General features: G+C 34.4%; 5 protein-coding genes, 2 long non-coding RNA genes and 1 pseudogene across 7 annotated transcripts; 1 reads left to right on the forward strand and 7 right to left on the reverse strand.

The window, feature by feature from the left end:
* Nucleotides 1-5,504: 5,504 nt before the first annotated feature.
* Nucleotides 5,505-6,823, reverse strand: LOC126703402 (paired amphipathic helix protein Sin3-like 2). The gene is made up of 5 exons (XM_050402367.1): nt 6,753-6,823; nt 6,133-6,294; nt 5,868-6,042; nt 5,687-5,785; nt 5,505-5,579 (listed from the first exon to the last, which is right to left on the reverse strand). Exons 1-5 carry the CDS (start codon nt 6,821-6,823, stop codon nt 5,505-5,507), a joined length of 582 nt encoding a protein of 193 aa, XP_050258324.1.
* A 1,255-nt stretch (nt 6,824-8,078) lies between these two features.
* On the reverse strand, nt 8,079-9,127 carry LOC126703408 (paired amphipathic helix protein Sin3-like 1). The gene is made up of 3 exons (XM_050402373.1): nt 9,057-9,127; nt 8,301-8,465; nt 8,079-8,208 (listed from the first exon to the last, which is right to left on the reverse strand). The coding sequence occupies exons 1-3, from the start codon at nt 9,125-9,127 to the stop codon at nt 8,079-8,081; spliced, it is 366 nt and encodes a 121-aa protein (XP_050258330.1).
* Nucleotides 9,128-24,665: 15,538 nt separating this feature from the next.
* LOC126715030 (cation/H(+) antiporter 18-like) lies at nt 24,666-28,243 on the forward strand. Its single transcript, XM_050415460.1, has 3 exons — nt 24,666-25,042; nt 25,719-26,720; nt 26,799-28,243. The coding sequence occupies exons 1-3, from the start codon at nt 24,842-24,844 to the stop codon at nt 28,005-28,007; spliced, it is 2,412 nt and encodes an 803-aa protein (XP_050271417.1). The 5' UTR covers nt 24,666-24,841; the 3' UTR covers nt 28,008-28,243.
* Nucleotides 25,641-30,289, reverse strand: LOC126715032 (uncharacterized). The gene is made up of 3 exons (XR_007651738.1): nt 29,997-30,289; nt 29,774-29,890; nt 25,641-27,959 (listed from the first exon to the last, which is right to left on the reverse strand). It is a non-coding gene; the product is annotated as an uncharacterized LOC126715032 (long non-coding RNA).
* A 59-nt stretch (nt 30,290-30,348) lies between these two features.
* LOC126715031 (uncharacterized) lies at nt 30,349-33,561 on the reverse strand. The gene is made up of 5 exons (XR_007651737.1): nt 33,248-33,561; nt 31,953-32,896; nt 31,694-31,860; nt 30,454-30,533; nt 30,349-30,362 (listed from the first exon to the last, which is right to left on the reverse strand). It is a non-coding gene; the product is annotated as an uncharacterized LOC126715031 (long non-coding RNA).
* Nucleotides 33,562-33,762: 201 nt separating this feature from the next.
* On the reverse strand, nt 33,763-53,081 carry LOC126715035 (ABC transporter B family member 15-like; annotated as a pseudogene).
* An 8,551-nt stretch (nt 53,082-61,632) lies between these two features.
* LOC126703426 (uncharacterized) lies at nt 61,633-63,537 on the reverse strand. The gene is made up of 7 exons (XM_050402387.1): nt 63,399-63,537; nt 63,048-63,292; nt 62,733-62,942; nt 62,489-62,581; nt 62,285-62,386; nt 61,834-62,142; nt 61,633-61,710 (listed from the first exon to the last, which is right to left on the reverse strand). Exons 1-7 carry the CDS (start codon nt 63,535-63,537, stop codon nt 61,633-61,635), a joined length of 1,176 nt encoding a protein of 391 aa, XP_050258344.1.
* Nucleotides 63,538-103,123: 39,586 nt separating this feature from the next.
* Nucleotides 103,124-111,814, reverse strand: LOC126715033 (ABC transporter B family member 15-like). Its single transcript, XM_050415461.1, has 7 exons — nt 111,428-111,814; nt 111,263-111,317; nt 111,001-111,179; nt 110,452-110,909; nt 109,657-110,197; nt 106,816-107,712; nt 103,124-104,764 (listed from the first exon to the last, which is right to left on the reverse strand). Exons 1-7 carry the CDS (start codon nt 111,671-111,673, stop codon nt 103,376-103,378), a joined length of 3,765 nt encoding a protein of 1,254 aa, XP_050271418.1. The 5' UTR covers nt 111,674-111,814; the 3' UTR covers nt 103,124-103,375.
* Between the last annotated feature and the right edge of the window lie 32,365 nt (nt 111,815-144,179).

The following is a 144,179-nucleotide window of genomic DNA, read 5'->3' on the forward strand; positions in this document are numbered from 1 at the left end:
TTCAGTTTGTTCTTTATTCCAATGCCAGCAGTTTCTTTTTATGTGACCCTTTTCCCCACAATGGAAACATTCTCTCATCTCCTTAAATTGAGATCTACCTTTTGACTGTGACCTATCATTGGATTTGGCCCGATCATCAAGCCCTCTGCTTCTATTTCTACCCCTATTCTCCATAACAAGAGCTTGATCTTGTGCATTGTTTGTACCAGCATCTCTTCTGCGAATCTCCTCACTTAGAATCAAATCTCGAATATCATCATATTTGAGTTTGCCTTTTCCTGCATAATTGCTCACTGCCATTCTCATGGCCTCCCAACTGTTTGGCAAAGAAGCCAAAACAATTAATGCACGGATCTCATCGTCAAAATCAATCTCCACAGAGGACAATTGATTTGTGATGGTGTTAAACTCATTCAGATGCTGAGCCATAGGAGTACCATCCACCATCTTCAGATTAAATAACTTCTTCATCAAATGCACCTTATTGTTAGCTGAAGGCTTTTCATACATACTAGACAAGGCCTTCATTAGATCCACTGTGGTCTTTTCCTTCATAACGTTATGTGCAACTGATCTTGTTAGAGTTAATCGTATAACTCCTAGCACCTGTCTATCAAGAAGACTCAATTCTTTTTCTTCCATACTATCTGGTTTCCTTCTCGAAAGAGGAAGATGTAATTTCTTCCCATACAAATAATCTTCGATCTGCATCTTCCAATAGCCAAAGTCTATGCTGTCAAACTTCTCAATTCCTGATGTCTTTCCTTCTTCTCCGGCCATTGCTCCCAATCGAACCTACGCTCTGATACCACTTGTTAGGAAAAATTTTATATTACTGTGAATAAATTTTAGCAAGCACAGCGGAAGCACAATCACACAAAAAACACAAAGATTTACGTGGAAACCCTTTCTCCTTGAAGGGAAAAACCACGGGACAAATTTCGAATAATTTCACTATATTAAATAGAGATTACAACATGTAGAGATACAACTTGAGGAAAAAAAAACTCTCTTTTTCTTTTCACTCACTGCTCTCTTCCTCACTGTGTATTCTCTCTTACTCTCTCTATTTTTCTTTTCTCTTTTGCTTGTTCTCACTCACGCATCTCTTCAAGACTGCACTAGTCCTCACACTTTGGGACTTCACTTCTTTTCTTCACACTCTGCACTGGCCAAATGGCCTCTCTATTTATTTCTTCATCTTTTCCTTCTTTTCTTCCTTTCACACTCTTCACATCAAGTCACAATAAGTGCAAGCCACTTACTTTGACTTTGCTTCAACCAAAATCTCTTTCTTTAGCTCTCATTGGCTGAATGGCCTTGCTTGTTTCTTTCCTTTTTCCTTTCAGCTCTGCCATAGCAGAATAACTCTTGCTTTTGCTTCTTTCTTTTCTTTCTTCCTTTAGCATGTTGGACACGCCTAAGCCAAACAACCCAATTACTAATGCTGACTTTTGTACATGATGAAGAAAAGATAAGAAACATTAAAGACATGCTCATTAAATGAGCTCTTGACAAAAAAACATGTGGGTTGGACTCATGGTGCAGTGCACCCAACAACTAATTATTCAGATAAAAGATGCAAGAAACTATAAAACTTACAGGTGAGGTGGGGGTGGCAGCCGATGCGGCTGAATGAGGCGTCTGCGGTGGATGGTCCCTCTCACTCTGTGTCTCTATCTCTTGCTCTCTTTTTCCAAACGGCTTTTTTTTTTTCCCTCCCATTTTGATGTTAACGTCTACTTATATGAACCCACTTGGGTTGTACCGGTTGAAACATATTCTTAAAACCCTTAAATTGTGATGCCCCAAGTGCCAAATTGGTTGACAAACATTTTGGGCATTTTTTAAAAGAGACTTCTATAATTTAAGTATCAAATTTTCAAAACATTGTTACTTCAATTGACAACTCTGGTCAAGTTCAAATTTTTGTAGTCTAAATTTAGACATAAAAAGAGTTCATAGATCAAATAGTTATTAGCATTTGATTTGCACGAAATTTACATTCTTGTCAAGAACATAAAAAACATGTAAACTAACGGTTAAAGTTCTAAAATATGTAGCCATGTTAATATTTTTTTAGAGAGAGTTGTAATCATTGATTACAAACAAGTTTATAGTCAAACTTTATCCATTGTTATTATTATTTTTGGGATTAATTAAGTCAATTGGGCTTAAACTGGTCACAAGTCTCACAACTCACATTCACAATTCGATTTTTTTATGTGCTTAAGTAAAGTAAGCGAAGAGTAGGATTACTGAAGAGTAGGATTACTGCTGAGCGGGTGTGTCAGTGTTGGATCGGTTAAAACTTAAAAGGAAGAAGTAAAAGTACAAATTCTAGTTCCCCACAACCTTCTGGATTTTGGTTCTTCTTTTTCTTCCTTCTTTTTCTTTTTTAATCATAGGGAGGGTTTTTTTTTTGGTAAAAGATTATCTCCCGGAAACCAAACAATTCCAAAAAAAAAAAAAAAATCGATTATAATTGCTAAAATACTATCTTACTCTTGGATACTTATTACAAAAATTAGTATCTATGATAAACAATATCAATACTCATTTGAAACATTAAGGGTCTATTTGGCAAAGATTATTTTTGCTAACTTATTTTACTATTCAGCTTATTTTTGCTATTATTCATGTGTTCCATTGCACTTTTTGGTACTATTTATAGGTCCCACTGTACTATTTCAACTACCTTTTAGCTTTATCTATGGTACTTTCAACAAAAAAATTTCAGTTTCAACTAAATAAGTTGTTCTCAAACAGACACTAAAAGGTAGTTGAAATAGTATAATGGGATCTATGAATAGTATTAAAAAGTGTAATGAGACCCATGAATAGTAAGAAAAATAAACTAAATAGTAAAAAAATTGACTTTTTAAGCTAATGTCAAACATACACTAAGAGTTTGTCTGGGATCCTCTTATTTTGTTGAAAATGGAAATTTTTTGTTTAAAGTACTGTAAATAAAGATAAAAGTTAGCTGAAATAGTATAGTGAGACTCATGAATAGTACCAAAAAGTGTAGTAGGACACATGAATAGTAGCAAAAATAAACTAAATTGTAAAATAAGTTGGCAAAATTAATCATGCTAAACGGACACTAAGTGAATTACTTTTTGTCTAGTATAGTCTTTCTAGTCAAGTTCAGTTCAGTTCGGTCTGGTAAGTCCATTTAGGTTTATGCGATCCAATTTGGTCCATTGGGTCCACTTTGGTCCATTTTAGTCCAATTCTGTTCATTTCAGTGTAGTTACTTTTTGTTTTGTTTTGTTTTTGTGTGTGTGTGTGTTTTTTTTTTGAGGAAAAAGACATAAAACTTTTATTTAAGAGAAATCGAGAATCGACTATATTAACCTAAATGAAAAAAGACAGACTTTGGTTGAGAGTACTTATTCCAAATTTGAATTTATTAAGAAATATTGATGACAAAAGAATGGTAATATTATTTTTAATTTTTTAAGTTAATGATTTGTAGTGTTATCTTTCTCTATTTTCTTTTTTCCCCCAATTGAAATTAGTAGTTTAGTTTTTGAGTGAATTACACAATTTAAGTGTTTTGATATATGATATAATTTGATTTTGAAGATCAATTTATAAGTCATATAAAAATTAGGAGATTATTATAACTATGGTTCTCTTAAACCTTTAAATGATTCACTTGAGCACATGAAAAAAAAAACTTCTATTGACATATGCGAAGATCATCTTGCAAAACAATATATCCACCTTTATTTTGTTCACAATTCACAAAGTAAAACAATATATTCACCTTTATCGTGTTCACAATTTACAAATCAATATTCTTTGCTGAAACAAATATGCTGCTTCCGGAATAAATGTGGTGAATTCATCAAGCAAATCTGGATGACCATCAAAAAGTGTGGAAATCTGAAATTGTAAAACAATAACCTCTAAGAATACTGACAATTACATTAACAAGAAAACATTCCAAAACAAGAGCAGTGAAACAAATAGAACCCCTTCCAGAACTCATTGTGGACCTTATTTAAGTCCTTGAGCCCCTTCCGGAACTCATTTATAAACATGTTCATTATTTTGAAAGCGTCTCTGTAGGAACAAAGGTCATCATTAAACCACAAGGAACCAACATTTGCAGTTGAAATTTAACAGAGCAAAAAATATTTCACCTTTATCTTGGTCACAAAGTTTGTTAGCTTCTTCAAATTAAACCTTCTTAGTTTGTGGACCAGGCTCATCATCCTCAAGGGCTATTTCATACTTCTTTGGCAAGAAGATGTTAAATCCAGAAATCAAGTTATTATGCCCTCCAAATAATTCCTTCACTCTGATCGTGACGTCAACATTGCCAATTCTGCAAGTAGAAACAATGGCACAATCCATTAGGTTTTAGATGCAATGTTCCATTATTCCAAGACAAAAACTGCATAAATGCAATGAGTGTACCTTCTAGCCTTAAAATCTTTGATGACCTTAAGGAACCTGCCATATTTCTCTCTTTGGCTTTGAAACGTTTCCTTCACTTCCATGAGATAGGTCCGGGCATCATTCAGTGTTATTTTTCTTGGAGTACCACCACCACCACCTACTGGGATTTGGGATTGCCCATAGCTTCAAATCCACAAATATATATATATATATATATTTATATATATATAATTAGCATAATTACAATTCCTCCCAAACTATGAACATCTATAGTACAGTTATTCCATAAAAACAACATATTTGTACTATCAATGTGATCTCTATGACAGTGCAAATGTTTATAACTTGCTGATGATACCCAGTCAATTTTAACAGCAAACTGATTCCCAGCATTCAAATTTCTCCTCAGTGGCATTGCCTACTCTTCTTTGGTTGGAAAACTAGGATTCAAATCCCTCCCTCCCTCCATTGTTGTAATCTTCAAATTATCAACCAAAAAAAAAAAAAAAGAATCCCACAAAATGAAAAAATTCCAAGCTTTCATATGTCACAAGTCACTTAAAAAATCCTCACATGAAAACTTGCCAAAACTTGAATTTCAATTACAAAAAGCAGAACCTATTTCAAAACCAGCCCAGAGCATGATTCAAAAAATTCAGCAAATTCCATCACACAAAAAATATCAAGCAAAAAACTAACCTTACACAACATTTTCTAGCAAACCAAAAATAACTTAAGGAATAAAAAACTGTACCTAAAACAAAAACGTATAAACAACGGAAGAGAAAAGCCTACAGAGAAAGAAACTAATGTATCTTCACTCAAAGAACCAGACGGCAAAACTAAGAGCTACCATCGTCTCTTAATCTCTTCATTTTCGAAAATCTCAAATCACTAACCCAAAAAGAAAAAGAAAAAGAGAGATCTCTAAGAATTTGTGAAAAAACATATTTCCCATTAAATTTCCCGATCTTTCTCACAACTCCCCCCTCCCTTTCTCTCTAAAGTCTAAAGTTAAACCACTTTCATTTTGCTTTTGATAACTCGGATTTGACCAATGAACATTTTCTTTGGAAACACTACCAATTAAATTATTCAGCGTTCTGAGGAAGAAATCTAGTGAACTCATCAATTAAATCCGCATGACCATCAAGAAGAATGGAAATCTGAAAATTGTAAAATAATAACCTATAAGAATACTGAAAATTACATTAACAAGAAAACCTTCCAAAACAAGAGCAGTGAAACAAACAGAACCATAGCATATATTTACCTGATTTTGGACTGTATTTATGTCCTTGTGTCCCTTCCGGAACTCAATTAAAATGTCTAAGAATTCTATATAAACACTTGCATCATTTTGAAAGCGTACCTGTAGGAACAAAGGTCATCATTAAAACGCTAGGAACCAACATTTGCAGTTGAAATTCAACAGAGCAAAACAATAATTTCACCTTTATCTTGGTTACAAAGCTCCAAGCTTCATTAAATAATTCCTGTGGATGAGACTTATCATTGTCAAGGCCTATTTCAGACCCCTTTGGCAAGAAGAAGTTAAACCCAGAAATCAAGTTATTATGCCCTTTAAATAATTCCTTCACTATGGCAATGACGTCATAAGCATCAGTTCTGCAAGAACAAACAATGGCATAATCCGTTAGGTTTTAGATGCAATGTCCATTAATCCAAGACAAAAACTTCATAATGCAATTACTGTACCTTTGATCCAAAAAATCTTTCAGGACCTTAAGGAACTTGTCATATTTCTCTCTTTGGTCTTGAAGCGTCTCCTTCACTTCCTTGAGATAGGTTAAGGCATAATTTTTTCTTTGTTCCCGCAAGGTACAACCAAGATCACTACCTCCTCCGCCTCCATTACATCTATAGTACAGTTATTCCATAAACACAACATATTCATATTATCAATGTGATCTCTATGAGAGTACAAAAGTTTATTACTTGCTGATACCCAGTCAATTTTAACAGCAAACTGATTCCCAGGGTTCAAATTTTCTCATCTGTGGCATTCCCTGCTCTCCTTTACTTGGAGAACCAAGATTCAAAGAAATTCCAAGCTTTCATATGTCACAAGTCACTTAAAAAATTCTCACATGAAAACTTGCCTAAAATTAAATTCCAATAGCAAAAAGCAGAACCTATTACAAAACCAGCCAAGAGCATGATTTAAAAAATTCAGCTAATTCCATCATTCATAAAAACTAACCTTACACTAAATATTTTCTAGGAAACCAAACAGAACTTAAGGAATAAAAAGGTCCACCTAAAAAAAAAAAAAGTAAAAGCAACAAAAGAGAAAAGGTACAGAGAAAGAAACTTACGAGTCTCCACGTGAAGAACCAGATGGTGCCTTAGGTTGCGAAGAGCTACCGCTGTCTCCTAATCTCTTCATTTCTGAACTAATCCCACAGGAAAATTTCAAATCACTAACCCCGCAAAAAAAGAAAGAGACCAATAAGAATTTGAGAATTTATAATAAAAACTATAAAAACATATATCTCCCATGAAAGAAAAAGAGTTTTATCAGACCAAAGATACCCCAAGAACGATATTGCAACAGTTTATCAACATGAGTCTTCAATAGTAAGCAGTGAAAGTAAATTTGTGTGCCCAAGAAGGACGAGAAAGAAAGAAAGAAACCAAAGAAAATGTTGAAAAAGAAAACCAGCTGTTGCAAATTGCAGAACACCAGCTTTTCTTGTTCTCCTTCGGATAGGAGTATTACTGTATTAGGAGAGAAAATATTATTCACTACGAAGAGATGTACGCATATAAGTAAACGTACAGGTGGGTGGCCACCGATGCAGTGGAATGAGGCGTCAGTTGTCAGCCGTGGAGGCTCTCTCTCTCTCTCTCTCTTTCTCCCTCGCGAATACAGAAGTGTTCTTTTTTTTCTTTTTCTTTTTTCCTGTTATTTTTTTCCCTCTCATTTTGATGTTAACGTCTATTTAAAATGATATATGGGACTCGGGTCAAGACTAGACCCATTGGGATGAGAACTCGGGTCAGAACTAGACCCATTTGGGATGAGAACAAATGTGAAACAGTTGTCACATGTTCACATCTTAACAGATATCCTTGCCTTAAATCGTATTGCCTCGAGCTAAGAGTTGGTAATTCAACTGGTTATGTAGTTATGTGTTTGGAGTGCACTCTTTTAGTTTGATCTTGGGTGCCTTATCCCCATAAAAAATCTATGTGGGATGGGATTAAGGTTTAATTTGTTAATTCTTAGTTATAACCTCTTAGATCAATTTGTTACTTATGAAATTATAAGATTAAATTTATTACTTTTTAAAACTTTAGAATTTAACTCACTTTTTTTTTAGACATACCAGAAGGTGCTAATTAAATTATTGACAAAAAATGCAACTAAAAAGTTTGCATTAACCCAAACCTACCACCTGCGAGCATTGGTGCCAAGTAGTTTAAGAGCAAATATTCAATAAATTACCAAAAATCAATCATAAAACAATTATATCAAATTTGATTGCAGGGAATTTTCCGTTACTTTATTTGTCAGCGTCCAACTCTGGATGGTCAACACTAAGATCTTGATTAACATGGGAAGTAACCATAGGTTGCTGAAAGCAGCCATTTAAAGAATAAAATGATGAAACATAACATGATCCTGAGTCCATTGGAAGTTAATTCTCCTTCTGATTTGTCAAGTGTATTTCTTTCCCCTTTGGCAAGAAGATGTTAAACCCAGAAATCAAGTTATTATGCCCTTCAAATAATTCCTTTGCTTTGGCAATGACATCAGCGGCGTTAGCTCTGCGAGAACAAAAAATGGCATAATCCGTTAGGTTTTAGATGCAATGTTCCATTAATCCAAGACAAAAACTTCATACATGCGATTACAGTACCTTCGATACTTGAACTCAGTTAAGACCTTAATAAACTTGTGATATTTCTCTTTTTGGTCTTGAAACGTTTCCTCCACTTCCTTGAGAAAGGTTTTGCCATCATCTATTGTTAGTTTCCGAGAGGTATCACCAAGACCACTCGCTGGGACTTGGGATTGCCCATCTCTTCACATCAACAATAAATATAACATATAATTAGCATAACATCAATTGATCCAATCAATTAACATCTATAGCACAGTTATTCCATAGACACAACATGTTCTTATTATCAATGTGATCTCTATGAGAGTACAGAAGTTTATTAACTTTTTCTTTAGTGTCATTGCCTGCATTCCTTTACTTGGAATCATCCAATTCTCAACCAAAAATTATCCCACAAAAGGAAAAAATTTCCAAGCTTTCATTTGTCACAATTCACTTGAAAAATTCTCACACAATAAGTTGCCTAAAAATACAATCCAATTACAACAAGCAGATCCATTACAAAATAAGCCAAGAGCATGATTCAAATTCGAGCAAAAAATTCATATCTCTCTTCCCTCACAAATATTCAAGAAAATTTCATCTTACAAAAAATGACCATGCAAAAGAATTAGAGAGGAAAGAAAAAAATGCAAAAAAATACCTTCACACGAAACATTTTCTAGCAAACCAAACAGAACTTAATTAACGAATTGAACAATTCTATTTCTAACCCCAAAAAAACAATGTAAAAGCAACAAAAGAAAATAGCTTACAGAGAAAGAAACTTACGAGTCTCCACTCAAAGAACCAGACAATTGCTTAGATTGTGAACAACTACCATCATCTCCTAATCTCTTCATTTCTGAACTAATCCTCCACTAAATTCTCAATTCTCAAATCACAAACCAAAAAAAGGAAAAAGAAGTAAAGAACTATAAAGAGCATTAATCTCCCATGAAAGAAAAAGATACTGCAAAAGTTTCAGGGACGTGGTAGAGTTGCTCGACATGTCTCTCCAATAATAAGAGTGAAAGCAAACTTGAATGGTATCTTTGCCCCCCTTAAATGGTGGTGTTGCCCCAAGGCTTAAGTCAAGACCTTGTAAGTCAACTGATTGACACAATAACACTCTTTAGATGTTTTAATATGAAACACTTAGAATTGAAGTTTCCCACCCCTAACTATTTATCAAAAAGGTGTTGCCCCAATTTTGAAGGGATTTAATTTTTTAAATTTCAAAAGTTCATGTTTAATTATATATATATTTTTAAAGTAAAAGTACCTTATATTTCAAATTTGGTACAATCGAAAAATTAATTAAACAAATGTCAAAATTTAGTGACAAATTCTAAATTAAGTTAAATTTTCTATTCATAATTAATGTATAATTATCTTTATTAAAATATAAAAATAGAGATAATTATCTACTAGTTGGACTCTTTGGTGATAATTATCTTTATTAAAATAAATATTAAGATAAACTCTTTCAAAAAAAAAAAAAAAAGTTTCTCCATTTAGAAAGCTTCAAGAATGTATCATCAAAGTACATAAACAGTAAAAAAAAAAAAAAAATCAGAATATATTCGATTCCAAAGAGAATATAGTTCAGATGCAATAAACAAAAGGTCATCAAGGGGTGTCATGTTTGGAGGAGATATAACTTGTGTGGAATAGAGACCACATGCACTTATTATCGGTTTTATTCTTATTTCAATACAATGATTCTCATACTAATCCACTATGAAATTTATCTCTCCTGTGAGATCAGTGCATGTATAAGCAACGTGAAAGAAAATCAACATGCAAAGAAAACAAGAAGAGAAAAACAAAACTCAATGAATAGAGAAGAGGACAAGTACCTGAATCAAAAGAATCTGAAGTGCTGGTACCTAATAACAAACAGTAAAATAAAGTCAAAAGCCAGATCCTTAAAGAGTAAGAGTTAATTAAACCAAAGTAGAGGAGAAGATAATAATAGAAGAAGAGCTCATACCTCAACTTTGCTTTTAAAAAAAAAAAATACTGACGTTTGCACTTCTTTTATAACGTTCATGATTAAGCTCCAATTTTGGAGATAAATTCTCTCCTATGAAGTTGATAGGATATTATTAACGTTTGAGTTTAAGTTGGATTTATTAGAGTTAGAAAGATAGAATTTCACTCTCAATTAAGTTTGGACTTTGGCTATTTGATAGTTTTTAGACCCCTTAAAAACACAATTAGATTAACCTAGGTAATTAGCTAAGTTGTTACTTAGTCCAAATTCCAAATCTAAGTTATTACAATCAAACAATCATATCATGCAAAGTAGCAGAAAAAAAAAAAAAAAAACACAATGATATGATTACCTAGGAAACCAAACCGGTAAAAACCTAGGGAAGATTTAACCTAGCTATCCTCAAGGTAAACCTGAATCTACTATGAAAGAATCGAAGTTGTTCAACAGGACTTAGACCACTAACATCCTATTGCTACCCATCAGTAGCAACTTACTGACATGACCACATGCAAGCTCCGAAATCACGAACTCCTTCTTTCTTGGATTCTCCAGCAAGTACAAGCACACCCGCTTGTGTTTCTTTAAGTTCTTATGGCAGCAACTGAATGATCATCAAGCTCTTGAAGAAATCTCTTTCTTGATAATCCTAAGCTTATGTAAAGGAAAACTCCTCACAGATCTCACAAGAGATTTACACAAACAGCAATATGAGCAACACTAAAACGTTGGTAGGGTTTACCTTATATACCTAGGGCAAATTACAAAACCCTAAACATTTTAAAACAAACTAGGGCTGAGTTGGAATTCTGCAGAAAACGCATTTAACCCGATTTTCGATTGATCGAGCCTAAGCTTTGATGGATTGAACCAGGTCGAGAAGCAATAATAATTTCTGCATCAGCTTGTTCCAACTTTACATAAATGAACCAACTTTGAGCAAGTCTAAACACGACTAAACATCTTGTTTTGATCATGGTTTGCCAACAATACACATTAGAGTTCTAAATACATAAAATCCTAAGTCTTTAGAACCTAACAAACTCCCCATTTGGCAATCCGTGACAAAACACAACTAAAAGCTCAAAGTTTACAAAGAAAAGCCCTTTACAAAAATAATGCTCATAAAAACAAATCAAATCCTAACTACTATCCATCAGTTGCAAGTGTAGACAACAGCTCAATTTAATCAACCTGTATATTTCCTGAAACACTCAAACAAAATGCATAACCGCATGTGTGGAAAATACAAGTAAACAAAATAAATTCTTGATTTCAACCAACACATAATAAAGACATATATCAATGAATAACTTATAAATATAAATCAATAAGCAGTTGAAACAACAAACATATAAAGCAATAAAAGTATCTCCCCATAACATGAATAGCCCAACAAAAAAAATGGCAAGAGCTAAAAAGGTAAAATATAGTGTGAAGCACCTAGATACAATCTAAACTCCACAAGCTCCAACCAACAAGAAATGCTCTCCCCCTGAAAACAAAAACTCTACAAGTGCTCAAATATGTACTCCCTCTTTTTGTGACGGAATGCCAAAGGGCAATCAAAATCCATCATCAAAAGGAGGTGGCGGTGAAGATCGTCAAAACTATGCCAACTCTGTGTGCAAAGCACGAATCTCATCGAGCACGTCTACCGAAATCTGTCTATGAGCCGCCTAAACAGTCAAGACATGATCCAACGTACGTCGAATGTCTGAATCATCCGAAATAGTCAGTGGAGGAACATCAGCATCAGCAGCACCAGCACTAGACGCCTCAGTCGTATCAGCACCTGTAGAAGAGGGAGGAGGGGGAACAATACCATATGACGCACCTCTAGGACGCGTAGGACCAACTCTCAAGTGAGTAGCCCTCTGCCTAAGGAAGGTGGCACCTATGGGAGCATTGACATGAATGGGCTCACCGGCAGGGAAATTAGCTAGACCAAGAAACAACAGAATCCTATGAATGAAAATAGGATGAATAAGAGCATGCGCTACGGCAAAACTCCTATGAACTTCGTTCAAAGAACGAAGAAACAGATATGGAAAGCTGATAGACGCACCAGAAACAAAAGCATACAAAAACACACATCGCTCAAGAGGGATGGTGTGAAGATGAGAAATAGGCCACAAAGAATGACATGCTATCCTAAAGAAAAGATAGGCTATCTTAGTAAGCTCAGCAGACGTGATCTGAGGATCCGAACCCCACTGGATAGAAGACCCAGTGATGTATGACATAACGTCATTTAAGGGTGGAGACTCCTCATAGGGATAGACAGGCTCCCTAACGACCGGAACCCCAAGAGCATCAGCCACTACCCGAGGAGTAATGGTGAACTCAACACCTCATATCCAACTCCGAACAAGGGTGTTGGAATCATAGATGTGGCAAGAGAGATTCGAGAAGAACTCTTTAATGAGAGCGATCGGGGGTGGATGATCTACCTCTAACAAGGACAGCCAACCTCTACTCTCAAGGTTTGCCCTAATGGTAGGATCTACCTCATCTAAAACAACAGAACGCTCAGCCCAAATTTTACGCTTACAGTTCAGTTTCTCATAGACCTCTCTGCTTTTGTCATTCCTAAACAACTCACTCCTAGAGGGAGACTTAGAGGAAGTGGAGGGGGTCCTATGGGCTCTAGTCTTCTTAGGCATGGTGCTAGGATAAGGACCAAGACACAAAAAAAAAAAAAAAAAAAAGCAAAAAACCAAGAGCAGATTGCAAGTTAGCACAAAAAAAAATATAGAACAAAAATCTATATAATGCATAAACAGTTTAAATGTCATGATGCATGCTCTAATGCAGTGAGACTAAGTCCAAGTTAAGTTCAAATGCACAAAATTGGCTTGAGCATAGAGTTTCTAACAAAAACCCCAAAATTTGAAAAACCACTTGTTCAATTTGTAATAAATTGACGAATTGATCATTACACATGAGAGAAAACGGATAAAGATGATCAATTACATCAAAACAACAAGCCAATTTCATCAATTAAACCTAATTTTAACAAAATCCCTAATTCGGGTTCAATACAAGCCCTATAATTTTTAATTTATCACAAAACCCCAAATTGATCAAATTAACCATCATAGATCATGAATATATCATAATAGCAACAAAACCCGTTGATCAATTTCACAAAATAAGGCTTGATTAATAAAAAAAAACCAATTTATGCATAGTCCAAAAATATACCCATAAATCATGAAATAATGCATGAAAACATGAAAAGCAATGCAAAAGAAAGGGTAATATGGACATACCGGCTTATGGAGAGAGAAACCTTGCAAGAAATTAGGAGGAAAACGACAAAAAATTTGTTGTGGAGCCCTGCTGAGTCGGAGAGAGAGAAAAAGTTTTGAAAAGTTTTTGAAAAAGTGGTTTGAACAAGTCAAATATGATTTTTTAAAAAACCTGATTCACGAGTTTCGATTGATCGAAAATCAGTTTCGATTGATCAAAACAGACAGAGGCTTCTTTAAAATTTTTCAAACAATATCAAAACAATTTCAATTGATCTAAAAACAGTTTGGATCAATCTAAACAGACAGAGGCTTCTTTAAACATTTTAAAACACTTTCGATTGATCAAAAAAAGATTGGATCAATTGAAACAGATAGAGGCTCACAAAATTTTTGAGAAAAAAACACAGTTTTGAAAATAACAAAGACACATTTTAGAAATACCTCAAAGTATTGAAATTGATGAACAAAATGCATGAGTATGTGATGACATGTATTTCAAAAACAAAGTTTTAAACCCAGTTTTCCCAAAATTAAGATTATCAAACATTTTCCATAAATTCTTAAGCATCAAATATGTTTTGCACAAAAACTCAAAGTATTTGCAAACTTAGTTGGTCAGACCAAAGACACACACAGTAACATGTACAATGTTTAGCAAAGAGTAACTCGTGTAGTATATGCAGCTAGCAAAAACTTGAGATACATGTGAGATGATATGTGTATAGCAATTAAACACAAAGTCTACAAAATTCATCACATAGAATTTGAAAGAGACTATTACCAAAAAAGTTACATCATATAACTCCCACATCTCCTAGATCATAAGCTTGCAATTATGTAAGTTTCTTGATTTTGCCTCATATTGTACATACAAATTTTAATTATTCAGAAACTTATTAAAATAGTTGGGATAATGTACACACCAATTTTATTTGATTGATTTAACATTAAGTCCAATAATGTACACACCAATTTTAACATTTAAACCAAGGCTACACCTTATGTTCTTTTTGTGCATGTACTACACTTTCTCAAGCACAAAATCTTACGATATGCACTAAGGTGTTCGTGATTAGCTAGTGAACAGTGGTGAGATGGTTATTTATGCCTTTCTCTAAAGGTTCAAGTCCGACAATTAAAGACATGTGACTTCAAGATCAAGACAAAGTGATCAAAAGCATAAACATCTTTCCTACACAACATGCACTACAAAGTTTCAACTAGTAAAGTGCAATAAGTAAGCTCATCAAGGCTAAACCATGTACAAAAGACATGTTATGTGAAAATAAATTGACCAACCTTGTTTTCAAAAACCAAGAAAATAGTGCAAAACATAATTTGGTTCCTTTTTCTCCTTTTTTTTTTTTTGAAAAAAATAAACAAAAACAATCTAGAATGAAATGCATGAATGTTATGCAATGCAAATCCTAGAAACAGAGGAAACAAAAACCAAAGAATAATGGTCACAAAGAATAGCAATGAAGCACAAGGACCATGTCAGAAGGATTCAATTAGATTGAGCCTTTTGCATCCAAAACTTTTTAGATGCACCACGAGCATTGGAGTTCTTATTCACATGGGAATGATTACCAACTCCAGGATTGGAATAAAGGTTTAGAGCCTTTACCAATTCACCAATGAGTACCATAGGATCTTGTGCTTGAGGCACAGGTACTTTTGGTTTGTTTTCTCTCTTAGTAGCTTGCAGCTTGTAACAGTTTGGACGAATGTGTCCAGACTTTTCACAAAAATGACAAACCCATGTAGGCTTATCATGTGACTTGTCCTTAGAAAGAGTAGGTTGTTTAGGTTTAGACTCTTTCAGATCAACCCTAATCTTCCTAGGAGGTGTAACTTCTAAAGGTTTGACAACCTCACTCATAACCTCACTCATAGGGGATTCAGAAGAAGATGAAGGAACAAAGATAGTGGAATTGGGTGCAGACACATTGATGCTTTCTACAAAACCTAACCCAGTTTTGTCAGAAGGAGACTTTTGAACATTTAGCATATGATCAAGTTTGGAACTAGCAAACCTATTAGATTGTTCTCTAGCAACAAAAAGCTCATGTTCCAAATTCTTAACTTTATCAATTAAAACCATGTTCTCAGTCTTTACATTATTCAAAAGTTCAGTAGCATCAAACAATTTAACAAGAAATTTTTTTTTTTATCAAGCTCAAGAGATGCAATTTTCTTTAAGCCTAATTCAACATTCATAGCATCCTTTGCAGCAACTTTGCAAAGTTTATTGTAGGCTTCTTGAAGATTTGCGTCCTCAGAGAGTTCCCCATCATAAGGGTTCTCTTCAGCAGATATGCTTTCATTGACTACAGCAATAGTAGTGAAAGCAATGAAGTTTCCATCCTCGTCACAACTAGACTCATCATCAGAAACTTCACCATCACTAAAGGTTACAGCCATAACCTTACCCTTAGACTTCAAGTAGGTAGGACATTCAGATTTCATGTGACCATAAACCTTGACATCCAAAACACTGAGAACCCATAGAATTATTTGAAGATTGACCTACTTTTTCTCTAGGTTTATTAGTGTTGTTAACCTTAGTGAGATCATTCTTCCTAAAGTTTCTAGGTTCAGCAGTGTTCTTATCTCTTGCCCTTTTGTTGTTGTTTTTAAGGAAATTCCTAAAATTCTTGGCAAAGTAAGCAATCTCTGTAGCAGAAAGCTCATCATCAAATCCACCAACATCAACATCATCAACTGACTTAAGAGTCATTGATTTGGATTTGCTAGTTTTAGGTAGGTCCAATTCACAGGATTGAAGAGATCCTACAAGTTCATCAACAGGGATGGAGTCCACATCCTTGCTCTTAGTGATGGCAGTCATCTTGGGTCTAAAATCTTTAGTCAAAGATCTAAGAATCTTCCTAACAATTTTAGGTTGATAATAGATTTCACCTAAGTTATATGCAGAATTAACAATATCATTAAGTTTAGTATAGAATTCATCAAAAGATTCATCATCAGACATCCTGATGCTTTCAAATTTAGAAGTTAACTGCTGCAATTTGTTGATTTTGACAGCCTTTGTGCCTTCATGCACAGTCTGGAGGATATTCCAAGCAGTATGGGCAACCTCAACATTTGAGATTCTCTTAAATTCCTCCATAGAAACAGCGTTAAAGATAGCATTCATAGCTTTGCTATTGAACGCAGCCACTTCTTTTTGAGAAGTTTGCCATTCACTAACAGGAGTAGTGGGCTTCTCCCATCCGTATTCAACGGAGTTCCAGACTCTTATCAAAGTGAGGAGGAATAACAAGAGAATGTTCGTGTTCCATGACAACAGAGGTCAAGGATTAGCTCAGTGATCAAAAGATCAACAATAAGAGAGCAACTTGCTCTGATACTACTTGATAGTTTTTAGACCCCTTAAAAATACAATTGGATTAACCTAGGTAATTAGCCAAGTTGTTACTTAGTCCAAATTCCAAATCTAGGTTATCACAATCAAATAATCATATCATGCAAAACAGCGGAAAGAAAAATAACACAATGATATGATCACCCAGGAAACCAAACCAGTAAAAACCTGGGGAGGATTTAACCTAGCTATCCTCAAGATAAACCTGAATCCACTATGAAAGAATCGAAGTTTTTCAACAGGACTTAGACCACTAACATCCTATTGCTACCCACCAGTAGAAACTTATTGACACGACCACGTACAATCTCCGAAACCACGGACTCCTTTTTTCTTAGATTCTCTAGCAAGTACAAGCATACCCGCTTGTGTTTCTTTAAGTTCTTATGGCAGCAACTGAATGATCATCAAACTCTTGAAGAAATCTCCTTCTTGATAATCCTAAGCTTGTGTAAAGGAAAGCTCTTCACAGATCTCACAAGAGATTTACACAAATAGCAATATGAGCAACACTAAAACGTGGGTAGAGTTTGCCTTTTATACCTAGGGAAAATTACAAAACCCTAAACGTTTTAAAACAAACTAGGGCTGAGTTGGAATTCTGCAGAAAACACATCTGACCCGATTTTCTATCGATCGAGCCTTAGCTTCGATCGATCAAACCAGGCCAAGAAGCAATAATAATTTCTGCATCAATTTGTTCCAACTTTACATAAATGAACCAACTTTGAGCAAGTCTAAACACAACTAAACATCTTGTTTTGATCATGGTTTGCCAACAATACACATTAGAGTTCTAAATACATAAAATTCTAAGTCTTTAGAACCTAACACTATAGATGTCAAATATAGTCCTTCTCGGATTGAAGTTGATATTGTTAAAAAAATCTAATCAAATATCCATAGTTACGTAACACCTATAGTCATTGTGTCCGAGTTTGACTCTAACATGAGTTGGTGGGCCCAGGATATCTGTGCACACATATAAACTGACCAAGGAGTTGACAAAGTTCACTCCTATAATAAGAACTCTTCTTCCTTAATTTTCTCTTATAAAATGCCACCCAAGCCTTAACTCACACTACTTTTTGTTTTGTGACTTCATAAGAGAAAAAAAACTTTTGGACCTGACAAATACCTTTTCTCTGCTCAACTTAAAGCTCTGGTTCGAATCTGATCCATTGTGTCAGCGAGTTCTGGCCATGGGCAGGTAACCATTATACTCCATTGGCTTCTTTATTCGTTTTGATCAGTTGGGGTCTGTTTTTTGTTGTCTAAAAATCTAATGTTTTGATGGGTTGCGTTTAGATTAATGGAGAATGTTTTTTCGTTTGTTCTTTTGTTGAACCTGAGTTCTGGTTTAGATATGTAGATATATTGAATAATGTGTTTGTGCACAGTAAGGAAAAGTGGAAAACACATGCATTTTCTGGGGACTGGTTTTGTTTAGAGATTATTAAACAAGAATTTAGTGGAACATTGACTTAAGTGGGTCAATTTTATCAGGCAAAAATTGTGTGATGAAAGCCTTATAGAAGCAGTATATATTTGGACTTTTTTCCTGGTTTATTTATTCATTTATATATTATTATTTTATCAAAACTTATAATTGAGTTTCAGCTTGTTTGAAGTCAAGAAAAATAAAATTTTATATATTAATCTAGATATTTCTAGGGACTGGTTTTGTTTAGAGATTATTAACGGCACGTTTGGTACATTGTAATGATTATTACATGGAAATAGGAATAAGTATTACAAGGAATACATGAAGTTGGAATGTAATAAGTATTACTATTTATTAGTTTGGTGAACATTTAGGAATAGAATTCTGAATATGCATCCACAATTTAGTAGAGTATAAAAAAAAGGTGTAATTAAATCATTTTAAAGTCAAATTTCCTAAAATACACTTATTTTAGGGTGTTCAAAATAGAGCTAATAATTAACAACTGGGAAAATTTATTTTCTTTCCCTTTGAAGACGTGGCAACTAATGGCTTTTTAGGAATTTTTTTTTAAAAATTATTACATAAGGTAAAGGAATAGATATTCAGTACCTTTGATAAGGAATAGTTATTCCTCATTTTGAAGAATAGCTATTCATAAGGAATAACTATTCATTGTAATAAAAACATAACCAAACAACCGAATAGTTATGCCATAGGAATATCTATTATATTACAATGTCTATTACAGTCTACCAAAGATTCCCTAAATGAAAATCTATGAACCATTTTATTTATTTTCCTGGTATATTTATTTATTCATTTTTTTAATCAAAATTTATAATTAAGTTTGAGTTTGATTGAAGTCAAGAAAAATAAAATTGTATATTTTAATCTTAGTCAAATTGATCTAAAGTAGGATTAAGTTAAGGATATAATTAGATTATGCATTGATGTGTTTATATTTGATCACATGCTCCTGAAATGAAAGCCATAGCAGTACTGGAAGTCCAGCACATTCAAATCATGAGGAAGAAGAAGAAACTCCAACGGCTACTTCCATCAAAACGCTGTCATGTATAAGGCTGGGCAAACATAAAGGAAAGTTAAAACAAAACATCACCCTTTCTCATTAAAAGGAACAGTGTCGTTTTGTGTATGATGTAGTTGTTCCCTTATTAAAGGAAACGGCACTGTTTTTAGTATATTTGTAAAATTATCAGTTGGTTAGTTCTGGGATACCCGTGTGTGAGTCTGTTAGAGAATAGTGCACGTGTGTGAGTCTGTTAGAGCACGTGTGAGGCAGTTATCAATCTCACTCGCTCTCTCTCTCCCTCACTCTGTATGTATAAATATAGATTGTAGCCTCCATTGTAATTGTATCGTGAATTGTATTCAATGAGATAATTTCTAAAGAATTTTTCGGCTTTTATTCTCTCTCTGTTTCTCTTTCTTTTCTCTGTTTCTTCTTCTCAAGTTTTCTGTGATAGAAATTCTAGATTTGAGAGAAGTTTTCATGGTATCAGAGCCTTGATCTGTTTCAATGGCTTCTGCTCCTTCTGGTTCGTCTTCTTTAGCATCTGCTTCAACTACTCTGCCTGCTATGGCTACTGCAAGCTTACCAGTGAATACTTCACTGTTGCTGTTATCAAACATGTCATCCATGATGACTATGAAGCTCGATTATCGAAACTATATTGTATGGAAACACCAAATAGAGGTAATTCTTGATACCTACTCTATGATTGATGTTCTTGATGACTCAATCAGTGCTCCAGATAGATTTCTTAAAGATTCATTTGGTAATTTCACTGCTGAGGTTAATCCAGCTTTCATAGCTTGGAAGAATCGTGAACAAGCCATGTTCACCTTCTTGAATACACTTTCTCCTGCAATTCTTGCTCTTACAGTTGAGCAGAAATCTGCTAGAGTAGTTTGGAAAGTGTTAGAGAAAAAATTTGCATCTGTCTCAAGGTCTCATGTGATGAGCCTACGAAATGAGCTAAATGCAATCAAGAAAGGTGTTGATTCCATTGATGGATATTTTCAGAAAATTAAGCAAGCCAGAGATAGATTGGCTGCTGTTTCTGTGTTTGTGGATGATAAAGAGCTCCTTCACATCATTCTTGATGGTCTTCCCTCTGAATATGATTCATTTAGTTCAGTAATTAGAACTAGAAGTGATGTATTATCAGTTGAGGAATTGAATGTTTTACTCAATGCTGAAGAGAGAGTGATTAAAAAGAGATCTAATACAGTTGATTTAGCTTCTCTGGCTATGGTTGCAAAATTTCACTCACAAGGGTTTCAACAAGGAAGAGGTGGTAGGAATAATAATCAGAGAGGAAGAGGTCGAGGTCATATTCATAATTTTGGAGGAGGTTCTCACTATGGTGGTGGTAGTTATTCCAATCCCAGTCAGTTTCAGAATTTCAATTCAGGATTTTCCCCTCAATTTCAGACCTATAATCAAACTAAGCAATCATCTAACCAGAATCCAAGTCAATCAAGCAGGCCTATCTGTCAGATCTATGGCAAGAATGAACACTCAGCTCTTGATTGTTACCATAGAATGGATTTCACATATAAGGGAGGCATCCACCTGCAAAACTTGCTTCTATGGTGGCTAATGCAGCTCAAGTTCAAGCTTCCAATGCTTGGCTTACTGACACAGGTTGCTCAGACCATGTGACTCCTAACTTGTCACAACTCTCCCTCATGCAGCAACCAGTTCAAGGATCAGAGACTGTCACAGTTGGCAATGGCCAAGAACTACCAGTGACTCACATTGGTAATGGTGAGCTTTGAACCTTAACTCATAACTTTAGGCTTGATAACATTCTAAGAGTGCCTGACCTTGCTTCCAATCTTCTTTCTGTTCATAAACTTTGCCTTCAAAATAATGCTTTTTGTTATTTTGATGCGCATAAGTTCTTAATTCAGGATTTACCCATGGGGAAGATCCTCTATGCAGGGTTGAGTAAAGATGGAGTTTACCCTATTCCTTCTAATCATGATCTGTCTTCAACTTCCTGCCTCAATTCTGTCCAGACTCCTGCTTTTGTCACTATCAAACCACATCATATTCTGCTATGGCATCATAGACTTGGGCATCCAAGCTCTAAGATTTTACTTTCTGCTTTAAAACCTGTATTTCCTTCTATTTCTTTGTCTCAGATTGATGATGTTTGTTCATCTTGTGAATTCTGTATAAGTGCTAAAATGCACAGGTTTCATTTGAATAAAACACCTCTTGTTTCCACTTCACTTCTTGAACTTGTGCATAGTGATGTTTGGGGTCCTTCTCCACTCACTTCTCTACTTGGTTTCAATTACTATGTAATTTTTGTTGATGATTACTCACGGTTTACTTGGTTATTTCTTCTCAAACATAAGAATGAAGTCCATGGTTGAAACTCAGTTCAGTTCTAAACTTAAGATTCTTAGGACTGATAATGGCTCTGAGTACATTAACAATGATTTTAAATCCTTTTGTTCAATTTCTGGTATTCTCCACCAATCTTCTTGCCCTCACACTCCTGAGCAAAATAGTGTTTCATAGAGGAAGCACAGGCATATAGTTGAAACTGGTCTTACTCTTCTATACCAGTCTCATCTTCCTCTCAATTATTGGTCCTATGCTTTCTCTGCTGCAACTTATCTTATAAATAGAATGCCTTCTTCAGTCTTAGGTTTTCACTCACCTTGGGAGAGAGTTTATTCAAAACCCCCATCTCTTCATGCTCTTAAGGCATTTGGTTATGCCTGCTATCCATACCTTAGACCTTTTAACCAAAATAAGTTGCAGCCCAGATCTAAACCTTGTGTCTTTTTAGGCTATCCTCCACTTTCTAAAGGTTATATATGCCTTGATCCAACCTCTAACAGAATATACATTGCTTGTCATGTTTTGTTTAATGAGTTTCTCTTTTCTTTTGCTCATGATTCTAGTTTTACTGATCCTCATCTTCCCTTCTCCTCATCTCTATCTAATTGGTTTTCTACACCTACACAAATTGTTGATAAATCTGTCCATACTTCTTCTACTGAGTCTGCTGCTATTTCCACACCTCCTGACCTCACATCTTCTCTTCTTCCCTCTTTTCTTTCTTCATCAATTCCTATTCCTGTTGTTCCTCCACCTTTGGCTGTTCCTTCCTCTATTCCTACTTCCTTGTCTATTACTGCTCCTGTTCCTCCTCTATCTTCCTCACAAACTGTTCCTAGTGTATCTGAGTCTAATGCCATTGTTCCTGTCTCCATTAATTCTCATCCAATGCTCACAAGGTCAAAGCATGGTATCTATAAGCCTAGAGTTATGTAGGTTCAAGCTGATTACACCATCACAGAACCTCCTTCTTTCACTATTGCTTCTAAACACTCTCAATGGGTAGTTACTATGGATGCTGAGTTTCAGTCTTTACAGAAGCAAGCTACATGGTCTTTAGTCCCTCTTCCTCCTCATAAAAATGTGGTCACTTGCAAGTGGGTTTATAAGTTGAAACGGCATAGTGATGGCTCTATAGCAAGATATAAAGCCAAATTGGTTGCAAGGGGATATCTTCAACAATATGGCATGGATTATGATGAGACTTTCAGTCCTGTAGTGAAGCCTGCTACTGTGAGGATTCTCCTAGCTTTGGCTGTCCAATTTGGTTGGGAATTAAGGCAGTTAGATGTCAGTAATGCATTTTTGCATGGGGTTCTCAAAGAAGAGGTGTATATGGCCCAGTCTTAAGGCTATGTTGATCCTGCCTTTCCTTAGCATGTCTGCCTCCTTCACAAAGCTCTTTATGGTCTCAAACAAGCCCCTAGAGCTTGGTTTGAGAGGTTTACTTCCCAATTGCTGCACATTGGCTTTTATGCTTCTATTGCAGATGGTAATCTCTTTATTTTAGGCATGGCTCTTCAATTGTATTTCTGTTGCTATATGTGGATGATATAATAATCACAGGCAACAAATCCATCACTTCTAGTTCTAATTGCCAAAGAACAACACCATACCAATGAGGGATCTCCTATCTGCAGGGTCCCCAGCCCAATCAGAATCACTGTAAGCAGATAAGGAAATGGGACCAGAAGTGAATGCAATTCCAAAGTGCAATGTGCCTTGAAGGTATCTAAGAATACGTTTAGCTGCCTGAAGATGATTTTGAGTAGGAGTACTCATATGTTAACATGCTTGTTGGACAGCAAATAAGAGATCAGGTCTTGTAAAGGTAAGATACTGTAAGGCACCAACCAAGCTCCTATAGGATGTAGGATTAGATAACACTGGACTATCATTAGGTAGAAGATGAGAGTTAGGTGAGGAAGGAGTTTTACATGGCTTACAATCAGTCATGCCAAACTTCTTAAGGAGATCAGAGGCATATTTGGTCTGATGAAAAAATAATCGAGAAGAAGTGTAGTCAATTTGCAGGCCAAGGAAGTAATGGAGTAAACCAAGATCTTTGAGATCAAAATCCATCCCCAACAACTTGATAATAAAAGAGACAAAACTGGATTTGTTGCTTGTGATTATTATATCATCCACATATAGCAATAGAAATACAATTGAAGAGCCATGCCTTAAAATAAAGAGATTACCATCTGCAGTAGAAGCACAAAAGCCAATGTGCAGCAATTGGGAAGTAAACCTTTCAAACCAAGTTCTAGGGGCTTGTTTGAGACCATAAAGAGCTTTGTGAAGGAGGCAGACGTGTTGAGGAAAGGCAGGATCAACATAGCCTTGAGGCTGGGCCATATACACCTCTTCTTTGAGAACCCCATGCAAAATAAAAATTGGTGATTTATTCTTGTCATTTATTCTTTCTGGGAGATTGGTGTGTTTGGATACTGCTTATTTTGTTAAAAACTAAAAACTGAAAAACTGAAAACACTGTAGCAAAATAATTTTTAAATGTGAGAATAATGCTATGGGACCAATTTTTAATGAAAGTTTTGTTGAAAAAAAGGTTTGTGGGTCCCGCGAACAGTGCACGGGACCCACTGAAAACACAACACAGCCACAGAGCGTGCATCTAACAAAAAAAATAAAAAAGAAGAAGCGAGTCGCTGCCTTTTCATCAGTACCCAAACGGGTACTCATTCTACTGTAGTTTGGTGCATGAACGGAGTCCACATTGACTGTGTAATGATAAAGAGTAAAGATGTCACCTTTTAGAGATCATGAATATCTTTTAAGCGGAATTATTAGGCTCAAAGATATCACCTTTAGAGAACATTATTATCTTTAAAGTTGGATTATTAGACATCATCATTAGAGATGGAAGGTGGGTCTCCACATGTGTGTGACTGTGTGTGTGTGTAGGTTCAAAGTTGTTTGGTATGATGTAGAGGATGCTAGTGGATTTCTTGTGGTGGTAAACAAGGAATACCATGCAAACTCAAGTCTAATCTCAATCAGGTTTTAGTTTGAGTCTGATAAGATATCTCTCTTTGCAGGCTCTGAAGTAAACTAATTTTTGTGGACTTCGTTAAAGCGAAATGGTTTCCAACGCTACAGCAAGACTGATATGTCCATCTCCAATGAAACCTACATCAAATGGAATATTTCAGGGAGATGATCCTCTTCAATTTACACTGCCTCTTGTCATTTTGCAGATATGCCTTGTACTTGTAGTTACAAGGGGTCTGGCTTTCATCCTAAAGCCATTAAGACAGCCACGAGTTATTGCAGAGATAATTGTAAGTTCATTTCTTCTTCCCATACTTGCATTAAATTTAATTAAATATCAGTTTCTCTTGCTTGATATGACATACTTTTGTGCACCCACTATCACTTTAATCCCTTAAGGCAGATATTAAAGAGTAGTGCATAGGTCCTTTACTAAATTTTCCCCCTCAACATTTGAAGTTTAAAAAGCTAATAAGAAAACCTATGTGGGTTAAAAGTTTTCCAGTTTATGGTGTAAACTTGGAGTTCTCATGATGTGGTTTAGGTGCCACAAATTTGTCAGTTACAGTCGCAATACCTTGTAAAATACAAAAGAAGTTTTATTTTTGAGTTTAAACAATCACTTGGTTCAATACACCTGCATTCTTGTTTGCGCGTGTATTTATCTATCTACCCATCTACTGTTTTTTATTTGTTTTTCCCCTTGGAAGGTTTACTTTTCAGAACAGAGGAATAGTGGTTGCTTTTGAAAAAGATTAAAAAAAGAAAAGAAAAGAAAGAGAAATAACTGTTTTACGTAGGTCAGATCACTGAATAACGTAAAATGTTGGAGTTATGGAGCCTGCTCTATGGATTTCACCAAATTGACATTTTCACATTTAAAATTACTCAGCCAGACAGAAATAGCTACCATTGCTTAAATTTGTTTACATTTTAGTGAGTTTACCTTGTGTTGCTATTTGAAAGGGAGGAATATTACTTGGGCCATCAGCTCTGGGACGAAGCAAAAGCTATATGCAAGCAATTTTCCCACCAAAAAGTCTCCCAGTCTTAGATACTCTAGCAAACATTGGTCTTCTATTATTTCTATTTCTGGCAGGACTTGAGTTAGATCCTAAATCTCTTCGTCGGACTGGAAAGAAAGCATTGGGCATTGCTCTTGCAGGAATCAGCCTTCCTTTTGCATTAGGAATTGGTTCCTCATACGTCCTAAAAGAAACAATATCTAAAGGTGTAAATGGAAATGCGTTTCTTGTCTTCATGGGTGTGGCCCTCTCCATAACTGCCTTCCCTGTCTTAGCTCGTATTCTGGCTGAACTGAAACTTTTAACCACTGATGTTGGAAAAATGGCTATGTCAGCTGCAGCAGTCAATGATGTGGCTGCTTGGATTCTACTTGCTCTTGCCATTGCACTCTCTGGCACTGGCAAATCTTCCCTTGTCCCGCTTTGGATCTTCTTATCTGGCTGCGTTTTTTTTGTTTGTGCAATTTTGATTGTTCCCCCAATCTTCAAATGGATAGCCCAGAGATGCCATGAAGGCGAGCCAGTAAAAGAGACTTACATTTGTGCTACATTGGCCGTTGTTCTGGCTGCTGGGCTTGTTACTGATGCTATTGGAATTCATGCCATGTTCGGTGCTTTCGTGATTGGAGTTCTCATACCAAAGGATGGGCCATTTGCAGGCACTCTTGTGGAAAAAGTTGAGGATCTTGTATCTGGTCTCTTCCTGCCACTGTACTTTGTTTCAAGTGGATTGAGGACAAATATAGCCACAATTCAGGGGCTTCAATCATGGGGTCTTCTGGTTTTAGTCATATTTACTGCCTGTTTTGGGAAGATATTTGGCACTCTTTTGGTGACTCTTCTTTGCAAAGCACCTCTCCGTGAAGCTCTCACATTGGGATTCCTAATGAACACTAAAGGCTTGGTTGAACTCATTGTTCTCAACATTGGTAAAGATAGAAAGGTAATGTCAGTGTTCATTCAGTTTATGGTGGGAATCAAGATCTTATGGTTCTAACAGCTTTGCCTTTTCCATTTGCAGGTATTGAACGACCAGACTTTTGCCATTATGGTTCTAATGGCCCTGTTCACTACCTTCATCACCACACCTATTGTCATGGCAATATATAAGCCAGAAAAAAGGAAAAGAATGGCTGATTACAAGAATAGAACAATTGAAAGGAAGAATCCAAATACCCAACTTAGGATTTTGACCTGCTACCACAGTGCAAGAAACATTCCATCAATTATTAACCTCCTTGAGGCCTCAAGAGGATCTGAGAAGCGTGAAGGACTTTCTGTGGATGCACTGCACCTCATGGAACTCTCTGAGAGGTCCTCAGCTATAATAATGGTACATAAGGCAAGAAAACATGGGTTGCCCTTCTGGAATAAGAGCCAGCAATCAGATTCTAACCATGTTGTTGTGGCGTTTGAGGCTTACAGGCAATTAAGTCATGTGTCCATCCGGTCAATGAAAGCAATCTCATCAATGTCAGACATGCATGAAGACATCTGTAACACTGCTGAGACAAATAGAGCTGCAATTATAATTCTTCCATTCCATAAGCACCAAAGAGTGGATGGTTCACTCGAGACTACCCGAAATGACTTTGTCTTGGTTAATCTTAAGGTTCTTGAACATGCACAGTGCTCAGTAGGGATTTTGGTTGATCGTGGACTTGGTGGAACCACTCAAGTAGCAGCGAGTAATGTTTCTTATTTCATTATAGTCCCCTTCTTTGGGGGCTGTGATGACCGTGAAGCCCTTGCTTATGGGGTTCGCATGGCTGAACACCCTGGTATAAGACTAATGGTCATTCGTTTCATAGTGGAACCTGAAAGCATGGGAGAAATTGTCAGAGTGAATATAGACTCCTCTTCTAGCACCGAATTGAGGTCATCAGATGAGGAGTTCCTTGCTAAATTCAAGCAGAATATGGCCAAGGATGACTCCATCAAATATGAAGAGAAATTGGTCAGAAATGCTGCAGATACAATTGCTGTGCTCAGTGAGCTAAAGTGCTGCAATCTGTTTTTGGTTGGTCGAATGCCTGAATGTGAAGCAGCCTTGGATTTAAGCAGGAGTGATTGCCCAGAACTGGGGCCTGTAGGAAGTTTGTTGACTTCACCTGATTTCTCAACAACAGCATCAGTTTTGATAGTCCAGCAATATAAAAGCAGAGCATCTCCAAATTTGACCCTGCAAATGGAGGATGAGTCACCTGACAAAGACTCAGAATCTAACTAATTGAACTACAGAATGTAATTGAAAGATGTCAGATTAGCTTGTCTTCTTAGGTTATGATTCTCACTCTTAGACAAATCACTGTCTCTCCTTGTTATACATTTTTTTTTTTTTTATAAGAAAAGCTACTTATCATATGGTCATTTGTTTAGAATCTCATATGTTCTTATTCACTTAAAATGATTGACATTTTACATCTCAACACATTAAAGAATAAAGAACAAAATGAAATTTCTTTATCCCTTATCTTGTCCTTCGTGAATGTTGTGTAATCTATGATAATATGAATCGACGCATAGTCCATTACTGTCTAGATTTTTCTCTAAACACAAGCGTAATAGTGAATGCTTAAGGGCTAAACTAAGCATCTTTTTCATGACTAGAGGGGGCTGCCACAATTCAGAGTTCAGACTGGTATAAGTTGTGTTACCTGACATAGAATAGCTGGAATTTTATAATTGGAGGGATTCTTTATATGTGTTTGTATTGCTTTATGGTATTATAAATTTGTTAAGATCGTTAGAATGGAAGTTTTACAAAATTGCTATGATCTGCAACCCTCTCTTTTTATATCCTTTCTTTGCCTAATTCTAATTGTATCTTTAATCAAAGATAAGGTTCCATGGGATGCATATTGTGAGTTAATTTTTTAATGCAAATTAATTAAGGCCATTCAATATTTAAGGTTATTCAAGGCATTTGCAAATTAAGTGTACCATTCCGGGTACCCCACAGGATTTAATCAACTTGACCAATCAACCTGGCCATATGGGTGGTTCTTTCAGAAAGGGCCAAAGTTACAAATTCTTGTTCCCCCACAAAATGCTCGAGTTGTAACTTGTATCTATACCTAGTTGTAACTTGTGCCTATACCCAATATATGTGTAAACTTTGTTCTCTTTTAAATTTCAATGAAGTTATTGATCCCAAAAGCCCATATGTGGGTACACAAGTATGGAAAATATTCTCTCTCTCTCTCTCTCCGTGATCTCTGTGCCAAATAATTCTTTAAAATGTGAAATACTTGGGGGTGACGTCTCAAAGTCTTTTTCTTTGTTTGTTGTAACATAGTGTTTGGCCTTTTGAGAATAGGAATGGCAACAAGACAGGATCAGATCATGAGTGTCTCGTCTTCATCTCGTCTCCTTTTCAGGGTGAGGCAAACCCATGTGAAGAGGCAAATCCAGTTCAAAACTGGGAAGGAAATATTTTACTTGTTCTAATGAGATAGCTCTAATATGATGATATAAAAAATAAAACATAAATGGAAATGACAATGGTGAAATATTTTACTAGTAGCTTCCACATGTATGTGGGCATGCCAATTCAGTTTTTCCACTCATTGGAGCACTCAATTCAATTTCGTAGATATGGAATATTGCATGCTAAAATCATGCTGCTTTTGGGAGAAATATAGTGAACTCACCTAGCAAATCCGGGTGATCATCATAGAGAAGAGTGGCAAACTAACAATTGTAAACAAAACCACTAGGAAAACTAAAAAAATCAAGGCCACTAAAAATACTGAAAATTACATGAACAAGAAACTTTCCAATAAAACAAGAGCAGTGAACAAACAGAGCCATAACATATTGTAGACCTTAGTTTTGAACTTGTGCTCCCTCCTGTACATTTTTAAAATGTCTACGAATGCTTTATAATGTCTATCGTTTTGATTAAAGTGTTTCTGTAGAAAATAAATTCATCACTAAAACGCAAGAAACCAGCATTTGCTGTTGAAATTCAACAGAGCAAAACAATATATTCACCTTTATCTAGTTCACAGTTCACAAACCAAAATCCTCTGCTGAAAGATATGCAGCTTCCAGAAGAAATCTTCTGAACTCATCAAGCAAATCCGCATGACCATTGAAAAGAGAGTAAATCTGAAATTGTAAGACAAAAACCTTCTAGAATACTGAAAATTACATTAACAAGCAAACTTTCCAAAAAAAGAGCAGCAAAACAAACAGAACCATAGCATATATTTACCTCATTGTAGACATCATTTATGTCCTTGTGCTCATTCCAGTACTTATTCCAAATGTCTAAGAATGCTTTATAAACATGTTCATCATTTTGAAAGCGTATCAGTAGGAACAAAGGTCCTCATTAAACCGCAAGGAACCAACATTTGCAGTTGAAATTCAACAGAGCGAAACAATATTTTCACCTTTATCTTGTCCACAAAGCTGATAGCTTCCTGACATTCAACCCTCTTCTCTTGTGGAAGAGCCTCATAATCGTCAAGGGCTATTTCATGTCCCTTTGGCAAGAAGATGTTAAACCCAGAAATCGAAGCTATTATGCCCTTTAAATAATTCCTTCAATCTGGTCGTGATGCCGACAGTGTCAATTCTGCAAGTAAAAACAATGGCACGATCCATTAGGTTTTAGACGCAATGTTCCATTAATCCAAGACGAAACTTCATAAATGCAATGAGTGTACCTTTGAGCATTAAAATCTTTCATGACCATTAGGAACATGTCATATTTTTCTCTTTGGTCTTGAAACGTTTCTTTCACTTCCTTGAGATAGGTCCAGGCATCATATATTGTTAGTTTCCTCAAGAGTACCACCACCATCACCACCATCTACTGGGAGTTGGAATTGCCCACAGATTCAAATCCACAAATATATATATATATATATATGTATGTATATGTATATGTTCAAAATATTAGTACAACCACAATTCATCCCAGACTCTATAGCAAAGTTGTTTGATAAATCACAACCTATAAATGTGCCCTCAAAAGTTTATTACTTTCTGCTGATCGCATGACACTCGGTCAATTTCAACGGCAAACTGTAGAGAATTGCCACTTCAGAAGCTTTGTCAAAATAAATTTGACACTAAAAGAGAAAGTATCTTGTCAAATACTTTGTGATAAATCTCACCACACTCAAATAGAATACTCAAATGAGTTATTATTAAAATAGAAGTTTTATTGATGCTTAATACAGTACACACTTTGCTACGCACGCTACTTTCACTATTTCTCTCTTGCTATTTCCCTTACACTTGTTAAATACTACTCTTTGTAGAAACAACACTTATTGGACTACTACACTCTTCTTTTTGGATGCTGGATAAAATCCGTAGAAGGCCTTTATATTAAAAAACAAGCCATTAACTCCTACAAACCTTCGTGTTGAAAATGTAGAAAAACTTGGTAAAAGAAAAGTCAACAAAGGCAACACATTTGCTTCTTGAACTTCTCTTCGCCTAGCCTAAGCTATTGTCCCTAATATGCAAACAAATAACACATGAAAAATGTTTCACCGTCCAAACTAAAGTTGGTGATGAATTCTACACAAACTAATCACAAAAATAAAACGCTCTAATATTTCATTTGTCACAAACCACTTAAAAAATTCTCACATGAAAACTTGTCTAAAATAAAAATCCAATTACAACAAGCAGAACCCATTACAAAACCAGGCAAGAGCATGATTCAAATTCAAACAATAGAACAGAAATATAACCCATATTTCTTTTCCCTCAAAAAAATTCAGAAAATTCCATCATATAAAAAATCACCAAGCAAAAACATTAGAGATGTTTAAAATTTGAAAAAAGAAAAAAATCTACCCTCGCACAAAACATTTTCTAGCAAATCAAACAGAACAAAGGAACAACTGTAAAAACAACAAAAGAGAAAAGAATACGGAGAAATAAACTTACAAGTCTTCAGGTGAAGAACCAGACGGCTGTTTCTTTGGTGGAGCAGCCTCATCATCCTCAAAGGTTATTCCATTCCCCTTCGCAAAAAGGTGTTAAACCCAGAAATCAAGTTAACATGCCCTTCAAATAATTCCTTCACTTTGGAAATGAAGCCAACAGTATCAGTTCTGTAAGAACAAACAATGGCATAATCCGTTAGGTTTTAGATGCAATGTTCCATTAATCCAAGACAAAAACTTCATACATGCAATTACTGTACCTTTGAGCCTCAAAATCATCCATGAGCTTAAGAAACTCTTCACATTTCTCTTTTTGGTCTTGAAACGTTTCCTCCACTTCCATGAGATAGGTTTTGGCAACATTCATTGTTAGTTCCCGAGAGGTATCACCGAGACCGCTCGCTGGGACTTGGGATTGCCCATCTCTTCACATCAACATATATATATATATATATATATATATAGCATAACAATTCACCCCAGACTATTGAACATCTATAGCACAGTTATTCAATAAACAGAATATATTCATACCATCAATGTGATCTCTATGAGAGTACAAAAGTTTAAAACTTGCTGATACCCATGGTTCAAATTTCTCATTAGTGGCATTGTCTGCTTGGAGAGCTAAGATTTGAATCCCTCCCCCCATTGTTGTAATCAACCAAAAAAAAAAAAAAAACCCACAAAAGGAAAAAAATTCCAATCTTTCACATGAAAACTTGCCTAAAAATAAAAATCCAATTACAACAAGCAGAAACCATTACAAAACCATCCAAGAGCATGTTTCAAATTCAAACAATAGTATAGAAATATAACCCATATCTCTCTTCCCTCACAAAAATTCAGCAAATTCCATCATGCAAAAAATCACCAAGAAAAAGCATTAGAGGTTTTTTTTTTTTTTTTTTTTTTAAATTGGGGCAAAACACTACCCTCCCATGAAACATTTTTTAGCAAACCAAAAACAGAAACTTTTTATTGAGTGAACCAAACAGAACCTAAGGAATCAAACAATTCTACTTCTACCTAAAAATAAAAAAGTTAAAATCAACAAAAGAGAAATTAAAGCGTACAGAGAAAGAAACTTACGTGTCTCCACTCAGAGAACAAGACGGCTGCTTGGATTGTGAAGAGCCACGATCGTCTTCTAGTCTCTTCATTTCCGAACTAATCCGCCACGAAATTCTCAAATCTCAAAACACTGACCAAGAAAAAAAAAAAGAAACGATAATATTTACAAAGCATATATCTCCCATGAAAGAAAAAGAGTTTCAGGGGATGTAGCAGAGTTGCTTCACATGTCTGTTCAATAAGAAGCTGTTAAAGCAAAACTTGTTTGCCCAAGAAGGATAAGAAAGAAAGAAAGAAACCAAAGAAAACCAGCTCTTGCAAATTGCAGAACATCAGGAAAGAAAAGGTAAGATAGCCATTGCAAATTATTTACATAAGAGATGCCAGAAAGAAACTTGCTGTTTTTGGTTACATTTTTCTAGCTAATCAAATCAATATCCGAAATCTAGAGAAACAAACAGAAAAAAGAAGTAAAACTTACAGATGATGCGAAGGGCCTCTCTCTGTCTCTCTTTCTTGCTCACTTTCTCTCTCGCCAATCCACACCACACGGCTTTTTTTCTTTTTTCTTTTTTCCCTCCCATTTTGATGTAAACGTCTACTTATACGAACCCACTTGGGCTAGAACATTAGGATGTCTAAAACACTTGCCACTTGTCCACATCTGAATGGGTATCCTTACCCTTGAAATGGTGTTGTCCCCAAGTCAAGTTGTTGTAGCTAAATTGGTTAACACATTTTGAATTATTATTTTTTTTGGAAGCTGATATTTAATAAAGAGATCTAGGATTAATAATTAATAGTTCCCATCTGCTGGCAAGGTCTATACCTTTACACTTGATTAAAGATTAGATCATTATTAAAAATAAAAGCTCAAAGCTCATGCAACATGGAGTGCCATTCTATTTGGTGTCAATTTCACCAATCCAATCGACTTTCATGGCAACCAAAATCTTTATTTTCAATCCCCATTCACTCACAACAACTTATTATTAATTAGTTTAATGAGTTGCTATTCTGGGGTGCTCTCCTTTGGAGACTAACAAGTGAGTAGTAAGCTCCATTGGGTCCCTTTGCTAACAAAGATGAGTGGGTTCCTTTCTCCTCCACTTTTCCTTTATCCAACACAGCAATCATATTACAATTTTGGATGGTGCTTAACCTGTGTGCCACAACCACACTAGTCCTCCCAACCATGACTCTTTCCAGTGCATCTTGCACTACTTTCTCTGATTGACTATCAAGTGCACTAGTTGCCTCGTCTAGCAATAACACTGATGGGTTTTTCAGTATAGCCCTGGCTATTACAATACGTTGTTTCTGACCCCCAGATAATTGCACACCTCTGTCCCCACATCATGTATCATACCCTTCTTTTAACCCTGAGATAAAATCATGAGCATTGGCTAACTTAGCGGCCTCAATGATTTCTGTTTCATCAACTTTATTCGATGCTCCATAAGCAATGTTTTGCCTAATTGTGCCAGAAAATAGTGTTGGTTCTTGGCTAACAAGTGCAATGTGTTTCCTTAGTGACCTCAAATGGTATGACCTTATATCTTTACCAACAATTTTCACCATACCTTTAACTGGGTCATAGAATCTCTCAATTAATCCTATGATGGTTGATTTTCCAGACCCACTTTGTCCCACCAATGCTGTTGATTTCTCAGCTTCTATGTTGATCGAGAAGCCTTGGAATATGATCACATCAGGCCTAGCTGGGTATGCAAAATACACATCACGAATTTCAACATGGCCTGTTATTTTTTCAGGCTGGTACCCTTCTGAGTCCTCTTGGTCAAGTACTCTCCCATGTAAGCAAAATTATAATGCTGTGTAATATTGACAACCATCAAGAACACAGCCAACCCAAGAAAACACAATGAGTAAATCCTTCTCTTATCCTTAATCTCCTGATGACTTGTCAAAAAATACACCGATACAATTGACCCCATTGCAAATGCATACAATGATTGAACCGCACCAAACAATGTAGCAGCTAAACAACCTAAGCTAGCTTGCTTCCACTCTGGGAGATTCAAAGCCAACAATCTTCGAAAAGATGGAACTGGGAATTTTTTATCTTCTACTATTCCATCTTCTTGATCACCTAGTGAACCACCACGGCTTAGCCCAGCTATTGAGTTAGCTGAACTTGACCTACTCACTACAGAGAGTCTACGACTGCTTGTGTTATTGATGTTCATGTTTGATATAGAAGATGAAGCATGAGTGTTCTCTTCTAGTTCTCTCTGTTGAAGGTGTACAAGTGAGGTGTAAAGACCATGCTCGTTTTCGATTAACTCGTTGTGTGAACCTGTTTCCATGACTTGGCCATTTTGGACAACAGCAATCACATCAACATTTCGAATGGTGGATAATCGGTGAGCAATGACAATTGTGGTGCACCCAACGGAGGCCTTGTCAAGAGCTTCTTGGACAACTCGTTCGGATTCTGAGTCTAGTGCACTTGTGGCCTCGTCTAGGAGTAGGATTCTTGGTTTCTTGATTATTGCTCGTGCAATGGCTGTTCTTTGCTTTTGTCCTCCTGACATTTGAACACCTCTCTCACCAACCTGTTCTTGTGTTTTATCATTTTTCATTAGCTATAATGAGGAAACACCATAGATATGGAGTAATATTAAAGACAACTCTCTTGTCACAACTTATATCTTAAATCAACAAGTTTTTATTTCTAGATTTTCCTCATGAGCACTTTGTTGGTTCATTGATATGTTAAATGCAAACAGGTACAAATTACTAGGTGATAGGCCAAGAATGTATTGACCCCTTATGATGAATTAACCAATTAATTAATTAGTCAAGTTAATTAATTAATTCAATTAGCATGTAATAAGCGTGATAGCACAAACAAATTACCAAATAAGTTAATATGCAGCGGAAAATAAAGTTGATATGGTGATTTGTTTACAAATGGGGAAAATATGCATGGCAAAAATCCCGCTGGATGATTTTAAAGTCACCACTCCCGAGAATCCACTATTATCACAACAAACAGTTATAAGTAAAGGAATCCCAGTACTTTATATCAACCTACAGTTGAACTTTTACTCCAATACCCAATTGGACTTGTTTTATAGTGACAATCTCTCCTTTCAATGCATGGCTCTCAATACGTGACTAACTAATTCGATGCACGAATCCAAGTACATGACTAACACCAACTTGAGAAGGATGTTGGCTGCAAAGTTCTTCAGTTCACATCACCATGATGAAGATCACAAAACTCCTTGGTTACAAAACCCTACGGCGTGCAAACGCAGCAACTTCTTAAAGAGAAAGATGAACTAGGGCATATGTCTCTGGTTCACAATATGCTTGTGAAAAACTTTTGCATTGATGTACATTAGCTATAACAGCCCTTAAAATAATCCTTATATATGTTTAGGGTTGTGAGAAAAAAAAAAACCCAAACATCTATACATGGATTGGATGAAAATCAGAATTAAAAATTTGATTTTCATAAATCTCGATAGATAGGGTATCTATCGAGCAATTGTCGAGCATCGAGCAAAGCTACCTTTTAAATCTCGATAAATGCTATCTGTCGAGCTAGCTATCGAGTTTTAAAATCTAGCATTTCTTCACTTGATTTTTGGACAGATTTGCATGGCTTTAACACTTGGACTTGATCTCTTGTTCCTTAAAGCATTAAACACATCCTAGATCTACCAAATTACAAGTAAAGTGTGTTTTGTCAAAGGATTAGTCAATTCTATATTGACTTATGTTCTTAACATGATTCACAAGAGTCCTCACACTAGGTAAATAGGGAAAGAGGTGAGGCAGGTTCAAACCCCAAATACCGTATATTCCAAAGAGTGTTAGTACCATTAGACTAATATACTAAGTTATGATTGCAGTTAAGTCACTTTCATATAAGCTCACATATACCATTTTTTATTTTTTTGGTGTCAATTACAAGAAGTTACATCAACAACTACTTAAAAGGGTGAAAATCTTTGTATTTTGGATTTATTAATAAATATTTGTGATGTTTTGCCAACTCTATTAATAAAAACTTGTGTTAGGTAGTAATGGTATGGTACGAGTTCCACATACTAAACGGTAAACTGTTTATTCGGAAAACAGTCATTGTAGGAAACATTGAGGAAGTCTCTCATGCCACTCTATGATGTAATACTACTCATAAAGCAGGTGGAGGAATAATAGTCCACAAATAATTAAATCCACTAACATGTTCTATGTCTTTCTTTTAGCTATTCTGTCTTTTCTTTTGGATTAGGATCCTGCTTCTGATCCTTTATTTTTATTGTAATTTTCAACGATTCCTGGATCATATTCATTCCCTTTCAATGTCACACCCACTCGTGTGAGTGAAAACATTCTTGTTTATGATCCGTTGTTAGGTCATTTTTATCATTTTAATTGCCAGCCTTTTTCATGAGTGGTCATAATTATTTTAAAGTTCTTAGGCACGAAAGACTGAATATAATATTTCACATGAATTACATCAGTTTGTTGGTTTGTTTGTCCCATATAGAACGCAATTACAAGTAGTTTGGCTTAGTTTGGCTTCCCCTAAGTGGTTTTGAGCACTTGAGAGGACACCACAATTTCCTATGTCCCATCTTGCGCTCTTGTCCACAAAAGGGAAGCTTTGCCTAATATAAAGGTAAATATTGTTTCACATGATCTCTACATTTTCATATCAAATATTCACATTTTACACATGATATAAAATAATTTGGATATAACGTCAAAAGTGTGGACACTACTAGATATGAAACAATCAAAACTCATTATAAATTTTATTACAAATAGCGTAAATTGATTGGTTAGTGTTTGTTTGTTTAAACCCCTTTAAACTCAAATTGTTTAACCTAATTAATTAACCAGATTGATACTTAAGTTTTTTATTCAGATCTAGGTTAAACACATACAATCATATTTGAAAGTTCAAATATGTGTATAAACACCCTTGAACATTTAGACCCCCAATTAACAAATTAACCAATTCAAACTATATGTCAAACAACAAGTGTGTGGAAAATGAACAAAAGCTATAATATAGAATTGGTAAAACTATCTAAGCCAAATTAAAATCTCAACCCACAGCAGATAATAAAAGGCAAAGATAAAAGGTAAGGAAGATGCAAACACAAAGACAACATGCGATGTGTTATCGAAAAGGAAACTGAAGCCCTCGGCGTAAAACCTTTCCGCCGCCCTCCAAGCGGTAAACAATCCACTAGAAAATGTAGTTGGGATACATGGACAGCAATAGACCCTCCAAGCCTAATCTACCCAGTGCACCTAAGCCCTCCAAGCTTCTTACTCCAACGAGGTTGCGTCGAACCTTTTTCTTTTCTAGTTTCCCGGATTCCGCTACTAGACCGTAGCATCAACCAATGTAGATTGGTTCCTTCCTAACTGCTTCCCAGAAAACCAAACAGCCCTCTCATAGTGATGAATATGGTGAGAACAAGGTTTTGGTAAAAATGCCTCTCAAGGATTTGACAATGGAGAGGAAGAGAGTTGAGGAATTTGAAGAGACTCTAATGTATAGATTGTAGGTGAATCAATCTTGTTTTTCTTTAGGGTTTCTCTCTCAAAATTCTCTCTGGAAGCTCTCTTTCATTTGTGGGTATAAGGGGTATTTATACTGGAGTGAGAGACGAATGTGAAACGTCAAGTTTTACAAAACAGGGGTGGCTCGCGGCTTGACCTCGCGACTTGACTGAGTCGCGAGATCCAGTCGCCAGATAACCGTATGGCCAGTTGTCCTGTTTTGTCCTGTAGTGCTCCAGCTAGCATGACTGTTCACCTTCTGGCACGCTTGGCACGTGTGCTGCGTCTGGCGGCTTGAAGCTGCGAGCCACCCGCGAGAACAAGCCGCGAGTCTCTGTTTTCTTGCACACTCTTGAGCAATCAACACTCTATCTCACTCACTACCCTTACAACAAACCCACCTAAATACAAGATTACTAAATGCTGAAATACAAGCAAATTTGGCACGGAATAAAGTCAATAAAATGGTTGATTAAATTCAACCTTACAATCTCTCCCTTTGGCTATTCCGTGACAAAACCCTAAAACAGACTCTAGACTTAACATGTGAGTTAGGAACAGTTGAACAAAACTCACTCACACCTAACTCTAGAAGCTGTGAAGCACTTGAATCATAAGAACAGGAAACTCCTGAAACACAACAATACACCATGATCATTGTATGCAGAAAAAGCATGAAATGCATATGAAACAAGCTTAAGGTCATCAAGCAAAGATAAAGTGAAGTTTCAAATCATGGCTTGATCAACCAAGTAATCACCACAAGGTAGTGATCACAGTGCTCATTCACACTTGGAATGAACAATTGAACATACAAGTTAACAAGAACAAAGCAAGATACTTGTATGCCCAACACTCAACCAATGCATAATACACTAAGTATATGCATCTAGGAACAATCCTACAAGGGCACAAGAGTGACAGTACATAAAACAAAATGCAAGACATTTAGATAGAAGTACTGATAAAAACAAAGCATAAAAGGCTGCATTAAGCAAGGTACAAACCATAAAGCCTACAGAATATGCATAAAAACATAACCCTAAAAGCTTACATAAGCAACATGGGTACAAAACACAATATATCAACTTAAACTGAATAACATCAACATTATATATAAAAGTGTGATACCCCAATTTGATTAATTGTGTGATGTGTGTGGGTGTGTGATGAGTCCCACATCGGATATTTACTGGGTTGAACTGGGCTTTATTAACAACTATAAGGAGCCTCAATTGTGACTAGTCCTTTTGAGGTATAGCGCAGATGTGGCTAGCGCTTTTCCTTGGGTCGTTACATATGGTATCAGAGCCAGCCTGGTAATCCCGTGTGGGCTCGGAGACACTACCCCACAAAGTGGGCCCTAACGAGGACGTTAGGGATTTAAGTGGGGGAGATTGTGATACCCCAATTTGATTAATTGTGTGATGTGTGTGGGTGTGTGATGAGTCCCACATCAGATATTTACTGGGTTGAACTGGGCTTTATTAACAACTATAAGGAGCCTCAATTGTGACTAGTCCTTTTGAGGTATAGCGCAGATGTGGCTAGCGCTTTTCCTTGGGTCGTTACAAAAAGAGTAAACCAAGATCATAAGTTATGAGTTAGAAACAAGAATACACCAAAATCACAGTGTATCAACCCATATAAACACTAAAAAACAACGAAAACATAAACCTATAAGTTTAAAGGTTAAGACTTAAAACAAGAGTATGTGTGTACTCCCCCTATCACTATGCGCACTTCCCTTTGAGCTTTCTCCCTCTTACTGAATGCTCTCCCCCTTTTTGGCACGAATAGCTAAAGGCTGTCGTCCAACTTTTGTTGAATAGCGTCTAGCTGATTCTCCATAGTCTCGAGACACATTTGAACATGGTTGTTTGTGGAGTAGAGAAGTGTCACCATCTCATCAAGGTGTTTCTGAATATTTTCAAGTAAAGTCCCCACTCTATCAGTTTGAGGATCAGTCTGTGCTTGCAGAATGCTAGCTCGTGGAACTTCAGAAATAGCATGCAAAGTAGGTGTGGTATGTGCAGGTGTCTCTAACTCAGGGGCAGATGGAGTAACCGGAGAGATGTGTGCACTCTTTGGTGTTTTAGAGGAGTGACTTCTGCTAGCTTGAAGAGTGTACATGGAAATAGGACGCTGACGGGTCAACATTTTTCCATCTGTGGGAGGAACAATGCCTTCACGAAGAATGAGCTTCATGATGAGACTGCAAAATGGAATAATTCCTCGAGCTGCAGTTCGAACCGCGGTCTTCCTCATGGTGTGAAAGATGTGAGCACAGATATCAATGGGGGCTCCCATAATAAGATCACAAAGGAATTGAGCTCTCCCAAGATTTATGAATTTAGTGTTGGACAGTGGGTAGAGATTAGAGAACATGATCAACTTCAGTGTGGTCAGCTCTGGTGCAAACTTTGCGGTGCTAATGGATGTGCCTGTTTTGGATACTTCATGATCAGATCCTAGGATTTGTAGAATGTCTTGAATCTCTGGAGTTTGATCATCGTACGGAGTTAGATCCACATTCTAAGGTCTAGTGATGCCGAGAACATCGACGATGGAGTTTGGGGAAATGCCAAATTCCTTTCCTCTGACCCAGAAAATAAGTTCAACTCCAAAATCACTTGCATTGGAGAAGCATTCCTTAACCAGTTCATCCATTGGATCGACAAAGTTCCCAAACAAGTTTGCCCAATCTCGTGGCTCAAAGATTCAAGGGATAAAAGTGGTCCCTAAGGTGTTAAACTCCACCACTCGTTCCACGATAGGAGTTGACTTGTCAAAGATGTTTGAGTAGATGTCTGAGGTAAGCGGGGTTCTAAACCTCTCCTCATTGGAGTCTTGAGATGACTGTGATGAGAGTCGAGTCCTTTTACCAACTGGGGTTACTGGATCGTCAGCAACAATGTCTTTACCCTTAGAGGATCGACGAGACATCTGCAAGAGAATAGGCCCACAGCAAAGAACCAAAAACAGCACCACACAAGATAAATATCAACATGATTCGATGCAAATAAGAGTGAAAACCAGAGATTTTAATACATAAATACAAACTTATGACAGTTCAGACCCAAACAAACCTCCATCAATACTAAAGTGCACAATACGACAGGTGCAGCAAACTGGTGAAAGTGCAATAGAGCATAGAGAGACACAAATTCAAAAATAACTGTCAATGAGACAATCTACCATGACCATGATATGCATACAAAGACAGCATTCGAACATTAAGAATGGATAGCATAAAACAAACCACATAAGATAGGAACATGGATAAAATTTCAAAATGAAGGATCAGAGCACCCAAAATAGAGCACATGGCAGTGAGACACAACATTCAGAGAACGAAGTTGTTTTAAAGGAATACTTTCAAGATGCCATCACACACGTTATGTTATTATAAAAACACAGTAATCCAAAACCGTAAGCCAACTTCAACACACAAACAAGTGAAATAAGCAAGTCACAAAAATACCAAACCCATTTAACAAAAGAGTTTGAGAATCAACAACAGGCAAATATCAGAACAAAGAAAAAGCACATTGTGACCAATCAACATGAAAACGGATGAAATCAACAACAAGCACAACAAGCCATACCCATTAAACAAAGAGAGGAATGTTTCGAACACAGTATCTATCCAAATGGCAAGAAAAACTTTCATGAAGTAGGGAAAATGAGATAAGGAAAACAAGACCCATACATTTTCTTAATGATTTTGAGAAGAATTGAAGCACCAATGAAGTTTGAAAATGGGTAGACGGAGTGTTTGGGAATGAGACAGTTGAGAAAGAAGATGAACAGTCACAAAAGTTCGAGGGAAAACTGAAAAAGATTTAAAAACTGCCCCTATTTTTACCAAACACACGTTTTTCGCGACTGAAGTGAGTCACTACCAAGTCGCCAAGTCAAGCCGCCAAAACACTCAAAGACAGAATTTTGAAAAAAATTTCTAAGTGTTTTTCGCGACTGGAAGGTCTACCCGCGAGAGAGTCGCGAGATGAGCTGCAAAAATCTCTGAGTAACCCTCGCGACTGGACCTTCCACTCGCGAACAACTCACCAAAACTGACCCGCGAACACGCGACTAAGGCTCGTGACTTGACTTACCCGCGACTGAGTCATCAAAACAGGGCAAAAATGGATTTTTGGAATTTTCAGATTTTTCTAACAAAATACTTTCCAAAAACACCTAAAACACTCAAAAATATTTTTGTGCTTGAATTAACAAAGATTGAGCATGTGAAAACACATTTCATCAAGTACAATCACACAAATGAATATGGCATTTATTGAACATAAACTTGTGTGTTGTGTGTGGATATCAACAATGAGATAATCTTTAGTCTAATGTGAAACTTCAATGATCAATTCAACCAAGGCATACACAATTAGCACTAGATTATGTGATCCATCTCAATTATAGAAATATGTATATGACCTCCCACAAAACTTGATAACATATCTTGGAGCTTTACATTTGACTCCACTTTCAATCATAACATTTGATATTTTTGATCTTTTCGAGAAAAATCACTTCTCATTGTGAGAGTGATGATAGATATTTCACCTTGAAGAGATAGCCTTTGGCTTTTTGAATAGACTTTCACTTTAATTTTTGGTCGCTTTCCCTTTTTCCTAGTCAAATACTAGTATGTGCGACAGGCTTTTGCAGCTCAATATCTCTTTTCATTTGGAAATTTACATTTGGTAAGCTCTTTTTAGCAAAAACAAAAATAAAGAGTGGGAAGATATATAGACACAAGTCTATGCATGTCTCAAGATCATCATAACCATTCACTAATTATTCATGACAAGTTTGAAGATCTATTTACAACAATCACATAGATTTCAAGATTTCTCCCACAGTGATAAGAGTGCAAAGAAACAAGCAATGCTCGAAAAATGCACAAAGCCATTAACACAAAGGTACAAGGCAAAACAAGTTTTGAGACAAAAACTCAACAATGTCAATCAAACTTTTTGATTTTCTAATTTTTATGTGATTTTTGGATTTTTAACACTAGAAGAAAAAGATTGATAAAAAACAAAAACAAAATCAAAAGTATGCACAAGTAAACAAGCAAACAACCATCAGCATAAACAACAAGCAAACAATCAAACATCGTCGCAAAGCATAGGAAGTATTAATGCATGGACATGTTGTAATGCTTATGCATGAGTACCCTTTTTCACCCACACGTCACTTGCGTTTAGGGTGATTTCCTTATAGGATTGGGTACGGGAGTTAGGGCTTTCAAACCTTCGCGTGAAACTTTCCAAGCAGTTGGTGAATGCACCAATCATCTTCATCACGTTCATCATTCCGAGATCACCATTTTGATCTCTTGATTGTTCACCTGCCCAATTTCTTCTATCATTTCTAGGTCCTCGTGACCTTTGAGGAGTTGCACTATTCTTTGCTCTCAGCTTTTGGCAATTTGGTCGAGTATGCCCTTGAAGTCCACAATGATGACACACATAAGTTGATCTAGGACCTCTTTATGGTCGTGGACGAGACTTGGCATGGGATGTAGACCTGCCCACAGATTGATTACGGGAATTCAACAACCGTTCGTTCCCCACATTTCTCTTCTCTTCTATCTTGGGCTTCTCAGCAGTAAGACCAACATCAGCTGATTCTTTGGCCTTTATAAACTTCACTTCTTTAGTGACATTTCTAGATGAGCTACTTCCTCCGGTATATCCCAACCCGGATTTGTCTGAAAAGCACTTTTGCGATGAAATAACATCATCTAGCTTCTTGATGGTGACCCTCTCAATTTTAGCATTTGCTTGCATAACCTCTTGCTCAAGAAATCTCACTTTTGTGTAAGCTTCTGACAACTCACCATTCAGTGTTTCTATCTCACATTTGGCCTCCCTATATCGAATTAGGAGACTTTTATAATTCTCCCCTGCCTTCTTCATTTTTCTCACAGCTGTCTTGGCCACCCTTGTGTACTCACCCGACTTCTCTAGGAGTGAGTTATAATTCTCTTGAAGATTGGCTGCGCTTTCATCTTCTTCAACATCTGATTCTTCAACAATTCCCAGTGATTCTTCATCACTATGTTCTCCAAGGTCTCGTATAAGCAGATTCAACTCGTCTGAAGACTCAACATGAGCAATAGTCATAAAAACTGAGTAGTTCCCCTCTCCATCACAGCTTTCTTCAAATTCTGAGTTGGATGAATCCGAATCACTCAATGTCGTGGCATACACTTTGCTTTTCGATTTCAAATAATTCAGACATTCTTTCTTAAAGTGTCCATGCCCGTTACATTCTAAACAAGTGACACCTTGTGTAGGTTGGGATTCTTTTCCATCTTTCTTTTTGAATTCCCTTTTCTCCCTTCTTGAACTTTGGAATTTTCCTTTATCACCAAATTTGCCATTATTTTTGAATTTCAAGAATTTTCTGAAATTTTTTACAAGGTAAGCAACATCTTTGTAAACCACATCTTCTCCCGATGAGTTATGATCTTCCACCTTCTCATTAATGGTCTTAAGAGCAAGAGATTTACTCTTCCGTTGATTGGGCAGCGACATCTCAAAGGTCTGAAGAGAACCAACCAGCTCCTGGACTTTGATGTCATCAAGGTCCTTGCTTTCTTCAATCGCTGTCACTTTAGCACGAAAACTTTCCGGCAATGATCGAAGGATCTTCCTTACAATTTTAGAGTCCTCCATTTTCTCTCCCAAGTTGAACTTGCTGACAATCACCTCATTCAGCTTGCTATAGAAAGAGTCAAAGGACTCATCCTCACTCATTTTTAACTCCTCAAACCGAGTGGTTAGCATCTGCAGCTTGGTGTCTTTTACCTTCTTCGTGCCTTCGTAAGTGGTCTCCAATATCTCCCATGCTTCTTTAGCAACGGTAATGTGAGAGATCCTGTGAAATTCATCTGGAGACACACCATAGAAAATAGCATTGAGTGCTTTACTGTTAGCATTAGATGCAGCAAGTGCTACCTTATCCCATGTGGATTTGGCTTCCTCAGGCCTGGTCCAACCTATCTCAACAGCATCCCAAACAGATTCATCAATAGAACATAGAAAAGCTCTCATGCGAACCTTCCAAAAAGCATAATTACTACCATCAAAATATGGAGGTGCATTTAGGGATTGAGATCGATCCATCTCAAAAGGGAGTCAAGGATCACACAATGGTAATGAAACCACTAGAAGTGTACCCACTTTGATACCAATTGAAAGTTCAAATATGTGTATAAACACCCTCGAACGTTTAGACCCCCAATTAACAAATTAACCAATTCAAGCTATATGTTAAACAACAAGTGTGTGGAAAATGAACAAAAGCTATAATATAGAATTGGTAAAATTATCTAAGCCAAATTAAAATCTCAACCCACAGCAGATAATAAAAGGCAAAGATAAAAGGGAAGGAAGATGCAAACACAAAGACAACACGCGATGTGTTATCGAAGAGGAAACCGAAGCCCTCGGCGTAAAACCTCTCCACCGCCCTCCAAGCGGTAAACAATCCACTAGAAAATGTAGTTGGGATACATGGACAGCAATAGACCCTCCAAGCCTAATCTACCCAGTGCACCTAAGCCCTCCAAGCTTCTTGCTCCAACGAGGTTGCGCCGAACCTTTTTCTTTTCTAGCTTCCCGGATTCCGCTACTAGACCATAGCATCAACCAATGTAGATTGGTTCCTTCCTAACTGCTTCCCAGAAAACCAAACAGCCCTCTCACAGTGATGAATATGGTGAGAACAAGGTTTTGGTAAAAATACCTCTCAAGGATTTGACAATGAAGAGGAAGAGAGTTGAGGAATTTGAAGAGACTTTAATGTATAGATTGTAGGTGAATCAATCTTGTTTTTCTTTAGGGTTTCTCTCTCAAAATTCTCTCTGGAAGCTCTCTTTCATTTGTGGGTATAAGGGATATTTATACTGGAGTGAGAGACGAATGTGAAACGTCAGGTTTTACAAAATAGGGGTGGCTCGCGGCTTGACCTCGCGACTTGACTGAGTCGCGAGATCCAGTCGCGAGATAACCGTATGGCCAGTTGTCCTGTTTTGTCCTGTAGTGCTCCAGCTAGCATGACTGTTCACCTTCTGGCACGCTTGGCACGTGTGCTGCGTCTAGCGGCTTGAAGCCGCGAGCCACCCGCGAGAACAAGCCGCGAGTCTCTGTTTTCTTGCACACTCTTGAGCAATCAACACTCTATCTCACTCACTACCCTTACAACAAACCCACCTTAATACAAGGTTGCTAAATGCTGAAATACAAGCAAATTTGGCACGGAATAAAGCCAATAAAATGGTTGATTAAATTCAACCTTACAATATTACTTAGTGCAGAAAAGTAAAGAAGGTAAACAATATGATGACCTAAAAAAACCAATAAAACCAGCAGTTTCAAAGTAAAAAACTTGGGAAGAATTTGACCTAACTATCCTCAAGGTAAACAAATTCACTATGATAGAATGGAAGTTTATAATAGATTTTCTCCCTAAAATCTAAAACTAGCTCTTGTAAAACTTACTCACACGACCATGTGTTGTTTTAACTCCATGGACTCTTCTATTTGAATTTACTGAACACAAACACCCACGTTTTGTGACTTTGAGATCTTACCCAAAGGTTTTAGATAACAATTAGTAGTAGATCTTTATGCAGCAACTTGTTTCCACCAGTTCTTGATTGTAAATCTCATTCCGGTAGATACTTGTTAAGTTAGAAGACTACAAAAACCTCACAAATCTCACATGAGTAACTCACAAGACTTCCAAGAACTTCTAAAATGTAGTTAGAGTTTTCCTTTTATACTAAGTAGTGTTTAACTCAAACCCTAAACGTTTTCATGGGCTTTGGGCCTGATTTAAAATTTGCAGAATATGATGTTTTATCGGTCGAACCTTTCTTTTGATCAGTCGAGCTTCACATAATCTAAACACTTCTTTTTGCAACTTAATAGTTCTTGAATCTTGACTTGAACAATCTTAAGCAATGTCTAACACCTAATTTAGACACATTTTTGTTCTCGATTTGCCAACATACATAAATTTAGAATCTAAACATTTATACTAAATATTTAGAACCGAACAATTAGTTTTGAAAATAGTTGAAGATATTACAAATTTTATTATATAAATTTCATAAATTAATGAAAATGTAATGGTTGGATTTCAATAATATGATAAATATTTGTCTAAAATAATGCCTTTTGTGACTAGTGATGCGTCATTGTAAATACTATGCAATAAGAATTATAAGCATCTCTAGCATCATTAGTCAATTTTAACACACGAAAAATAATTTAAAGCTTCATTTAGTATGTTATTGATGAGACATCACTCATATTCACAGTTTTTAAATTCTTTTAATAAAAAAATAATAATAATGATAACTTTAATATTTTCTTTACAGATATATTTGGGATTACTTGGTGCTCATGACTTGTGCCTTTTGGATAGAGAAAATACGCTATGCATTGGATGCATGTTTCTTCCCTCTCACATGGAGGTGAACCCCACACGTGTAGGGTCTAGATCCATGTGAGAAGGAGGAAACATGCATCTGATGCATGGAATACTACGTCCTCTAGATAAGATTGGTTTAAAACCTTAAATTACATTTGTCAAATAGTATATGCATATAGTGCTAGTAGGGCACCAAATAATAATTCTAGATGTTATGACTTATATGTTGATAACTACCAACAAACAGAAAAATAAATAAATAATGTCAAAATGGGCAAGCTCTAGCAATTGGTATAGAAGAAGACATTAATAATGATGATAAAAATGTCAAAATGGGTAAGCTTTGACAAATAAGCAGAACTAACCTGTGTATCATATCCCTGAGTCAGCTGACAAATGAAATTATGAGCATTAGAAACTTTGGCAGCCTCTTCAATCTCTTCCATTGTAGCATTTTCCATACCAAAGAGTATGTTTTCCTTAATTGTGGTTGCAAACAGTGCAGGATCTTGGTTCACCAAGCCCATCTATGACCTTAGCCACTTGACTTGTGACTTATTAATGGCAACCCCATCAAGAAGTATTTCTCCGGAAAATGGTTCATAAAACCTTTGCAGCAGTGATATCATAGTGGATTTTCCTGAGTAGGAATGGCAACGGGTCGTGGTCGGGTTTGGGCCGGGTTTTTCCATACCCGGACCCGACTCTTAGGCCAAGACCCTCGACCCGTTTACTAAGCGGTTTTTTTTTTTTTTTTGGGGCCCGGACTTGTCCTAGCCGTGCCCCGTTAAACCTTGCCAAATTTGGGCCTATCCATGGCCCAACCAAAAAATAAAATAAAATTTGAAGCCCAATCAGAACTTGTCGTTCACCATCGTTCCCCACTTTTCTTTCTCTTTGCAACTCGCAACTCACCATTCCCCACCGTTCAAAATCGAAACTCCATGGCCAGACTTTTCTTTCTCTTCACTCCATGGCCAACTTTTCTTTCTCTTCTCTCCATTTCACATTTCAAGCTCTTTGTCGGTTAACACCCATTAATTGTGACCGCCGCTTGCCACTACCATCTACTGCCATCTAGACTCAATCTTCATCAACGATTCACTCTCTCTCTCTCTCTCTCTCTCTCTCTCTCTCTCTCTCTCTCTCTCTCTCTCTCTCTCTCTCTCTCACACACACACACACACACACACAAACAGTTTGACTGATCTGACCGAAACCCATTTCAGCTGATTTCAGAGTGGTGGGTTTAATTGACTCAGTGGGAGTTCATTTGGATTTGTTGTTAAGTTGATTTCAATGGTGGTGGGGAGGTGAGGCGTGAGGCAGTGACTGAGAGTGAGTGAACTGAAATGAGGGAGTGAGGGTGAGGAGGGATTGAGGGAGGCGTGAGTTACTATTGAAAAAATGAGGGACATAGGGTTTGAAAATTCAAATTTGTGTATAAACACCCTTGAACGTTTAGACCCCCAATTTACAACTTAACCAATTCAAGCATTATGTCAAACAACTAGTGTGCGGAAAATGAACATAAGCTATAATATAGAATTGGAAAAACTATCTAAGCCAAATTAAAATCACAACCCACAGCAGATAATAAAGGGCAAAGATAAAAGGGAAGGAAGATGCAAACACAAAGACAACACGCAATGTGTTATCGAAGAGGAAACCGAAGCCCTCGGCGTAAAACCTCTCCGCCGCCCTCCAAGCGGTAAACAATCCACTAGAAAATGTAGTTGGGATACATGGACAGCAATAGACCCTCCAAGCCTAATCTACCCAGTGCACCTAAGCCCTCCAAGCTTCTTGCTCCAACGAGGTTGCGCCGAACCTTTTTCTTTTCTAACTTCTCGGATTCTGCTACTAGACCGTAGCATCAACCAATGTAGATTGGTTCCTTCCTAACTGCTTCCCAGAACACCAAACAGCCCTCTCACAGTGATGAATATGGTGAGAACAAGGTTTTGGTAAAATGCCTCTGAAGGGTTTGACAATGAAGAGGAAGAGAGTTGAGGAATTTGAGGAGACTCTAATGTATAGATTGTAGGTGAATCAATCTTGTTTTTCTTTAGGGTTTCTCTCTCAAAATTCTCTCTGGAAGCCCTCTTTCATTTGTGGGTATAAGGGGTATTTATACTGGAGTAAGAGAGGAATGTGAAACGTCAGGTTTTACAAAACAGGGGTGGCTCGCGGCTTGGCCTCGCGACTTGACTAAGTCGTGAGACCCAGTCGCGAGATAACCGTATGGCCAGTAGTCCTGTAGTGCTCCAGCTAGCATGACTGTTCACCTTCTGGCATGCTTGGCACGTGTGCTGCGTCTGGCGGCTTGCAGCCGCGAGCTACCCGTGAGATCAAGTAGCGAGTCTCTGTTTTCTTGCACACTCTTGAGCAATTAACACTCTATCTCACTCACTACCCTTACAACAAACCCACCTAAATACAGGGTAACTAAATGCTGAAATACAAGCAAATTTGGCACGGAATAAAGCCAATAAGATGGTTGATTAACTTCAACCTTACAGGGTTAGTTATAGCTATATATATATAGGGGGGTTTTTTGTAATTTCAAGTAACCGGGTTATATCCGGGCTGGGTTTCCCGGACTTAACCCGAACCCGCTTCGAGTTTTTTAAAAAAAAAAACCCATACCCGACCCTATTCCTAATCGGACCAGGTAAAACCCAGCCCATTATGGTCGGGTTGGGCCGAGTACCCGCAGGTCGGGCAAAAATTGCCATCACTATTCCTAAGCCACTCCCACCCAATAAGGCCATAGTTTTTCCTGATGGAATCTCTAATCAGACGTCTTTGAAGATAATGCTCTCGGGCCTTGAAGGGTATGAGAATTCTACATGTTTGAATCCCTCGTTTCCTGAAACATTCTCTATAATTTCACCTTCCATGTTGTCAGAATCAATCTTAGGGACCCTTTTTGTCACTTTCATTATTCGTTCTCCTGCTGCAGATGCTTTAGCAAAGTACTTCAAGTTGGATAATCCATCACCGAATGCCCTATTCAACAAGACAATCACAAACAAAATATGTCACACTTAAATTAAAAATTAAAGAAAAAATCATATAATTTGGTGTCATATTTACTATGCATTTGTATAGTTTGAATTGAAAACATAAAATTTTAAAAAGTTATACATAGACAAGTTAAAAAGTTGAGTTATACGTAAGTTAAATCATATTAAACTGTAAAACTTTCAAAAGCTATATATAAACAAATAAGTTAAATGGTGCGTGTATTCTTACAATCCAACCATGGCAATGGCAGTGCCAACAACGAAAACAGTTCCACCTTTGGCGTTATGGTACATAACAAGTCTACTACCATAGTATGCCATGAAAGACCAAATAGCAAATACAACACCGTTGCTTCCAATGGCCAAGCCTTGCCTTAATCCCAACTCAACTGGCCTTTGTAAAGCTGAAGAGAATGTTTCTATTATCTTGCTTTCACCAACAAAGGCATAGACGGTTCTAATAGAAGATACTGCTTGCTCTGCTACTGTACCAGCTTGATTATACTCTTCCCTTATTAGTTAGAGTCCTCCCATACATCAAACCAGGTATTACTAAAAGCACAATAAAAGGAAACCCCACAATAGCTAATCTCCATAGCAATAAGAACGCTGCTCTGTAGCTTCCAAAGAACATAGAAGCATTCATCACTAAGTTCGGAACCTAATAATATTAAAAAAAAAACCACCAAGTCTTATTCTTAAAATAAGTTTATAAAATTGTAGTAGGACTTGGAATTTAATCAAAGAACTTTTCGCCTAGAACATCTTGGATTACAAGGCTTTCATTAGAGACACATGTGATGACCTCGGATGTGCTTGTCACATGCAAATCAAAGTAACCCACATCTTGCCTTAGCACTGCTTTCAAATATCTAGCTCTCATTCTTGCAGCTTCTCTCACCTGTTCTTGTCCAACAATACCCCTCAGAAAAACAAAAAAACAAAAAAATAAAAAATTTTCATAACCAATCACAATTTAATCTATGATAAATTCAAACAAAAAAAAAAACTATCACAATGAAACCCACCTAGGAAACAAGCTACAAATGACCCACAAGCCAAGTACACTAGAGCCAATGTGTATGTTTTTAGACCCCTTAAACACAACCAGATTAACCTAGTTATTTAGCTAAGTGATTAACTTAGGTAAATTATGTAGAACTAGGTTAACACATATAAATCATATCATTAACAAGTGCGGAAAATAAAGAACACAACGATATGATAACTCAGGAAAACCAAACCGGTAAAAAACCTGGGAAGGATTTAACCTAGCTATCCTTAAGGTAAACAAATCCACTATAGAGAATTGAAGTTTACATAATAGCAATTTAGACTACTAACATCCTATTGCTACCTCGAGTAGGAAACTTACTACCACGACCACGTGATAGCTCCAAGTCCACAGACTACTTCTCTCTTAGATTCACAACTAGCACAAGCACTCCCGCTTGTATATCTTTAAGCTCTTGAATCAGCAACTAAATTGATCACCAAGCTCTCGACATCAATCTTGAGATTGGAAACCCTAAGTGTGTATGAAGGCAAACACCTCTAGATCTCACAAGAGATTCACACACACAGCATAAAGAGCAACCTCAAAACGTGGTTAGGGTTTTTCTTTTTATACTTAAGGCAAAACATAAAACTCTACACGTCAAACGGGCTCAGCCTGAGTTGGAAAATTCTGTAGAAAAAACAATATGCACGAGCTTCAATCGATCGAGTCTAATTCTCGATCGATCGAACCAGGCAGATTTACACAGCAAATCCTGTAGTACACTTGATTCCAACTTTACAATAAACACATACTTTGAGCAAGTCTCAAACAAAACTAAACGTTTTGATCATGGTTTGCCAACATTACAAATTGAAGTTTTAATACATTTAAACCTAAAGTCTTAGAACCCAACACAATGCATTCTTTCACCCACAAAAACCAAACCCAGCTAGATTTTGTTTCTTTGTTGTGTGCATGCGTGTATCCACGTGTGTATGAGAGAGTGTGTGTGTGTGTACCTCATTGATGCTATTCAAAAAACTGTCTGATAAAGAAACTGCTGAAGAACCAGTGCCAAAATTGTTCATCAAGCAGCTAGTGATAAACAACACCAAAGGCGTAATAATCCCATCACCAACGGACCCAATGAACCCAAAAATCATCAACAAGAAGTCCACACCATCGGCATGCGTGAAAATGGAGCTTATAGAACCCTTCCTATTATTCTTCTTCATCGTGACCACACTGCTTTTTTCTTGTTCCATGTTTCCCAATAATCTTTTATTGGAAAACAAAAAGAACAGTAGTAGTAAAGATTCTCAAATCCCAAACCACTTCTCTTTAATTAGTTCCAAGATATATAAATAAGGGCTTTTAAAGTTAAAGCCTGAACCTTTGCATTACTTGTTTATGAAATGAAATTAATAAGGTCGCATATAAATAGGTGTGTGCGTGTGAATAAAGCCAGAATTGGTGGACCAAAGAAGTGTTGGTCAAGTCGCATGTATGTTATATATAACTAGAGACCTCACGTGGGAGAGCATGAAGTTCTGCTAAGACTTTCTCATTTAGGCTTCTACATCATCAAAGTTAATTTGCATTTATGTCAAATTTTTAGTTCATTGAATGCGTTAACGAATAAATACACATATCAATTATCTATAGTTATGTACTAATTTATATATATATACTCATCAAAAAAAAATTATATATATATAAGTATTTTAAATGTTTTTTTATTAAAAAAAATTATATAAGAAAGCAAAAACTTCATGTGGGAGATTATGTAGTTCTGCCATGTGGCGTTTTGTTAGAGTAATTTTTCATTTAACTTTCCACCTCACCTTCTTTACATATGTTGGATTATAGTAAAATATTATTAGTAGGATATTAATATTTCCACTGAGTATTTAACACCTTCCACTATCAGTTCGCAAATGAGGAATTGAATATATATTATAATCAATAGTTTTTCAATAATTTAATAATTTAAATAAATAGTACCTCAAAAAAAAAAATTTAATAAAATCTCTTACAAATTTATTTAGGATTTTCTTAGCAATTTGATCAAATACCACAAAAAATGTTTTGTTTGTTGCATCAACAACTTCAATTTGAATCATGTATCTAAAGTAATTTGTAATTGTATAATAGTTATAGTGAGATAAATATGTCCCTTTATATATACTTACCCATAGACATTCTATATCAAATACACACAGACAAAAAATGATGTCATTTATCTTCAATCTTTCGACAACACTTACCTAGCTGTAACATTGTTGTTTCATCTAATCCTAACCCGTATGAATTGGCTACAACCAAGAAAAGGGAGGGGGGGGGGGGGGGGGGGGGTTGCATTTTATATTGAGTGCCAGTAGCAAAATCGATTTTGATGTTAAGGTCAAACGTTGTGGATTTATGGGTTTTGTAAATAATTTGATTGATTGTGAGTGTTTGGAATTTATTTTTTGTTTTAGAATTAAGGAGAAAGAGAAAGAGAAAGACACATTCTATATCAACTTTTATTCTATAATATTCCTCCAAAGGTTTTTTTTTTTTTTTTTCTCATTACTTCAATTGAATAATTATAATGGATATGTGTGCGCAATTTATAATTGTTGCTTATTATGATGAACTCGTTACTAATAAAGTTATATAACAATTATTCTATAATACATATACAACATTCTCTAAAACCATCTTACATAAAATATTACGACATTATCCATGCATTGCACGGGTAACTTACTAGTATAAATAAAGAGTCACACAAAGTATAACTTGCTCCTAACCCATTATTTCTCTTGCATTAAGGTGAACTTAATGCTTCCTTAAATGATATTTTAAGGAAACATCACTGAATGCATTATTTTTCAAATAAAAAGGTACAAGAATCCAAACCGTCTTCCTTGATTTGAACTAGTGTGTAACCCATGTGTTGGGTTAAAATGAATCGACCCTTTTAATTAATTAATTACCCAAGTTAATTAATTAGGTTCAATTACATGCAATGGCATGGCAACACAAACAAATCACCAACTAAATGAAATGCAGCGGACATTAAATTGACACGGTAATTTGTTTACGAATGGAAAAAACCTCCAAGGCAAAAACCTCATCGGGTGATTTTCAGGTCATCACTCCCAAAAATCCACTATTATCAATCACAAGCGGTTATAAGTATAAGGAATCTTACCAAGCCCTTTGGCCAATTCCGAAATACCAACCTACAGTTGAATCCTTACCCCAATACCCAATTGGACTTGTATTGTAATGGCAATCTTCTAGTTTAATGCACGAATCCCAGTACGTGACTAACCAATGATGCACGGATCCAAGTACGTGACTGACCCCAAAAACTTAAAGAAGATGTTGGTTGTAAAGTTCTCCAGTTCATCAACGATGAAAATCAAGAAGCTCCTTGGTTACAAAACCCAATGGCGCAAAGATGCAGTCACTTCTTTTTGAGAGAACAAGGCACTAGGTCACTTTTTGCATGTGCAACGGCCTTTAAAATAATCCTTATATATGTCTAGGGTTGTGAGAAATGAAACCTTATACAAATATACAAGCATGGTCGAAAATCAAATCTGGAATTTCTGATTTCATAAGTCTTGACAAAAATTGCTTGTGTTGAGCTTCGACTTTAAATCTGGATAGAAGTCTTTCTGTCGAGATTACTGTCGAGCTTTAATAAACAACTCTTCTTTACTTATTTCTTGGTCAAGTCTTTATGGCTTTAACACTTGACTTGAACAACATGTTTCTTGAAGTGTTAAACCCATCCTAGATATACCCAATTACAAGTGCATTTTGTCAAAAGATTAGCTAATTACATAAAATATGTCCCTAACACCATGCATACACATGATGCATTTAAAATTAAACTCATTTTTTATCATAAAAATATAAATTATTAGTCAAATATTTTTAAAAAAAGTATACATAATTAGTCACATGTTAAAATTCTTATCTAACTTTAATACTACTTAAAAATGCTACAATTCTATCTAAATTTCTAAAAAACTTGTCTATGTCTCTAAACTATAGGGATAAAAAGTTCCTTTTTTTGTCCTTAAACTTATAAAACAAAGCTCTTTAATAAGGTTAAGGACGAAAAATAAGTTTTTTAAAATTTATGGAAAAAAATTAAATTTATGCAAAATTTAAAAAAGAAACAATATTTTATAATGTTACATTACTAACTAACTTTTTTTATTATAATAAATTAGCACGCGTGCCTAATTTTACTGTGATTATATATTATGACAAAACTTATGAACAATACTTTAGATTTTTTATGTTACTCACTTAAAATTCAGCCATGTGGCAATTTAATTTAAAAAATACACTTTCATCCTATAAGAAAAAAACCACATGGCAAAATTAGGAACAATACTTAAGTACTGTACCTAAATCCTGCTCTATTTATTATTCTTTTCAAACGTTATATTTATAGCATTATTTTATAGTACTATATAAAATTATGATTTTTTTTATATATTAAATATGAGATAGTTTTAATCTTCAATGATTTTGATATTTGGCAATCTTGGACTAACTCAAACTATTAACTATTACTAAACAAATTCTAATAAAATTAGGTTATGATTTCCCATTGCCAATATCTAGCATTCAACTTGTGCTGGTTTGGGAGAGTCCATTTTCAATGGTTTATTAAGCTTAAAAAAAAGTTATAAAAAAAATACAATTATACATACGTTCCTATCATCTTTATATTGGGTTGTGTAATATAAATAAAGAGTTATACGAAGTATAACTTGCTCCTAACTCGTTATTTCTCTTGCATTAAGGTGAATTTAATGCTTCCTTAAATGATAGTTTAAGGAAGCATCACTAAATGCATTATTTTTTAAATAAAAAAGGTACAAGAATCCAGACTGTCCCTCCTTGATTTAAACCAGCGTGTAACCCATGCATACACATGGATACATTTAAAATTAAACACATTTTTTATCATAAAAATATAACTATTAGTCAAATTATTTAAATAAAAAAAAAAAGTAAACGTAATTATTTACATATTAAAATTCTTACCTAACTTTTTTTTATTTTTTTTTATTTTTATTTTATAGACGAAACTTCTTTGATAACATTAATGCACTTGAAAATCAGCAAAAAACACAAAATTTAAATCTGGTGGAATACACTTCATCCAGACAAGTAAAGGAAAAAAAAAAAATCTCGCTCTCTGTGTTAAGGCATGTGCTACCAAATTACCTTTCCTTACAATATGAGAGAAAGAAAAGCCTATAGGAGACTAACAAAGGATAAAATATCCCTAACTAAATGACCAAAGGAGGAGAACAACATATCTCCCTTCTTTCCTGAAGCATTTTGAATAACCACCACAATCCCCCGCTTCATTGCTCTTTGGAAACATAACATCATCAAAATTAGTTTTGAGCTCCCTTGTCCTAGGTGGTACCCAAACTTTTTTCTTTCCAAGGGACTTACCTCGTGGTGGCTTCGGATGTCCCTTAAAATTCTGCAGAACATTATGAACTAATTCTTGCATTTTTTTTCTAGAGGAAGAGTTTGTTCATTTAGCCTAGTCTTATTCCCATGAGACCATATGAACCATGCAACAGTAGCGAAGAGCTTTGGGACACGAGGTTTTGATAGCATTAATCCAACCAAGTCCGAGAACAAACCCTGTGAAGCTTCGAACCTATTCACCTATCTGAAGTTTAAGCACCAAAGTGAAATTACCGCTTTGCACTCCCACAATGCATGCATTGTGTCCTCATACTTGCCCCCACACTGGTGACATATAGGACTAGAGAGTACTCTTCATTTAAGCAAATTTGCTTTTGTTGGTAAGTGTTAGGCTCTAAATATTTAGGATTAAATGTTTAGATTCTAAATTTATGTATGTTGGCAAACCGAGAACAAAAACTTGTCCAGATTAGGTGTTAGACATTGCTCAAGATTGTTCAAGTCAAGATTTAAGAACTGTCAAGTTGTAGAAAGAAGATTTCAAATTCTATGAACCTCAATTGATCGAAAGAAAGGTTAAACCGATCGAAAGTTGTATTCTGCATATTTTAAATCAGGCCTAAAGCCCATGAAAAACGTTTAGGGTTTTAGTCCAACACTACTAGGTATAAAAGGAAAACCCTAATTACGTTTTAGAAGCTTTTGGAAGTCTTGTGAGTTACTCCTGTGAGATTTGTGAGAATTTTGTAACCTTCTAACTCTACAAGCATCTACCGAAATAAGATCTACAATCCAGAATTGATGGAAACATGTTTCTTCATAAAGATCTACTACTAATGGTAATTTGAAACCATTGAGTGTGATCTCAAAGTCACAAATGTGGGTGTTTGTGTTTGACAAATTCAGATAGAAGAGTCCATGGAGTTAGAGTTGCACGTGGTCGTGTGAGTAAGTTCTACAAGAGGTAGCTTTAGATTTTAGGGAGAAAATCCATTGTAAACTTTCATTCTATCATAGTGAATTTGTTTACCTTAAGGAGGGCGAGGTTAAATCCTCCCCAAGTTTTTACCTTGAAACTGTTGGTTTCATTGGTTTTCCTAAGTCATCATATTGCTGTCTTATTTATTTTTCCACAGTGAGTAATATGATTACATTAGTTTAACCTAAATCTGAATAATTAACCTAAGTAACAACTTGGCTAATTAATTAGGTTAAACGAACCTGATTCATAGGGGTCTAAATAGAACAAACAAGTGGTATCAAAGCATGAAGAACTTCATCAATTCATTCGGAATGATGTGTGGGAATTGGTTCCTAGACCACAAGGAGTTAATGTAATTGGCACTAAATGGATTTTCAAGAACAAGTCTGATGAACATGGCACAGTTATAAGAGACTTGTTGCTCAAGGGTACACTCAAGTAGAAGGAGTAGAATTTGATGAGACTTTTGCACCTGTAGCTAGACTTGAGTCTATCCGAATTCTCTTGGCCATTGCATGTCACTTGAACTTCAAACTCTATCAGATGGATGTGAATAGTGCATTTTTGAATGGGATGTTGTAAGAAGAAGTGTATGTGGAGCAGCATAAAGGATTTGTGGATCCACACAGACCCTACAAACTGAAGAAAGCACTGTATGGTCTTAAACAAGCTCCTTGAGCTTGGTATGATAGACTGACTTCTTATCTTACGGAGAATGAATTTAAAAGAGGAAATGTAGATAATACTCTTTTTATTCGAAAGGATAAGAAACATTTTGTTGTAGCACAAGTCTATGTGGATGACATTGTCTTTGGCTCTACTAATGAGAATCGTTGCAAGTCTTTTGCTAATGAAATGAAAAAAAATGTTTGAGATGAGTATGGCGGCCGAACTTACCTACTTCCTAGGACTTCAAGAGAAGCAAACTAAAAAAGGAATCTACATCTACCAAGCAAAATATGCCAAAAATCTCGTAAAGATATTTGGACTAGAAAATGCAGCTTATGCTAGAGAACCAATGACCACCGCCACAAAATTGGGGATTGATCCATCAAGTTAGCCTATTGACATTACTTTATATAGAAGTATGATTGGTTGTATGTTGTTTCTTACTACTAGTCATCCTGATATATCTTTTAGCATTGGAAAGTGTGCTAGAAATGTCACATTTAACTGCTATTAAAAAAAAAAAAAAAAATCAAATATGTGAATGGGACTAGTGATTTTGGTTTGTTTTATAGCAAAGAATCAAATGTATCCCTTGCTGGATATTCTAATGTTGATTGAGCTAGAAATAGCGATGATAGAAAAAGAACTACTGGAGGGTGCTTTTATGTTGGAATGAATTTATTTGCTTGGATGAGTAAGAAGCAAAATTTTGTCTTGGTCTACTGTAGAAGCTGAATATATTGCTGTAGGAAGTTGTTGCTCATAGCTTTTACGCATGAAAAAGCTTTTATGTGATTATGACATATCACAGGAAACTATGGTTGTGTATTATGATAACTCTAGTGCTATTGATATCTCCAAGAATCCAGTTCAACACTCTAGAACTAAACACATAAAGATTAGATATAACTTTATTAGCGATCTTATGGAAAGAAAAATTGTTGCTCTTGCGTATATCCCTACTGAGCATCAGAATGTTGACATTTTTACCAAATCCTTTGATAGAAGTAGATTTGAACCCCTTTGTCAAGTGATTAGTGCTATCACATGCCTCTAGGTTTTTAGGAACTCCATGGTCCTTGTGCTTAATTTCTCCATCCTTTGGACAAAATGTTTTTGCTTAGGATTTTATTTTCTGAATTTCATTCTAGGGTTGATTAGGATGTTGTTAATGATAGGCCAAAAATGTATTGACCCCTTATGATAAATTAATCAATTAATTAGCCAAGTTAATTAATTAATTCAATTAACATGCAATAACACATGGTAGCACAAACAAATCACCAAATAACTAAATAAAATTAAATTTGACATGGTGATTTGTTTACAAATGGGGAAAACCTCCAAGGCATAAACCCCACTGTGTGAATTTAAGGTCACCACTCCTATGAATCCACTATTATCAAAACAAGTGGTTGCAAGTAAAGGAATCCAGATACCTTATACTAACCTACAGTTGAACCCTTACCCCAATACCCAAATGGACTTGTTCTATAGTGACAATCTCTCATTTTCAATACATGGCTCCCAATACGTGACTAACCAATCGATGCACGGATCCAAGTACGTAACTAACACACCAACTTGAGAAGGATGTTGGCTGCAAAGTTTTTCAGTTCATCCACATGATGAAGATCAAGAAGATCTTTGGTTACAAAACCCTATAGCGTACAAACGTAGCAGCTTTTTCAAGAGAAAGATGAACTAGGGCATATGTCTCCAGTCACAATATGCTTGCAACAATAAGTGCAACAACCTTTGTCTCTACTTGAATCAAGTGACACCACTACAAGAAATTTGGGTTTAGGCAATGTTTTAAAAACATCACTAAAAACCCAAAAAACGTCACTATAGACACAAATGGTCTATAGCGACTTTTTTTTTTGTGACGTTCAAAAATGTCACAATAGAGTGGTCGCTATATATCTATTGCGACGTTTTGAAAAACGTTGCCATATGTTATTCTTTAGTGGCATTTAAAAACTTTTAGTGATGTTTTAAATAATATTACATTTTCATATATAATGTTGGAAAATACATTTAGTGACATTTTGAAAACGCCACAAATAATCGCACTTATAGCGACGTTTCAAAAATGTCGCAAAAGCATTTGTCCCCTTGCTTTTTAGTGACATTTTTAAAGTGTCGCTATAGGATTGATTATTGGCAGCGTTTTAAAGGTGTCGCTAAAATGGATTTCCTCTTACTTTTTAGTGACGTTTTTAAAATGTCACAAAAACCTGCTCATTTTTGTTCAAATATTAAAAATGCTATATAAACCTGCTTAAAATTGAACAATAACTAACACAAGCTTATAATAAATCAAATATACCTATTGATCATCAATATTCTACAATAACACATTAACCATAGATTCAATATATAAATATATATATATATATATATGTTTAATACCAATACATATATCATCTTGAATTGAACAAAATACTTGTCTAACTACCAAAAAAAAAAAAAAAAAAAAAAAAAAAACCACCACCTAAACTATGACAATATTAAACAAAGTACAATACTTCCAAAATAAATGTGGTTGTAACAAAACACTTGTCTACCTATACAAAAAGAAACCACCACCCAAACTATGACAATATTATAAAAAAAAGTACAATAGTTCGAAAATAATTGTGGTTGTTCAAAATAACTATGTAATAGCCCATGGAGTCCTTAAAACACTGCATGTACCGCTATATGCTAGTTTCTTGATGGGATAAAGCCTGTGACCTGTAAGGAGTTGGAGATTGATAATCTAAACTGAAACCACCCTGAATACAAATTAAAGTATCTAATAAGTTCATAAAGTAATCATTTCAAGTAACAAAATAATAGTTGCTTTACTTAAAAAATTTAAAAACCAAATACATTCTTAAAACATTAAAATTTAATACCCAACTAGCTTTTGAAGAATGATTTTGCTGATTTTGCACTAGTTGCATCAATTGGGTCATTCGCTCCTCTAAGTTTTCATAACGATTCACTTTCTCCGTCAAAGAAGCCACTTGATTCTTCAACTGAGTCACTTTAGCATCACTTTCTTGGCTTCTTACTTGAGCAATTGCAGGAGTGCTCTTGGCAGGATGCATACTTGGAGTTGGGCCAAATCCCACACCTCGAACACGACCATTGCGCTCATTACCAAACACTTGAGCATATACATCATCTGGTGCCCATGCAATACTACCAGTAAGGTCGGATGACTGTACACGATTTGAGGACTCACTCAATAGTTCGTTGATTTTTTTTTTTTCTAATATTCAAAATTTGAACACAATAACACATTAGAAATTAACAATGTTAATAAATTCAATATTACACTTAGCAAATCATGATATTACTTACAATGTTGCCTTCTGCTACGGTGTTAACTAGAGTACCATCTTTATGAAGATGGAGTTTTACATATACATCCGCATGCTCTACAAGATGCCCAAGCGTTGTTACCTAAATTATGGTCATTTCATTTATTTAATTAGGAATAATGGTTTCATACAAACTTAAGAACAATCTAATAAGTCATTTACAAGATAATTATTAAGTCATTACCATTTCTTCTACATATGAAGCAAAGTTTTTTGAACCACCAGTATGTACATTTGTTTGCTTGGAACGACTATTCTTGTTTTTCAAAGCAAGCTCCTACGTTCAAAAAAATTACATATTTAAACAAAGTATTATTTGAATATATTTTTCATGGTAGATATTCAATGTAGAATAAAGATATCCATATGAATGTTCTTGTTCTGATGATGATGTAGAACAATTAAAGCATATCAATATAGAATAATACCTTCGTTTTTGGTAAACTCCAATACTGAACAAGGTCTTCATAATCTTCATAAATTACATTTGGTGGTACTCGTGCTCTATTTCCTCTTCCTAGGAAATACTTCTTCTTCAAAGTTGACTTGTGGTTCTTCCAAGATTTCGCAATTGAGGACAATGTCCTATTCTTCATTGCCTCCAACCTAGCAAGTTCTTCAGGCAAAATCCATTTTGACTGCATGCAATAGCTTAGTTAGCAAATCCATATCAAGCTAAACACTTGTGTAAAACTCATTATAAGATAGAATAATACACATATAGTCTATAACTTCCTGAATACCTGAACAATATCCCATATTTGTTCCTTAAATTCATCTGGCATTCTTGTCCAATTCTTATACTTAATTGGGCACAAATGGGGTTTTCGTGCAATTGTACCCAACCAACTTGTGAAGTTCCTCCCTGCCTTCTTAATTGGTTGATTTGAACTAGTTAATGGCAATTCAATCTTGTGATTTTCAGGGAGATTCCAAATGAATAAGTAATTGTTAGCACCACGAGTAGCACGTACTGGAAGCGGCACAACTGTAATGAGAATAAAACAATAAAAGTCATTGTCGTGCAATATGGGATATTTGTCAAACAATATTAACCATACTCACAAACATGGTCTTAGAAATATATAAAATACCTGGATTTGGTGCATTTGATGGATTAACTGTGGATGATTGGTCAATTTCTTGTTGTGACTCATGATCCACATTTTCATTAGAGGCTTGTTGTGATGACCTTACCGAAACGTCACGTATAACTAAACCTTTTATTTTCATTTATACCTTCAAGAACTAAAATAAGCAAAGAAGATTTATATCCATTTCTATCCATATCTTCATTTACAAAACAAATTCAAAATCACGTAGTTTCATAAACATGCAAATAAGATTACACATAATCTTAAATATAATAAACAAACCATATCAAGTCTATTTATATCTTCATTCACACAAATGGATTAAGTCTTGTATATCTACAAACATAAGTAAAAACCATGGAAGTAGAATTACACATACACTTAAATATAGTACACAACATATTCAAAACCACATAGTTTCATAACATGCAAATAAGATTACACATAATCTTAAATATACTAAACAAATCATATCAAATCTATCAATATTCTCATTCACACAAATGGATTAAGTCTTGAATCTCTACAAACTTAAGCAAAAACCATGGAAATAGAATTACGCATACACTTAAATATAGTGCACAACATATTCAAAACCACATAGTTTAATAAACATGCAAATAGGAATACACAAATGGACTAAGTCTTTAACATCTTAAGAAACAAGCAACAACCATCTACAAAGGATTACAAATAAACTTGTCCTATAATACACAACAACTTTGACAGTTTTTAGACCCCTCACACAATTGATTAAACCTAGGTAATTAGCCAAGTTGTTACTTAGTCCAATTAAACGAGTCTAGGTTATCACAATAATAAAGATCAAATCATGCAAAGCAGCGGAAAATAAATAACACACGATATGATCACTCAGGAAACCAAACCGATAAAAACCTGGAGAGGATTTGACCTAGCTATCCTCAAGGTAAACCTGAATCCATTATCTTGAAAGAATTGAAGTTCATACAAAATGACTTACAAGCACCCCCGCTTGACTTCCTAATGCTACCAACCAGTAGAACTTACTGACACGACCACGTGCAAGCTCCGAATCCACGGACTCCTTCCTTCTTGGATTCCCACCAGCTACAAGCACCCCCGCTTGTGTATTCTTTAAGCTTTAATGGCAGCAACTGTTTTGATCATCAAGGTGTAGAGAATATCTCCTCCTTGAAAACCCTAAGTTTGTGTAAAGGAAAGCTCCTCTAGATCTCACAAGAGATTTACACAAACCGCAATATGAGCAACACTAAAACGTGGCTAGGGTTTGCCTTTTATACTTAGGACAAATAAGAAACCCCCTAAAAAATTTTTAAAACAATTAGGGCTAAGTTGGAAAATTCTGCAGAAAAGCAATCTGCCCGAGCTTCGATCAGTCAAGCCTAAGCTTCGATCGATCGAGCCAGGCCGAAAGCCACAGTGCTTTCTACTTTACACTCGATTCCAACTTTACATTGACATACAACTTTGATCTAGCTTTAAACACTTCTAAACACATTGTTTTGATCATGGTTTGCCAACAATACAAATTAGAGTTCTAAATACATAAATTCCTACACTGTAGAACCTAACAAACTTCATAACCACCTAGTTTCATAAACATGCAAATAAGATTACACAAGATAACTTTAAAGCTCTTCACAAGCAAAGCAAATAGAAATACACAAAAAAGATGAATGACATATTAACTCTCATCATCAGCCGACTCATCATTTGACCCATCATTTAACTCTTCACCATCTTCATTCTTATCATCAGTAGACTCATCATTGGACTCATACATGTCATCAATGAACTCTTCATCATCTATATTGTCATCTTCAACCAATTCATGCTCAACAAATAACGGTGTTTCATAAATGGTCCCTTCTACATCTCTACGAGTCTATGCAAGGTTATCATTTACATCATGTGCATTATCAATGGTTATATTATAAGGAACATTCTCACAAAAGTTATCTACATCATCATCAGATGAAGCACCAGTTCCAACATCAAAAACATCTCTAGATTTTGTTTTAACAATGACCATCCAATCTTTATGTCTTGGATCTTCCACATAAAAGATTTGTGAAGCTAAGACATACGGCTCATCAATCAATCGATCACCCTTATGTATCAATCTTGTAAAGTTGACAAGAGGGAAACCAAACTTGTCAGAATAGTTCAACTCAACAATGTCAGTTAAGACACCATAGTAAGTAACGCCACCTTCAATGGCGACACTAAGTCCACTGTTTTGAGTTTTCCTATTTGCCTCAAAATCTTTGGTGCGAAACTTCAATCCATTTAGAACATAACGCTTGAACCGTTTAACTTCATTATCTGGATATCAAGCAAGCCATATAACTTTTTTAGGAAGTTTCTCCCTCTCATCAACATCCATTGACAACACCTAATATAAACGATGTGTTCTATTAAAAGTATAATCTCAAGAAAGGTATAGCAAAAAATACTTTTATATGTCATACACTTACATGGTACTTAAACCAGTGACAAAATCTCTCCATGTGTTGCTTTTCAATAACATCATTAGCTACATTTGGGTGAAGTTCCTTTAAATGATCTTTGTGCACACTGTGTAAGAAAATTTGTGTTAGTATCATAAACTTGAGTTATGTTATGACATTAAGCAGTAATGGATGATGTCTTAATTACTTACATGCGAAATGGGGTAATTTCATCACAACTAAATAGCACATAACGATGTGCTTGGGTCCATGATTTTGAGTCTAGGGTGATGCTCAACACCGCACCTGTAGATTCTTCAACATTCCTTACGGGCCAAGTGAAGACAGTTTTGACATTTTTGAAATATCATGAACAGAATGTTAAGCACTCCTCTGCCAAGTACCCTTCTGCAATACAACCTTCTGGACAAGCCTTATTTCGAATATAGGACTTCAATCGTGACAAGTACCTATATGAATAAAGAAAATCAACAATGGAACATTGAATTTGAATGAAAGAAAATGGACAGGCTTACTATGTATGTCTTACTACTCTATGGGATACATCCAACGATAATGAACTAGGCCAGCAATCTTGGCTTCGTCAGTCAAATGAATGAGTAGATCTACCATAACTGTAAAGAAAGAATGAGGGAATATCCTTTCCAATTTGCACGTCACTGCAATTCTCTTCTGAAGACTCTCAAGATCTTCCAAACTCAATACTTTGGAACATATTTCCCTAAAGGAACAAGATAACTCAATCAAATGCTTGCTCACTTCATCCGGCAAAAATCCATTGATATCTATTGGAAAAAGTTGTTGTATCAAGATATGACTATCATGGCTCTTCATCCCAGAAATCTTGCGTTCTTTAAGTTTAGCACAACGGGATACATTTGAAGCATAGCCATCCGGCACACTTACACCCTTCAAAACTTGCAAAAAAATATCTTTTTCACTAGTAGTCATTTCAAAGCAAGCAGGTGGCTTATATGTCTTATCACTACCAAGCTCCTCAAGATAAAGTTCATTTCTTATACCCATTTCTTCTAAGTCAAGGCGTGCCTTTAAGTTATCCCTCGTCTTTCCATCCATGTTCAACACTGTGCCAATTACATTGTCAACCATATTTTTTTCTATATGCATCACATCAAGATTGTGACGCAACATGTGGTTCTCCCAATAAGGCAAGTTAAAAAATATTTTTCTCTTCTTCCATATACACAAGGCTTCCTCCCCCTTTTTTCTTATTTGTCAAATTTGTAAGGTTGAATTTATTCAACCATCTAATTGGCTTTATTTCGTGCCAAATTTGCTTGTAATTCAGCATTTAGTAACCCTGTATTTAGGTGGGATTGTTGTAAGGGTAGTGAGTGAGATAGAGTGAAGTTTGCTCAAGAGTGTGCAAGAAAACAGAGTGTCGCGGCTGGGACTCGCGGGTGGACTCGCGGCTTCAACCCGCCAGAAGATGCACACGTGCCAAGCATGCTGGAAGATGAACAGTCATGCTAGCTGGAGCACTACAGGACAAAACAGGACAACTGGCCATACGGTTAACTCGCGACTGGATCTCGCAACTTGGTCAAGCCGCGAGGTCAAGCCGCAAGCCACCCCTGTTTTGGAAAAACCTGACGTTTCGCATTCCTCTTCACTCCAGTATAAATACCCTTTTAACCCACGATTGAAAGAGAGCTTCCAGAGAGAATTTTGAGAGAGAAACCCTAAAGAAAAACAAGATTGTTTCACACACAATCCCTACCTTAGAGTCTCATCAAATTCCCTCACTCTCTTCCTCTCCATTGTTAAATCCTTGAGAGGCATTATACCAAACCTGGTTCTCACCATTATCATCTCTGTGAGACAGTCGTTTGGAGTTCTGGGAAGCAGTTAGGAAGGAGCCAATCTTCATTGGTTGATGCTACAGTGTAGTAGCGGAATCCGGGAAGCTAGAAAAGAAAAAGGTTCGGCGCAACCTCGTTGGAGCAAGAAGCTTGGAGGGCTTAGGTGCACTGGGTAGATTAGGCTTGGAGGGTCTATTGCTGTCCTTGTATCCCAACTGTATTTTCTAGTGGATTGATTACCGCTTGGAGGGTGGCGGAGAGGTTTTTCGCCGAGGTCTTCGGTTTCCTCTTCGATAACACATCGGGTGTTATCTCTGTGTTTGCATCTTCCTTCCTCTCTATCTCTGCCTTTATTTTATCTGCTGTGGATTTTATTCCATTATGGCTTAGAGAGTATTTAACCTATTTCACATTATAGCATATGTTAAGTTTCCGCACACTTGTTGTTTGACATATTGCTTGTGTTGGTTAAGTTAATATTTGGGGGTCTAAACGTTCAAAAGTGTTTTGGTACACGTTTTTGAACTTTCAAAATTAACTTTTTTCTTCCCAAAAACAACATCAACCACAGCTTCTGTTGGCGCAATGATTTCACTTCCTAACACTACAACAGGAGCTTGACTAAAATCTTTACGCCCATCAAACTCCCTATCATGATTACGAAATTCATGATCACTATCCAAGAATTGCCTATGTCCAATATAGCTGAATTTTCTTCCATGTTTTAACCAACGAGATTGAGGATCGTAGTTACAAGAAGGACATGAAAGAGCTTCTTTGTTACTCCAACTTGAAATATCACCATATGCTGGAAAATCATTTATAGTCCACAACAATGCTGCATGCATTTGAAATGAGCTATTGGAAGACACATCAAATGTTTCTACTCCAACATCTAATAATTCCTTGAGTTCTTGTACTAAGGGTTGTAAGTACACATCTATATCGTTCCCAGGAGAGGTTGGAGCAGGAATCAATAGTGATAATATGAAATAAGCCCTTTTCATACACATCCAAGGAGGAAGATTGTATGAGACCAACATGACAAGCCAAGTGCTATGAGCAGTACTCATATTGAAGAACGGGTTGAATCCATTAGCTGCTAATCCAAGTCTAACATTACGAGGCTCAGATGAGAATTCTACATACTTAGAGTCAAATGACTTCCAAGCTTCAGAGTCAGCAGGATGCCTCATTAACCCATCATGTGTACGACCATCAACATGCCATTTCATGTGGGGAGCTACTTCGGGAGACATAAACAATCGTTTCGACCTTGGCTTCAAAGGGAACCACCTTAAGATCTTTACAGCTTTCTTCTTTACCTTCTTGGAAGGAGCATTCGTATTTTTTGGAACTCCGGCCTCGTTGCTTGCCCACCTTGAAAGGTTACAATTTGAGCAAGCTTCAAGGTTGGAATTTTCCTTCCAAAACAACATACAATCATTGGGGCAAGCATCAATCTTTTCATAACTCAAACCTAGATCCCTAATAATTTTTTTTGCCTCATAACAGTCTTTTGGTAACTTCGCACTTGAAGGTAGTAGCTCTTGCAAAAATTGAAGCAAGAAAGTGACTGATTTGTTACTCCAACCAAGTAGACACTTCAAGTGGTACAAATACACAATGCTGACAATTTGCTAAACTTTGTACAACCTTCATAACAAGGTTCCTCAACATCTTTGAGCAATTTGAGAAATTGGAGTGATTCTTCGTTAGGACCTTGTGTAGGTTGTTCCACACTAGGGCCTCCTACCACAGGATCTGATGCCATATCTTCTTCCATTGGTTCGAGCACCATATCATGCATAGGGAACATGTGATGCAACATTTTACGCATATTACTATTTTCATTTGGGTTTTCTTGGACAGAAGTACTAGGAGTTCTAATAGAAGTCTTTCTAGATGATGATTGCCCGTGAAAAATCCAACATTGATAACCCCTACAAATCCCATGTGATACTAGATGAATTCGTACAACATCTATAGCCAACATTGTTGAATGTGCACATTTTCAACATGGACAAACAATCGTACCATCTCGTTGTTTATGTTGAGATGCAAAATTCAAGAATTGTGCAACTCCATTTCTATATTCCACAGATGTCCTATCTCTAATGTCCATCCAACTCTTGTCCATAGCTATAGAACAAAATAACTAAACAATCCACCACAAAACAATTATCAATATAACAATATAGAATGCTTAAAAGTATTGAAGTCTAAAAAGTAATCAACAACCATAACTCAACAACATCCAAATGTTCAAAAAATAATAAACACTCCCAATATGAATTTAAACCACCTTATAACACCAAGCAAGCCACCCGCTTGCTCCAACACAACAATCCTCCCAATATAATTATCATAATCACAAATATAGAATGCTTATAAGTATTGAAGTCCAAAAATTAATCAACAAATATAACTCAAAAATATCCATCCAGGTTTTCAAAAAATAATAAACACTTCCAATATGAATGTAAACCACCTTGTAGCACTATGCAAGCCACCCGCTTGCTCCAACTCAACAATCCACCCCAACACAATTATCATAATCACAAATATAGAATGTAAGATTAAGTCCAAAAATTAATCAAAAAATATAACTCCAATACAATTTCCAAATTTAATAAATCCACCAATAAAAAAGGAAAAAAATTGAACACAAAGAGAGAAAGAACTGGATAGAGCTCATAAGACTAGAGAAAGAACTAAATGCCTTATATATTGAATCAGATTTCATAAGGTGAATTCTTACAAGCTACTTGTTAATTACTAAATTTTTTTTCCCCAATAAATGTATAAGTGAAATAGTTAAAGCCATGATTTGTAACTAGTAGTGCTGAGGTGTCATCAAATCGGAAGTAACAGTTCAAGAAATCAAGGTACCATAAAAATAAAAATTTGTTATAGAGTTGTTGTGATACTCTAGGTTGTGGGGATTGAATTGTACGAGTGTGTGCAACACCAACATGTCCTAAGTTTCGCATTTAACATGTACTATAGATCAATTTAGGCTATTCATGTGATTAAGATGAGCCCCAATTATAACTAATGCTTTGGGGCATAATGTAGATATAGTGCTCCCTTAGGTAATAACAAATGGTATTAAAGCTAGGGTGATATTGTTTTGATTATGCAATTTAATTATGCTAAATATTTGATGAAGTTTTGATTAATTGTACCCATTTGACTTCAAGTCCTGTTTTTCTTATCCCCCCCCCCCCCCAACCTAAAAGGTAAAAAACTCAAAAAGAAATATTTATATTCTTTTTAACTAATAAGAAAAAGAAATTTTATTAATGGAGAGAATGTTTCAATAATTATATGATAAAGCTACCACTATCCAATAATGCCATTACAAAAATGTAGCTAGTCACTAAATTTAGATTTTATTATCTTCCTCTCTTTGAAGAATGTTTCTAGCTAATCCATGAGTAGCATCACATTGAAATATGAAGCATTACCAAGTTTACTATTGGCATAATTTTCCAATTTTAGGGATGAGGTGGGTTTTGCAAATAACCAAAGTATTAAATAGTAGAAAAGATGTTTGTGACAGACAAATCTTTGTTCATAATTGGTAGTCATTATAATTATTATAACTTTTGCAAATTTGTGACAAATGAGTATTAGTTCATAATTGTAGTCATGGTAATTAGTATAAGTTTTGCACTTAGATACTATGCTCCTCTTAATACGTTAGAAATACTTAATATCTTCTTGTTTGATTGAATTGAAATTTGTTAATAATAATAATAATTTGGAATTGGTAGTAGTTCTATTCCTTGGTTTGTTTCTCATTAAAAGATGCTAGAAAGACTCAATCAAGTGTCAACCATATCCATCCAAATTTCAAAATTTAATAAACACTTCCAATATCAATTACAATGACCTTATAACACCATGCAAGCCACCCGCTTGCTCCAACAGAACAATCCACCCAATATAATTATCATAATCATAAATATAAAATGCTTACAAGTATTGAAGTCCAAAAATTAATCAATAAATATAACTCAAAAATATCCATCCAAATTTTCAAAAAATAATAAACACTTCCAATATAAATGTAAACCGCCTTATAGCACCATGCAAGCCACCTGCTTGCTCCAACTCAACAATCCACCCCAACACAATCATCAACATCTAAAGTACAAATTTTTAAGCAAAAATTACTTACTATGATCAAGCCAAACACACACCTTTCCAAAAATATAAATTCCAAACTTATCACAATAAGTGAGTGGTTAACCTGCAAAATAAAAGAGGACACTTAAATGATGTGGAAGGCAAATAAGGGTATCATTGCAAAAAAATTTAATGAGTCAGGACTTGGTACAATTAGGCAAAAAAATTAAAGACTACTTTGCAAATAATATTTGAAGTTTAATTGTATCCAAACTTTGTCATTTGGTACACATAATTAAACTTACCCATTATGCCTAAATGTCTCAACTGAAATAGGTGCTCCAAATCAACTCCATATACAATCACAAACAGCCTTTTACTACATTCAATTAAAAAATCAAAACTAAAGCAAGTGCGCACGCACACACACATGTTGAATGATGATAACACATTGAAGATATAATTTTTAAGCAAAAATCCTCATCTAATGGAAGAATCTCCTTGTAGACATTAGTGGGCAATTGGCTCTTTTTAAAAATTAATCTCAAGTTAGCTAAACAACAAAACTAATAACCAAAAAAAAAAATCGAAATCTACAAACTATAGAAAAATTAAGTAGAAATAATAAAAAAAAAATACAAGATTTGTATGGTACTTCTTAACATGTAGTCAGCCACATATAAAACCGTCCCAAAACAAATTTATAGTGGGTACATTCGAAATCTTGTATATGTGGGACAACACTATGTGGCTGACGATAGTAGGACAACACTAAGTTAAGAAGTACACCTAGTGGCTATTAATTTATTAATAAAACCATCCCACATAGTGTATATATGGCTGACTATTAAGTACACCAAGATTTGCATAGTGTTGTCCCAATACATTCGAAATCTATTAATTTTTTTTTTCTAATTTAATAGTTCCAAAATAGAAACTATTTTAACTCTAGTTGTTTTAATTTTAAAAGTTAAAAGTGTTTTTTGACAACAAAAAGAAAGAAAAGAAAAGGAAAATATTCCCCACCTCAAATCCCTTGTTTTTCAATGACTAGACTACAAGTTTTTTATTGACTAGATTTTTCTACTCTACTAAATATTAGAAAATGAAAAAAATGATTTTTTAGAAAATATTTTTTGTTGAATCGGATAGTGTTCATCATGACTAAACTTGCCATCAACTAGAAGTCTAGGACCCCATTTGGTTATGTTTTCATCAAGCTTTCACTTTTTCCACATGCATGGAAAACACCTAGTGTATAAATAATTATTAGGAGGCACTTTTTCCACATGCATGCAAAACACCTAGTGTATAAATAATTAATAGGAGACACTTTGCTGTAGATATTGAAAAAAAAAAAAAAAAAAGCATCCTAGCTATTGATAAGGATCCATCCCCTACCATTGATTTCAAAATATGAGTATAATATTGAAAAAATGTAATTGGGAGCCATAGAAGTTTTGTTTTGGTCTAACGGTGAAATAACTTTGGCTTTTGCAACAACATGTACTGTTTTGCTCACAAACAGACAAAAATTGACTAAACCAAAGTAACTGTAGAAATGGCTATAGACACTTTTTATATAGTTAGTAGATTTAGTCTAATATATTAGCCCTTTGAAGTTTTTGACCCAAAAAAAAACTATAGGATTGTTTAAGGGACATTTTGAATTTCATGCTTCTGGTGGGCTTTTGACCCACTTACAAGAAGAATAGAAGATGGGTTTGTTTGATCCCTTTTGTTCATATGTTGCCTAGCTAGCTAGTGTAGAGATGGGCCAGTCAGACTCAATTCATTGTACCAAAATAATTTTCACTCCTAGGCTTTCATTTCTAGCATTTTTGACATATGTTATCACAATGTCAACATTCCCCCAAAAAAAAAAAATAAATATATAAAATTTCATGGATAAAAAATTATCAATGCTTCCAAGAATTGCATTCACAATAAACATCACATAGAGCCATATTTAAAAAGAAGTCAAGATTAATTAAAAAAAAGAAGGTATAATATTGAAAAACAAATATGTACACTCTAAAGAAATACTTACAATGATTCAGCCCATGATCCTCAAGTCCTTTTGCACAAGAAGCCAAATCTAAATAAGAGTTTTCTCTACTAATTTCCAACCAAAATAGAAAAACAGCAAAAATTAGCACAAAACTCCATGACCCATTAAAGAGAAACCAAATCAAAGCAAACCCATTAGCTAAAAACAAATACTTACACTCTAAAGAAACTTGAACAACAAAAGGATTCCAACCAAAACTGGAAAATAGCAAAAATTAGCACAAAAACTCCATGACCCATTAAAGAAATACCCAATCAATGCAAACCCATAAGTCAAGAACAAAGACTTACACTTTGAAGAAACTAGAACAACAAAAAAGAGGGAAAAAAGTATGGTGGTGGCAGTGGGTCTTAGTGGAGGTCAACGACGGCCACGGTGGCTATGGTGGTGGCAGTGGGTGGAAGGCAAAATGTGTGGTGGTGTTGGAGAAAATGGCTCACAAACAAACAATAGGAACAAAAAATAAAAGAAAGGGTTAATGAATAGTTGACTGAAGAAAGGAAAAAGTGGGATACGGAGTGGCTAAAAAAAAAAAAGGGGGTGCCGGGGGAGGGGGGGGGGGGAGTGTGGGAACCTGAAAAAAGTGGCGGAATGCCAAAAGTTTATAACATATAGCGACGTTTTGAAAATGTCGCTATAGAGTCTTTATAAAACGTCACTATATAGTATTTCTTTTTTAAAAACGTAATATTCCTTAATAACTATTGTGACGTTTTCAAAAAACGTCGCTATAAACCATAAATGCACTGCTAAAACTATATTTTTTGCGAAGTTTTAAGAAACGTCGCTATTGTTTTGAGTTACAATGACGTTTTTAGAAAAAGGTCACTAAAATTTCACTCTTTAGTGGTGTTTTTATAAAACGTCACAGTATACCACTTATAGTGGCGAATTTAAAAACGTCACTAAAAAAAAACGCCGCCTAAACCCAGATTTCTTGTAGTGCACGGCCCTTAAATAATCCTTTTATATGTTTAGAGTTGTGAGAAAAGAAAACCTAAACACATACACATGGATATGCGTGAAATCAAATCTGAAAAATTGATTTTCGTAATTCTCGATAGATACAGCTATCGAGCCTATCTGTCAAGCATCACATTTTAAATCTCGATAGATACATCTGTCGAGCTATCTGTTGAGCTTTAAAATACAGCACTTCTTCACTTGATTCTTAAACAGATTTGCATGGCTTTAATACTTGAACTTGAACTCTTGTTCTTGAAGTATTAAACACATCCTAGATCTACCCAATTACAAGTAAAGTGCATTTTGTCAAAGGATTAGCTAATTCTAAATTACATATGTTCTTAACATGATCCACATATGTACTAACAATCTCCCCATTTGGCAATCCGTGACAAAACCACAACAAACAAATGAAAATATGAGAGAAGTCATAAATCACTCAACTCATACTCACTTGTTAAATACAATAAAATCTAATCCCAACACAAACTCTTGAAAAACTTTGCAAGAAGAGACTTCATGACAAGATAGACTTTGACAACCCGTATTTTTGAAACACTTTAAACAAAACTCATCACGACATCTTAGTGTGAGACAAAAATATAAAAGATTGCATACAATTAATAAGACGCATGTGCATAAGCAGAGAAAAGAAACAACACATAAAGAGATAGGTGAAAGAATGTAATAACAACCTCTAAATATATATATATATATATATATCAATCATGAGTACAAGGTTTGCTATCACAATGTAAGAAGAATGTATCTAAAAGAAAGAAAAGAAAAGATACAAAAAGTCCTAACTACATCCCTTATAAAAGATAAACACTCCCCCTAACAAAAAATATCTCCTATACTAACTCTCCCCCTAAGTACATGACTACTCTCATACCCAACTCCCCCTTTTTGTCACGAATGACAAAGGGCAAGTCACTAAGAAGTAGTCATCTCATCGTCACTAGAAGAGCTAGCATCCTCATCTACAGTAGCATCATCATCACTACTAGAGTCACCATCATCATCCTCGTCCTTAGATGCCTCTAGAGAAGGAGAGGGAGACTCTACGAAGCCACCAAGGTGAGCATGTTGTCGTGCAATATGACCGACATGGGTGTTCACCTAATACATCTCAGTAGTGAGTGTATCAAGGTGAGCATCCATGCATTGAAGCTACGCCATGACCACATTGAAGGTCACACCACCTATGGAAGTAGAAGGAGCGGATGTGGATGGAGCAGAAGAAGCCAGAGGAGTCGCCCGTCTCGGTCGAAGCTGGGCCTCGCTCTGTCTAATGATCGCCACGCTAATGGCACACATAGCGGAGAAGTGAGGAAAGTCGGGAAAGGAAACAAACACATGGCGAAAAATCCGCATGATAGCAGAAGGGAAAATAAGCTTATCACGGGTCGCTGTATCCTTATAGACATCTATAAGGGAGAGTATGAAATGAAAGGGAAAATCTATGGTAAGCCCTTCAAGTAGGGATAACAAAAATCAAGCACGAGGCTTAGTAATCGAATAATAGTGAGACAAAAGGATGTAAAACAAATGTCATCACCATATTCAGGAACCTCAGACCTTTTTGCAAAGCTCGAGCAAGGGTGTTTTGACATTCACCCCAAGATGAGGGTGTCTCACAGAAAAGAGACATGAGTTTGTCTTTGGACATGGTCTGAAGATAAGGACAGTTGGGGTAGTCAGCAAACTCTACCCTTGGAACGTGTAGCACCTCAGATATAAGAGAGACTACAATAAGCGTACCTCGAATGCGAGTGATGAAATGAGGTATGGAGTAATCAAATCCGTGTATATTAAAGTAAAACTTCTGTATGATTACGGACAGATAGTTGACTAGGATGTCACAAAGGGACTCCCAACCCCTACTATGAATGACAGTGGGTAAGTCAGTATCGGAAAAATCCGAAAGGATGACTTGGCGTTCCGAATGAATTTCGCGTCGAGAAAAGTTCTCCAAAGAGTCTTGACAGGCTTTATCATCATAGAACCTGACATGAGAAGGAGTAGGATCAGAAGAAGATGATGCCCTAAAAGGAAAATGGTTCCGGGACGGAGCAGACTTGCGCTTGGGTGCCACGCATAGACTAAAAGAGAGAGAGAGAGAGAGAGAGAGAGAGAGAGAGAGAGAAGCAAAAGAGTATCAAACAATATCAATATCAATAAGATAGAAAAGAAATGTACGTATGCATGAACATGTGACATGCAATCAATAAAAACATCATGGGCTCAGCCCAATCCAATCCTACCAGCACACAAGAATTCAACATAGAAAACACATATCTATAATTCATGAAACATTGTGAAAATGCAAATGTGATGCAAGGTTTCAGCATATAGGATCATTTAAACAAAACCCAACCCAAAAATTTCATAAAAACTTCATCAATTTTGAAAAACCCCAAAATTTTTCAAAAACCCCAAAAACTTAGGTCAAAAAGTATGCAATGCATGATTAATGAGAGAAAAGAGATCATACTAGAGGGAAAAAGCAAGGATTAGGCCTAAATCCAAGTGGGGAAGATGAAGAGTTTAAGTGAGAAGTATTTGGGAGAGAGAGAAGAATTGCGCTAAGGCAATATATAGAAAACACGAAGCTCGATGGATCGAGAGGTATCGAGAGCTGTTGAACACTAATTCTCGACAGATTTATTTGTTGAGGTGCTATCGAGAGCTGTCCATAGCAAAGAGACCTTGATGGATCAAACAACTATTGAGCAAACAGAAATTTTCTCGATGGATCAAGAATCTGTTGAGAAGCTATCGAGACAAATTCTCAAAAGCTTCGATGGATCGAGATTGTGTTAACTTCTGTTGAGAAAGGAAGATCAAAGATCTCGATAGATAACATAGTTGTCGAGAAGCTGTTGAGATGTGCAAAAATAGTTTTTCAAAGAAGTGAAAATCACATAAATGAATGCAATCAAGCACGCTACTCAACCAAAGATGCAATCAACATTTTAAACTCTCAAAAACATCTCTCAACAAGAAAAATGTTAAGCATTTAGATCCAAAACACACACACACACACACACACACACTAAACAAGTCTAATCAATTTTATATTTCAAAAACAAGTCAAGACATTTTAGTGAGTATACATTAACACATGTATTCCTTGTGATTGCCAAATCACATTGTACTTGCACATGTACCAAAGGTAACAAAGAGTTTGCAAGTTGTGTGTGAAAAACATCGCAAGATTGTATAAGTGTCTACATGTTATAATAATTTAAGACATGAGAAAATCAATTTAACTCACACACAATCATAACTGCTTGATGGGGACTATCACCTTCGAGGTATATCCTATAACTCACACATCTCCTAGAAGACATGCTTGCAATCATACAAAGCATTTTGATTCTTTTTGCTTTTATCGTTCTTTGCATATTTTTCTTTTGCTAAGCATATCATGCATGGGCATATAAGAGAGAGAGAAAAGAAATACCCAATTATATTAAGCTATTGACATTGCACTTTTGCTTTGCCGAAGTATACAGATGTCATTTCATGATTGGGGGGCAATAGTGGTGAGATGGTTATTTATGCCTTTCTCTTAGGATTTTTTAGTCCTTCCCTTAAAAAAGAGTTATACGAGTGTTAAGTACAAGAAATTACTTAATCTTACTCATCACAAACATAAGCCACAAAGCTCACTTCCTTATTTGTGCATAGAGATACTCATCTAAGATGCAAAAGATACAAAGTTTAAAAAACTTTGTTTCAATAACCATCCAAGGTACATAAATACCAATGTACACAAAACACACACTGTTTTTTTTTTTTTTTTTAATGAAAAACAAAATAAAGCAAAATTGACAACAAACAAACAAAAACATGTTAAACAAAGCAAAACATAAAAACTAGACTAACTCAAAAACAAGAAAGTAAAACACACAAGTAATGCATAACCAAAAAGATAGGGGGAGAGAGAGAGAGAGAGAGAGAAAAGTGACTAAATCACTTAGATCCTTTTTCATTCCATACCTTGGAAGAACCTTTTCATTTAGCGAACCCTTGATTTGGTGGTGAGGGGGAAGAATTGAAATCGTTCAAGTTTGAAAAGGAACATGAGAGCTTTGAGAAGATCTCCAAAAGGAGCAAAGGAGGATGAAAACCGATTCTGGTTTTCGGATGAGATCATACTATTGCTCTGTTTAGTGGCTAACCACTTATAGCAATTAGGTCGAGTATATCCAGTAGCTCCACAGTGATGACAGAGATGCCGCTTCTTCTATTTAGACTTTTGATTATTTCTTTTCTTAACCCTAAGGTTTTTAGTCTCTTTCTTATCAAGCTTTTAGGGGGTGCTTCTAAAATAGATTTACCATTGTCTATGTTCTCACTAGTTAAAACAATTTTCACATCGTTGTTCTCAGATTTAACATTATTAGTAGGAGAAACAAACACAGTAGTACTAGAAGAAGCAATATTAGAGGAAGAGAAATCATACCCCAAACCGGTTCAATCAGAAGCAGATTTTGAAGGCTGAGCATCTCATTAAGCTTTGCACTTGAAGTTTTCTCCAGCTGAGCTCTGACTTGAAACAGCTCCGCTTCAAGTTTCTTGGTCTTCTCAGCTAAGAAATTATTCTCAAATCTCAGTACTCCAATGGTCTAATTGGCTTCATCAAACTTCATAGAGATTTCTTCTCATTCAAGCTCCACATCACTGAGCTTCTTGGTGGCTAATCTATATAGTTTCTCATGCTTCTTAAAAACCCTAGACAATTTTTCATAGGCTGTATGGATATCATCTTGATCGTCTATTTTCTTGAACTTAGAATCCACCAAGTCCTTTTCAACATCTACTGTTTCTAAACCCCCATCAGTAGGATCAACTGTTGCAGTGAAGGCATTCAAGATTCCCTCGTCATCATTATCATCTGAATCATCCTCAGGCTCAGTGTCACTCAAGGTAGTAGTAAGGGCCTTGCTTTTCCCAATGGTCTTGAGATAAGTTGGACATTCTTGTTTCATATGTCCAAAACCTTGACATCCGAAACACTTTAGTTCGGAGGGAAAAATGTATTGACCGTCATCCCTAGCATCCTTCTTCCCTCTATCTTGGCTCTTGAATTGTGAAGAACTGGATTGCTTATGGTCTTTGTCGAATCCTTTCGCATTGGCATTTTTCATGAACTTTTTGAACTGCCTTATGATATAGGATTTCATCTTAAAATCTTCATCATCAGAAGACTTATCGGTGTCACTGCTTTTGGCCTTCAATGCCATGTTCTTGCTCTTACCCGATTTCCCAATTCTAGTCAAACCCAATTCATAGGTTTACAAGTTGCCAACCAGCTTTGTCAAAGGAATTTGATCAATGTCCTTTGATTCTTCAATGGTAGTGATCATGGCGTAGAATCTCTCTAGAAGAGATCTGAGCACCTTTCTAACAATCTTGGGTTCAAGAATGGTTTCCCAAGATTAAAGGCAGAGTTTACTATTTTTTTTGAGCTTGGCATAGAACTCATTGAACGACTTATCCTTCTCCATCTTAATCTCTTCAAAGCTCATGGTAAGCCTCTAAAGCTTTGAATCCTTGACAGCCTTGGTTCTTTCATAGGTTGTCTAAAGGATGGTTCATGCTTCCTTTGCAGATTCAGTGGAGGATATCTTCTTGAATTCCTCATTCGTGACCGCAGTGAATAAAGCATTCAATGCCCTACTATTGAAGTTTGCCACTTTAATCTTAGCATCATCACAATCAGTCGACGATTCCTTTGGCTTGGTCCAGCCTATCTCCACAGCTTGCCACATTTTTTCATCTAATGACTGCAAGAAAGCTCTCATGTGTACTTTTCAGTATGCATAGTTAGTGCCATTAAATAACGGAGGTATAATTAAAGATTGTCCTCTATCCATGACAACAGAGGTCAACAGGTCACATAGCAAAGATTAACCCTAATCAGAGTGTGCCCGCTTTAATACCACTTGATAGGCCAAGAATGTATTGACCCCTAATGATAAATTAATCAATTAATTAGCCAAGTTAGTTAATTAATTCAATTAACATGCAATAACGTGTGGTAGCACAAACAAATCACCAAATAACTAAATGCAATGAAAATTAAATTTGAAATGATGATTTGTTTACGAATAGGGAAAACCTCTAAGGCAAAAACACCACCGGGTGATTTTAAGGTCACCACTCCAGAGAATCCATTATTATCAAAACAAGCGGTTACAAGTAAAAGAATCCCAGTACCTTATACCAACCTATAGTTCAACCTTTATCCCAATACCCAATTGGACTTGTTCTGTAGTGACAATCTCTCCTTTTCAATGCACGACTCCCAGTACGTGACTAACCAATCGATACACGAATCCAAGTACGTGACTAACACACCAACTTGAGAAGGATGTTGGCTGCAAAGTTCTTCAGTTCATCCACAACATACAAATGCAGTAGCTTCTTCAAGAGAAAAATGAACTAGGGCATATGTCTCCAGTCACAATATGCTTGCAACAACAAATGCAACAATCTTTGCCTCTACTTTCATCAAGTAAGACGACCCTTAAAATAATTATTATATATGTTTAGGGTTGTGAGAAAAGAAAACATAAACACATACACATGGATATGCATGAAGTCAGATCTGAAAAACTAATTTTTGTAATTCTTAATAGATACAGCTGTCGAGCCTATCTGTCTAGCATCACCTTTTAAATCTTAATAGATACATCTGTCGAGCTTTAAAATACAACACTTCTTCACTTGATTTTTGAACAGATTTGTATGGCTTCAATACTTGAACTTGAACTCTTGTTCTTGAAGTATTAAACACATCCTAGATCTACCCAATTATAAGTAAAGTGCGATTTGTCAAAGGATTAACCAATTCTAAATGACATATGTTCTTAACATGGTCTACATATGTCCTAACAGTTAAGTTTTTAAAATAAAAAATAAAAATTTAAAAATATAAAAAAAAATTTGTATTGCACACTACTAAGTGTGTAATTAAGATTGGCCAATGAAATTTCCATTTCATGACTGTATACCTTGTTTGGCTTTGATGAGCTAATTTTTACTATTTGCTAGTTTGTGCTATTTAATGCTTAATTGTGTGAGTTTTTTATAATCTTTAAACAAACAATCTTGATTTTGATGTCACATTCTTTTGATCGTAAGGGCTAAAAAAATCCTTGGAGAAAGACATAAATAACTATTTCACCACTGTTACTTACAAATCATGAACACCTATGTGCAAATCATAAAAGCCATGCTCAGTAAGGTGCAGCACTTGCATAACAAGATAAAATGATGTGTTAATAAAAAAAATTAATAAAGAATTTCTAACAAGGGTATTTTCTTTTCTATCTCCTTATGCCCATGCATGATATCTTTGACTATGCTCAAAAGAAAAAAAAAAAAGCAAAAGAAAAAGCAAAAAGCAAAAAGAATTAAAATGCTTTTACAAGATTGCAAGCGTGTTTTCTAGGAGATGTGAAACTTATATGATGTAACTCTTTAGGTGATAATCACTTTCAAACCAATGTGATTGATGATGTAGAAAATTTGTTTGATTACTATCCACATATCATATTTTCTATACTTTGTACACTTACTAGTTGCACACACTACACGTAAATCTATGCTAAACCTAGTACATACGATTGTGTGTTAACTAATATGGCCATCTAAGATTACTCATTGAGTAATGTATAATACTTTTTCTTTAGGTTGGGTAGAATTTGAAGAGAAAATTTCTAAAAACTTAAGTGTAATATTTTTTTGAAAACTTCTCGAATCATTTGTGTGCAGTTCATATCATGAAAATTGATTTTCAGTTGTTTTTCTACAAAAAATTTCAAAATTTTCAGCTTATTCGATTTATCAAAGCTAATTCTTGACTGATCAAAAAAGTCAAATTTTTAGGCCAAAACTTACTACCTCACTCGATTCATATTCAATTCCTACTTGATAAGTTGAAATCTATTTAACAATCTCTTCAATCGTTGGTCGATTCCTCTCGACCGATCTAAATTCAAATTTTCAAATTCTTAAGGGTTTAACAAATCAGTTTTGTCCTTTTCTTCTATTCTCTTCGATTGCTCTCGATCCCTCTTCTTAGAACAATTTTTTTTTTTGTTTTTTCTTTTTCGAGTCAAAAGCTTCAAGGATTTTAGGGTTTTTAATATTTTTGGGAGTTCTTATTCAAAATGATTAATGGGTTTTTGTGTATGTGTGTTGTTCACATGATTTCTATGCTCTAATTTCAAAATTTTCATGATTTGTGAAAATTTTAGAAATTAGGGTTCATGTGTTCTTGAGGAAATTGGGAATTTTGTTCAATTGGGTAAAATTAGCTAAAATTGACCATTTTTGTTGATTGATTGATTGTTTATAACATGTTTTATACTTGTTGTGATGATCAATTGCTCAATTTATAAGTTTTTGGAAAATTAGGGTTTTTGTTCTTCAAAAATTGGGGATTTTTCATAAATTTGAATTTCTAGGTCAATTTTTTAAAATTATGAGAAAATTGAACATTTCAATGCATTAGTTCATGCATCATTTAAGTCTATGTATCATGCATCATGTAGATTTTGAAGATTGCATATATATTGTGTTTATCTCTCTAATGTTGTCTACCCTTGGTTTTTGTGTTTTGTTTTGTGTTTCCTCTCTCTCTTTAGATCTTAGTCATGGCTCATAAGAATGCTAGAAAGTTTAAAACCAAAGCCAAAAGAGTCTTTGAGTTCTCTTCTAAATCAGTTGAGGTTTTCGACCAAACTAGATTTCATATTTTTCAAAATGCTCAAAAGTTTGAATCCTTGGTTAAGTCTAGGTTTGTTTGGAGTGAAAGATAGGCCAATCTAGATGAGTTAGATCGTTCTATGTATCATAATCTAGAGTCTAGGAAATGGTTGTCCTTGTGTTCTGACCTTGTACCTCCTCCAACTGCTTTGATTAGAGAATTCTACTCGAATCTCTCTACTCTTTCTTATTCATTTGGTGGTCATTACTTGTGTAAGGTTGAATTTAATCAACCATTTTATTGGCTTTATTCCGTGCCAAATTTGCTTGTATTTCAGCATTTAGTAACCCTGTATTTAGGTGGGTTTGTTGTAAGGGTAGTGAGTGAGATAGAGTGTTGATTGCTCAAGAGTGTGCAAGAAAACAGAGACTCGCGGCTTGTTCTCGCGGGTGGCTCGCGGCTTCAAGCCGCCAGAAGCAGCACACGTGCCAAGCGTGCCAGAAGGTGAACAGTCATGCTAGCTGGAGCACTACAGGACAACTGGCCATACAATTATCTCGCGACTGGATCTCGCGACTCAATCAAGTTGCGAGGTCAAGCCGCGAGCCACCCCTGTTTTGTAATACCTAACGTTTCACATTCCTCTCTCACTCCAGTATAAATACCCCTTATACCCACAAATGAAAGAGAGCTTCCAGAGAGAATTTTGAGAGAGAAACTCTAAAGAAAAACAAGATTGATTCACCTACAATCTATACATTAGAGTCTCTTCAAATTCCTCAACTCTCTTCCTTTCCATTGTCAAATCCTTGAGAGGCATTTTACCAAAACCTTGTTCTCACCATATTCATCACTATGAGAGGGCTGTTTGGTTTTCTAGGAAGCAGTTAGGAAGGAACCAATCTACATTGGTTGATGCTACAGTCTAGTAGCGAAATCCGGGAAGTTAGAAAAGAAAAAGATTCGGCGCAACCTCGTTGGAGCAAGAAGCTTGGAGGGCTTAGGTGCACTGGGTAGATTAGGCTTGGAGGGTCTATTGCTGTCCATGTATCCCAACTACATTTTCTAGTGGATTGTTTACCGCTTGGAGGGTGGCGGAGAGGTTTTATGCCGAGGGCTTCGGTTTCCTCTTCGATAACACATCGCGTGTTGTCTTTGTGTTTGCATCTTCCTTCCCTTTTTATCTTTACTTTTTATTATCTGCTGTGGGTTGTGATTTTAATTTGGCTTAGATAGTTTATCCAATTCTATATTATAGCTTGTGTTCATTTTCCGCACACTAGTTGTTTGACATAAAGCTTGAATTGGTTAATTTGTAAATTGGGGGTCTAAACGTTCAAGGGTGTTTATACACATATTTGAACTTTCAACTTGACTACTTGGATTCAAGGTGAGGATTTTCAAATAACTAAGCAAATAGTATCTGAAGCTCTTCATGTGCTTCTTGTGCGTAGACCTACCTATCCATACACTGAGATTCCTCCTATAGATGATGTCATGACACTTCTTTGTGGAAGAATTGTCACCTGGGGAACTGAGCCAAAACTTAACTCTCATGAGTTGATTGAGCTTAATTATATTCTCTTTAGGATAGTATGTCACAGCATCTTTCCTACCTCCCATGTGTATACAATTCCGATTGATAGGTGTGTCTTTTTATATGCCCTCATCACTAATGGTTCTATTTGTTTTCCTTCTCTTTTTATTCAAACCATTGTTGAGGTGCATAGAAGCAAATCTAGGAAACAAAGTCTGTACTTTCCAACCTTTATCCACATGATTCTAAACTTCTTAAAGTTTAAACATTTTCCTTCCCTAGAGTACACAAAAGAAGACTATTAAGCCAAGTGCTGGTTCATGAAAGAGACCACCAGTAAAGTCTACCACTGGAGATATGCCTATTAAGGAGATCCCTTTTGATCCTACAGCTGCTATTGGTGAGGATGATGTTGATGAGGAATATGTTAACACTAGAGATGTTGAGCCTACTGTTCCTCCTCCTCTATCTCTTCATGCTATAATGGAGACATTTATGATGACTTAAGCAGCTCTTGGACAACTTTTGGATGAGCTTATTACTGAGGTTGCTACTTTGAGAGTAGATTTTTCTGAGTATAGGAGGGCTTTTCCACCTCCTCCACCCTCTGATTCTTGATGGTTGCCTTTGGCAATATGTAACAAAAAGTGGAAGTAAATGTGAAGGGAGCCATTGTACTTAGGGGGAGAGTAGATTTTGTAGCTTTTGTAGCTAGGGAGAGAGATGAGATTTTGATGAGGTTGAAATTTTTTTTGATGTATATGTTTTTATCTTTTGTTCTTGTTTCATAAACATGACAGTGTTGATACATTGATGATATTGATGATGTTTTTCATTTGATATCTGATTCTTATTTTTGTTTTGTGAAATCAAGCTTTTCTTTTATATTGTATTTTCCACACATGCATTTATAGTTTGTTTTTAACGTTTCAGGAATTTACAGGTTAATTCTTCATCAACTATTGCCTAGGTTCTTGAATTGAATTGTATTAGGGCAACATATTGCAATTGGGTTAGTTTTTGAATTGAGCAATTCATGTTTATGTGTGTTTTGTCATGGATTGCCAAAGGGGGAGATTGTTACGTTCTAAATATTTAGGATTAAATGATTAGATTCTAAATTTATATATGTTGGGAAACCAAAAACAAAAACATGTCTAGATTAGGTGTTAGACATTGCTCAAGATTGTTCAAGTCAAGATTCAAGAACTATCAAGCTATAGAAAGAAGAGTTCAGATTCTATGAAGCTCGACCGATCGAAAGTCATTTTTGACCGATTGAAAGTTGTATTCTACAGATTTTAAATCAGGCCCAAAGCCCAAGAAAAACATTTAGGGTTTCAGTTCAACACTACTAGGTATAAAAGGAAAACCCTAATTATGTTTAAGAAGCTCTTGGAAGTCTTTTGAGTTACTCTTGTGAGATCTGTAAGGTTTCTGTAACCTTTTAACTCTACAAGCATCTACTGGAATGAGATCTATAACCAAGAACTGGCAGAAATAAGTTGCTAGGGGAAAATGGGCATTTGCTCCTAATTTACAAATTATGCAACAAAATGACCCTATTTTAAAACTATTTTGCAAAATGCCCTTGTTTTTGAAACTTGATTTTTTTTTTTTTTTTTTTAAATTGAGTTATGTGCAAAACTCGATATCCTCAAAGTCAAGTAATGTCAAGTTTCACTTAAATTTTCAAAAAAAAAATAAAAAATTTAAGCGGAAAAATATGCATAGAACTCGACATTGCTAATGTGAGTTCCACCAGTAACTTGATTTTGTTAAAATCGAGTTTCAAAAATAGGGGCATTTTGCTAAATAGTTTCAAAACAAGGGCATTTTGTTGCATAATTTGTAAATTAGGGACAAATGCTCATTTTCCCCCAAGTTGTTGCATAAAGATCTACTACTGATGGTGATCGGAAACCTTTGAGTGGAATCTCAAAATCACAAACGTGGATATTTGTGTTCGGTAAATTTCGATAGAAGAGTCTGTGGAGTCTAAGCTACACATGGTTGTGTGAGTAAGTTCTACAAGTGGTAGCTTTAGATTTTAGGGAGAAAATCTATTGTAAACTTCCATTCTATCATAATGAGTTTTTTTATCTTAAGGAAAGATAGGTTAAATCCTACTTAGGTTTTTTACCTTAAAATTGTTGGTTTCATTGATTTTTCTGGGTCATTATATTGCTGTCTTATTTCTTTTTCTGCACTGAGTAATATGATTGCATGAGTTTAACCTAGATTTGAATAATTAACCTAAGTAACTACTTGGCTAATTAATGAGGTTAAACGAATCTGAATTATAGGGGTCAAAATAGAACAATCAATAAGCTATTAGTGCAAGCCTTCCAAAGGAAATGTTTTACTTTTCCAAGTACCTTGAGTTTCCAAAAACCTTCCCAAAACCTTTTCTTTTCCTCAGAATTTGAAACCAAGGCCAACTTTACCCTTGAATTTTCACACAAGAGTTTATATCCCATCTTTACTGAATAAATCCCATCTCTCTCCAAAGGCCATATTAAAAGATCACTTTTGCAAAAAACACAAAGAGGGATTGATTTAATACCTTGAGCTTCAATGGGTAGAAAACATGAATCTATATTTCTGGAATCCCACCACTGTAAAACCCCAAACTTTATAAAATAAAATATATAAATAATAAGGGTTTTGGCAATATAATTTTAAGTGAGGGTAGTTTTGTAAATCTATTCCTAAGATCTTTGTATTGAGTGGTCCAGAAACCCCCCACCCCTTATATCCACATGTTATCTCCCTTTCACCCTCCTAGCCCCTCTTCTCTCTCTCTTTTCTGCTAGTTGGCTAAACCATCTCCTCTCTCTCTCTTTGATTTCCACATTTCACTTCATTACCAAATTGGACACTTAGCTTCACACAATGAAAATAAGGGGTCTTTCATCTCTCATTGCTCACAAAAATCCATGGCTCCTTTCGTTATTCTTTTTGTGGTGGAAGCTTTTAGGTTAAAGATTTTGGTAAGAAACCTCTTCACAGTTCTACTCCTACTCTTAAAATTAATTCTAGCTATTAGTTCATTTGTTTTTGGCTATGATAAGTTACTTTGGTAGATCTTAATCTATTTATATAACAATCCTTTTGATTGCACGTTTAATGATTGTTGTTCCCATTTTCCTTTGATACACGTTTTGTACTTTAGTAACCTTTTAATTGTTGGATGCCACAAATGGACTTTGCTATTCTATTGATTATAAATCATGATTCTTATGACCATATGTGAAAGGGTGATACCCCATGTATGAAATGATTTGAGGGTTATATGGAGTAACAATGGTTGCGGTCTTGAAGTCTCAAAGTATTTGAGCTAGTATTAAGACTATAGCAATTTTCTTTTGGATTCTAAAGTTGTCAAGGATAGATTTAAGTCAGCTGCAACACATGATTTTTAATAAATTATAGAAAATTTATTTTGAGTTAAATTTTTTATGTTACATTATATACTACACATAAAAGAGCTTATCCCTATTTAATTTCAAGTTAATCAGATAACTTTTGATGGACCAAACGATTTTGACAAAATGGCTAGCCTGCTATGTATTGAATCTGAAAGTGCAATGAAAACACTGAGATTTTGTGGAATGCACTTCAAATCTTTGTTGAATGGATTGGCTTGTAAATTCATGTGCTTTCTTCAATATATACTTTACTTAGTTAATTTTAATAATGGTTTGGATTAATCACTTAGTGCTCAAAAGGGAAACTCATGAGATATGCTACCTCTATTTTGAATCGATGTGTTTTATGTTATGTTTATATGTGCACATTGCTTGCATTAGAGAATTAAAATGCTTTGGTTTTATGTTGTGGCACTATGAATTTGTATGCTTGTTTGGTTCCCATTTGGGAATGGGTACTTGTCTTAGGTTGTAAGCTAGGTTTTAGTGACTTTAATTTGATTAGGGGATCCTTTTCGATTTTGGAGACAAATGTGATGGTAAACTTTGCAATAGGCCTTGTTATTAATTAGCTTATTCCTTATATTTTTAGGTTTCGGGAGTCTTGGTAATGGACCTAGTGATTGGATTGGTTGATTATGTAATGCTCGGTTGAGGTAAAATTGGTCGACTTTCCGAGGTAAGTGGCTTCTTAATGGGAATTTTTTTAGAAACATACTCATATTGCATGAAACATCATTTTGGGTTAAACACATTTTGGAAAATTATTTGTGGAACTATATTTTCCTAAAAAGTGTTGTGTTGTGACTCTACTATATATGATTATATATGAAAAGTGCATATTTTTTAACATTTGCATATGGGGAAACCCGTGAGCATTTGACATGGAAAAGAAAAGCATCTTTGAATTCTTTTGATAATGGATTTCATGGATTTATGGTATTATTTGAAATATTAAAGACACTTTTTCTTAACTTGTATTATTTTAGAAATTGATGCAAAACATTTTTTACAAGAAATGGTTTTGAGGATTTAGAGAATATTGTGGATATTTGGTTGTTGAAATATTTTACGAAACTACTTGGAATTAAATTATGTATTTTGAATACATTTAATTTGTGAGCTTTTGATGTGGGTTTGCCATTGTGCTATGATATTGGTGATTTCCCTGTCTTTGTGATATGTGATTACCTTGTCTTTGTGACAACAAGCCAGGTTGGAGATTCCTACTTTGCATGACACGGGTAAATCCTTAAGTGTGTGGGTAAGGCTGCTGCCTATAGGGCCAAAAGACCACATGCAAAAGGGGTACTATGTGACGTCGTCATTCCTTGTTGCCCATGGGGAGAAGAGGTAAATCCTTGAGTGTGTGGGTGAGGCTAGGCAAGGCCAAGAGATCACATGCAAAAGAGGTACATGGCGCATTATCCTCTACTGCCCATTGGGGGGATAGGTAAATCCTTAAGGGTGTGGGTGAGGCTAGGCAGGGCCGATAGACCACATGCCAAAAGAGGTACATGTCATGCTAGTGTGTTTGGGCTCTGACTTGTCTATGGTGGTATGTCTTGGTGACATTTCTATCTTTGTTGCACCTTTTTCATGTGGCCTTAGGTGAGGTTGTTTGGTTTTGGAATAGTGTTATTATTGCTCACAATATATAGTATGTAGTTTCATGTTGAGATATATCGAAGAAACTTTGTGCTATGTTGTTTCAAGCATTCTTTTCATGTCATTATTGAAATCAATTTTTTAGAATCAAATTGAAATTCCCAAATTATAGCATGCTTTGTAAAATGCTCATCATCAGGAAACTTGCATTTCTTTCACCCCCATTAACTTACTGGGCTTTAGCTCATCCCACTCTCCAACAATTTTATAGATAAATTTAGCTATATGTTGGGCATGGAGCTTAGTTTATTGTGGTGATTGAAGTACTATCCTAAGTGGGAGATTTGTGCTATAAATTGGTGGTGACTCAACTTACTAAATTTATTGAGGCCATAACTAATTCTACTGGAGATTGGGCTCCTTAGGTTTGTTAGCCTTGAGCGTGGTAAGCCTAGATTTTTATTTGAGGTTACGTATCTTAGAGAGAATCGTGACTTTGTGTTTATTTTATTTGGAACTTTGGATTGTTATGTATATCTAGAGACACATGATTTGTAGTTTGTATTGCTTGTAAATGTGTCATAGAACTCTAAATTATATTGTGGAGAGATCAATATATTTATTTATTTTATCAAATGGAAAGAAAAAAAAATCTCGTATAGTCTCTCTTGAAGGCTCGGTTTTTCATGCTTTGGATCCTTTTGGGTTTGAGGCGTGACAACCACCCTATCTCTTGATCAATAAGTTCAGCCACACAGGTTTCACTATCTCTTGTAATTCCTAGGGAAGATGAAATACACCTACCTCTTGTAATTCCTGGAATCTAACCACCCTTCATGTTGCCCCCAAAGAAATCACCTTCCTTGCCTTTAGTATAATTTTCCAAGTGAAAGAATTCAATGATTGCTTAGCATCAAATATATTACCATTGGGAAAGTATTTTACCTTAAAAACACGGTAAAAAAGAGAGCCAGTGTCATGGAGAAATTGCCATACTTGTTTTGCTAACATAGCATCATTGAACTTACTAAGCTCCTTAAATCCCATACCCCCATCTGTTTTAGGTTGGCACAAAGTTTCCCAATTCTTTCAATGGATTTTTCGATGGTCTCCCCATTATCCCCACCAAAATTTCTTGATCAACATCTCAATGTCTCGGCAAAGTCCCAAAGGTAATTTAAAACTCCCCATCGTAAAAGTTAGAATGGCTTGAACCACCGCTTTTAAAAGAACCTCATTTTCCTTGATTGAGATAAAAGTTTTTCCTTCCACCCCTGAAGTCTTCCTCAAATTCTGCCTTTATGTAATTCAAAATCGCATTCTTGTTTTTTCCCACCACTGTTGGTAACCCTAAGTATGTCTCATATTGTTTTATCTCTGGCACCCCAAATAGACCTTTAATGGAATTTTTCATCCCTCAAACACCGACTCACTGAAAAATAAAGTAGTCTTCTCTAAATTTATCTATTGCCCAGAAGCTTTTTCATACACCCGAAGCACACTTTGAATGGATTTAATATTACTTATGATCATTTTCTTTTTCTAAATTTTAATAAGAAAGAATGTGCGGTGGCCTTTATTGTGTGGTGATTTTTATTGAGTATATGTGAATGGTTTTTTTATTTTATAATTCATCAATATTAGACTCTTAGTATTTTGCACTAATTAACTCACTTGACACAAAGATTAAAAAACTTAAGTTGCAACATGGTACAAAATCAGCCCTCAATTGAATTCTAATTTGGAATCTAATAAAATGTTCCCTAAACCTTAGCTTTAATTATATATAAAGATTCTCATGTAGGGGTATTGACTGGCTTCTTAAATAAAGTAAAGGTAAATTAAAAAAGTTATAAACATTGTGTCCGTTTACTTTTCAAAAATGAATATATTTAAAGGCTGTCTTTAAATGGCATAGGAGACTGGGGGAATTTTTTTTTTTCCCAAAGTTCTTATTAATGAAGACACAAGTTAAGGTGTATTTAGTACTTAATATTTTCTATAGGGCAAGACTTAGATACAATACTTAGGTGCTATTCCTTAGTTTCCCCTCTTAAGATTTTACCATGTGGATTTTTTCTCATGGAATGGAAGTATATTTTTTAGTTAAAATAGCCACATATCTAAATCTTAAGAGGAGAATTTAAGGAACAACACTTAAGGTACTATACCTAAGTTTTGCCATTTTCTATAAATATGATAGGATTTTAAGTTTATGACATATGATTATGATAATTAGCATACACCAACAAGTTCCCTTTTCTTGTACTTATGCATGATAAAGTGGAGGAAGCCAAAGTAGCCAAGGTTGTCACTATAGCTTGGGCTTTGTGGTGTAACTAGAATGAGGTGAGAAGTGTAGCAAATGGAGATCGGGGAGTGAGATTATTAACTGGGCAGCCTGATATTTGGTTGAATACACTGAAGCTATCAAGGCAACATGCTTGCCAGCATTGTCGATTAAGTTGAGGAGCTCATGGTCACCCTACCGGCAAACTTATTCAAAGTAAATTTCAATGGGGTTGTATTCTCAACACAAAGAGCCATGGGCATTGGTTTTATTATCTAGGATGATGAAGGTTGGGTGGAAGCAGCTTTGAGCAAGAAGATTTGCGCCCCTTTGGGTGCTATGGAGGCAGGAACAAAAGCTTTTGAAACCGGTCTCCTATTTGCCAAGGACATCAGTATTCGAGAGTTCATCCTTCAAGGCGATTCTATTATTGTACACTGAGCTCTTCGTAAAATTTCCATCCCCCCATCATCTGTGGAACCAGTTATTTTAGGTACGCATACCTTTTGCAGGTGTGGACGCAAGGGGTCGTTTTTTAGGAGTCGCCACCTAGTTTTTACAATGGCCTAGGATCATATATATAGCATCCTTTCGAGGAAGAACCTTTTGATCTTACTACTAGAGATATAAGTTTGGAGTTAAGGTATGATCTTGGGAAGGTGTTAGGCACCCAAAACCGCCCAACCCTAAGGTTAGCTTCCCACCATTGTGTCTTATGTCTTAACCCTATTAAAGACACACTCAATACTTGTATCTAACTCACACACACACTAGCATACATCTAACAATCAACATGGCATCAAACATCCCCAACCATACATCTATCATGCTTGCAAACAAAAGCCTACTATACATCTAATCATGCATCTCACACCATAGATCCTAACATTCACCTAGCATGGCATCTCCTAATATACATCTAGCATGCTTCATCACAAATCATATCACATCATAGCATACCCTAACATGCATTTCATCACATCATCCTAGCATTCATCTAATCATGGCATAACATATCATCATCAAACAGCAAAATATGGATCATCAAATCACAGTAAGGATATAGGTAGCAAGCACATCATATCATCATTGAAAGCATTGCATGTACACTTTGGAAACACTCAACCAAACAAGCATGTTCATCTCTACCATTAAAACATATCATAAATGCATGAACATTACAAATGCATGACTTACCTTTTACTTACCTTGCAGCAACTCATCACCTATGGCATTGTGCATGAGCATGTGAATGCATGATCATGGCATTGAAATAAGGAAAAAACAAAATAAACCCAAATTCTACATGTAATAGAAAACAAGCAAACAAACATGTGAAACATAGACATTGAAAGCATAAAAGCATGGGAAAAGAAGTTAGCAAACAAACATGTGAAACCAGAAACAAAACAAACAAAATAAAAATTAGGGTTTCTGGGTAGCGGCCTAAGCACACATGAACAAGCCTGCGTGTGCATAATTAAGCCTATGTGCGCAGGCAAAATTATGTGTACGCAAGTTCGGGCCAAGAAAACCATAAAAACACAACCAAGCTTAAAACACTAAATCTAACACACTAACATGCATTTTAAACATACAAAAACGTAAACCTAGACTAGAAAAACATATCCAAACATGTTATAACAAGAAAACAAGACAAACAGAAGAATTAAAAGCAAAAAAAGAAAAGTTTAGACTAATACCTCAAAAAAGCTCTTCAAGCTTGATTTTTGACCATTCCCCTTAGTCAAATCTATTCACAAACCAATAAGAAAGTGATTAGTAATCTTAAACTCAAAAGATCAAGGCCAGAAAAGGCCCTAATCAAAAGAAAATTGACTTGAGGATATTTTGCGAAAAAACTCACTCTTTAATTCACTATTTCTAGTTAATCTTAGTGTTTTCCCGTAGGAAATCTGTGTGTTTTGAAAATATACCATGTAAGGCTATATATAGTGTGAAAAAAGGGGTTTGGAACGATCCCCAAACAACAAACCTCAACATAAATGCAAAAAACTTGCCTTTTATAGTTTCTGGAAATCACTATGCATGCGCAAGATTGGGTTTTGAAGTTTACTAATCAATTTTCTTTGATTGTGAATAGATTTGACTGAAGGGAACGGTCAAAATCAAGCCAAAGAGATTTTGTTTTGAGGTATAAGTTCTAAACTTTCTTTTGCATTTCTTTGCTTTTTCTTGTTTTAGTCTTTCTGTCTTCTTTGTTTTTTCTTGTTTTAGTCTTTCTGTCTTCTTTGTTTTTTCTTGTTTATTTATGTTATAATATGCCTGCTTAGCTTAGGTTTTCTTTGTTTTATCATTTAAAGCATGTAAGGTTGTTAGATTTATTGTTTTAAGTTTCTGCTCTGTTTTTGTTCTTGCTGTTTCTGGGTTAGGGTTTTGGGCGTGTATGCGTATGCATGCTTCCTGCAAGCATACACATACTCGAAGTATGTGTATGCATACGACTGGGCTACATACGCATACTCAAGCCTAGAAACCCTAATTCAACCTTTTCTGCTTCTATTTCTTTATTCTGTTTATATAATATGCTTCTTAATTCTCTGTTTCTCGATTTATGTGTTTGTTTGTTCTTCACATTTTAGATTACGGTTTCCTTTCATTTATATCTTTGATATACCATGAACATGCATTCATATGATCATGCATTGATGTATAGGTGCTGTGATACAGTGAGGTAAGTGAGGTAAGTCATGCATTCACATGAACATGCATTTGGTTATGGATGTGATGAATATGGTATACATTGGATGTGTAACCTAGATTTGTTTTAGATATGATAACATGATTGCTCGATCTCCACATGCTTATGTTTCTGCCTTTGTGATGCTACCTTGGATGAAATATGAGATGAAAAGCATGATAGATGTATGCTAGGCTTGGTGTGAGTTGTCATGATAGATGTATGTTAGGGTTTTTGGGATGATTGATGCCATGTTGATAGTCAGATGAATGTTTGTGTGTGTGTGTGTGTGTGTGTGTGTGTGTGTGTGTGTGTGCGCGCGTGTGCGTGTGCGTGTGCGTGTGAGTTTAGGATGAAATATTGAATATGCCTTTATTGAGATTAAGACGTAAGACACAATGAGTGGAAGCTGACCCACAGGTCGGGTGGGGTTTGGTGCCTAACACCTTTCCATCCCTATACCTAAACTCTAAACTCATAAAGATCAGTCCTTCCCCGTAAAGGTGTTATATATATGGTTCCTAGACCTAATCTAGGTAGGGACTCCGTTTCTTTTCTCCACCCCGATCCAATTTGCCGAGGCGTACTCCCCTCCAAACCTCGTTGTGCCCGCACTTATCCATGATGTAATATCTTTTTTGTATCATTAATAAAATTTCATCATTCATATCCTTAAAAAAAGAAAAAAAAAAAAAGTTCCCTTTTCTTGTAGGCAGGATTTGAATGCATTTATACTTAGATAATGATGCTTTTTATACATTTTTCACATAGTAAACTAAAACTATTTACAAATATCAAGAGAGTCACATACTACCACAATAACTATGTGTTGATAAATTAATGATTATTAACAAATAGAGTTTTCTTTACAAAAAATTTCCATCACAACTTGAATTTCAATCATTCCTTAATATGTGCATTTTGGGCATTTTTTAATAAAACCGTGAAATTGTACAGAAATGGAAAATGTACTTTTAATTATGCAAACCAATAAATTATTGTATATTAATAAGTAGTCTTTTTTTTTAGAAGTGTGTACTATTTTTCATCACTTTTTAACAAGACCATAGATATACACTACTGTGATTTTTGTCAATATTATACCACTCAATAATTTCTATTCAACATATATTAATTTTGAACAATTTCTTATTTGATTAGATTTTCTCCTTCTACCTTCCATACTTGCAAAACTTCCAACTAAATAGTGATAAATAACTATTTTATCTTTAAAAATGTTTATGTTTCAAGTTTTATGATGTAGTGGAAGCTACAAGAAAACAAACAAGTTGTTTTTTGCATGGAAAAATAAAATAAATACATTAGCTTTTAAATGAAAACCTCGAATCCATGAGGGGTTCCTTGAATTCACAAGGTGATAGGGTTTTGAAATCCAACAAAGAGAAATAGACAAAGTTTGTATTTTTGTAAATCTAAAAACTGAATTGCCCTAAAGGTTACAATATGTTTAAATAGTAAAAGAAACCCTAAGGCAGCTAGGATAACGCCCATAAACCCTAATTCGCGCTAATCACATAATTAGGTGGCAAAATAGTGATTTTGCCAAAAATAGCAAATTTGAAATAATGTCGAAAATTGAACCTACTAACCTTAAGGGTTGTCTCAAAATAGATGGGACCTTATTCTGACTTTTAAACTAAAAGTTATTAAGGAAAAACGAATATTACTATAAATAGCAAAAACACTCTTTTTGGGGCCTTAATGAAGGAATTTGTCTAAATTTAGGTGATGCTCAAGGCTTTTGAGTCTAGATCAGAATGTCGTTTCCCTTCAACTTGACAAATATCATGCAATTTTGACATTATCGCCTTGATGGCCTCTATTAGCACCCCCCTTGATCTTAAGCTGTGACTTTCGGAGCCTTTGCTGCACCAAGAAGACATGTGCTATCTATTCTACATCAATCTCCCCCACTTGGAAAGAACTCGACCTCAAGTTACCATTATATGTCTCATCAGGAGGATAGTAATCATACAAGTCAGCAACATTAAAGGTAGAAGAAATCTTTATGTCTGGTGGAAAAGCAACCACATAGGCATTGCTGATGATCTTCTTAGTAATCTGAAATGGCCCATACTCCTTGTCCTTCAATTTATTGTAAGTACCAATAGGAAACCGCTCCTTCCAAAGGTAGACCAATACCAAATCTCCAACATTGAATATCTTCTCATGCTCTTCTTATCAACAACTTCCTTGTACTTAGCATTCAAAGCTTCAAGTTATTGCCTAACTTCTTCTTGCATAGTCTGAATGCAGTTAACCATATCTCTTGCAGCTTGGCTCACTCTTAGAAGCTCAGGTAAGGGTATCAAGTCCAAAGCATGTTTTGGAGGCATGCAATAGACAATGGCAAAAGAGGACTTACCTGTGCTACTGCTAATAGTGCTATTGTAAGCAAACTCGGCTTGAGACAAGGCAAGATCCCACTATTTAGGCTTCTTTCCATAAATACACTAGATCATATTACCTAAGGTTTGGTTGACAACTTTTGTCAGGCCATCAATCTGAAGATGACTAATGCTTCTTTAATTAAGGGATGAGTCAAACTGCCTCGATAGAGTCTTCCAAAAGTGATTGAGGAACTTGGTACATGGTCAGAGGTGATGGACTTGGGCACTCCATGCAAACACACTACCTCTTTGAAGAACAAATTGGCTACTTGAATGGCATCTGAGGTCTTTCTACAGGCTATGAAATGAGACATCTTCGAATACTTGTCAACCACAACAAAAACAGAATCCATACCTTGTTGCATGGTTCGAGGGAGACCCAGTATAAAGTCTATAGATAGATCCTCCCAAGGTGCCTAGGGAACTGGTAGTGACACGTACAAACCAGTGTTTTAAGACTGCCCCTTAACTGTCTAGCATATAGGGCACTTCCTCACATGATTGCCAACATCTCGTTTGAGCTTAGGCCAATAGTATCACTCCTCCACAAGTGCTATTGTCTTGTGTCACCCCATATGACCACCCAAACCTCCACCTTGCAACTCCCGAACAACTTGCTCCCTTAAAGAACTTTGAGGAATACATAGCTAATTCCCTCGAAAGAGAAAACTATCTTGCAAGTGTATGCCATCCACAAAAATTGAGTCTATTAACATTGACTCCAAACATTTTCAAAATCCTCATCTTCCTTATATAGCTCCTTCAAATAATCAAACCTGATAACCTCTATACGCAATGTGACTAGCAAAGAAGCTTGTCAACTAAGTGCATCTGCTACCTTGTTAGTAACATCGGATTTGTGCTTTAAGGAGAATGAAAAGCGTTGTATGTATGCAACCCACTTGGCATGCATTTTGTTAAAGATAGTCTGACTATTAATAAATTGTAGAGCCTGATGATCTATATACAACACAAACTCTCTCTGGACTAAGTAGTGCTTCCAGTGCTTTAAAGTCCACACCAAAGCATATAACTCCAACTCATATGTAGACCACTTGCTTCATGACTTAGAAATTTTTTCACTGAAGAAAGCCACTGGTCTACCTTCCTGAGATTATATAGCACTGATTCCAACAACTTATGCATCACACTCCACTTGAAACAATGCTTCAAAATTAGGCAGGGCTAAAATTGGGGTGGTACTCAATTTTTCCTTGATCAGTGCAAAGCTCTGTTCTGCTGCCTCACCCCAAAAGAATTTCCTCTTCTTCAAGCATGCTATGATAGGGGCTACGATGCTACTAAAATTCCGAACAAACCTCCAATAAAGGGTTGCTAGGCCATGAAAACTCCGCACATCGCTCATTGCCTTTGGGGTTGGACACTCCTAAATAGCACGGACCTTTTCCTCAACACTTACTACATACCACAAAAACAACAACCTATTTGTGAAGAAACTGCACTTCTTCAAGTTGACATACAACTTGTTGGCCAATAAAACCTTTAGCACCTCATGCACATGATTGTAATGAGTAGCTTTTGTCTTACTGTATATTAGGATATCATCAAAATAGACAACTATAAACTTCCCAATAAATAGTTTCAAAACCTTATTCATAGGTTGCATGAATGTGCTAGAAGCATTTGATAAGCCAAATGGCATAACCGTCCGCTCATAAAGCTCCTCTTTTGTCATGAAAGCTGTCTTCCACTTATCACCAATTCAGTTATGAATCTAGCTGTACCCACTCTTCAGATCCAATTTGGTGTAACACTCGGACCCACTTAGCATGTCAAACATATCATCCAATCGAGGGATAGGGAATTAATACATGACTATAATCTTGTTGATGGCTTGACTATCCACACACATGCGCCAACTTCCATCTTTCTTGGGTGTCAATAGGGCAAGTATTGCACATGGACTCATGCTTTCTCTAATATGTCCTTTACTAAGAAATTCATCCACCTAACCTTGCATGATATGGCTTTCTTACGGATTCATCTAGTAATGTGGCAAGTTTGGTTGGCTGGCTACCAAATCAATGTGGTGTTGAATGTCACACATCAGTGGCAATCCTACAAGCAGCTCATCTGGAAATAGTTCCCCAAAATCCTTAAGTAATGGTTGCACTACTGCTGGTATTTCAAGCACTACTTTGGGCCTACCATCAGTCACCACAACTGTGAATACCTGCTTTGACTCCTTAGCTTCCTTGTCAAATGCATCCTCATTGTTACCCAGAAGAAGCAACGACTTCCCCTCCACTTTAGAAGCTTTGGGTACACCGCCCTCCTTGATAGGACCAAAGACAATTTTCCTGTCATTCTTAAAGAATACATACACGTTGTCTCTACATCTATGAGTAACATCTACATCCCACTGCCATGGCCTTCCCAAAATTAAATGACATGTATCCATCTCAACAACATCACATAGCACCTCATCTACATAATTCTTACCCATAGAAAAATTAATTCGACATCGATGAGTAATAAGAGTTTACATACCTTTCTTAATCCAATCTATTTTGTATAGAGAGGGGTGTTTCTCTGTCTTCAACCCCAATTTGGCGACCAGACCCTTGGAAGTGATATTCTCCACACTACCACTATCAATAATGAGGTCACAAACCCTTTTGTTGATGGTACATTGTGCCCAAAAGATCTCGTCACTGATTGTCCAACTCCCTTCTTGGTGTGAGCAATAGCCTCTGAATGACTAAGGACCTCCCTAAGGGCACACCCTCTTCATCGTCTTGGATCTCATTAGGGGTAAACGAATAGGGATTTGCACTTTCAATTCCTACATCTTCATTCTCTACTTCAGCCTTCTCCTCCAGTTGCTCTACTAAATTCACAGTGGCTAGCTTAGGATATGAGTGAGACCGATGCCCTGGTTCACCACACCTGTAACACTTATCCCCAGTTGGATTGGCATTGGGATTAGCATTAGCTCCCTGTCGTCCTGTAAAAACTGTTACTTCGGCCTTTTGCTGACTACTACCACTAGTAACCTTCTTGATACCCAAAGGTTGCAATAGTTGTGAGAACACTAGCTACTTCCCCTTATTGGTTGTAGAGTGTGCAGAATCAAGAGAACTCCAGTTAGCACATATCACCACGAAATTCTCAAATCTCAAAACACTAACCAAGAAAAAAGAAACAAAGAAACTTAAAAAGAACATATCTCCCATGAAAGAAAAAGAGTCTCAGGGGATGTAGTAAAGTTGCATGACTTGTATGCCCAAGAAGGATAGGAAAGAAAGAAAGAACGAAAGAAAACCAACTTTTGCAAATTGAAGAACATTAGGAAAGAAAAGATAAGAGAGCCACTACGAATTATTTATTAGATAAGAGATGCAAGAAACTATAGTATAAGCACTAAAAAAAAAAAAAAAAAAAAAAAGATTTTGGTAGTGAAATCTTGCTATTGGAAATAGGAATCATATTTGTTTTTGGTTACATTTTTCTAACTAAATCAATATCCAAAATTTAGAGAAACAAATAGAAAAAAGAAGAAAAACTTACAAATGGGGTGGCCGCCGATGCAACGAAATGAGGCGTCAATAGTGGAGGGTGTTTCTCTCTATCTCTCTTTCTTGCTGTCTCTCCACATGGCTTCTTCTTCTTCTTCTTCTTCTTCTTCTTCTTCTTCTTTTCTTTTTTTTTTCCCCCTCCCATTTTGATGTTAACGTCTACTTATATGAACCCACTTGGGTCTAGGCCATTAGGATGTGGACAACACTTGCCATGAGTGTTGCCCTAAGTTGAGATATTGTAGCTAAATTGGTTGACACATTTGGGTATTTCCTTTAAACAGAGATTCAATAAAGAGATTTAGGATTCAAGTTTCCCACCCCTACTTACCGAATTTTCAAAACATTGTTACCCCAATTTCAACGAGATTTAATTTGTTACTTTTCAAAAGTTCAAAGTTTAGTTTTGTACTTTTAAAAAGTTTTAGATAAACTATTAATTTTTACTATTGATCGAAAATACATCCTCAAGACCTATGAAGATGCTTACATATGATATCAAAAAAATAATATATAAAACTGGGAGATATATTTATTTTTTATATATTTAATATTATAAAAAAATTAGAAGGAAAAAAATGGTGATGTGGTTGATGATTTAGTCCACTTCAATCCATTTTGGTCCACTTCAGTCCATTTGGTACATTGCGGTCCAATTTGGTCCACTTCAATCCATTTGGTACATTGCGGTCCAATTTAGTCCACTGTCCAATTTGATCAATTCAGTCCATTTTGTCCGGTTCGGTTAATCTGGCCCACTTCAATCCATTCGGTCCATTTTTGTTACTTCGGTTCATTTAGTTCCAATTCGGTCCACTTCAATCCATTCGGTGCCCAATTGGTCCACTTCGATCAGTGCGGTCTACGTCGGTCTTTTTTGGTCCATTTCAGTCTATTTCAGTCAGTTTGGTCTGTCCATTTCGATGCACCAAATAGGAAATACAAGTTTGGGTTGAGAGTATCTATTTTAAACCCGAATTTATTAAAAAATATAAATTAAAATAATTAATATTAATATTTTCAATATTTTAATTTAATGATTTTTGATATTATCTTTCTTTATGTTCTTTTTTTCTCCCTTTGTTGATATTAGTGTTTTTGTTTTTGAATGAATAACACAATTTTAATATATTGATATGATATAATTTGAATTTGAAGACCCATTTCTAAGTCAGATAGAAATTAGAAGATTGCTATAACTATGGTTTTCCTAAGCTTTTAAATGATTCACCTGAGCATATGAAAGGTTTTTTCTATTGACATGTAAAGTTTATTTTGCAATGTATAAGTTATTTAACATATCATGACATAAATTCCTTTATAAATAAATTTATTGTCATCTCTATTCTTTAACAAGAATAATCATATATATATATATATATACATATATATATATATATATATACATATATATTTTCATACAAGCACGCAAAATAGTTAATATGAAAAAACAATACCGCACAAAGCTAGCTCTTTATGTTGATAACTTTCTTTATGTGGATAACTTTCTTTATGTGGTTGGAAGAAGCACTACAATTTTTACTAAACAAAATAATAATAATAATAAAATATCAAGACAAAACTAGTTATATTAAAATAAAAATAAAAAACTCATAGATATAGTCTTAATTTTTCCACGTAAATTTATTGTTCCTATCTTCTCTGCTTCCATTTTCTATTGCTCCTATCTCATATATTCTGAATTAGGTTTCACACTTTCTAAAATTGCAAGACTACTTGTTAGAATTAAATATTAAAAAAAAATCTACATACCACTCAAACGTTCAAAATTAGGCTTTTTCCATATATATATTAGACTGCCAGAATATGGACTTAGTTTAATTCACTAGCTATATGACTCGAGATAGTGGAGTTAGTTTAATTTATTCAAGATAGTATTCTATTGATTAATTAAACTTACATAATTTAATCAGGTTTTAATTTAATTTATTCAAGATAGTAGCTTCCAAGTTAACGAAAAAAGATATGGATATAAATCATTGCAGAATAAATTAACTAGAAGCATGGTTTTCATTTTGAAAAGGAAAATAATTAGTAATTAATAGTCCCCTTTTGCGGGCAAGGTCTATACCTTTACACTTGATTAAAGATTAGATCATTACTAAAAATAAAAAGCTCAAAGCTCATGCAACATGGAGTGCCATTCGATATGGTAGTGTCAATTTCACCGATCCAATCTATTTTCATGGCAACCAAAATCTTTAGTTTCAATCCCCATTCACTTCCAAACAACTTAATATTAATTAGTTGAATGAGTTGCTATTCTGGGGTGCTCTCCTTTGGAGACTAACTAGTGAGTAGTAAGCTCCGTTGGGTCCCTTTGCTAACAAAGATGAGTGGGTCCCTTTCTCCACCACTTTTCCTTTATCCAACACAGCAATCATATCACAGTTTTGGATGGTGCTTAACCTGTGTGCCACAACCACACTAGTCCTCCCAACCATGACTTTCTCCAGTGCATCCTGCACTACTTTCTCTGATTGACTATCGAGTGCACTAGTTGCCTCGTCTAGCAATAACACTGATGGGTTTTTCAGTATAGCCCTGGCTATTGCAATACGTTGCTTCTGACCCCCAGATAATTGCACACCTCTGTCCCCGCATGATGTTTCATACCCTTCTTTTAATCCTGAGATAAAATCATGAGCATTGGCTAACTTAGCTGCCTCAATGATTTCTGTTTCATCAACTTTATCGGATGCTCCATAAGCAATGTTTTGCCTAATTGTGCCAGAAAATAGTGTTGGTTCTTGGCTAACAAGTGCAATGTGTTTCCTTAGTGACCTTAAATGGTATGACCTTATATCTTTACCATCGATTTTCACCATACCTTTATATGGGTCGTAGAATCTCTCAATTAATCCTATGATGGTTGATTTTCCAGACCCACTTTGTCCCACCAATGCTGTTGATTTCCCAGCTTCTATGTTGATTGAGAAGCCTTGGAATATGATCACATCAGGCCTAGCTGGGTATGCAAAGTACACATCACGAATTTCAACATGGCCTGTTATTTTTTCAGGCTGGAAACCTTCTGAGTCTTCAGGCTCAATTCTTGTGTATCGGTCCAAAACAGCAAAGACTGACCCAACAGAATCAGAACCCTTTGCAAGGTCTGTAGTCATACTTCCAGCATCAGCAATAACACGGCCCGTACTTACCAAAATCATAAAGGTCTCAAAGAGAGCTTTAGCTGAGATGTAACCTTCGGCTATAAGCTTCCCACCATACCAAAAGTCTAAAGCCCAACTAGCAGTTGAGAGGCTTTGAGACAAAGCTAGCCCAATGCCAGCAAACCATGATTGTCTTATGCTCTCGCGGCGTGGGCCTTCTTGGGCTTTTTCAAGCATTTGAAGAATTCTTTCTTGGGAAGAGAAGGCAGTGACAGTTCTGAGGTTGGTAACAGCTTCAGCAGCGAGTTTGCTGCTTTCATCTTGGGCTTTAATGGCCTTTTGAGACATGTTTTTGAGTAGTACACGCCTTGTGTAGAAGCATATTATGATGAGTGGTTGGACTGCTATCATGACAATAGCGAGCCTCCATGCAATGACCAAGCCCATTGTGAAGGCTACAACTATAGCTGAGATGGTTTGTACAACAAGGGCTGCTCTGTCACCCACTAAAGATCTCACCTGCCAGAATAGTCCACGCATTAGCATTCGGTATGCTAAAAAATTGCTATATAAGAGTTACAATATATGCAAGTTCTATAATGATTGTCTTCAATTGGTTTTATTAGGGTGATGTCTAGTCTTTACTTGTTGAGGATCTTCTCCATCTCATTGTTAAGAGTTTATTTCAGTGTCTAATAATAATGTACAAAATACGACATCATTTAAAACTTTTGATAATTTGACACTACATACACTTTTAAAATAAAAATAATGTTTAAATGAACTATGAAATGTATTCAATTCAAATGGATAGAGTCTTTCTCTAGTCGATATACGGCTAGACTTATGATATTGTGTCAACAACCACTACAAGTGTACAACCAACTCAACCAATATAGCTTTATGAGATGTATTCTTTTATTTATTTATTTTCGGGAGAATAAATATGAGCTGTCATTATTTTATTTTATTTTTAGCTTGGTTTAGAAATATATATATATATATATATATATAGTACTAAGTATACCCTAACCCCCAGTCTCGAACTTAAGACCCTCAACAACTCTTAGGTACTAATACCTAAAGAGGTGTCATTAGACTAACACGGTCATTGGCTAAATATGTGCTGTTATTCATATTTCATACAGTAACAAATCAGCAAACGTGTCATTCTTGGACCATCTAAATCTCAACTAATGCTAGCCTATTAATAATTAAGATCGTGATTAGGGAACTAGCTTAGTTTAATGTTTTCTGTTATGGATGCACAGTTATGATGCAATGTATATTCGAACTAATTATGTCATGACAGCAAGATCAAAATTTGTCTTTAACGTCATATAGAATTAAAGATTAGAAGTTAAATTAGTTGTAGTAATAGAGTAATAGTTTTTAATTTCTCTTGAAAACAATGCATTGACAAAGCTAAATAAATAATTAAGGCAAAAGCAACTGTTCCAATTATTGAAGTGACTACTTAGACTGCTGTTATTGTCCAATGATTATTGTTAATGCTTTGTGACTTTGTCCATTGTCGGCAGGAATACAAACAAGCTCCCCATTACATTTCATTACAATTTTACCAATGATTCCTTATCAATTCTAAAAATAAAATTTAAAAATAAAAAAAATTAAAAAAAAAAAGGAAAAAAAGAAAAGTAAAAAGCAATGATTCTCTCTTAAGGAGAACATAATTTTAACGAGCCACATGACCTCCCACCTAACCTCCACTTAACCTAAAGACGGCTTCCAAACTTTCACATTAGAGTAGACTTAAAGTTGGAATATCAGATACTTTATAATTTATACAGCTAATAATTAGGGCTAAACTTTTGGACTCTCGTGCAATTTGGTTCTTATATGGTAGAACAAAGGAGCATCACAACCGCAAGAGCTCACTATCTCAATAACTTGGCAAATTCTTTTATTTTTGGAAACTATACAAAGAATATTAGCAAAGCTCATGCTCATATATTGTTCTACAACAACCTCTCTCCTATATAGTGTTTAAAAGGGAATAGAGGGGATTAAGATGTTCATACTTCAGAGGGTGTCTCAAAATTCTATCAATTTATTTTTTTTATTTAAAATGAATGGATTGTATTTTATCATTTCATCAAAAATTTAAAAAATAAAATAAAATTGTAATAATCAATTTTTTGTTTAAAGATTAACAATATGATAAAATATAATCAACACCTTTCAAAATAGATGGATAAGATTTTTGTTAAGAATTCCATGCCCCATGATGCTTAAAGAGGATTTTATAATCATGTCCAGAACTTCCAAACACATCATTCACTAGTGTTTGTTTATTAACTATTAATTTCTCTTTTCTTTTCTTTTTTTACTTTTTTTTTTTTTTTTTTTGGTCAAGCTTAGTTATTGGCAGCATTCACTAGTGTTTTTTTTTTTTATTAATCATTTTTTGTGTCAAGATTAGTTGCTGGCATCATTCCCTAGTGTTTGCTAATTTGTTAATTATATTTTAATTAATCATTTTTTGTCAAGATTAGTTTCTGTCATCATCAAAACCACATAATTTTTATATAGTAGAGAAGCGTACGTACCACATTGGCATCTTTGGCAAGTCTAGAGCAAATGGCACCGCTAGAATTCTCATCCTGATCAAACCAACCAACTTCAAAAGTGAGAATCTTTGAAAGCATCCTTTCCCTGATCCTCTTGGTCAAGTACTCTCCCATGTAAGCAAAATTATAATGCTGTGTAACATTAACAACCATCGATAACACAGCCAACCCAAGAAAACACAATGAGTAAATCCTTGTCTTATCCTTAATCTCCTGATGACTCGTCAAAAAATACACCGATATCATTGACCCCATTGCAAATGCATACAATGGTTGAACCGCACCAAACACTGTAGCAGCTAAACAACCTAAGCTAGCTTGTTTCCACTCTGGGAGATTCAAAGCCAACAATCTTCGAAAAGATGGAACTGGGAATTTTTTTTCTTCTACTATTCCATCTTCTTGATCACCTAGTGAACCACCACGGCTTAGCCCAGCTATTGAGTTAGCTGAACTTGACCTACTCACTACTGAGAGTCTACGACTGCTTGTGTTGTTGATGTCCATGTTTGATATAGAAGATGAAGCATGAGTGTTCTCTTCTGGTTCTCTCTGTTGAAGGTGTACAAGTGCGTTGTAAAGGCCATGTTCGTTTTCGATTAACTCGTTGTGTGAACCTGTTTCCATGACTTGGCCATTTTGGACAACAGCAATCACATCAGCATTTCGAATGGTGGATAATCGGTGAGCAATGACAATTGTGGTGCGCCCAACTGAGGCCTTGTCAAGAGCTTCTTGGACAACTCGTTCGGATTCTGAGTCTAGTGCACTTGTGGCCTCGTCTAGGAGTAGGATTCTTGGTTTCTTGATTATTGCTCGTGCAATGGCTATTCTTTGCTTTTGTCCTCCTGACATTTGAACACCCCTCTCACCAACCTGTCCATGTGTTTATCATTTTTCATTAGTTATACTGAGGAAACACCATAGATATGGAGTAATATTAAAGACACAACTCTTGACGCAACTTATATATTAAATCAACAAGTTTTTATTTCTAGATGTTCCTTATGAGCACTTTGTTGATTCATTGATATGTTAAAAGCAAACAGGCACTAACTAGGTAAATAGGGAAAGAGGTGAGGCAGGTTCAAACCCCAATTACCGTATATTCCAAAGAGTGTTAGTACCATTAGACTAATATACTTGAACATTTTGTTAATATACTAAGTTATGATTGCAGTTAAGTAACTTTCATATAAGCTCACATCACATATACCATTTTTTTTAATGTAAATTACAAGAACTTACATCAACAACTACTTAAAAGAATTATGAAAATTTTTGTATCTTGGATTTAATAATAAATATTTGTGATGTTTTGCCAACTCTATTAATAAAAACTTGAGTTAGGTAGTAATGGTATAGTATCAGTTCCACTTACTCAACGGTAAACAATTTATTTATTAGGAAGACAATCATTGTAGGAAACATTGAGGAAGTCTCTCATGCCACTCTATGATGTAATACTACTCATAAAGCAAGTGGAGGAATAATAGTCCACAAATAATTAAATCCACTAACATGTTCTATGTCTTCCTTTTAGCTATTCTATTTTTTCTTTTGGATTAGGATCCTTTATTTTTACTGTAATTTTCAACGATTCCTGGATATATTCTTTCCCTCTCAATGTCACACCCATTCGTGTGAGTGAAAACATTCTTGCATATGATCTGTTGTTAGGTCATTTTTATCCTTTTAATTACCAGCCTTTTCATGAGTGGTCATAATTATTTTGAAGTTCTAAGGTACGAAAGACTGAAAATAGTCTTTTACATGAATTACATCATTTTGTTTGTTTATTTGTTTGTTTGTTTATCCCATATAGAATGTAATTACAAATGGTTTGGCTTCCTTCAAGTGGTTTTGAGCACTTGAGGGGACACCATAATGTCCTATGTCCCATCTTGCGCTCTTTTCCACAAAAGGGAAGCCTTGCGTATTATAAAGGTAAATATTATTTCACATGATCTCTACATTTTCATATCAAATATTCACATTTTACGCATGATATAAAATAATATGGATATAATGTAAAAAAGTGTGGACACTACTAGATATGAAACAATCAAAATCCATTATAAATTTTATTAAAAAAAGCGTAAATTGATTGGTTAGTTTTGAAATAGTTGAAAATATTATAGATTTTACTACATAAATTTCATAAATTGACAAAAATGTAATGGTTGGATTTCAATAACATAATAAATAATTATCTAAAATAATGCCTTTTGTGACTAGTGATATGTCATTGTAAATACCATGCAATAACAATTATAAGCATCTCTAGCATCATTAGTCAATTTTAACACACGAAAAATAATTTAAAACTTCATCTAGTTGTTATTGATGAGACATCACTCATATTCATAGTTTTTAAATTTTTTTTAATAATAAAAAAGAGATAAATAATGATAACTTTAATATTTTCTTTACAGATTTACTTAGGATATCTTGGTACTCATGAGTATCGACTTTAAAAAGAGGTGGTAGATGCATGTTTCCTCCCTCTCACATGGAAGTGTGTGGCGTCCACCTCCATGTGAGAGGGAGGAAACATATCTCTGATGTATGGTGTATTTTCTCTATTAGATAAAATTGGTTTAAAACTTTAAATTACATTTGTCAAATAGTATATGCACAGTGGGGCACCAAATAATAATTCTAGATGTTATAACTTATATGTTGATAACTACCAACAAACAGAAAAATAAATAAATAATGTCAAAATGGGCAAGCTCTGAAGATTGGTAAGAAGAAGGCATTAATAATGATGATATTAATGTCAAAATGGGTAAGCTCTGACAAATAAGCAGAACTAACCTGTGTATCATATCCCTGAGGCAGCTGACTAATGAAATTATGAGCATTAGAAGCTTTGGCAGCCTCTTCAATCTCTTCTATTGTAGCATTTTCTTTACCAAAGAGTATGTTTTCCTTAATTGTGGTTGCAAACAGTGCAGGCTCTTGGCTCACCAAGCCCATCTGTGACCTTAGCCACTTGAGCTGCAACTTATTAATGGCAACCCCATCAAGAAGTATATCTCCGGAAAGTGGGTCATAAAACCTCTGCAGCAGTGATATCACAGTGGATTTTCCTGAGCCACTCCCACCCACTAAGGCCACAGTTTTTCCTGCTGGAATCTCTAAGCAGAAGTCTTTGAAGATAATGCTCTCGGGCCTTGAAGGGTATGAAAATTCTACATGCTTGAATTCCACGTTGCCTGAAACGTTTTCTATAATTTCACCTTCCATGTTGTCAGAATCAATCTTAGGGACCCTTTTTATTACTTCCATTATTCGTTCTCCTGCTGCAGATGCTTCAGAAAAGTACTTCACGTTGGATAATCCAGAACCAAATGCCCTATTCAACAAGACAATCACAAACAAAATATGTCACACTTAAATTAAAAATTGAAGAAAAAAATCATATAATTTGGTGTCATATTTACCATGCATTTGTACAGTTTGGATTAAAAAAACATAAAATTTTAGAAAGTTATACATAAATAGAAAAGTTAAGAAGTTAAATTATACTTAAAGTTGAATCGTATTAAAATGTAAAGTTTTAAAAAGGTGTAAATAAACAAATAAGCTGAAAAGCTCGTGTATTCTTACAATCCACCAACAGCAATGGCAGCGCCAACAACGAAAACAGTTCCACCTTTGGCGTTATGGTACATAACAAGTCTGCTACCATAGTAAGCCATGAAAGACCAAATAGCAAAAACAACACCGTTGCTTCCTATGGCCAAGCCTTTAGCCAAGCCTTGCCTTAATCCCAACTCAACTGACCCTTGTAAAGCTGAAGAGAATGTTTCTATTGTCTTGCTTTCACCAACAAAGGCATAGACGGTTCTAATAGAAGATACTGCTTGCTCAGCTACTGTACCAGCTTGATTATACTCTTTCCTGATCTTCCTAGCCAGTCCAGTTAGAGTCCTCCCATACATCAAACCAGGTATTACCAAAAGCACAATAAAAGGAAACCCCACAATAGCTAATCTCCATAGCAATAAGAACGCTGCTATGTAGCTTCCAAAGAACATAGACGCATTCATCACAAAGTTCGGAACCTAATAATATAAATAATAATAAAAACACTAAGTCTTAGTCTTAAAATAAGTTTATAAAAATTATAGTATGACTTGGAATTTAATCAAAGACCTTTTCGCCTAGAACATCTTGGATTACAAGGCTGTCATTAGAGACACTTGTGATGACCTCCGATGTGCTTGTCACATGCAAATCAAAGTAACCCACATCTTGCCTTAGCACTGCTTTCAAATATCTAGCTCTCATTCTTGCAGCTTGTCTCTCACCTGTTCTTGTCCAACAATACCCCTCTGAAAAAAAAAAATTCATAACCAATCACAATTTAATCTATGATAAATTCAAACAAAAAAATAATTATCACAGTGAAACCCACCTAGGAAACAAGCTACAAATGACCCACAAGCCAAGTACACTAGAGCCAATGCATTCTGTCACCCACAAAAACCAAACCCAGTTAGATTTTTTTTTTCTGTTGTGTGCATGCGTGTATCCACGTGTGTGTATGAGAGTGAGAGAGAGAGAGAGAGAGAGAGGGGACCTTATTGATGCTATTCGAAAAGCTGTCTGCTAAAGAAACTGCTGAAGAACCAGTGCCAATATTGTTCATCAAGTGGCTAGCGATAAACAACACCAAAGGCGTAATAAGCCCATCACCAACGGACCCAAAGAACCCAAAAATCATCAACAACAAGTCCACACCATCGGCATGCATGAACATGGAGCTTATAGAACCCTTCCTACTATTCTTCTTCATCGTGACCACACTGCTTTTTTCTTGTTCCATGTTTCCCAATAATCTTTTATTGGGAAACAAAAAGAACAACAGTAGTAAAGATTCTCAAATCCCAAACCCCACTTCTCTTTAAATATGGGCTCTTAAAGTTAAAGCCTGAACCTTTACAATACTTGGTTATGGACTGAAATTAATTAGGTCGCATATATATAGGTGTGTGCGTGTGAATAAAGCCAGAATTGGTGGACCAAAGAAGTGGTGGTCAGGTCAGCCAGTGATTGATATTGCATGTGGACGGGTCTAGTATAATAAAAGTTAGTAATGGAGATTAACATGTTCTGAGAGACACGATCATGGTTGACTTTAAATGCTGGCTCTCTCTGCAATTAGCGTCATTATTGACGACCAGTGGGTATCTGGGACAATTTTTATTAAACCATTTTCTTCATAAAAAAACTGTCTAGTGGTCTCTGTTGCTTTCCTGTTTCAGCTCATTCAGAGAATCTAGCGCCACGATAGGGTATGTTTTTATACTCAAAATTGTTTATACGTACATTTCAGGCAGTACACTCAAAAAAAAAATTTCTAAAATATTGCTCCCACCCGACTTTCATTTTTCAGCCCTTTCCCCTTTAAATGATTTTTTTTTTTTTTTTTATAAAACCCTTTAAATTATTGAATGCTACAATTCTATCTCTAAATTTCTAAAAAACATATCTTTATCTTTAAACTATAGATGAAAAGAAAGTTCTTTTTGTCCTTAAACTTATAAAACAGAACTCTTTAATAAGGTTAAGGACGAAAAATAAGTTTTTTAGAATTTATGGACAAAAAATGAAATTCATGCAAAATTTTAAAAAAGAAACAATATTTTAACTTATATATATATATATATATATGAATTAGATTCAAGTTACACCTAGTGTAACTATAAGCAATATTATACCACTCAATATTTTTTAATTGGATGTTAATTTTGACAAATCCACTATTAGATTACATTATCTGCGTATATTCTCTATGTTTGCAAAATTTCAAGGTGATAAAAAATTAATAGTTATGTCATCAATCAATTGTTTAAATTCAAGTTTTTGTAGTTTAAAATAATGCATAAAAGATAAATTTATGGATTGAATGGTAAATAACATGCAATTAACATAACAATTGGCATAAATGTTAAGAACATATAGAACATATAATTCATTGGAAGGATTTTCAAAATATAAATTTTATAACAAGTTATTAGGTGGTGTAACATTGCTTAGAATTACACTAGACATAACTTGAACCCAACTCTATATATATACAATAAGATATTAACTTATTGATACTCATGTTACATTACTTAATAACTTTTTTTTATTATAATAAATTTACTCTAGCTACCTAATTATCACAAGTGCCTAATTTTACTTCAATGGTATATTATTTATTATGAAGAAACTTATGTCCAGTATCTAAAGTTCATCAGGTTACCATCTTAAAATTCAGCCATGTGACAACTTAATTAAAAAATACACTTTCATCCCGTGAGAAAAAAGTCTTGCCTTATTTAGGAACAGTTCTTTTTTTTTTTTTTCTTTTTTAGAAATATTTATAACATGCTGCTAACCTCACAACTCAAACCCTTTCTCCCCTAGACCCTCAAGCACTTTGTGCATGGGGAGATGTTAATTCTTAAGTACTATATCTAAGTCTTGCCCTATTTATTATTATTTTCAACCTTATATTTATAGCATTATTTTATAATACTATATAAAATTATGATTTTTTTTTATATTAAATATGAGATAGTTTTAACCTTCAATGACTTTGATATTTTGCAATTTGGACTAAACCAAACTAGTAAGTATTACCAAACAAATTCAAATAAAATTTCGTTATGATTTCCCAATGTCAATATCTAGTATTCAACTAGGGCTGGTTTAGGAGAGAGTCCATTTTCATATGTTTCTATCAACTTTATATTGGATTGTGTAATATATATATATATATATATATATATAAGTATTTTAATTTTTTTAAAGAATTATATAAGAAAGTAAAAACCTTATGTGGGAAATTATACAATTTTGTCATATGGCGCATTGTTAGAGTAATTTTTCATTTTAACTTTCCACCTCAACTTCTTTACATATTTTGGATTATAATAAAATTATATTAGTAGGATATTAATATTTCCACTGAGTGTTTAACTTCCCATTATCAATTTGCTTATGAGAAATTTAATATATATTATGATCAACAGTTTTCCAATAATTTAATAGTTTAAATAAGTTATACCACAGTTTTTTTCTTTAATAAGATCTCTTGTAAATTTATATAGGATTTTCTTAGCATCTCAATCAAATATCACAAAAGTTGTTTTGTTAGTTGCATTAACAACTTCAATTTGAATCTTGTATCTGAAGTAATTTGTAATTGTATAGTAGTTATAGTGAGATAAATATGTCCCCTTATATATACCTACTCATAGCTCTTTATGTCATCCTACGTAAAATAAACATAAACTAACAACAATGTCATTTACTTTCAATGACACATACCTATCTCTAACATTGTTGTTTATCTAATCCTAACAAGTATGAATTGGCTACAACTAATGAAGGGGGGTTTGCATTTTTTATTGAATGCCAACGGAAATTACGATTTTGATGTTAAGACCAGATGTTGTGGATTTGTAGGTTTTATAAATGATGTGATTGACCGTAGGTGTTTGTAATGTGTATTTTGTTTTAGAATTAAAGAGAAGGAGAAAGACACATTCTATATCAACTTTTATTCTATATTATTCCTCCAAAGTTGTTTTTTTGTTTCTTTCTCGTTACTTCAATTAAATAATTATAATGGATATGTGTGTGTGGGTATGTGTGCAATTTATAATTGTTTCTTTTTATGATGAACTCATTACTAATAAATTTCTATAACAATTATGCTATAATAAATATACAACATTATCCAAAACCATCTTATATAAAACATTACAACATTATTTGTGCATTGCACGAGTAACTTACTAATATAAATAAAGAGTTACACCAAGTATAACTTGCTCCTAACCCGTTATCTCTCTTGCATTAAGTTGAATTTAATGCTTCCTTAAATGATATTTTAAGGAAACATCACTGAATGCATTATTTTTCAAATAAAAAGGTACAAGAATCCAAACCATCTTCCTTGATTTAAACTAGCGTATAACTACATGAATGCATTTAAAATTAAACACATTTTTTATCATAAAAAAATAAATTACTAGTCAATTTTTTTTTTTTTTAAAGTAAACGTAATTATTCACATTGTAGGCACAAGGGAGTACGCCTCGACCTTAGAGTGGACCGTGGTAGAGGGTGAAAAATGAAGTCACCACCTAGATTAGGTTTAGGAACCATATTGGGCCATTTGGGCCATTCACTTATATACATAGGTCTGCATACCAGATTATGGGTCCAAAATTTGGGTACAGCTTGGGAAAGTGTTAGGCACCTAGGACCGTTCGGCTTGTGAGCCGGCCTCCATTATATGTTATTAGGCCATATTTAAATAAAGAATTTACTAAAAGAATCCTAATCCTTAACCTAAACATACATCATACACTTAAATGAAATAACACACACATGTTAAAGACCACATCACAATATAAAAGGAAACAAATAAAACACAATCAAACAAATATATTTAAAAAGGAAAAGATAACAAATAAACAAACACAAAAGGAAAAATATCATAGATAAACAAAAAATGGCAAAAAGACTCAAACAAACATGGAAAATAATTAAACACAATTAACTAACCTAAACAGAATCAAAGAACATGTAAAAATTTATTAAAACAATAAAAACAATATTTTTGTCAAATATGAGTTCAGGGTGCTTACGCATACTCAACTATGTGCACGCATGGTCGAAACCATGCACACATATACTCAATGATGCATACACATCCTTTAGCAGAGAAATGATAAATCACATTTTTATAGATTTAATGAAACAAAGATATAGCATGTGAGATCAAATAAGCATGTTAGAAACCATAAACACTAAACTAACATGAAGCAAATAAAACAAACATCAATATAAAAGAATAAATATGAAACAAAATCAAATAAGTATACTAAACTAACATAAAATAAATAAACATGTTAAACTTTACACAAAACCAAAATAATAAAACAAGAACAACAAAAACATATTATAATTAGCCCAAAATCATATTAACACATATCAAAAGAATTAAGATCAACAAATATAAAAATTATGTTCAGAAACTCATGCGAATCCTATTAAACAAGGAAAGAATTCATGGGAAGAACACTCAACTTACTTATGATTATGAGTTTGAGATTATTTAACTGACCCCTCAATGCCTACAACACAAAGATTAGATTGAGGGAACAAGAATAATTAAAGAACATAACAATAGTTAGTAATCACAACTCAAGAACAAAAGGTTTTGAGAAATCCAATTAAGAATAAGTTTTTGCCTAAGTTTTGTGCTAGGAAAAAAATTTGAATCTCTAGAAAAAAACATGCTAGCTGCTGTCCTAGGGTTTTGAAGAGAGAAAATAGGGTTTAGAAAGCAAAGTTTCTAGCTAGAGTTTTAATTAGAGATATAAGGTGAGTATTTATAAGTTAAAATTATGGTTTTTAGAGCTTTTTAGAGGTCTTTGGATGTTCCCAAGGGTCTCGGGGCTGGCCCACATCAAAGAATGATGTTTTGGGCTATTAAAAATGAAGTTCCACTGCCCAAAAAACGAGTGTGTGTACAGATCTTTCGAGTGTGTGCACACACACTTGATTCATGCGTACGCATACCCTAATTCCTTACAGCTTTGATGATCCAACTTGAAATAGTCATAACTCACTCAATTCAAATCCACATTAGGCAAAATTTGTGTTCAATTTGAAGCCCGAGATGTCTACTTTCCAATGAAACAAACCTTACTCAAAATTTCTTTGTGGATCAAACGTTAGGATCAAAACAGTGAGCAAAGGTTATTTTTCAACATCGTTTTCAAAGCGATTTGAGCACTTTTGAGTTATGATTACTTCCAAACTATCGTAAATTCTTTAATTAGTCTTGGTTGACATATTTTAAGCTCATCTTTGGGGCCGGTGACCAAAATTTATAAACGGGTACAAAACGAAGTGTCTACACACATATTAAAATTCTTACCTGACTTTAATACTACTTATGATAATTTTTTTCTAATTTTTAATAAAATAGAACGTGCAGTGGCCTTTATTTTGTGCTGATTTTTATTGAGTATATGTAATTTTTTTAAAAAAAATTATAGTTCATTAATGTTAAACTCTTAGTATTTTGCACTCATTAACTCACTTAGCACAAAAATTTAAAAATTTAAGTTGATACAATGACACATGGCACAAAATTAGCCCTCAATTGAATTTTGATTTGGAATCTAATTGAATGTTCTCTAAACTTTGGTTTTAATAATATATATAGATTCTCATGAAATAGGGGTATTGACTAGCTTCTTAAATAAATTAAAGGTAAATTAGAAAATTATAAACATGGTGTCCATTGACTTTCAAAAATGAATATATTTAAAGAGGTCTTGAAATAGCATAGGAGATTAGGGGAATTTTTTTTTCAAAGTTCTTATTAATGAGGACACAAGTTAAGGTGTATTTACTATGGTTTTTGAGTGAAATTGTGGTGTGTTTTTGTGTTAGAACTCTCTCTCTCTCTCTCTCTCTCTCTCTCTCTCTCTCTCTCTCTCTCTCTCTCTCTCTCTCTCTCTCTCTCTCTCTCTCTCTCTCTCTCTCCCCTACGTGTGTGTTTGTTTCTTAAAAAAAAAAAGTTAAGATGTATTTAGTACTTAATATTTTCTATAAATACAATAGGATTTGAAGTTTATGACATTTGCTTCATGATAATTACTATTTATTATCAAACCTAAATGCCAACGAGTTTCCGGCCCTTTTGTTGTAGGTAGGATTTAAATACGTTTTCACATAGTAAACTCAAACTGTTTACAAATATCAAGAGAATTACATACTACCACAATAACTATGTGTGGATAAATCAATGATTATTAACGAATAGAAATTTCTTTACAAAAAAATGAGCATCAAAACTTATAATTGAATTTTAACCATTCCTTAATATGTGCATTTCGGGTATTGGTTAATAAAAATGTGAAAAAATAAAGTCAAATTATGTGCACAAATGGAAAAATGAAAAATGTACTTTTAATTACAATAAATTTGTGCATGCAAATCGATGAATTATTGTATATTAATAAGTAGTCTTTTTTTTAGAAGTGTGTACTAATTTTCATCACTTTTTAACAAGACCAAAGATATACACTATTGTGATTTTTGTCAATATTATACCACTCAATAATTTCTATTCAACGTATATTAATTTTGAACAATTTCTTATTGGATTAGATTTTCTCCTTCTACCTTCCATACTTGCAAAACTTCTAACTAAATAGAGATAAATAACTATTTTATCTATAAAAAAAAAAAATTATGTTTCAAGTTTTCCAAAGATTAAAATTATATTAGTACATGAATTTATAAAAATAAATAAATAAAAAACATATAATTGACACTAAATTTAGCTATATATAAGTGTATCCCTATCAAGTTACACTTGATATAACTAATTATCAATATTACACCATTAATAACTTTTTATTGAATAATCTAATTTTAAGAATCTCACCATTAGTTGGGTTACATGTTCATTTTGTTAGTAACATGAATACCAAATTCTATGTGAATTAAGTGTTATTTACTTTTGGATTAATAATCTCATGTTTTGTATATAATTTTAAAGTTTTGAAATCTTGAAATTTAAATAGTTATTGATCCTTTCTGATTCTAAAATTTTGCAACCATGGAGAGTATTATAAAGAGAAAATGTAATTTATTGATGGATTTGCTCTTACTGAGTGTCACTCAAAGGATTGCTCGACGGTGATGGAGCTTTTGTTCTTGACCTGTGTTGGTCTATTGTTGGTCTTGACCTAAATCGGTCTGTTTTTGGTGAGTTCAAATGTATTTTTTTTCCTGCATAATCCGATGAGAAAGCTCTTTTATGTCTTTTTCAATTATGTAGGAATATATCTTGCATCCAGGTGTAAAACAATTATTGTTATTATGATCATTATCAATCCCATCATGTAACGAAGTCGAACAGCGTAAGTGTCAAGCAGAAGACATGGAGATTGTCTGTTGCTGATATGTTCAAATTTCCTTCATGTCATGCACGTGGCACACCTAATAATTAACCAGTTCTGTAATTTTTTTTTTTTTTTTTTCCTTTTTGATGAAGAACTAGAACCAGTTGTGTTTTCATATACCCTACACTTTTGCTTAATTATAGTATCTTAATTATTTCAATTAAATAAACCTACTCCAACTTTGTGAGAGAGAATATTAAAATCATTGTAAAATTCAAAGCATACCAGCTATGGAAATTGTGCATTCTAATTAAGACCCACCAACATTATGCCCACATGATATATACAATGAGATAAGTCTAGAAGGAAGAAAGAAATGCCAAAAATCATTAAATACATCAAACTTCCACAAGGATGAGGATTTGGGTTGGGAAGAGCAAAACATATATTCTACTGAGAAAATGATAGTATATATAAAGTTATTAAATTTAAGCACATGTCGGCCATGAATACCTTGAGTGGCAACCTCATTATTATTATTTTTCTTTTTTATACAATATATTTGTTGTTCTTCAACTGAGAGATTGTAAAGAAAGTGTCAAACTCGTGTACGCAAGGGTATGTATTATGGTCCATATGTGTATAATTACGTTTTCTTCAAGTCACTTATAGTGTGTGAGAGATATAATATATGGCACTTACAACAGTAAACTGATGGTCACAAGTTGCACCAAAACCATTATTTTATCCTTTTGCAAGGATAAGGAAGAGCACCGAAGCAAGAGATAAAGAACACCGAAAGAGGCAATGTTTGAATTTTATTATTTTATGTATAATGTTAAAGATATTATAAATTTGACCACCTCACACTCTTGGAGTGATGGTCATTTCACAAATATATGGGAGACAATGGCAGGATAATTTGTGTAACATATTAAATAAATACTTGAATTACTTTTTCATGATTAGTATAACACATCAATTTGTAAGGTTTTTCTTTCTCAAAAAAAAAAAAAAAAAAAAAAAAAAAAAAAAAAAAAGCTTGTAATAGGTTTATATATATATATATATATATATTAAGGAAAAAGTTAACGAATGCTTTAAGGTTATTAGTTAAAAAAACATTTTCAAGAATTTTTTATGGGAAAAGAAAAACTAATTGACTTTTTTGACAGCTTATTATATTTCCCATGAAAGTTGTATTAAAATTTTCATAAAATAATTCATTAACAAATGTCCATCCGTTAACCGGATCCATTACTAAAAGATTTATTTTAATACCATGACTTTTATCCCACAATTATTCTATGTAGGAGACCGCCTTTCACTTTCATATGAACCCACCACGTTTTTTATACCACTTACAATTAGCTACATATGCTAGTTGTGGGAAATTTTTTTGTCATAGAATTATTATTATTATTAAAACTAATTGAAGGTTTGGGTCATGAATTTTGTAAGTGCATTACGGTTTTGTTATAAAAAATATTAATAATTATGATAATTATGATGAGGGAAAAAAGCATTAAAAGTAGTTTTTACCATTGAGAGGTTGTTGAATTAAAAAAAATCAACACACTCAAAAATTAAATACAATAACCAAAACCCAAAATCAAAACATATACAAAAGAGTTCAAAAATTGAGAATTAAAAAAAATTAAGAACTTACATAAGAGAACCAAAAACTTATATGAGTATCCATTGTTTTGCTTCTTTATGGTAAACTTCATTTGGCATAATATCTTGCACGTAAATTTAGAAGCAAAGAATAATAAATAAAATAAATTTATTATATTAAAACATAAGTGTAAGTTGCATCACGGGGAAAAAAAGTGAAAAAAAAATACAAAAACATGGGGTGTATTGTATACGATTTAATTATAGGGTTGGAGTAAACTTTTAGGTTTTTTTTTTTTTTTTTTTTAGAGAAATATAGACTTTTAGTTGGGGTAGAATTTAAATATCTAAAACTTAGAGACAATCTTTTATCTAAATTAAATTATTTCTCCTCTCAAAAAATTTAATTGTTAAATCTTATCCCTTAGTCAATAGCCTTGTGGCTTAATATCCTAATAAAATATTAATTTAATAAGATGCAACCTAAGGAAAAAAACAAAAATAAAATAATGAGTTGTGTGGGATTTAAGTTTAGAAATTTTTGATAATGGACTTTTAGTCTAAATAGAATTCAAATTTGTTGAAATTTAAATAATAAATTTTTATCTAAATTAAACAGTTACTAAATATTATAACTTAATTTGAGAAAATATATTCTAACAAATAATATAATTAATTTACTAATTAATTGTTCTTAAATGTTGATGATAGACTTTTAATTGGAGTATAATTTAAATTTCTAAAACTTAAATGATAAAGTTTTATCCATAGTCAAAATTGTAGAAAGAAAACGTGGGCTATTGTGTGATATTTAAGTTTAGAAATTTTTTATAATAGATTTTTAATTGAATAGAATTTAATTTTGTTGAAATTTAAATGATAAAGTTTTACTTAAATTAAACAGTTATTAAATTAAATTTATCCCTTAATTTGAGGAAATATATTTTCTATCAAATAATATAAAATTAGTTTATTAATTAGTGAGAATAGCTATTTGATGTAACTATAACTTATAAGGATAAAGTTTAACGACAAAATTGGTTATAACCTAAGACTACAACGTTACTCAATAAAATAAATATTACAACATATTTTAAAAATCTAACCGTTGAATTGCATGTTTTTTATGCTCATAATACATATTTCAAATTTTGTGTCAATCAGATATTATTTATTATATAATCTATAAGCTTATATTTTATGCATAATTTTAAATTACAAAAACTTGCAATTTAAGCAATTTAGTAATGACTTAGCTATTGATCTTTAATTTTCTAGAAATTTTGCAAGTATGGAGGATATAAAAAAAAAAAAAAAAAAAAAAAGATATAATCCAACGGTGGATTTGTCGAAATTCATCTCTAATAAAAAAATATTGAATAAGGTTATAACCTAAGACTACAATTAATTATATTATACAATATATATGATAATATAATATATCATCATTTACTTATAATGTTTTATAGAACCAATTACATTTATTGTTATCTCATAGGACTTCTGTAGTCAAATTGGTAAAATTATTCCTAGATATTTTAATAATTTCTTCCGCAAATCGTTTTAGAACTTTCCATAACATATTAAATTTTGATAAGTTTCAATTGAAATTGAAATAATATAATAACATTTACATTGATTAATTATTTGATGCTGACAAAGAATAGTGATGGATTCTCTTTTCCTTTGACATCGTTTGAGGTACTTGCATACGCTCAAGGAAAAGAGGATGACGTACTTGCATACGCTCATAACTTGTTGGACGGTCAGCTAATTAGTTGTTCTCTTCCTCAGTTCTTACGGTAGCTAGGTGTAGCTTTTCCGTAAACAATTAAAATTTCTATTAGAAGATTCTTCTTCTTCCTCTTTATCATTATTTTTTATTTTTTAAACATTTTTTATTGCCTTGATATGAGAGAGATGTGAGTTTTTACAAATACTTGTTTGGGATAGTTTTAAGTTTCAACTTCAACCCTATCTATTGGTAGTTAGGAGTACTATATAGTTAGTGCAAGTTTTTAGAGTTTTACCTTTTCTTTTAAGAACAAAATGAGAACTATCATATAATATATATATATATATATATATTTAAATTTTATTATATATATATATATAAAATTTAAATCTATGTCCCACCAAAAAAAAACATTAATCTATGTATATTATATGAAAGTTCTCATTTTGTATAAGTACAAAATGAGAACTATCATATAATATACATAGATTTAAATTTTAATATTTATATATATAATAAAAGTCAAGTCTATGTCCCATAAAAATAAAAAATAAAATAAAATAATCTATGTATATTATATGAAAGTTCTCATTTTGTACTAAAACTTTAAAAACGTGTACTAACTTTTAAAAAAAAAAAAAATCTATGTATATTATATATATACACACACCAATTAATTGAATACACATCAATTGAATTAACAGAACCTCACCCATATAATATTCGTTTTAAAAAATATAAATGGTTTCAAATGAATCTGGCCCGTTGATGACACCAACAGTTTTGAACCTCTTATTTAAACCAAGAATGCAAGAAGTATGTATATAATTATGAGATTAAATTCTATAAGGATGTGGTATAAAACCCAGGTTTTATCCTTGTAATTCCAATATGTCACATCATCATATTACATACGAATCTTATCACATGCGTTTTGTGTATGCAATGAGGTTCTTTTTTTTTTTTTTTTTGTCTAGTGTCATAATTTTTCATTCATTTCAATTTTTAGATTATGACACAACCAAAAAAAAAAAAAAAACCTTAAAGCTCTCATTTAGAGAGATTAATCTATTTAGACTGTTTTTCAAAGTATGGATTGAGAATTTTTTTTTTTTTTTATCAAATTTTTAGATAAGTTTGTTTTGAAAACATGGATTAGTAGGAGAGCATCCTATTTTATATACATTTTAAGTGGAGTTTAAGATATATTTTTACCAGGTTGTCCCTAAGTTTTGTCCTTGCTTAACCTAGAGTCTAAGGGTATTTCTGAATCATATAAAAGTCTAGTTCAAATAGGGGAATCTTCTTATATAGTATAGATTAAAGAATAGGCACAACCACACTCAATCAATTTTTCTCCCGTCCAATTGGCTATGGCGAATATCACATTCAATAATCTTTTTCTTTCTCTTCATGTCATCCAACCGCCGTTGAACCTCAGAGCATTCGGACTACTGATTTGCAAGCATCATCAGTATTAAGCATGATTTTTACAAGGTTGGAAAAGAAAAAACCACAAGCTATTCAAAGATAATGTATTAGCTTCCATCTAGTGTACCCATGAGCAGTGATAAAGTCAGAATTTCGAGTAGGGAAGGAAGGGAGGCAAAGTATAAAACTGATGATTTGTTGTCAATTATTTTATTTTATTTTTGTAATAAATTTTTGTAAATTTTTTTTTGAGCTGATAATATGTGGTTGTTTGGGTTGATCTGTGAAGGATAGTCAACTTTTATTTTCTTTATGCCCAATTCAAATTAGACTGTAATATATATACAATTTTTTTTCCCTCAACTCACGGGACCAAGGCCCTCATGGACCCTAGTGTGGCTCCGTCCCTGCCCATGAGTTCTTAAAACATACTTGTCCTGTTACGAGAGAAAAATTAAAAAGGAAAAGCATTTCTCTCACACTCTATACTGATGAGGAGATCAAGCATTGATCAGATACATATTTTAATGTAAACCTCTCAAATCTCTCTCAGACATTTGAGTCATGTCTGACTTTCTCAGAGAGAGAGAGTCAGATATGTGTGTGTCTATATATATATATATATATATATATATTCCCTTTTTTTGCTGCAAACTTTCTTGGAGTGTATAAAGATACTCTGTCGCCAACTCGCCATCTTTCCAAGCCATCCATAACAATATAAACGCATGCCATGACGTTTATATTAGATTTGATGTATGCATGAACTCATGTTCATTTTTCATTTTTCTTACACCAAGTGAATTGTTGAGGGAAAATTTTAACTTAGGTTTTCCCAAAAGAAAGATCAGGAGGGATAAAGATTTAAAATTATTTATAGGTGTAAATCATAGATGTTCATTATTATATGATAGAAGGGAGTATTGCTTCCAAAATACTGAATTATTATCCCTAAACCACGAAGTTTTTATCATATTTAAATAACACTTAAATTTTTATTAAAAACCCCTATAATATCACTTATTTAAAATATTTAGTACAAATTTTGTTTTTCAATGCCAATCAATTTTATTAATGAGTATCTTAAAAATATAAGTTAAGGTATATTTGATATTTTATTTAAAAATAAAAAAACTCAAGTTTATAAAAATAAAGATATAGTAATTTTGTTTAAAGGGTGTGGAGTTGTTAAAGATTTATTTATAAACATATTGAGATAAAGTAATTGAAGTAGTTTTTGATACAAAAATAGTTTTGAATAGGGGATATGAACCCTAGATATTTCTGTTGAACTATGAGTTTAGCATTCACTGAAGCAATTGAACTTGAAAGTGAATTGATTATGTATGTGCGTGCATTAATTAACTAACCCGGAGGTACAATTGATTTAATCTTGTGAAATGTACTTAGGTTGATTATATATATTATGTTCTTTTTATATATATTCTTAATCAAATTGGGATGTTCGTCCTTATTAATTTTTTTAAGTTAAATATGAATCCCTAATTTGTTAGGATGTTAAATTTTTATAGGTTTTAGTTGTACTCGAGGAGTCACGAAATAAATAAAATGATTCAGATAATGACCCACTTAACTAATACTGTTGTGAGTGTTATTTCTGGATTGTAAGGAAAATGACATATTTTAATTTGGACGCTAATAAGTCCAAGTTTTGTATGTTTCTCATAAAATAAAATAAAAAATAAAAAATAAAAAAACAAAACAAAAAAATCCAAGTTGTGTAATATTAATAAAAATGGCATTATTATTATTATTATTATTATTATTATTATTATTATTATTATTATTATTATTATTATGGGGATAAAAGAACTGAGTAGAAGTATTGGGCTGTGGGTCATGCCTGAGGATATAAGGGAGCTCGAGGATGGTCGAACAATAAAACAAGTATGTGGCTTAATGGGTCGAGGACAATGACAGATAATAACGAACAAGTGGTGCCTCCCAAGGAGTCAAACTTCTTCAGGAAGCGTTGTGGAAGATTGGAACCCAACTGCCTAGAGAATATCATGCAAAAGGCAACCATACTTCTGAGGATAAGTTTCAAAGAAATGAGTTAATACTAAACTAAGAAACATTTGAGAAGAATGTTGCTACCGCCACATTAAATGTTCCGCACCTAACCAATTGGCCACATTTATGTGGAAATGATGTCTGGATAGTGATGTTTAGTCTTATGGCTACATACAAAGTTTCCAAGAGGGTTCTGATGGGACAAGCATTCGAGAGATCACCTACATAATCAACAAGTGGAAGGTCGAAATCGAAAAGAGTAAGACTATATAAGGGAATGGACTCCATGAAAAATGGAGCATGTAATCTCTGAGAAAAAAGAACAAACACCTTGTACTTAGAAAAAGCTTGAGTCAATATAAGAACAACCCATCCTCAGACTTGATCAAGGAGTGTCATTCTCACATTGTGGTGTTTTTCTAATTGGTTTAACCCTTTTTAATTAAGACCCATATTTGATTTGCTGAAATGTTCTCTCTTGTAAGATCCACTCTCTAACAAATACATTATGTTGGGCTAATTGGGCCATCTTCAGCTGTTCATAAGTTGGAGGTCTAAAAATCCAGTCTATACAATTATTATTATTATTATTATTATTATTATTATTATTATTATACACACACAACCATCTTAACATAAATTAAATACAATATTGGTGACTCCTCTCTGTCATGATCTATAATTTTAATAATTCATGTTAGTGAAAATTGTAGCGAGTGATATACATGTAAAAACTTAATATAAGAATATTCTTTGAAGGGTAGACATAATTTATAGACATGATCAGGGCCTGCACACTGTGAACAAAAGAAGTGACTTGTGAGTGTGTTTCAAGTGTATTTGAAATTTGAATACATATCTTGTACGTATGTCTTGATACATGTTGATCAAACGAGAATCACAATACATGCCACTTATCTTGATGGATTAAGAATCATGTTGATAGAATCTAGATCCAGCACAATCCATGTCCAAGATTCTAGGGTTTCGTGCCTCCAAAGTCAAGCTATAAAAGAAAACCTGAAGGATGCTGAAAAGAAAATTTTGAGAGCCGTAGACTACACAACTAGGGTTAGTGTTAACCAATCTTTCTCAAAGCATCATCTAGATATCAAGTTGAAGATTACTGAAGATCCGATAATCCAATTGAATTTGTTGCATCCAGTACACAAACAAGATGTTGGAGAGAATTTTTAATAGGGTTCTTGAAGACATGAACAAGTGTTCATATTCGATAATTACTATAGATGGAAGAGTCCAAGGAGTTCGAGTTGTGTGGGGTCACATTAATAAGTACTACATTAGGTAGTGATAAATTTAGAGTTAAATCTATTGTAAAACTTCCATTTTATGTTAATAGTTTTGTTTTTCTTTGTAGTTGGTTGTTGAGCCATCAGAGAGCTTTTCTCTCTTGGTCACCGTATCGCTTGTATCATTTATTTATGTTGCTTATTATCTGTGATATGGAGCGCATTGTTTAATCAAGATTGGAATCATATGAACATAATTGATTAATTAATTCAACTCAGTTTAAAATTTGTTAGGCACAATCAAGGTCTGAATTTGTCCCAAAAAAATAGAATAACATTATATAAATATTGTCTTATAATAATATTGCGAAAAAAAGGCCTTTTAGATGGACAAAATAAATTTAAGATTACTCTATTGGCCAAGAGAATATTTGTTTCACAATGTAAAAATTTTAATCAATGAAATTTTTTTTTTTAAATATTATTTATTTGAATGATGTTCACTTTGATCATGCATTTTACTCTATTTGCGATAGTTTTAGAGTGTAAAAATTTCTGCTAAGTGCCTTATAACTCAACTGACTCTTCTTAATATTTTTAATGAAGACATTTAGGGTTCAAAATTAAAATCCAAATCAATAATTTTCCAAACAAATTCATTAATAAATCAAATGTTCATTATCTAGCTAATTGCCACCACTTTTTTTTTTTTTAAGAAACGTGCCTATCATCTTATTGAAAATAACCTAGAAAATCAGCTAATACAAGATTATTAATATCTGGAGGAACAGACTTCATCCAGACTAAAAAATAAAAAGAAAACTTAGCTCTTCTAACTAAAGCATGAGTTACCCCATTGCCTTACCTATAAGTACGAGCAAAAGACCAACTCAAAAAGGAGTTTATAAAGGACATATTGTCTTTTATCAAGTGATCAAAAGTGAAGTTAAACATATCACCTCTCTGTAGGGCATTTATGACAATCTCCAAGTCGCCTTCAAAAATAGACTTACCAATACCAAATTCTTGAGTAAATAGTACTACTCTTCTTGCTGCCAACATTTCCAAAGTAACCACTGAGGAGGGTTTTTGTATTTTTTCAGAGAGAGAGGCCATAACTTCACCTTGATGATTGCAAACCACAACTCCAATACCAGCTTCCCCTTCCTCCTCAAACAAAGCACCATTAGAAAATAGGGAGTGTTGGTGCAAACACAATGATAATGGAAACAACACAATGAGAAACTGAATAGTACTTCTAAATATTATTAATCAATGAGAAAAATTACACAACACTATTTGGACTGAGGCGCGGTACTCGCTCTCTTTAAGAAGATTCAAGTCCTTGGTTGGCTAAACTTTGTAACCGGTGCAGACCTTCTCTGACTTGTCTCCCCCAAGATACAACAACTCAACAAATGTTGTATGGCTAGAACAGCTTCTACACAAAGTGTTCAAGTCCAAAGCTCCACCAAAAGAACACTTTTCTTTCGAAATCTCTCAAGTATTTAGGAATATTATTGAATTCACTCTCTCACACAATACTCTTTGCTTTTAACTATTTTCTTCATTCACTCTTGATATGAAATTAGTCCATAGCATAACTGTATATATAGTCTTCCAACACTTCACATAACCTACATGTTATTTATTAATTTAGAAAACTTCTCTTAATTTATTTAATCTAACTTACATACAAGTAACTCTTTCTTTAACAAATTATAACTCATCTCTTTATTCATCTTCAGTTATTTTGAGTTTCAACATATTTAATTTAAAATGTACTAACAGGGAGTCTTCTTCCAAGGAAATTCAATAGTATAATCCAAAGCTCATTAGAAAAAAATTAGATAAATATTGATAATATTGTTTAATCAATATTTAAATATAATATTAAAAAAAAGACACTACTTAAAGTTTTTACCTTAATTCTCAAAATACATGGAGCCGGTTCTGAACACATTCTCTCTAGAGTATTAAAGCCAATCAATATATATATATATATATATATATATATATGAGATGAGTTCAAGTTACACCTGGTGTAACTCCTTAAGAGTTACACCTTTTTTGCACCGTAAATTTTTAATAAATCCAACGGTTGAAAAAATAGCATTAAATGATTATTGTTTTTCACATTATTTACCTAATTAATAACAGATTTTCTCTATCTTCATTTACTACTTTCCATAGATCTCATTGGGAGTTGTTTAACTGCGTCCTTTTCTTCCTTTTTTTTCTTCTTTTTTATTTATTTATTTATTTTTTAATCTTTTACGCAATAAGGGTATTATCATCAAACAACCCGATTAAGTTATCCATATATTTACCAAACTCTCGTCTAAAGTATTACAGACTTACTATACACGGAGAAGTCCTATATCAAATTCAGAAATATGGAGACCTCACCAACGAGGTCCTCTCAAGACACCCAGACACAATAGCTACATACTTTTTGGTTTGCTCTTTCTCTTCCAACATAGAAACAACATTATTAACATCTTAATGGCTTCCTACGCACCATCATCTTCAAGGTTGTTGACCCGCTCACATTCATCAATCCATTCACTATATATATCTATGGGTTCAGTTAAAGCTGTTACAGTTGAAGATAGGGTGGATTTGAGATCAAAAAATAAAATAAAGAAGGGAGTAGGACAAGAGGAGTGTTTATGTAAAGAAAGCATCAGATCTTGTGGAATGTCAATCAATGAAAGAAGGTGGTAGAGTGTCAAAAGTGTGTTCTATAATAAAAATAATTTTCGTTACTAAGCTTGCAATTTTTTTTTGTTTTTGTTTTTTTTTAAGGAGGAAAGTGACACAGTTAAACAATGCCCAGTAAGGTCTATGGAAAGTAATAAATGAGGATAGAGAAAATCTGTTATTAATTAAGTAAATAAGGTGGAAATCCTCAATCATTTAATGCTATTTTTTCAACCATTGGATCTATTAGAAATCTACGGTACAAAAAAGGTGTAACTTTTAAGGAGTTACACCAGGTGTAACTTGAACCTATCTCTATATATATATATATATTGGATGAAAACTTAATCATCAATTCATCATAAAATAACTAGCATTTTCGTAATGCATATATTGTTTGTTACAATGTCTAGGGTTTATATCTATTTCAGAAACCATACCCTAATTCTTGATGACTCCTTAAATTAACCCATGAAATAAGGGACATTTAATATTGCAAGCAGCAAGATTGCCTCTAGGTCATGCTTATGCTCAACTCCAACAATATATAGTGTAAAGCTGTTCAATTATTTGATACCCAAAAAAAAAAAAAAAAAGACTTAGCGTGAAAAATTGACTAACAAAAAGAAGATAATAATTAGGAAAGCCTCTATGCCACTTTAGATGTCACATATGTCTCCTACTATAGCAACTTTGTGCATGCAGTAGTTCTAGCTTGCCATGGAGAAGCTAAAGGAAAATAAAAGAATATTATTTGAACAATCAGAGTACATTATGGGGCAGTACGAGTTGCACCCGTGCTACTTATTAAAGGTAGATGATAACCCGTTCACTGCCTTTATGTGAGTAGACAAGGATCGATATTTATGACAACGTATGCACTTATAAATGTTTGGAAATTAGGGTCTCTACCCTAATTAATGATCTCATGAAACCTAGAGTTGTTGTTGTTACCTTTTTTATATATAACTAGTCGCTAACCCGTGCGATGCACGGAATAATTTAATAAAATTACATATATGATTAGAAAATGAATAAAGAAAAAAAGAAAAATGCCTAATATATTTAAATTCAACTGCACTTAGTCATTTTTTTTCTCTCATTTGATGCTTTTGGTGTAGTTTACTTGTGATGATTGTGAAGCATTTGGCTATTTCCTTATTTTCTTTTAGAACAACAGAAGTTATGGGAGAAGTAAAATGAAGAATTTATGGATGAGGTTTTTGGTACTTCTATTTGCTAATTGTTGATAGATTTGTTGGTCTTTTGTTTTGCTAGAGCTGAATTTTATGTTTCCTGCAATGTTTGTCATTTATTAAAAATGTTTCAATAAAAATGTGCAAAATACATTCATACACTCAACTATCTAATTTTTTTCATAACTAACCTAGCACACATAGTAGAAGGGGACCATTTTTAGAAGATGATTTATTTAGTTTTTCTTCTGTTTGAAATAGCTAACTTATAGGTTTTTTTGATTACTGTAACAAACAAACAAAAAAAAAAAAAAAAAAAAGAAGAAGAAAAAAGCTATCTTCAGCCAAGAGTTTAAAGTAAAAATTGTGTGTGCTTTGTTTTAATTAACATTCGTATTCTTTTACTTATATAATCAAAAGTTTCAAATGTGTGTACTTTAATACACCATTGAACTTAAAGTGACTAACAATAATGCTAGTAGTGTGTATCTTGATTTGGCTAAATTTTGTTTCAAAGTTGGCAAAAAACTAAGAATTCCACAAATATAGAAAACTTAAATGATAGACAACACAAACCAAATTTGAAAAATAGGTACAATGAAACAAAACACAATTAGTGAAAACAGAAAATGCTCTAAACCAAAAACTGGTTTGAATTTCAAATGAGTAATTATAGAAGCATCAGTATGTAGATTTTCAATTTTCCTTTCTTTCTATATGTCTTTAGTACCAACCTTCATGACTCTTTTACAATTTTTTTTAGATATTGTTTTTCAATTCCTCTTGATTTTAAAGACACAACTATTGGATCTCAACAACATACCAATGCAAATATTAATTACTTAAAATTTAAAATAAATTATTTAAACATGATAAGTTACAATTCAAATTGAGTCTCATGAGTTTTTTAAATGTAAAGAGAACACTACATTATTTAGAAATTAGATGTATATAGACAAACAGTAAATGCTATACACACAAAAAAAAAAAAAAAAAAAAAAAAAATTCAGAAATTTATTTCAAGGGCAAACAAAAAAAAAAAAAATCTAACAAAAAAATTTGCCAAGCAGGAAAAAAATTCTAACCAAAAAAAAAGATTGAAAAACCAAATCCAAGAAATTGGAAAATTTTAATTGTAATTTAGCATACCTTTAATTATTTCTTCAAAGGTATTTATAATTTAAAATTGTAAAAGTGTCTTTAGCGTCAAGGTTAAAGGGTCTAAGAAATACCTTATTAATACCTTTGATGCTAATTTACAATTTAAAATTAGAAGAAATAATGATAGAAGAAGAAATACCTTTGACATTGAAGAACCTTTTTTTTCTTTATCATCAATAAAACGATAAGAGTATGACCATCGATTCCATTGTGATCAAGCAAACAATATAGCAAAAATAACCAAATGTCACTACGTTGCCAAACCATCTATATATTACTTCAAGATTTATATAACTATATAATATTATTGATCGACTTGAAGATGGGGTTCTCACCTCGATTTTGCGGCAAGCAAAGCCTTATGCCCTTAAACAAATTATGTTTTAGGGTTTTAAGAAGACCATAAAACACAAATTTTCTTTCACTTTAGAGAAGCTACTAATAACAAATACTACATGCATTGAAAAATATTTCCATAATTCAAGGTATCAAATAAAACTATCATAAATATTCGTAAAGCATATCAAATAAATTAAAGGCCTACAATGGAGTCTATAAAAACATCTGGTTGTTGAAAGATTCCAACTTTCTACAAAGTAAGCCTCAGATACAAAACAACTACATAGGATTCGGTGATTAATTAGCCTATCCCTACAGACAAGAGGTTTAAGCCTTGGTTTATTGTTGTAGGGAAGAGCCGTGCATGAGAAAGAGAGAGAGAGAAGAGCCGTACGTGTATGAGAGAATGAGAGAGAGAAGATAGAAGACAGAAGAGAGATTTTTGTTTGTAGATACTTGGTTTGGTGTGGTGACTTGGGACTGTTGCAAACTTTGCAGCAACCTTAAACCCTAAGAAGAAGAAGAAGAAAGACAAAACAGAAAACACTCTTCAGAAAGCTCGAAACAATAGGTGACTCCAAAAAACATCCGGTTGTTAAATAATACAAATATATATATATTTATATATATATATAAGACTTTGGATTGGGCTTGAAGTGTAGACTCAATAAAAGGAAAAAAAAATCTAAATTAAAAAGAAAAAGAAAATAGTGGTGACGTGGAAAATTGTGGGAGCTTCAGAGGTTTCGGTTATATATATATATATATATATTGATAATAAGAGAAATTCTAATGGGTGCCCTTAGGGCATTAGTTAACAATCCATTTTAGGAAAGTTTTTACGTCACTTTTATGAAAAATGAAAAAAGCTATCAAAACATTAATTGCTTTTTTTTTCTTTTTCCATAAAAACTTTCTTTAACTAAATTCTTAATCAATGCCTTAAGGGCACTCGTTAGCATAACCCTAATAATAATAATAAAATGTTATTGTTGTTACTTTTTTTTACAAGGACTTTGTTAATAGGTGTCAGCCAGCACCTGTTAATGAACTAGCTGTGGTTCATTTATGATCTATCACAAATCTCACTGCATAGGAAATTGGCCAAATTTTACTTTTCAGATGTAGTTTATCACAAAATTATTTAACTTTCTCCATTTAAACTAACACACATTTAATATATATTCAATTTTTTCCACATCTCTAAAAAAAACTTGAATAATTTATTTTAAATTTTATCAAATTAACGGGTGCTGTATAGCACCCATTAACAGCACCCTTTTTACAATAATAAAAAAGTTGGTGTTGTTGTTACTTTTTATATAATAATAATAATAATAATAATAATAATAATAAAGTTGTTTTTTTTTTTTTTAACATTTGCTCTAGGTTTTATTTTTAACATAATGGGTTCCATATCCGTCAACACAAAAAACTTATTAATGTCTTGGTCTAGTTGATGATAAAGAACTATCATCATTATTAGAAGCTATAAGTTGAAATTCTCTCTAAAAATAATGTTTCATTTTCAACACACGGCTGGTGGAAATTCAAAACTTTTATATGTACAGGCGAATTAAATTTGTACCTTTATCTTAGAAAATAATTCATTAACAATTCACTGTTTCTGTTTCATAGTACTATTTAGGGATGGCCATGGGTAGGGTATGGATCGGGTATACCCATACCCGACCCGAAAAGTTTACCCATGGATAACCGATTATTAATACCCGTTAATATCCATACCTAAATCTTATCCGAATATATTATCCATGGATATACATACCCTACCCGAAACCCATTTAATTTTTTTTTTTTATATATCTTTCACAAGTATTTCATGAAAAACCTTTTTTGCTCTTAAGTTCAAGATCAGTATCAATCATCTGCTTCTCCATATACGCATGAACTCACTTACCAATATCTAGAGACCCTGTTATGGCACAAGCTGAAATCACGCTAACAATCCCTTATCAGGTTCAACACCCATCTTCAGCATTTCTCTTAACAAATCCAAAGCCTCATTGACCAATCAAACCTTTGCATACCCACTTATCATCGCACAACACAGTCCAGAAAACCAAGTTCCTCTCAGAAATTTCATCAAACACTTTCTTAGCAAACCCAATGTCTTCACATTTTGCATAGAAATTCACCAATGCGGTCTGAACAAACGGGTTGGAGCCAAACCCAGATCACAAAATACACATACGAACCTACCGACCCTCTTGAGAAATAAAGGCTAAGGTAAACGAGTTTGGACAAGGGTACCCTCTTTTAACCAATCTTTTGAATTGATTAACGGGTTCCCTTGATGGCATTTGGATTTAGGAACAATCCCTAATCATGGAATTCGAAGAGAATATGTTTGGGTTTGGGATCTGAGAGAAACTCGGTGCTCATAATCGATGTCACCAAAGGGTGAAAGAGCACAGAAGGCTATGATTTTGGAGAAGGAGGCGAGCATGGATTTGGGTGAGGATCGCATGCTGGGGCATTATTGGATTCATCTGAATGTTTTTGTATGGTTGGATAACGCGGGAAACTTCACAACCACTTCTAACGATTGAGTTTGGGAGAGGCGGAGACTGGAGAGAGTGACGGTGAGGAGAGGCGGAGACTGGAGAGCTATGAGAGAGAGAAAGTGACAGTAAGGACTGAGGAGAGGCAGAGAGAGTGTGAGACTGAGTGACGGTGAGAGAGGTTTAGGTTTTTTTTTTTTTTTTTTAAGGGTCGGGTATGGATAATATCCATACCCTACCCGAACAATTCAGGTAATATCCATACCCTACCTGGTTAAGCTCTACCCATTAAGAACCGAGTATTACCCGAAACATTTGGATCGGGTAGGGTTGGATATCCATTACCAAATGGGTATGGCCATCCCTAGTACTATTGAAGTACATTTTTATGTTAAATTCAGTAAACATCGTTATATAAATTTAGAAAAACACACGATCAATAGTTAAACCTTAAATTGGCAGGGGCCCATAATTGGCAATAAAAGCTACCAACAAAGCCCCAACCAACAAATGAATTACAACTGAAAAAAAATTTTCAGGGTTCATAGTTTAACTATGCTTCCAAAAGTTCACTTAACTGAAACTCAGACACTATATATGTTCATTCAACTGAGATTGTAAAACTAGCAAACTGAATTTGATGACCTAACGTTTTAGGCCAAAATGGCAAAATGCTCATTTCTCACAAACTTTCTAACAAAATGTCCTCTATCTGAAACTATTTAAGGAAATACCCCTGTTTTGAAATTGCCCCCCATATCTTTAAATAGTTTCAAACCGGGGGCATTTTACTGGAAAGTTTGTGAGAAAAGGGTAAAACTCCATTTTGGCCTAACGTTTTATCCTAAATTTTCCGGCCAAAATGGGCTTTTACCCCTTTCTCACAAACTTTCCAACAAAATGCCCCTTATCTGAAACTAATTAGGGAAATACTCCTATTTTGAAACTCAATTTTCTAAAAATCGAGTTTCAAATGTAAAACTCGATTTTTGGAACATCAAGTTATAGCAAACGTGGACTTAGAATTTTTTTTGTTTTTTTTTGGGAACTCAAGTTCCATGTAAAGTACTCAAGTTCCACTTGAATTTTTTCAAGGAACTCAAGTTCCATGAACTCGAGTACTTCACATGGAACTCGAGTTCTAGAATTTTTTATTTTTTTTTTAATTTTCAATTCGCTATAACTCGATTGTCTAAAAATCGTGTTATAAATTAAAACTTTATTTTTAGAAAATCGAGTTTCAATATAGGGACATTTCCTTAAATAGTTTCAGATATGGGGCATTTTGCTGAAAAGTTTTGGCGAAATGGGCAAATGCCCATTTTCTCCTAAATTTTCCTATATTAGAAGGACCCATGTTGCATGATATTTTTTGGGAGAGGCATATGTTAAAAGTATGTGTCTCAATAGTTTAAACTTTTGGGACAATTGATAATTTAATATGGTATCAGAATAAGAAGTTTTAAGTACAATCGATAATTTAACAACATGCAACCACTCTAAACCTGTTGAGAGAGATTTAATTCCTTGACCCTAAACTGACAAAAAAAACCACTCCCTAGGAGTTTCTCTCTAATGATGTCTCTCTGTTTGCCTTACCTATGAGATTGTCCTTAAGTTTTAATACACTGTGCGTGTTGTTCATCCAAAGTACAGAAATCTCAAACCTCTGCCAATGATTTTATTGGTAGAAAATCTGTAGAGAGTTATTTAAAGTACCAAAATTCCAATTGATGCAAAGGAGTTCGTTCATGGAAGAAGTTCTATGGAAGGATTCAGAATCAAAAGTTATGGGACCAGGGTTGTTTGTCGAGGTTGCATAGAAAGCCCATTATACAAATATTTTTAGGTCTAGATTATTGTAATTGATTCTTCTGTAATGAATTTCCTATGGATTGTGTATTCCCTAATGCTTTTTATTTTGAAATTTTTTTTTTAAAAAAAGTTTCTATTTCATCACCAATTTCATGTGTGCTTTTTATTACTTTGATTTATTATTTTTGGATTTTGGAGACTTATTATGGGGCCATTTTTTTTTTTCACCAGCTCCGATCCACTCTTCTTTTTTTCTATAATTTATTAAAATTTGATTAAAAAATATATCATACATTAAATTAAAACTCATAAAACACCAAAAATCAAGTTTTAACATTACAAAACCATTTAAAAGCATAACAATATACCAAGAGTCTTGTAATTCAATTGGCATCTCTTGGATTTTTCCAAAGAAGACATCTCAAATTCAAATCCTCTTCCTTACTATCAAATTTCTTTAAAAAAAAACAAAACAAAACAATTCAAGTAAGTTAAATCTTATACATAAAAATATAAATTTAAAATATAACACCAATATGACATCATAAATTTAAATTCAATATACATGTCTGTGTGTCTTACAAAATAAAACCTTTAAAGAATTTATAAAAATATCTTTGATTTTTATATACAAATGAGGTCGGGTCCCCAATCCTTGTCCCTACCTTAAACCTAATTTGGGCAGTCCATCTCATTTAATATGTGAGACGGGTAAAACCTGCCCCATTTGGGGTATGAGGGGTGGATTTAAATTTCCCTTCCTATTAATTGTTTATGATAACTACAAATTAATCCGTCAAATTTTTTTTTTTTTTAACCTGATATTGAAATTATACTTTAACATAATCTAAATGTGTAGGTGTGAAACTCTCTGTTGAAAATTTGAACCCTGAACCCTAACCTTTACCCTCTCTACCCTACAAGAACTTATAGTTGTGATATGATCATCACGCCAAGGGTGAGCGCTAAGAAAATCTTAGATTCTAAATCAAAATTTTCTGTAAGAAAATATCAAGATAAGTGCTTTTTTTTGTTTTTTCCTCGTATGATGTCATTTGGCTATATATTAAACTCTAAAAAGATTTTCATGTCTGTGCTAACCCAAAATTATTTGAAGGAGTGATGAGCTTCCTCATTGTGTGGTATAGATCTGTTTCACTTGATTTACTACTTGGTGGACTTAACTGTAGTATAGCAGATATTCTTCAAAAAGAGCAGCTGTGATTATTATCCATTTGACACGATGATACGAAATTTCGTTCTACCATCAATATGACCACCAGAAATATCATTAGTGGATTGATTACATATCCCTTTCTCTCTCATAAAATGAGTGAGGCTATTGTCGAAATAGGTCATGAGTGGCTCTCCGAGCTATCAAAAATATTAGTTGGTATTAGCAGGAACCCAATTGGGAAAATGGACTGATGACAAGGAGACCCCCTCGAATCAAACTTAGATCCCCAGATATATACATGAATTAAAGTGGGTTAGAACTGTCATTGAAAATTGGAATTAATCACTTTCTTGAAATTTTTTTTTTTTGAATAAAATAGGGGTCTCTCAATATAGATTTATAGATCTCACATCATGTGATGTCAATAAATAATATCACATGTACCATCGGGGTCTTGCTAGGGCCAATCTCACTCTTGATCAGAAATATCATTAGGTCTATGACTGATAATCTTGTGAAATTTAGAAGGAAATAAAGACTAATGAAGCCACATTATTACATTCTCGAATTAACTCAACATTTTTTTTTTTTTTTTTGGTCTTTTTAACCATTGAAAAATATTAACTATAGTATGGTAGAGCTAGTGTGGGTGGAACTTAACCTCATTGGCTCAACCCATTTTCGAAAGTTGTTTCCCTTGGTTTTCTACCCCTTACCAAGAGTAGTATCCCTTGGTCTTATCTATAGAAAGGGCCCAAAGGGGGAATGACTATTTTTTCACATACCCTCTTCTTTCTTTCTTCTTCTTATTATTATTTATCGTGGCGTTGTAGAGAACATCAAACACACAAACGAAGATTACTTTCTTTCCCATCAATTTCCATTAGTGCATGTAGATTTTGGATATAATGTGTTCTGTTCATAAAACAAACACTATTGTGTGAATCTCATCAATATTCTATTCGTGTGAGGCAATACAACGTAGTGTAGAAAATTTACGAGGATCCTTATTGTTTGTAAGTTTGAATAAATAAAAAGTACGCGAAAAAGGATATTTTTTTTTTCCTTTTGAGTGGATAAAAGTGGAAACTCAAATATCAAAATTGATTCTAAAAAATATTATGGGTTTGAGAAAGATCTCCAACTAGATAAAAAGAATGAAGGAAACCCAAAAAATAATCCTAAGAATTTACCTGGTTTGATCTAATAGCTTGCCTCCACAGACAATGAAGTGAAAATTTTACTAAAAATTTTGGGAAAATACAAAGATAGAGTGAAGACACTCACATAACCCAAAACACCAATACACCCAAAAAAAAAAAAAAATTTGTTATCCTTCACAAATACAATGATAAGGCCTGCACCTAAAACAAAAGGAAAATTTTATTTATATTTGCACAATACCCTAAAAGAGATTTCTCTCTAACTCCAGCCAACAAGCCAATACAAAGCCAAACCAAATAACAAATTACCACACCACTTACAAATTACTCAAATCAAATATAAATTGTTGTCGCACCACTGAAAGAAAGCTTCTCACAAAATAATTTGCGGCACAAAACAAAGCAAAGCAAAGCGACACTCTTAAACAAAACAAAACAAAGCCTCATAACCAATTATGGCATGGTAAGAGTTTCTATTTTACGAAAATGTTAAAGTCACAAACTATTTTACAAATTGTTTATTAAAGATTAAAGAATTGTGATTGTAAAAAATGTTGTAAAAAATTTGTGATTGTAGCAATGTTCTTTCTAAAATTAAAGATTGAAAGTTACAACACAAGTCACTATCTCTCCGTTAACAAATTGAAACTCTTACACATTTTCTTTTACCAACCCACTTCTATCTAAATAAATAACATAATTATTACTTTATTTATCAAATAAAATTAAAATGCACCAACATCTTTCAATTTAATTCATTACCCTTTTGCTCAAAGACCCTGATCATAAGGTCATATCAAGAAAATCATCAAATTGAAAGGACTGTTTAGTGTTTAAATCTGTTAAATCAGCTTCTTAATTTTGCTGTTCTTGCAATCGTTTTGTTGGTGGTGGGAATGGCGGTAGATGGTGCTATAATGGACCCTCAAAGTTTTTCATTCTCTCCCCAGGGAAATTAAAGTGGTTTTTTCCATATCTGGGAAGGATTCTGCTCAAGGATGAGAGGGCTGTTCTTATGGATTTGAACTGTGTAAAGCAATGATCCATCTTTTGATATGCATGGCAATAGCTCAACTGCAAGTCTAGTCTTGTCTTTGTAGTTGGGTGGCATGAGGGGACCCCTACGAGCACTTTAACTGAATTATATTGAAGCACCTAAGAGGAGTGTGCGAGTGAATAGTTTTACTTGGGGTGCTGTAAAGGCCCACAAGTCATTTATAGATGACGAACACAACTACTTCTCTCAGTCCCTTTTCAAGGGTCAGCAGGAGCAGGGAGATTGAACTATTTATCATCCTTTTATCAACTTTGTCCTCTTGTCACAGCTTCGGAGTTCTTTCTTCTACAAGCATTTTGGTGGAGTTTGTTAAACAGAAAGAGGATTTTCCGAATGACGTAACGAGAGAAAGTGGAATAAACGTTTACATGGTTCGGTCTGACAGTACATACTTTCAATGCAAAACCCTAATATATTCTACCAAAAATAATTGGTTCCAATAAATTTTAGCTAGTTTAGCAATAAAGAAGAGAAAAAAAAGTTCTGCTTTAGGATTTATGTTCAAACTTGATTTGATTTGTTCATATATAGCTAATTAGTAGCTGGTTGCAAATTAATTTTCTTTAAGATGGGAATCGGATTTACAATCTTTCTTTGGAAATCCGTACGTCAAGATCAACTAGCTTTGCAGCGGCTAAGTCCAGGCCTAAGTGCAAGAAAGAAAACTAGGCGACTAAACCTAGTTGGAAATGCGCACTTCAACTAATTGCAATCACCAAACTTGTGGTTGGGAGACAACTTGTAGCTTGTATTAAGAAAACACCATTACTTCATTACATACAGCACAAATCCATATAAGTACTGCAATATGCAGTATATGTGCGTCAAGAGGTAAACACACGTTGAGAGTTTCCCATTTAGACCCTGATTTTACGGCTTATGTCAATTTTAAGTTAATTATAAATTTAATTCCAATTGTTTAATTTATTAGCCAATCAATACGTGCATGGATAAACAATCAAAAGAAGCAAATCACAGTCACAATACAAGCCCCCCAAACTCTCTGATGCCAATAGCACCAACCAATGTACTAAAAAGAATAGTCGCAATACATATTACTTACAAAACCCTCCACGCTAATAATGGCTATGTACTCAAGCCTCCTTGCTCCTTCTAGCAACTAATTACATGAATCTTTTCTCCTTACTAGTCACCGGTTCCATCATCCATGACTTGAGCCACCAATTGTAAAACCAAGTTTCCTTGGCCACTCCAAGGCCTCTTAGAGATTTTGGGATTGTTCCCCAACACCAAACAACAAAAAGAATTTTGAAGTATTCTACGTGTGTATTGATTTAATCTCGTCTTATGTGTTAGGTTCTAAGACTTTAAAAACTAAATGTATTAGAACTTCAATTTGTAATATGTTAGCAAATTATGATCAAAATTTAGAGTCTAGATTTAAGCTATTCAAAGTGTGTTTATTTGTAAAGTTGGAATCAAATGATTGCAGGATTTATTGGACTAAATCTGCAAGACTCGATCGATTGAACCTCGTGCAGATTTTTTTTTGGCAAAATTTCCAACTTAGCCCAAGCTCGGTTTGACGTGTCAGGATTTATTGGACTAAATTTGCAAGGCTCGATCAATCAAAAATTAGACTCGATCGATCGAACCTCGTGCAGATTATTTTTTTTGCAAAGTTTCCAACTTAGCCCAAGTCCGGTTTGACGTGTAGGGTTTTATGTTTTACTCCAAGTATAAAAGAAAAAAACTCTAACTACGTTTTAGAGGTCTTTAATGTGCTGTGTGTTGAATCTCTTGTGAGATCTAGAGGTGTTTACCTTCATACACACTTAGGGTTATCAAGATCAAGATTATGTCAAGAACTTGTTGATCGCTTCAGTTGCTACATAAAGAATTTAAAGAAGATCTGAAACCTTTAAGTAGAGTCTCAAAGTCACAAATAGGAGTACTCGTGGTTGCAGTGGATCAAGGAAAGAAGTAGTCTGTGAACTCGGAGTTATCACGTAGTCGTGGTAGTAAGTTTTCTACACGAGGTAGCAATAAGATGTTAGTGGTCTAAGTTCTATTGTAAAAACTTCAATTCTTTCATAATGGATCTGTTTTACCTTGAGGATAGTTAGATTAAATCCTCCCCAGATTTTTTACCGGTTTGATTTCCCTAGGTTATTATATCATGTATTCTTTATATTTCCACATTATTTACATGATATGATTTGATTGTGTTAACCTAGATCTAAATAATTTATCTAAGTAATCACTTGGCTAAATAACTAGGTTAAACAACTTGTGTTTTAAGAGGTTTAAAAACGTACAAGTGGTATCAGAGCAAGTTAGCTCTTATATTTAGATCCTTTGATCTAAGAGTTGATCCTTGACCCCTATTATCATGGAACACAGTCACTCTCTTATGACCCCACCTCACTTTGATGAGAACAACTATGCCTACTAGAAAGTAAGAATGAAAGTATTCCTGAAATCTATTAATGAGAGAGTTTGGAATTCCATTGAATGCGGATGGAAGAAACCGACTACTCATGTAAGCGAGTGGTCAACTTCTCAAAAAAAGGCAGCCTCTTTTAATAGCAAAGTCATGAATGCTATTTTTAATGCCGTTTCTATAGAGGAATTCAAGAAAATCTCAAATGTTGAGGTTGCTCATACTGCATGGAATATTCTCCAAAGTGTGCATAAAGACACAAAAGCAGTTAAGATTAACAAACTGCAGCAGTTAACTACTAGATTTGAAAGTACTAGAATGTCTGATGATGAGTGTTTTGATGAATTCTATGCTAAACTGAATGATATTATTAACTCTGCTTATAATTTGGGTGAAATTTATGATCAACCTAAGATTGTTAGGAAGATACTTAAATCCTTGACTAAGGACTTTAGACCCAAAGTAACTATCATTACTGAAAGCAAGGATGTAGACTCCATCCCTATTGATGAGCTTGTAGGATCTCTCCAGTCCTATGAGCTAGACCTACCTAAGACAAACAAATCCAAATCAATGGCTCTTAAGTCAGTTGATGATGTTGATGGTAATGGATTTAATTATGAACTCTCTTCTACAGAGATTGCTTATCTTACCAAAAACTTTAGAAACTCTCTTAGGAAAAAAAAAAAAAAAAAAAAAAAAAAAAAAGGTAAAAACAATGCTGAACCTAGAAATTTTAAGATGAATGAATCCACTAAAGTGAACAATACTGATAAATCTAAAGAAAAAGTAGGTCAAACCTCTAATAATTCCTTGGGTCAACAATATTTTGGTTGTCAAAGGTATGGTCATGTGAAATCAAAATGTCCTACCTTCTTGAGATCAAAGGGTAAAACTATGGCTGAAACCCTTAGTGATGATGAAGTTTCTGATCATGAGTCTGGTAGTGATGAGGATGGAAATTTCATTACTTTCATAGCTACTGCTATAGTTGATGAAAGTGTTGTGGTTGATGAGAACCCTTCTGATGGGGAACTCTCTAAGAATGCCAATTTGCAAGAAGCCTATAATAAGTTTTGCAAAATTGCTGCAAAGGATGCTATGAATGTTGACTTAAGCTTAAAGAAATTTGCTTCTCTTGAACTCAATAAGAAAAATTTGCTGTTGAAATTGTTTGATGCTAATGAATTGATTAATAAGATGAAGACTGAAAACATGGTATTGCTTGATAAAGTTAAGAATTTGAAACTAAAATTATCTGTTGCTAGAGAACAAATAAATAGGTCTGCTAGTCCTAAACTTGATCACATATTGAGTATTCAGAAGTCTCCCTTAGACAAAACTGGTCTAGGTTTTGAAGATAGCATCTCTGTATCTGAAACTCATTCCACAAATTTTGTTTCTTCTTCTGAGCCCCCTAAGAGTGAGATTGTCCAACCAGTATAAGTTACACCACCTCCTAGGAAGATTAAGGTTGATCTTAAAGAATCTAAGCCTAAGAATCCTACCCTCCCTAAGGATAAGTTGCATGATAGACTTTTATGAGTTTGTCATTTTTGTGGAAAAACTGGGCATATACATCCAAACTGTTTCAAGTTGCAAGCTGCAAAGTAAGCAAATAAACCAAAAGTACCCGTGCCTCATGCATAAGATCCTATGGTACTTATTGGTAAGTTGGTAAAAGTGTTAAACCTTTATACCAATCCTAGAGTTGCTCATCATTCTAATATGAATAATAACTCCAATGCAAGAGTTGCACTTAAAAGGTTTTGGATGCAAAATGCTCAATCTAATTGAGTC

The sequence above is a fragment of the Quercus robur genome, chromosome 2, assembly GCF_932294415.1.
Source record: "Quercus robur chromosome 2, dhQueRobu3.1, whole genome shotgun sequence".
NCBI lineage: Eukaryota > Viridiplantae > Streptophyta > Magnoliopsida > Fagales > Fagaceae > Quercus > Quercus robur.

Coding starts and splice junctions, on each gene's coding strand:
- LOC126703402 (XM_050402367.1), bottom strand. CDS start 6,823: ATGAAGAGATTAGGAGACAGCGGTAGCTCTTCGCAACCTAAGGCACCA. Junction 6,295..6,752: donor GGTTCTTCACGTGGAGACTC/GTAAGTTTCTTT, acceptor ACTGTACTATAG/ATGTAATGGAGGCGGAGGAG. Junction 6,043..6,132: donor AAAGATTTTTTGGATCAAAG/GTACAGTAATTG, acceptor TTGTTCTTGCAG/AACTGATGCTTATGACGTCA.
- LOC126703408 (XM_050402373.1), bottom strand. CDS start 9,127: ATGAAGAGATTAGGAGATGATGGTAGTTGTTCACAATCTAAGCAATTG. Junction 8,466..9,056: donor GGTTCTTTGAGTGGAGACTC/GTAAGTTTCTTT, acceptor GTTGATGTGAAG/AGATGGGCAATCCCAAGTCC. Junction 8,209..8,300: donor ACTGAGTTCAAGTATCGAAG/GTACTGTAATCG, acceptor TTGTTCTCGCAG/AGCTAACGCCGCTGATGTCA.
- LOC126715030 (XM_050415460.1), top strand. CDS start 24,842: ATGGTTTCCAACGCTACAGCAAGACTGATATGTCCATCTCCAATGAAA. Junction 25,043..25,718: donor GAGTTATTGCAGAGATAATT/GTAAGTTCATTT, acceptor GCTATTTGAAAG/GGAGGAATATTACTTGGGCC. Junction 26,721..26,798: donor ACATTGGTAAAGATAGAAAG/GTAATGTCAGTG, acceptor TTCCATTTGCAG/GTATTGAACGACCAGACTTT.
- LOC126703426 (XM_050402387.1), bottom strand. CDS start 63,537: ATGAAAATAAAAGGTTTAGTTATACGTGACGTTTCGGTAAGGTCATCA. Junction 62,387..62,488: donor CTTCATATGTAGAAGAAATG/GTAATGACTTAA, acceptor ACCATAATTTAG/GTAACAACGCTTGGGCATCT. Junction 61,711..61,833: donor ATTCTTCAAAAGCTAGTTGG/GTATTAAATTTT, acceptor ATTTGTATTCAG/GGTGGTTTCAGTTTAGATTA.
- LOC126715033 (XM_050415461.1), bottom strand. CDS start 111,673: ATGGAACAAGAAAAAAGCAGTGTGGTCACGATGAAGAAGAATAGTAGG. Junction 111,318..111,427: donor TTTCGAATAGCATCAATAAG/GTCCCCTCTCTC, acceptor TGTGGGTGACAG/AATGCATTGGCTCTAGTGTA. Junction 110,198..110,451: donor GCCATTGCTGTTGGTGGATT/GTAAGAATACAC, acceptor CTTGTTGAATAG/GGCATTTGGTTCTGGATTAT.